The 144179-nt window shown below is 42.3% G+C and overlaps 3 protein-coding genes across 8 annotated transcripts; 1 reads left to right on the top strand and 2 right to left on the bottom strand.

Moving 5' to 3' along the window:
- Positions 1 to 24108: 24108 nt before the first annotated feature.
- On the top strand, positions 24109 to 44037 carry LUZP1 (leucine zipper protein 1). Of its 3 annotated transcripts, XM_013942980.2 has the most exons (3): positions 24109 to 27282; positions 37151 to 37315; positions 39233 to 44037. In XM_013942980.2, the coding sequence occupies exons 1-3, from the start codon at positions 24127 to 24129 to the stop codon at positions 39269 to 39271; spliced, it is 3360 nt and encodes a 1119-aa protein (XP_013798434.2). In that variant the 5' UTR covers positions 24109 to 24126; the 3' UTR covers positions 39272 to 44037. The 3 variants fall into 3 exon arrangements, with proteins under 3 accessions (XP_013798434.2, XP_013798435.2, XP_013798433.2); XM_013942981.2 differs by lacking the exon at positions 37151 to 37315; XM_013942979.2 differs by lacking the exon at positions 39233 to 44037 and having other exon boundaries at positions 37151 to 37630.
- A 12958-nt stretch (positions 44038 to 56995) lies between these two features.
- Positions 56996 to 111979, bottom strand: KDM1A (lysine demethylase 1A). Of its 4 annotated transcripts, none has more exons than XM_067311700.1 (20): positions 111651 to 111968; positions 106747 to 106912; positions 101369 to 101428; positions 97539 to 97672; positions 93291 to 93369; positions 92237 to 92329; positions 90297 to 90403; positions 87999 to 88080; positions 85590 to 85684; positions 83565 to 83707; positions 82925 to 83015; positions 81758 to 81892; positions 78927 to 79000; positions 77386 to 77497; positions 76893 to 77025; positions 72543 to 72730; positions 72026 to 72140; positions 66740 to 66867; positions 60439 to 60585; positions 56996 to 57397 (listed from the first exon to the last, which is right to left on the bottom strand). In XM_067311700.1, the coding sequence occupies exons 1-20, from the start codon at positions 111939 to 111941 to the stop codon at positions 57212 to 57214; spliced, it is 2559 nt and encodes an 852-aa protein (XP_067167801.1). In that variant the 5' UTR covers positions 111942 to 111968; the 3' UTR covers positions 56996 to 57211. The 4 variants fall into 4 exon arrangements, with proteins under 4 accessions (XP_067167801.1, XP_067167802.1, XP_067167803.1 ...); XM_067311702.1 differs by lacking the exon at positions 56996 to 57397 and adding an exon at positions 57406 to 58679 and having other exon boundaries at positions 111651 to 111974; XM_067311701.1 differs by lacking the exon at positions 101369 to 101428 and having other exon boundaries at positions 111651 to 111967.
- A 2405-nt stretch (positions 111980 to 114384) lies between these two features.
- Positions 114385 to 136842, bottom strand: ZMPSTE24 (zinc metallopeptidase STE24). The gene is made up of 10 exons (XM_067311501.1): positions 136677 to 136842; positions 134979 to 135125; positions 129314 to 129400; positions 126495 to 126611; positions 123639 to 123791; positions 123019 to 123160; positions 120472 to 120632; positions 119152 to 119256; positions 116716 to 116859; positions 114385 to 116382 (listed from the first exon to the last, which is right to left on the bottom strand). The coding sequence occupies exons 1-10, from the start codon at positions 136791 to 136793 to the stop codon at positions 116158 to 116160; spliced, it is 1398 nt and encodes a 465-aa protein (XP_067167602.1). The 5' UTR covers positions 136794 to 136842; the 3' UTR covers positions 114385 to 116157.
- Between the last annotated feature and the right edge of the window lie 7337 nt (positions 136843 to 144179).

The following is a 144179-nucleotide window of genomic DNA, read 5'->3' as shown; positions in this document are numbered from 1 at the left end:
TCCTTGTTCATCCATGCAGGTCTCCTGCCCCCTTTGCTTGACTTCTTTCTCATTGGATGGACAGTTCTTGAGCTTGGAGGAGGTAATCCTTGAATATCAATCAGCTTTCTTGGACCCCTCCTCCTTTTAGGACCCTGTTGCATGGGATTTTTCCAAGCAGGTTCGTGAAGAGGCCAAAGTGTGCTCTCCTGAAATCCAGGGTTGTGATCCTGCTTTTTGCCCTGCTCCCTCCTCTCATGATCCTGAACTCCACCATCTCATGGTCACTGCAACCAAAGTTACCCCAACCTTCTCATCCTCAACCAGCCCTTCCTTGTTTGTAAGTACAAGGTCCAGCAGAGCACCTCTCCTCGTTGGCTCTTCTATCACCTGTATAAGGAAGTTGTCATCAATTTGTTGTTGTCATCCAGGAACCTCCTGGATTGTTTGTGCCTTGCTATGTAGTCCCTCCAGCAGATATCAGGGTGGTTGAAGTCCCCCATGAGGACCAGGGCCTGGAAACATGAGGCTACTTCCAGCTGTCTGTAGAAGGCCTCATCTACTTCTTCCTTGTCAGGTGGCCTGTAGTAAACACCCACAACTGTGTCAGCCATGTTAGTCTGCCCCTTAATCCTTATCCATAAGCTCTCAATTTGCTCTTCATCCACCCCTAGGCAGAGCTCCATTCATTCCAGCTCTCTCACATGAAGGGTGACTCCCCCTTCTCATCTTCCTGGCCTATCCTTCCTAAAGACCCTGTATCCATTCACTGTAGCATTGCAGTCATGTAGGCTATCCCACCATATCTCCCTCATTGCAATGAGATCATAGCCCTGTGACTGCACACAAATTTCTAATTCCTCCTGTTTATTCCCCATGCTGCATGCATTTGTGTACAGGCACTTTAGAGAGGCATACGAGCATGCTGATTTCCAAGAGGGGGTACAAGACTGGATGCAGGCATCTTTTTTTGGAGGCTAAGAGAGTTTAATAATATGAAGGGAGCTCATTCCATTACTAGTTGGCCTTGGGGTCAGAAAACAGTCCTAAGCAAGTCTAATGTACTAATACAGATGTAGCCTTAAGCTCCCACTCTGGTCACTAGAGCAACATTAGCATCTTCAATGGGCCATTCATTCCAATGGCCTTAGGCACCAGCCAGGGATCAGATGAACAGTTATCTGGCAGTGCTGCCCACTCTTTGTTATCTGTAGAGGGTGTCTGGACTCTTATACTGGCTGCACAGGCTGAACAGAGCTCTGCAGCTGAACCTGGCACCCACTGCTATAGTTGCATCTTCAGTACAGCAAGGAGCTGGCCTCTAACTTCCTTCTCTAGCTGGCTCCTGAATATGGCACTGCATCTCTTAGTGTGGCAGTGGAGCTTACCCCAGAGGACAGCCCTGTAGCTAGGCTCTGAATACAGTACTGCGTCTCAGGCCCCGTAGTGCTGAGAAAAGCAGAAGAATTACCTTGCCTGCCTTGTATACAGTTCTAGTCTTAACGTATCCCCGAGAGTGACTTGCCTTGTTCACAAAAGGATGACATTGTAGGTAGGTCATAGTCTGCTCTTACCTCTGTATTTGTTCTCTATTTGGGTGCTTCGTTTTTCTGTGCTGCTGGACTTGGCCCGTGGTGAATTTCAGTTTGGATTTTTAACTCCTTCTCCTCTGTGTTAAGATTATTCTGTTCTGTGCTTGCCATCCATCTTGGCTTGGTGAAATCTATCTGTTGCCTCAGTCTCTGTTCTGCTCTGTCATTCATGTTGTTAATGAAACTGCTGAACAGACCTGATGGTGGGATTGTGCTAGGAAAACATTAGAGAGGAAAGATTACTCTATCCTTGTACTGTTTCCTGTATTCTTTCCCCATAACTTGTGCTGGCCATGTTCAGAGACAGGTTTTGGACTATATAGACCTTTGTTTGAACTCCCATAGCAGTTCCTGCAATCTCTGTCTGTCATTATTGAAGACTCCTTATTTTTACACTGAACTGGTGGAAAGTTTCAGGGAATTCTGGCCCTCCTTGCTGATGATGGTTTCATCTAGAAATGTGTTTTTCAACCTAGCTTATGAGAATCCACATGGGAGACAGTGTTAAAGTATTAAAGTCAAGATACCTTAAAAATCTACTGCTTCTTCAGGTAGCCAGTGTGACTCTTACCCAGTTCAACAAGGGTTAAAGTTGTTACCAGCACTGATACAAATTTGTAGGTCCCAGTTCTTTCTCCCTTTTCACAAACTTACATTCTTCATACTTCAGACTCAGCCAAATACAGCATGGTTTTAAGAGATGAAAACCTCCCTAGACTGGGAATAATCTCTTTTATGACAGTTTAGTCCAGTTAGAAGGATTATATGTTGCTTTTGTAGATAAGCAGAATCTTGTTCATCCAGACTGGCACAAAACTATCCTCTTAAAAAAAAACAAACCAAAGATGCCAATTAGCTTCTTAAATAATCTGCTAACAGCTCTGCCTTAGGTTGTGACATGAAACCAGAACATTCCCTCTGTGAAGGTATGTGCTCCTCCCTCCTTAGAGGGCCTCCACCTCTAGCCATGTTTGGAGTCAGAACCCTTCTGAAACAGATATTGAATAATAAGGAAGTTAGCATTAAGCTACCTGTGTCCAGCTTCAGACTGCATGTTCTAGTTGTTTGACCACGCACAGTCCTCTTGGGATTTTAAACACCAAGCCTTCTGTGAAGGACAGGAGCAGGTCACCTGTGTCACCTTGTGTGACAGCCTCAAGATTAGAGGATTTTTCTGCAAAGTAGCAGGACTGGATGCTGGGTTTGTTTGGCTTCATCTTACAGTTCTGCCTGCCTACAAAAATGCACTGAAAGCCAACCAGTGGATGGAGTTCTCAGAATCACAGAATGGTTGAGGTTGGAAGGGACCTCTGGAGATCATCTAGTCCAACTCCCCTGCTCAAGCAGGGTCACCTACAGCACGTTGCACAGGATCGCGTCCAGGCAGGTTTTGAATATCTCCAGAGAAGGAGACTCCACAAGCTCTCTGGGCAGCCTGTCCCTGTGCTCTGTCACACTCACAGTGAAAAAGTATTTCTTCATGTTCAGATGGAATTGTCTGTGTTTCAGTTTGTGCCCATTGCCTCTTGTGCTGTTGCTGGGCACCACTGAGAAGAGTCTGGCTCCATCCTCTTGACACCCTCCCTTAAGATATCTGTACACATTAATAAGATCCCCTCTCAGTCTTCTCTTCTCCAAGCTAAACAGGCCCAGCTCTCTCAGTCTTTCCTCATAAGACAGATGCTCCAATCCCCTAATCATCTTTGTAGCCCTTCGCTGGACTTGCTGCAGTAGTGCCACATCCCTCTTGTACTGGGGAGCCCAGAACTGGACGCAGTACTCCAGATGTGGCCTCACCAGGGCTGAGTAGAGGGGGAGAATCACCTCCCTCGACCTGCTGGCAACACTCTTCCTGATGCACCCCAGGGTACCATTGGCCTTCTTGGCCACAAGGGCACATTGCTGCCTCATGGTTAACTTGGTGTCCACCAGCACTCCCAGGTCCTTCTCGGCAGAGCTGCTTTCCAGCAGGTCAGCCCGCAACCTGTACTGGTGCCGGGGGTTATTCCTCCCTAGGTGCAGGACCCTGCACTTGCCTTTGTTGAACTTCATGAGGTTCCTCTCTGCCCAGCTCTCCAGCCTGTCCAGGTCTCTCTGAATGGCAGCACAGCCCTCTGGTGTATCGGCCACTCCTCCCAGTTTTGTATTGTCAGCAAACTTGCTGAGGGGGCACTCTGTCCCTTCATCCAGGTCATTGATGAAGAAGTTGAACAAGACTGGACCCAGTCCTGACCCCTGGGGGACACCGCTAGCTACAGGCCTCCAACTAGACTCTGCACCGCTGATCACAACCCTCTGAGTTCTGCCATTCAGCCACTTCTCAATCCACCTCACTGTCCACTCATCCAGCCCGCACTTCCTGAGCTTGTCTATGAGGATGTTATGGGAGACAGTGTGAAAAGGCTTGCTGAAGTCAAGGTAGACAACATCCACTGCTCTCCCCTCATCCACCCAGTCAGTCATTCCATCATAGAAGGCTCTCAGGTTGGTTAGGCATGACTTCCCCTTGGTGAAGCCATGCTGACTGCTCCCCATCACCTTCTTGTCCTCCACATGCTTGGAAATGGCCTCCAGGATGAGCTGCTCCATCACCTTTCCAGGGATGCAGGTGAGGCTGACTGGCCTGTAGTTTCCTGGGTCCTCCTTCTTGCCCCTTTTGAAGACTGGGGTGACGTTGGCTTTCTTCCAGTCCTCAGGCACCTCTCCTGTTCTCCATGACCTTTCAAAGATGATGGAGAGTGGCTTAGCAATGACATCCGCCAGCTCCCTCAGCACTCGTGGGTGCATCCCATCGGGGCCCATGGATTTGTGGGTGTCAGGTTTGCTTAAATGATCTCTAACCCGATCCTCCTCCACCAAGGGAAAGTCTTCTTTCTCCAGACTTTCTCTCTTGCCTCCAGGGTCTGGGGTTCCTGAGGGCTGGCCTGAGCAATAAAGACTGAAGCAAAGAAGGCATTCAGTAACTCTGCCTTCTCTGCATTCTTTGTCACCAGGGCACCCACCCCATTCAGCAAAGGCCCCACATTTTCCCTAGTCTTCCTCTTGCTACTGATATATTTGAAGAAGCCCTTCTTGCTGTCCTTGACATCTCTCGCCAGATTTAATTCCAAACGGGCCTTAGCCTTCCTCGTCACATCCCTGCATAATCTGACAATGTTTCTATAATCCTCCCAAGTGGCCTGTCCCCCTTTCCACTTTCTGTATACTTCCTTGTTCTGGTTGAGTTTTGCCAGGAGCTCCTTGCTCATCCATGCATGTCTCCTGCCTCCTTTGCTTGACTTCCTACTCATAGGGAAGCACTGCTCTTGAGCCTGGAGGAGGTGATGTTTGAATATTAACCAGCTCTCTTGAACGCCCCTTCCTTCTAGGGCCCTAACCCATGGGATTCCTCCAGGTAGGTCCCTGAAGAGGCCAAAGTTTGCTCTCCTGAAGTCCAGGGTTGTGATCCTACTTAGTGCCCTGCTGCCTCCTCACAGGATCCTAAACTCCACCATCTCATGGTCACTGCAGCCAAGGCTGCCCCCGACCTTCACATCTTCCACCAGTCCTTCTTTGTTTGTTAGTATGAGGTCCAGCAGCACACCTCTCCTTGTTGGCTCCTCCACCACCTGTGTCAAGAAGTTGTCACCAATGCTCTGCAGGAACCTCATGGACTCTTTGTGCCTAGCTGTGCTGTCTTTCCAGCAGATATCAGGGTGGTTGAAGTCCCCCATGAGAACCAGGGCCTGGGATCGTGAGGCTACTTCCAGTTGTCTGTAGAAGGCCTCATCGACTTCCTCTTCCTGATCAGGTGGCCTGTAGTAAACACCCACAACAGTGTCACCCATGCTAGCCTGCCCTTTAATCCTTACCCATAAGCTCTCGACTCGCTCTTCATCCACCCCTAGGCACAGCTCAGTACATTCCAGTTGCTCTCTCCCATAAAGAGCAACTCCACCACCTCGCTTTCCTGGCCTGTCTTTCCTGAAAAGCACGTAGCCATCCATGACAGCACTCCAGTCATGTGAGCTATCCCACCATGTCTCTGTAATTGCAATGAGATCGTGGCCCTACGACTGCACACAGATCTCTAGTTCTTCCTGTTTATTCCCCATGCTGCGTGCATTGGTGTACAGGCACTTCAGAGAGGTGATCGAGCATGCAGGTTTCCCAGGAGGGGTAAAAGAGGATCCTTCATAGCCACATCCCATGCGCACTTCCCTGGCTGCATGCGCCTGTTGGAGGCATCCCGACTTGAGCTGTGTTTTGCCAACTACCGTGTCACTATAATTCTCCCCTTCCCCCATCTTTCCTAGTTTAATGCCCTCCTTACCACGTTGGCCAACCTGTTGGCAAAGACACGCATGCCCCGCTTAGTGAGGTGGATCCCATCTCTCCCAAGCAGTTGTCGATCTTTAAACAGGGTCCCATGGTCATAGAAACCAAAACCCTGTTGCCAACACCAGCAGCGCAGCCACTTGTTAGCTTGGAAAATCCGTCTCCCCCTCCTCCCATCCTTCCCCCTCACTGGCAGGATTGAGGAGAAGATGACCTGAGCTCCCAGACCCTTGACCACCATCCCCAGAGCTCTGAAATCCTGTTTGATGGTCTCCAGTTTGCCCTTGGTGTCATTAGTGCTCACATGGAAGAGCAGCAGAGGGTAGTAGTCCGAAGCGTGGACAAGCCTTGGCAGTCTTTCTATGACATCTCGTATGCGAGCCCCTGGCAGGCAACAAACCTCTCTAGACAAGTCAGCAGATAGGTGCCTCTGTCCCCTGCAGCAGGGAGTCCCCCACAACAATCACCCGCCGCTTCTTCCGGGTGTTCCCACAAGGCACAGAGTCTGTTCTTTACTCTTACTGTTAAGCTGTGCTATTGTGCAATGTAGGGCACAAGGTTTTTCCATCTGGTAGAAGTCACAAAGCAAAGCATAACTGATGCTTTGTCTAGCCTGCCAGAGATAGCAGAGAACTGTCAATGAAGAGTTATTATCCTTGGTTTCCATGTCTGTCTTAAGTCTTTTTTCTCCACTACCTGATGCAAATCTAGCAGGGCAGTTTTTCCTTCTTTTTGTGATTATAAGCTGGGCTCAACTCCTTTACCTAAGGCCATTATGTTTGTCCTGGATCAGACCATAGGTGTATCTAGTCCAGTATTTTGACGGTGTCCAAGAACAGGGCCCCAGGGAAGAGCACAGAAACAGGGCAAATGTACAGTAGTTCATGAGTGCTCTTCCAGCCTCTTGTGGCACGGAGAATTACAGAGCTGGATGTGGTTTCTGTGGATCTACTAACCCTCATAAGAGGTCTCGTGGATTACTTTATTAGCATGCCCCAAACCCATGTAAACTTTTAGCATCCACAGTATCCTGTGGCAAAGTCCAACAGTTTAACTGCATGTCACAAGGAGCACCACCTCCCCTTGTTTGTTGTCACTTTGTAGAAACAGGGAACATTTGATCCTTATCCATTCTCTCCAGACTATTCATAATTTTATAGGTGTCTGTCATATTCTCCTTGAGTCTTCTCCTTTTCCAGGCTAAAAAACTCTAGTCTGTCAGTGGTTTCCTTTGCAGAAGCCATACATTTGATCATCCTTCTTGCATATCTTTTCTAGGTGGCCACACAGGCTGAGATAGGATCAGAACTGTAAACAACATTTGAGATGCTGGCACACCATGGATTTATATGGCGGCATATTTATGTTTTCTTTTTTGTGCTACACTTCTTTCCTAGTAACTTACAGTAATGGATTTGAATTTTGACCACTGTGGAGCAATGAGCTGGTATTTTCATGGCACTGCTTACAATAGACCCAAGACCTCCTTCCTGTGTGGTTGCACTAAGCTCAAAGCCCATTATTTTACTTGTAAAGTTAGGATTTTTTTCCCCCATGTTCATAATTTTATGCTAATCTGCACTGAATTTCACCCGTCATTTCTTTGCTCAGACTTGGAAGTTCCATCTGTAGTTCTTCACATTTAGCCCTTGTCTCTATGATCCTGAGTATCAGAGTATATTCAAGTGATTTTAGTAATGTGACAGTGGAAGATTTTGATGTAGAATGGCAGTGTGGGCAGCTGCTCCACTGCAGGTGTCAAACGGGGGCACCAGCTTCTCCAGGGTGGTGCAAGTTCAAAGTTGAAGTGCAGATCCAGGAAGCTTCTTGGAGGTAAATCCATTTCCACTGAAGTGTTTATGTAGGTGGGAGCTAATAAGAGCTCTGTTACCATTTTCTTTAAGAAGTCCGCCAGCAGTTGTGGGCAGTCAGAAATTTCACTGACAGAGAGATGGTGCCTTCTTCTGTCTCATCCTTCTTGCTCCTGTGTTGCTCATTTTCACCCTTGTTCCTACCTTGTACTTCCTCGTGTAGCAGCCTTGCCTGGCTGCTATTTTTTTTCTTTAGTGAGGATAGTTTTAGCCCAGATCAATCCAACATGAATGCATGGGAGTAGGACTACATGTGAGGGTGACATCAGATCTAACTCAGCCAGCACTGAGCAGCTGCAGTGTTAGGACAGTTTGGGACATTCCCCAGCAAGTGGCAACAGACCCACAGTACTTTCTTAAACAGGTGAAGCAGACCAAAGTATGGGGATCCAACTGCCACACACGCAAGGTCTCAGCACTTGTAGGAAACTGGTATTTTTATCAGAGCATGGACCACAAGCAAGTAGACCTTGTGATAAATGAGCAGCGGAAGAAAGGGAACACAAGGAAGTCTTTGAACAAATACTATCAAATGATACCTCCATGGGTAGACTTGCTCAAAAAACTGGAAAGTGCCAGTTTCCATCTGGAACATCATCATATGGTCTGAGAGCCAGGGAGCCATTGCGGTGGCAACAGATTTTTTTAAATGTTTCTTTATTTAAGTGGGGCATACCAAAAAAATGTTGAAAACAGACCATAGCGCTCACTTTGCAAAAAGCGTGTCACAAGGTAGCAAAGGGTAGTGGGGAAGCCTAATAACGGTGGGTTGGGGTTCAGTATGATGCCATGCGGCCTTTCCTGAATGAATCACTGCACGTCATTATGGCTTTCAGAGTTGCTCCCATGCATCTGGCAGCAGCAGGCAGCCCGGGACCCTGCACTTCAGGTTGATGAGCAGAGCTTCTGCTTTATTCTAAAATGCACTTTGAACTGTGAGGAAAGCAGCCATGCTAGTCCTAGAGAAAATTCCTAATAAGGGAATGCATTAGAAAGCTAGGAGTGCGTGCTATCACTCTGAACACTGGGGATAGCTGGGATTGTGTGGGTGAGAGAGGCATCCCCTTGTTCTGTAATTGTGCTGTACTGGGAGCCATTAGGTGGTTGTTTTTTGACTTAGTCTCCCTAGATGACTTTGCCCTGAAGCCACATCGCTGTTGGCCTCTAGATAATGGTGCAGGCAGGAAGTACAGCTTCTTTTGGGCCTATACATTTCCTTTTTCCAAAACTGCCTTTCCTACTTCTTGAGATCTGCTGGGAGTTTGCTGAGTTGCATTTCTGTGCCAAGGCTGGGCAGATATCCACACATATGCAGGTTGCTTGTCTGTCCTTTCATTTCTGTGCAAGGCAGAAAACAGATGGTTCAGTAGCCGTAGTAGTTCAGTGGAGTCAGTAGCTATGGCAACTCTTTGAGCAATTCTTGTGATGGGTGGAAAAGAGCTAAAATGCTTTCTTTTTACCACTTAAAAATTTCATAGATTGAGCTCTTCCAGAAAGAAAGCCATAAGAGTAACCAGTTTCCTGTGGTAGTGGATCCGTGGGCTCATTTTTTGGGATGGCCTTTGGAATGATCCACGTTTTTTGCGGAGTTCACAGGAATCTGTATGGAGGTTTCTGAATGGCAGTGCCAGCCTTTTGGCCAGGAAAGCTAATAACCTCCTGAAAAGGTGCTGACTTGAATGTCCTACCACCACTCCTTCAGGAGGACACCCTGTATCAGATGGAGTGCAGGGAAACATGCAACACCCTGTAACTTGTCTGCGAATGGGAATATTTTATGTCAATATGGCTCTCACGTATACTGCTAGGAAGAAAGCGAAGGTTGAAATTACCCATGTGTATCATGAGCAAAATGATTCAGAGGTAGTTGTGAGCACTTGTAGCTGACATTATTAGGTGTATGGTACCAGGGTTGCTTTTTCCAGCTCTGTAGATGCTGCTGGACAATAAATTGCTTGGGTTTATGCTTTTGGGTACTATAGCCCATTTTTATAGCATGGTGCTTCTCAGGTGTGCAGTATTATTTCCTGCCTGTGGGGTGGGACTGAGCCTGTCTGACCTGGACAGGGACAAGATGAGAATACAAGAAAATAGGAAGAGCTATACTAGATCAGACCAAAGGTTTACCTAGCCTGTATCCTATCTCCAGTAATGGCTAAAAATAGATTCCTAGGAAAGAGTGTAAGAACAGGGCAAGTATGCAATGATGCAGCCTAGAGTACTCTCCCAGTGTCTAGCAATTCTTGGTTCAGAGACTTGCTGAGCTAGGAGTGGGTCCTTGTATGTATGACGCTTGATGGATATTTCTTCCATGAATTTGTCTAGTTGCTTTTTGAACCTGTGTGAACTTTAGCTTCCACAATGCCCTGTGACAGGGAGTTCCCCTGCTTAACAAAACATATGAAGAGAAGTGGAGTACTGAATAAAATGAACTAGCTAGAGACAAATGCAAGGCAGCCAGAAGGAAAAAAGGATTGAAAGCACCAATAAGACCTGGAGCCAATATTATTGTCCCATCCTTCAGCACAAACATGACAGAAGAGGGTGAAGAAGATAGAGCTGTGCTTGAAGAATAAGATCTGTGGTGACCAGACAAGAGGTTAGAAGAGAAAGCGTAGGAGGCAAGTTTGATAGGGTGGTGATGTGGAAGATAGGTCTTAGAGCAGATTTTACCATAGGCTAAATGTCTGGGGAAAATGGAAGACTGAGAAATAGACAGAGGTAGACTTAAATGGTAGGAAGAGAAAAAAAAAAAAAGAAAAAGGAGCAGAGGAGAGGGAGCTGTAAATCAGAACAAAGAGCCATCTTACCCAGCATCCTAACTGCAGCAGTAGCCAAAAGCAGACCTCTGGGGAGGAGTATGAGAATAGGGCTGACATACAGTAACATTTTTGTGCTTCCAGGGACTTCCTGAGTCACAGGACTTTCTGGGTCTTTTGCATTTAATAGTCTTTAGTGAATTTTTCTTTCATGAATTCTTCTAATCATTTTCTGGATCTATAGAAATTTTTGGCATCCATAATATCCTGTGAGCAGTGGGTTCCCTGGTTTCACTGCTTGCTCTGAGCCTCCCCCAGTCATTCCAGCTGATGCCCATCAGTTCTCATTTTATGGAAGGCAAGCAAACATCACTTTCCTCTGCTCCTCCTCTGATTTTATAGCTTTTTATCATACCCCCTCCCCCTCAGCTGTCTCTATTTCAGGCTGGAGAGGCTGATCCTGGGCAGTCATTCCTCACACAGAGCCATGTTATACTTCAGCCTTTCTGAGATGGGAGAGCCAGAAGCCCACAGTACTCAAGACTGAACAGTGGTATTCCCTCCTTGTTTACATTCCTCCTCTAATATTTTGTTTGCTTTTTGTACTGCTGTTAACACTGAGTGGATGTCTTCATAAATACTGCAGTATCTCTTAGAAATCCAAGGGGATAATGCTGGAGAATTACAGCTAAAAACTGATGACAATCAGGTAGAAAGTAGAAAACAATTAAAAAAAAGTTGGCCTCATGGCAGGGACAGTCAGGAAAGTTTAGCCTTTCTTAAGGTTTTTGATCCTGTGGCTTTCCAGTAGTCTGTGAATGAGTTCAGTTCCAGGTAGCACCTTTGACACTAGCAGATGTTATGGGGATGAGAACAAGGTGATGGCTGTGGGCCCTAAAGTCCTGGAAATGCTGAGCCTGGTGGAAGTGGGATGGAAGGATGGAGGCATGAAGGAGGTGGATGACCTCAATGTTCAGTAAATATTTTGAAAGCAGTAAGAGCGGGGACCACTCTCCCCATGCTGTCCACAGGATGCTGCTGAGTTTGTGACTTGCTGGACCGATGCCCACAGAGTGTTTGTGAAATCAAATGTGACAGTAAAATCAGTTTCTTAGGACAGTGCAAGTAGCAGCATAGGACATTAACACAGAGAAGAAAAAGATCATCCTCAGCTTTGGCTCCAGTACAGTTTGGAACATTTTGCTTGAAACAGTGTGAAGAAAACAGAAGGTAATTCTTGACGCCTGTGATGTGGTAAGGTCCGCAGCTGTCCCACCAATGCTTCTGCTTGCTCACAATGCACAAAAAATTATAGTTAAATCCAAACATAAAGCAAATTTAGAGCTTCTCAAAAGAAATAACATGTTGTCTGCTGTGTGTGCAAGGCATTTTTTGATGCCCAGCAGATGGGACCAGCATGCTGAAAGTGTTTGAAAAGAATTGATCTGTTTTTGAACAAGAGCATTATGCTCTATCATACAGATGGTTTTCTCCCTGCTGCAGTGTTAATGATGCAGGGACCCTGCTAGCTGTAGAGCTCTGTTTGGTGCTTATGCATGGGTACAGTCATCAGCTACTGATGAAAAGCTAGCACCTAATGATTGAATACTCAGGTGTGGTATCACTATGCCTTTACTTATGAATCTTTTCAGTGTGTATAGTGTGAGGCAAGCATGGTTTCAAAAGGGAGATGGAAGAGAGCAGCAGCTCTGTAGTTAAAGGCAAATGCTCTGCTGTGCACAGCAAAACGACAGTCTTAGTGTCTGTGCAAACCTCAGCACAGCTCAAAGAAGCTGCTGAAGTTGGACAGTTGGGGGTGGCTTTATGGTCTGCTGCTTTCAAATTGGCCCTGCCATTTCCCCCTCTGCACCTTCAAAACTGTGTAGGGAAAGTCCTTTTATAATGCTGGAAGCAGAGCAGTACTTAGAGTTCAGTGGGTGACCTGAGTGTTTCTGCAGGGTTGGCGTGACTTAGTGACGTGCCAAAGCCTCTTTTACATCTGCAGAGCCTGCTGCAGTCTCCCACACTTGCTCTAGACTCTGTTTGGTGTCTTTGTTTTAGTCTCCTTGAATGCTGTGGTCACTGTGGTTATTTTTGGCTCCTGTCTCATTATTTCACATGTCTCTAGTCTAGTGTTGTATTAGTCAATATTCAAACCATTTCCAGATTGTTTAGCTTGTTCTGACTTTGAGAATTTCCTCTCCCACCAGATGCAGACATTTCTGAGACAGTTCATCCCTAAAAATACAGACATCCCTAAAAGTCATTTGGCATTTTTGCTCTCTGGTCAGTGGGGCCAGGGTGCCCCTTTCCCTACCCTGTGTAAGTAAATAAATCATCTGCCTCTCTCTTCAGATCTACTGGAAGGGTTGTTAGGTGCCTGCAGCTGGCATGCTGAATTAATGACACATTCCAGTCTTAGTGGACTCTGACAGACTCTTATTTAGTCTGAATATTTTTTATACTATTTTTATGGAGTATTTTTTCTCCTGTTTCCGCAACTATGTATCATTGTGTGGGGTCAAGAATAGGGTGCTGGCAGGAGTTCATAAAAGGCGATATCAAATTAAGAAAAACTTTCCTTCCTTCTCTCTATAAGTAGCTGAAGTCTCTGGCTGCAGTATCCTCCATGTACTGCAACTTGTGACACCCATGTCCTTTCCCTGTATAAAAGGCAGAGAAATTTTGCTTTGCAAATGAAAAATGACATGCTGGACTCCTCCCGTTCCATTCCACCCTGGGGCAGGGAAGAAAAAACTTACTGATGCTCTCATCACATTGAACTGTGATATAGGCACAAATCATCATCAGCGCTACTGCGTTTGAACATGACACGTTCATACTCCCTTTCATACGTATGCAACACCAGAAAAACTTTCCTTAAAACTACAGATGTTTGCACGCACAGGGCAGAGTAGAACACACCTGCCCTAGTACCTGACTGTAGTCTAAGCAATTTCCCCCCTAAATTGCTGAGCCACCTGAGATTGCTGACAGAAATCCCCATGCTACCCTAAATTTTGCTGCTGTACATCTCCAGGATTGTCCTCATGTCTGAACTGACTGTCAAGCTGCTAATGCAATTTGAATACATAGTCTAGAGTCCTATATTGCCTGAGGCTCCCGTTCCCCAGGTGTGCTCAAACACTCCCAGCATTGTACTCAGTGTAAGAATATGGTTCCCACGGGTATTCTGAGTAATAGTTTAGCAGAAAATAGAACAGGGAGGGTCTAAGTTCACCCCAGCATTTGGGGGAGGAGGAGGAAGGAGTTCCAGGTGTATGCCCTATCCACAAAGTATGGACATGCTCACAAAAAACCCTCTCTGATCTTCCCCTTGAGACCGGACCACCTGTCAGCTGAAGAATGCAAAACTCATAGCCAATTTGGATCTGACAGTGCAGAGGACCCCACAAACTACAAAAGGGCAAGTTGTGGTTCTTGTCTCTGGTTATGCATGTTTTGGAAACTATTGACTTTCTATAGCCTATAGTAAGTGCTGCTTTCCAGAGAGTACTGGAACCCCCTAGGTACATCTTCAAGAGCAAACAAAAAAAACAAAAAGTGCTGTAGTTCAAAGGTTTAATAATTCTCATTCATTCTGAGGTCTTGGTAAGCCTGAAACTTGACATGTAGATATGCCCTTACACTTTTTATGATGCATATCATAGAAGACAAGCAGTGCCATCACTGAGGGCTGGGGCTCCCACAACCACAGTGAGGGATGTTACATTATCAATTTAAAGACATAAGCAAAAAGATAAAAGATTAAGTGCAAAATGTGTTTGTGAGAGATAACAAAGTCTTGTAGCACTAGACGGAAATGCATGAGAGCCAGCAGCATTTTTATCTTGGCATAACAGAAAGAACTGTGGGGAGGCACCTACAGTTATTCCCACACGAGCATGCTGGAAAAGTCCTAAAGTCAAGAGTAGCGGATGCTCAAGGTACTCTGGTACCAACAACCAAATCAAAGCAAAGAACATGATACATAGGATAAAATGCTTTTATGCATCTGGAGAGGAAGTGTCATGCCTCAAAGGACTTCTGGCAGAGTTATCTGTACAGGCCTCAAGTAGTAGCAGTTTCATTTCACTTCCTGAAATGGAAGATGGTTATTTCCCAATTCATAGTGTTTCATCTAGCACAGGTATTTCTAGCTAAAAGTTTTTGCATCCATGCACACAGTTGTGAACTGATCGAATTTGTTTTGTGCAGACCATGCAATATAGTCCCAGTGGAAGCTTATATTCAATGCTGCTGCTAAAAAGGTGTTTTCATGAAACTGTAAATAATGTTAAGCAAAACTGAGTGTGTAGAAAATTTTAAATTTAAGAAAGTAAAGGGTAATTAGGACTTGTGAAAATACTGCAGTAAGTATCCCAAATACTAAATTCTCACAAATGTTTAAAAGAATTCCATTGCTAAAACCATGCAGGTGCACAAGAATCACAGAATGGTTGAGGTTAGAAGGGACCTTTAGAGCTCATCTAGACCAACTCCCCTGCTCAAGCAAGGTCACCTACAGCAGGATGCCCAGGACCATGTCTAGGTGGCTGTTGAGTATCTCCAAGGATGGAGGCTCCATAATCTCTCTGGACAACCTGTCCCAGTACTCAGTCACCCTCACAGTAAAAAAGTTTTTCCTTCTGTTCAGATGGAACTTCCTGTGTTTGTGCCCATTGCCTCTTGTCTTGTCACTGGGCACTACTGCAGAGACTATCATCAGTCTTCTTTACACCCTCCCTTCGGGTATTAATACACATTGATAAGATCCCTCCGAGCCATCTCTTCTCCAGGCTAAACAGGCCCAGCTCTCTCAGCCTTTCCTTGTATGAGAGGTGCTCCAGTCCCTTAATCATCTTAGTAGTCCTTCACTGGACTTGCTCCGGTAGCGCCATCTCTCTCTTGTACTGGGGAGCCCAGAACTGGGCACAGGACTGCAGGTGTGGCCTCACCAGGGCTGAGGAGAGGGCAGAGATCACCTCCCTCAGCCTGCTGACAACACTTCCCTGCTGGCCAGGATACCATTGGCCTTCTTTGCCACAAGGGCACATTGGTGGCTCATAGTCAACTTGTCCACCAGGACCCCCAGGTCCTTCTCTGCAGAGCTGCTACAGAGCTGTCACCCCCAGAAAAGAGGAGAATGATAATCTGTGCTAAATAGGGGGCAGGATGAAACTGATAATGGTAAATAGAAATGAAGTTAGGAAATGCAGGCACTTCCTAAAAACAGAAAACCCAATGAGAATCTATGGGAAAAGTAGAATCAAAATGAGTTATTTATATAGTAAATCCTGGTGAATTCACTACTGTGTTCACTTTTAAGTTATTTTTTTTAAGTAAGTAAAATTCTATGCCACCTTTATATAGTGAAGTTATGGTTTGGCTAAATGTGCTATAATAAAGACCATTTTAGATCAGCCAAAATCTTTCCTCCAGATAGGTGTTTACTCACCACAGTCCCATTTTCTCTTGATACTTGCTTTGAATAATTCAAAGAGTTTGAGATTCCCAAGACTTCCTACATGTCTCATCAGAAGGGCATGTTTTCAAGAATACAAATCTAAATGGATGTTGCTGTGGCTCTTAGGTTAATTCAGGATTGTCTTTCTTGTTCAGGTGAGATCACTGGACAGTTCAATGATTTCTTCTAGTTTTAAAGGGAAAAAAAATGTCATTCTTGTGATTGATTTCTCTGAACTTTCCCAAAACTTTCCCCAACTTTTCCCAAACTTTCAGCTTCTAATTCTTATGCATAAGGACATATCTACCCAAGGACAGATGATTACCATCCAGATACCTGTGTCTGAGCCAGTGTCTATATTCCCTTTATCATCAGTGGACAGAATAAGACACTTCAAAGGGTGATTCCTTTCCTCCTGAGGAAAGCAGTGTCACCTTAGAAAGGTCAGATGAATACCCTTTGAGGGACTTTTTCTCACATTATCAGTGTTTTGGACAGCTCCGTTTAGCTGAACCGTCTATATTATTTTTACCACTGCCTCTGTTTTTTGCTATTTGTGAAAATTATCATTCTTTTTTCTTCCTGGTTATTGCTGAAAATAAATAATAGAGCTAGGATGGGAACTGCTCACTTTCTAAAAGGAAAAATAAATAAAACTGAAGTCCAAGTGTCAAATTTTTCAGTAAATTTACCAGCTGAGCAAGAAATTGTCTTATCAAATTTATTTAACAAAACCTGTTTAACCATCCCCCAGAAATGCTGATTAGCATTAATACAGTTCCAGTGTTTGAATTCTGCACCAGCCCTGCTGAAATTTAGGTATAAGTGACAGGCTAAAAATAATGGTCATGGACAGTCATAGAGTGATTTAGGTTGGAAGGACCCCTGGAGGTCTGTGATCCAAGCCCTCACTAAAAGCAGGACCAACTTAAAACATCCACTACATCTAAAGATAACATTTTATATTGGCTAATTCCCCTCCATCTTAGAAATGTAAGCTTTATTTGTAATACTGATATGTTTAGATTCAGTTTCTAAGCACTGGAGTTCTTTCTGCCTATGTCAGGAGGTTAAAGGGCCTTCTGCTAGAAGACTTTTTGTAGAGTCTTTCTCTCTATTTATGTTTGTAAAGGATGTTCCTGTTAACGTCTCCCTCTTTTCCTTATTAAGATAAATATATTGTGCAATAAATGATCTTGCAATAAATCATCTCAGCTGAGGAGAAAGTGGGGAGTTTCAGGGCCTTTTCTGCTGGACCTCTGAATATCTCCAAGGATGTAGATCCCACAGCCTGTCTGGGACCCTGTGTCAGTGTTTGACCACTTTCATGGTGAAAAAAATTCTAACTGGAATTTTTCTTGTTGTAGCTTGTGTCTTGTCCTTTCACTATGCACCTCTGAGAAGAGCCTGGCTATCTTCTCTGCACCCTCCCATTAGGTAATTGCAGACAGCAATAAATTCTTCTCTTTACCCTCTCTTCTCCAGGCCAAATAAATCCAGTTCCCTCAGCTTCTCCTTGTATGTCCTGTGCTCCAGCCCATGACCATTTTGGTGGCCTCTGCTGGACTAGCCCCTATACATCCATGTCTTTGCTCGTCCTGGGGGGGCCCCACATTGGACAATGCACTCCAGATGTATTCTCACAAGTGCTGGACAGAGTGGGAGGATTACTTCCCTTGACCTGCTGGCTGCATTCTTGCTAATGCAGCCCTTCCTCACCACAAGGACACACTGCAGACCTGCATTCAACTTCTTCTCCTGCAGGACCCCTAGATCCTTTTCTGTGAAGCTGCTTTCTAGCCAGCCAGCCCCAGCCTGTCCTGGTGCCTGGGGCTATTCCATCCCTGGAACGAGACTTGGCACTGCTCTTTGTTAATGGTTCTGTCTGCCCCTTTCTTGGTCTGCCAAGGTTCCTCTGAAGAGCAGCCCTGCTTTCCAGCATATCAGCTGCACTCCCCTCTCCCTCCTGATTTCATATCATCCACAAACTTGCTGACAGTGCACTCTGTCCCATCATCTAAGTCATTAATAAAGACATTAAACAGTATCAGTCTCAGCATCAGCCCCTGAGGAGCACTACTAGTAATTCATTCATCATTGCATATTGAAATATTGCTCGTTCTTCCAGATTGCTCAAAGATGTCCATGGCTGTATCCTTAAAGACATTCAAACTAAGCAATTTAGACAGGAAAAAGTGAGGTTTTTAGGCTGTAAATGTGAAAATCCTCTCATTCAGTGAAGGAGCTGCTTACTCCAAAATAAGTGCTCATTCACAAACTTAAAATGGAACAAGGTGAATTACATCTGAGTTATTTTTAATTTGCAAGTATTCAGGTCCACGTCCTTTGGGTGTCTCCATGTCCTTTGCATACTGCCCATATTTGGGGTGTCATCACACCAAATCAGGTAGAGACCAGATTTATGAAAATATTTAAACAGTGAATGAGATTTCCATGTTGTGATTCTGACTGTTAACTTCATTTGCAGTTGATTTGAGTTGGGCAGTCTGATAAATCCCACTAGTTGCTTATTTGCACACATTAGTGCCCTACTTTCCCTCTGGCACCCAGATTTTGAACGCTATGATTCAATATATCTTTTTACATGTTACTCTTCAAATAGCTTTGGGAAAGCTGGTCTTGCTGTACTACCCACTGGACAATACTGCTTTACTGTTGGGTATTGCGTTTATGCAGGCAACGGTCTCTGGCCTGTATTTCTTAGGAGATTAGAATAGAAGTCCTTTGGTCTTTGAGACTCCCCAGCACTAAAATCTATTAAAAGAGGAATAGTGTAGGGTGGAAATTATTTAAAAAAAAATCTCTTACTGATATGGGACCTGTGAGGATGAGAGATGGCTCCAAAGCTGGCATGCAAGCTTCATTGCTGGAGACTGTTAAGGGTAGACTGGAGAAAGCACCAGACGATCTCTCATAAAGATATATGGGATGTGGGGGACTGAGACAGGTTTTCTTCATCTGAAGTTCTGCAAATTTATGACTTTAGAGGATGCTAATCTCACTCAAGAGATATATTCCAAGTTTGGCTACTTACAAATGTGCAACTCTGCACTGAGAGCCTTCATGAATCAAGAGTCTTCTTAAATGAATCTTTACTTGGGATTCCTTTCCCATCACTATAGCTATCTAAGCCTGAGCAACTGATTCGCTTTCCATGGAGACAGAGAGAGGAAGAGGGCACATTCTCTGAAATAATTTAGATCCTGCTCTGAGGATGAAATGAGTGCCGCTGGAATTTACCATTGTCTGCAGAATATGACCAAATCAGACTTCAATATATAAACCTCACAATGGTGCGAGTTAGAGCAAAGGAATTCCAACCTTTTCTCTTTGAAGGACAAAGTTGATTGATTGATTGTCTTAGGGTTTATCTGTCAGGAAGAATAGCAGTTCACTGCATTCCTACATTAAATGACTTGTGATGCATTAGCAAAAGATGACAAGGGGACTTTGGCTTTGAAGCAGTTCTCATACTGCTTTGTTTTTTGGAGGCATCGTCTGAAATTATTTGTTATGAGTCATTTCTACAGGAAAGGTTGGGCCAGATAGAAAAGGAGCAGTGACTCTAGGCTGGTAGAGTGCGCGTGCATGCGTGTGTGTGTGTGTGTGTGTGTGTGAGAGAGAGAGAGAGAGAGAGTGATTTGGCTGTACTGTTGGAATATGAAGGAAGTCCTGTTCTTGTGGAGCTTAACAGGGTTGGAGGAGGGGATTCCCATGCAACTTCTGCAAAGCTCAAGGTATTTGTGGTTTGTATAGAAGGGCTCTGCAGTTAAGCTGTGATCTGGTGAGCCACACAAAGCCCATCAGCAAACTAACTGAAGACTTCAAGGGTCCTGTTGATCCTGGAGAAGTTTGCCACAGGATACATATATTTCTGATACATCACAGGGCCTCTTTATCTTAGAAATGGTCCTGTACCACTTTCTTTGAGATCTTTCAACTATTCCCTATCTATCTGATGTCTCTCAGAGTAGTTATTTTATGCATAATTTACCCTAAAAAGTTTTGAGAAAAATGTTTTAGCTCCTAAGAAGCTGAAACTTCATGCCATCATGGGCTGAGATTGTATTTTGGGGTCTCAGAAGCCTTGAGAATCCCCGTTTGTTGGGTGTTAGCAGTTAGTGATTGGGGCTGCCTTCATAAGACTAGAATCAGTGCAGTCCAACATCAGAGCTTGCAGCTCTTGAGTAAACCAGTTAGAGCAAATTTCCATATGCTTCTGGTAAGTATGTATTGTGGGGAAACCAGAGTTGTATGGTAACATTAGGTGCACCTGGGGGGGGACAATATTTCTTGTTTGTTGTGCTTAGATGTTTGTTATGCAGTAGCCAGTTTATCAGAGACTACAGGAACCAGGTGTCACCAGTTCCAGTTGAAAAATTGGAACAAAGAAGTCCAAATACAAGGTGTGCTCCTAGCAGAGTGGTTTGTTCTCTCAGCCACTGAGTGCACTGGCAGTGAGGACAACTTCAGCTGTTGTCTCCTACAGGCTGCCAGGGAAGATCTGACTAATCAGGAGGCTTCAAAACCTGTGAATGCTAAGACTTCCAGTGACCCAAGACTGCTGCTAAGTGGAACAGAGAATTTGGCAGGAAAGACTGGCTGCAAAGACAAATGGTCTCTGTACCTGTGGTCTGCATAGGAAAAAACCTTGATTCTAGAGATCCAAAAGGGTTTACTGGGGAAAGCAATCTCCTTAGAAGGTCCCTTTGGCCTTGGAGGAGTGGCTTCTGCTATTCAAGCTGGCATTCTTCTGCCAAGGGATCTGTCATTCTCCCACTACTTACACAATTGCTGAGCTGAATTTTCAGCTTCACTTTCAAAGATATGAATGTTTCCTCCTAAATCAGCTTCTCTTCTGGGATTTTGAGCAACCTCTGGCATCCACACAGGAGGAGAATGACCCTTGGGATGATGCCCACATGTCCCTCTGCTTGTTCTTTATGGCACAGGAGCTGTGACAATGTAGCCTGAGGGGGCAGGTGTAGATCCTGACACCCCCCCCAACACACACACCAAGTTCTTCACCTGGAATTACCATGTACAGACATGAAGGGATGTCATAAGCTATGGTCCAGACTCTGCAGGAACCAGGTTGAAGAAGGTGATTTGGTGGAGCAAAAAGATGGGTGAATGATGGTTCACCAGCAATAATTGGTCCCTTCCCAGGAATCTGTTCCCATACCTCCTCTCTTTCCGGGTAGAGACTCCATCAAACCATACCAGGTCACCCCACCAGGGAAGTGTTTTCTTCTGACTGCAGAAGCCCTGTGTCTTCAGAGCACGGCCTCTATCTGCAGCCCCATTACTCACTGCTGAGTGTGAGCCCTTACTGCCCTCCACTGTGGGGCTTCTGCAAGGCTCCAGGTATGTGAGAGGAGGGATATTACTCCATTTAGGTGGCAGCTAATACTTCAGGGATATTTGAGGTGGTGAAGAAGAGGGAACAAAGGCAAGACCAGTTCCTTGACCCCTCTGTGCACCAGCCTTTGGAGGTAGCTTTCCATTTGCTAGTGCTTTCCAACAAAAGAGACCATGAGGCTGGTCTCACCGTGCAAAGCACGCTGAGCCACCATGGTCTTTCCATGATGAGGAGCCTGTCACTTGGAAACCAGAGCTGTTCCCCATGCTAACGCAGTGCTCACTGGCACCACACCCCTCTCCTGCTGAGCACAGGAGAAGTGGCCTGCATGAGCTACTGTCTGAAAATCAGCACTGCAAACAGGTGCTGCTGAGAGCCCCAAGCCTGTATCTGTGTCACACCACCTGCAAACTGGCATACTGAAAATGAGCCTGAAATGCAGCTGCTATTATTTGCTGGCTAGAAGGCCTGATTGGGGCCTTCCTGAACAGTGGCTGATACTGAGTTAACCATTAACTCCCTGCTCCAAGGCACACTGGGAATAGGATTTTGTTTTCAGGGCGCTGTGAGGTCACTCGTTTCGTCCTTTGCTGTGACATTCTGGTGACATTTCTCAAAGGGATCCTGCCTGGATCTGACAAGGCAGGCAAGCGGTCTTCCCTGCTTGCAGCCAAAGCAGGCAGTCACTAAGCAGGGTTGTAGCTCACATGGCCTTTACGATTTGTGAGCAGTACAAGGTAATGTGGCCCAGGAGCATGACTCTGGGGTGATGTGACCACAGTGACGAGGGAATGGACATGCATCTAGTGTCCACTGCTATGCCAGTGGACACAGCTGGCCTCAGGTTCCTGTCCATTTGCTCTTCTGTGCTGCTCCTTTCAGCTGCCTGCTGTGTGCAAGCCAGAACAAATATAGTGGTCAGCCCCGCAGTGGGAACGGTCCCTGCAGAGAGGGGCTGGAGGGTGCCTGGGAGTGCACTGCAGGTGGCTGTTTGCACCATTGGCCCCTCTGCCTGGCAGGAAATGAATCACCTTCAATCAAAGGCTTCGTGTCAGGGCACTGCAGTCTCTTTTAACAGCACCGTCTCCTCCCCACATCCTGCTCTTCCCTTCTTGGCACTGTGAAATAGGAAACTCGTGTTTCCTCTGCAGGGAGCTCCAGCAAAAATGCTGGAGGCCAAGTCCTTCTGCATCAACACAGGCAGGCTAAGCAAGGGTGCGGGTCAAAGAGCTGCAATTATCTCCCCCTCCTTGTGTTTGTGTTAGCCCCTCGCACACATGAGTGTGGGGCTGGAGGTGAACCTCAGGCCCAAGATATGGTCATTCTTAGTCAGGAAGCCAGAGGGGGATCTCAGATCCTCCCATCAACCTTTCTGGCCCGCTCAGGTTCCAGCAGTCCCCCCTGCCGCTACTCCCTGCCAGGCACAGAGTGGCTGTTTAAAAAAAGTCCTGCCATCTTGAAGCATTGCACAGACCGCCGAGCTGGGAGAGCTACATCTAGTGCATCAGCGCCTGCCGGTCTCGTAATCACTGATCATTGTTAGTGGCAACGAGGAGGAGATGTGTTAGTGTTTGCAACTGCTTGTCGCCTTGGTGGGCAAGTGGGTAGCAGCTGAGGGTGTTGACAGCTTTTGAAACAGGAAGGAGAAATTTGAAACTCCATTGATACAGTGTCCTAGGGATGTGACCGTGACCCAGTTAAAGATTTTTGCCAAGTAACCTGGGCTTCAGTAGAAATACGGGAAGAGATGGGCAGTGCCTGGCTGGCAGCAGCTATCACACGCTCCACCTGTGCAGTCCAAGGTCAGGGTGCTGGGGGGGTGCAGTGGGTGATCAGTCTCTACTTGGTGTTGCGACTGTGAACTCTGAGCTACTGCAAAAGTAGTGTGTCGAGAGCAAAGATGATGCGTTGCTGGGCACTGCCTTGGGCTGGGCTCTGACTGTTTAGGAGTCAGTTCTCTCAACATCATGTGGTGGGGACAGGCCCTTCCAGCAGTCCCTGCGTCAGAAACATAGTGAGTTCTGCACAGCAGCATTAGCTCCTGTTTCCTTAGAGTTTGTTCCTTCTTCAGTTTTCTTGATAGGTTATTTGGGGAGATCATTTTCCTGTGCTTTTGCCACATGTAGGAAGCATATGGCCATTTTATTCTTCCCTTTGTATTGTTTGTGCTGGTTTTCTCAGTCTACAACATTTGTATTTTCTAGATTCCAGATCTTGTTTACGGTCCCTGAATCTCCATCTGTGAAGAGTCTGCTAGAGGCTTGTACAGTGCTTCAAAGAAAAGTACCCACCACATGGATATTTCATGCAGGGACCTGAGTCGTGCACACACATGAACCTCACCCGTCCAAGAACCTGCACACAGGCAGGCTTATATTGAACACTGAATACTGAGTGTGAAGGGACACTGGAGATTGCACGCAGCCTCCCTGTAAATCAGCATAAGACGCTACTTCCTTCCCTCAACTATCAGTAATGGGCTATTTTTGGAACTAGTCTGCATCACCAAAGTAAATGGACTATGTCTCTTTTCCACAGATCCTAACTTAGCACTCAGAAACATGTTTAATTAAAAGACTTTATATGAATATTTATATTCTGATTTATCTTCTGCGAATATTTATATTCTGAGTTCTTATGTTCATTTTAAGTCTTTTTTTTCTTTCAGGGTGAGATTGCCTCTGTCCAAAGAAACTGTAAAATACCAGGAAAAAACAAGGTGTTTAAGATTTTCACCCACAAGGAATAAAAAATAAACATGGCAGAATTCACAGGTTACAAGGAAACCTCGAATCGCCACCTACGATTCAAATTACAGAGTCTCAGTCGCCGCCTTGATGAACTGGAGGAAGCAACCAAAAATCTCCAGAAAGCAGAGGATGAGCTGCTCGACCTCCAGGACAAAGTTATCCAGGCAGAAGGCAGCAATTCCAGCATGCTGGCTGATGTCGAAGCCCTGCGGAAAAGAGTGCTGAAGATTGAAGGCAAGGATGAAGAAATTAAGAAGGCAGAAGAGCTTTGCCGGTTAATGAAAGAAAAACTTGAAGATGAAGAAAGCCTCACCCGAGAGCTGAAGGCAGAAATTGAACGACTTCAGAAGAGAATGGCAGAACTGGAAAAGCTGGAGGAAGCCTTCAGCAGAAGCAAGAATGACTGTACCCAGCTGTGTCTTAGCCTTAATGAAGAAAAGAACTTGACCAAAAAGATATCTACAGAATTAGAAATACTTAGAGTGAAAGTGAAAGAACTTGAAGCATCTGAAGACAGGCTAGATAAAACTGAGCAGAGCTTAACGGGTGAATTAGAAAAACTGAAATCCTTAGCACTGAGCTTTATCAGTGAAAGAAAACATTTTAATGAAAGAGAAAAGCAGAACGAAAAGCTAATCCAGGAGCTAACCCAGAAACTAGAGCAAAACAATAAACTAAATAGGGCAGATCAAACTAGAAATGCATCCAACTTGCTAGAAAGATCATCAAATAATCTCTTGGACAGAAATGATTTGAGAATTGAAGATGACTTGTCACCAGCATTGCCCTCTAAAGAAACCAGGAGGAAGGGAAGTGTGGATTACCTAAAACATGTAGAAAATGAAACCAGGAATAAATCAGAAAACCAAAAGAATAAAAATCAGGAAGACAACAAAGTGAAAGATCTCACCCAAGAAATCGAGAAACTTAAAACTCAGATCAAGCATTTTGAATCTTTAGAAGAAGAACTTAAAAAAATGAGAGCCAAAAACAATGACCTGCAAGACAGTTATTTGAGTGAACAGAATAAAAACAAACTCTTGATTGGTCAATTAGAAGAAATAAAAATGCAAATAAAGAAACAGAAAGATCTGGAGAATGGAGAGGTAGAAAATGAAGATATGAGCTTTTCTAGCAGAGGGAAACACGACAGACCTAAATACAGAGGTATCACAGCTGATCTGACAGCTACCAAGCACAAGCCAAGAGAACTTTCACCCCAGCACCGACGGGAAAGAATGCGGAACAAAGATTTCTCCTTCAGTAATGACAACTACTGCCACAGTGGTAAGCAAGTACCCAGTCCAAGCTTAATGAACAGGAAAGCAGGAAAGGCATCCAGTGCATCTACCCTTCTAGATGCTACTGCGACAGATACAAAAAGACTAGAAGAGAAATCTTTAGTTTCCACTTTTTCATCTGGTCAGAAGGAAGGCTGTGTCACACAGAATGAGGGAAAGCGATCAAAAGAGCAGCCATCCGTCCTCAGTCGGTATCCTCCTGCTGCACATGAGCAGAAATCTTGGAAAGCTCCTTCCAAACATGTTAACGACACAAGCCTAAGATCCAAGGTTGAAAAGCCATATCAGATGGTCCGTGGCAACTGCCAAACCAACTCTGATGCACGGGATGAAAAATCAAGCAAAGGAGAATCAGTGTATTCTTTGCCTGAGAAGCTGAAAACAAGTCAGGCAGAAGTTGCTGACTCTGTGGACATGCTTCTCCCCAAGAGTAATCACACCTCTTCCAATGGAACTGCTTCAGCATATAGGTATCACCTCTCTTCCCAAACATCAGCATCAGACTCCATCAGCTCTAAAGCAGAAGGAACAAACACCTTTGCTGCATCTCACAGGCAAACCTCAGAGGGGAGGGCTAAAAAAGCAATAAGCTCCCAAGAGAAAGATTTCACAGACACTTTACTTGAAAATATGAAGCCTTCAACATTAATAAAGCGTTCACATTGCTCAAGGAGTCAAGAAGACATTCTGCAGATTCTTACAGGTCTTGATAAAGAAGACACAGAACAGTCTTCATCTTCAGCAACAGATCATATAAATACTGGCTTAAAAACAGAGTCCCAAACCATCCAAAGTAGTCATGAAAAAGTTAATTCAGAAGAAGAAACAGGAAGAAGCAAAAAAGCAACCACTCAGTTGGACTTTGAGACAAGAAAGAAAGCCAATTCCAAAGAGTTCTCCAATTCCAGGGGAGTTTTTAGAGCATCTGTTTTTGAAAATGACAAGAATACTGTAAATGATGAAGAATCCACCAAATCTATAAAAACATCAGATGCCAGCACTGGAGGATTTAAATCCAGAAGGTCATTCAGCCCAAGAGAAGCTCTGAGATCAAAAGCCATCATTAAACCTGCAATCATTGAAAAAGACATGAAAGCAGTAATGGGAGGGACTGTTTCTGAGGCAGAGTCAGAAAAACAGAAAGGTGTTTTCAAAACCATGACAAATAAAATGACAAGCAGTATCACAATCTTCCCTTCTGAGCCAACATCTTCAAGGACCAGTGCAGATGTAGCAACAAAGGAAAGGCATGTTACCACCAGCAACATCAGAGTTGCTCCAAACGAACCCTCACCAATAACTAACAGTCTCCCCACACCCTTTGAGATATCAATTAATAAAAGTGCTCTGAAATTATCTGAGACAGACAGAATTGGAGATGTAGCTCTGAGAAGTAGAGCAGAAACAGTGGTCTCAAGAAGCAGTATTATGATAAAGCCTTCTGAACTTCCAGAAAAGAACAGCGAGCCATCTTCGGAGACAATCAGCTGGAAGAACCATGGCTCTTTAGACACTGTTTCATCAGAAACAAAACATGTCACTGTGAGAAGTTCTTGGAGAACAAGACAAGGCTTACATTCCCTGGATGACTCTCAAACCAAAGTGGAGAAAAATGCAGCTTCAAATACTACAAACACGTGCAGATCCTCTGTAGATCTCTCTGAAACTGAAGGGAACCATGCAAGAACAAACTCACTTGAGCAGAACTCAGCATGGATGAGTGCCATAACCGATTCCTGGAATGACCCTGAACTGGGCTCCCGAAGGACCAAAAGTAACTTAAGTGCATCTGAACTGCTAACACGCAGGAGCTACATCAGTGATCCTACAGTGGCTTCTACTCGGCACCGAACTGCATTACCTGTAAGTGTCCTATTTTAAGCACTGTTGTCTTTCTCTCAATTGAGCAGATTTTCAAAGTTTTCTGTTTGTTTTAAGGTACCTGATTTGAAATTCTTATAGATTATTTCCCTAAGTGCTGCCCTCTCCCAGCTGCTGTTAACTTCAGTGGAGCATCTCGTATGTGAAACACCTAAATTAGACTTCTTGAAATTAAATCCATTGGTGATGTTTCTGTCCACCCTGATCGTGTAATACTGTATGAATAATTATATAGCAATATCCATTTGGTCTTACCAGAATCAGAGAAGACATAGTCATAGCTTATTTAGGGCATGGTATGCTTTTCAGAATGGTGTTGCCTGGCACTGTCAGCTTGGTGTAGCAGAGAAAAATGGGTGAAATGAGTAAACTTTAATAGGTTCTGCCTCGGTCTGAAGCTATAGCTCCTTTTAGTAAGGGCTGCATGGTCTCTCCACATGTGAAACCAGAGTCCACATCTGGACTCTGGTCTGGAAATGCCTCCTGTGTATCTCCTAAACAGACCACAGATGAATTGTGGCTGGTTATACAGGTCTATTCCCTCCTCCTTGGTCTATATCAATACACCACCTGAGAAAAAAAATAGAGCCACAAAGATGACTGTGCTCCTTTCCTCTTCTTTTGGGTGTTATTAATGAGAGGAGTCCCTCAAAGCGCAGCTGACAGAAGGAGACATTCTGTCTGATAAGATCTACTTTTCACTTGAAAAGAATTGCAGACTCCAACATATTTTAAAATAGCTCAGAGGCACTGAATGACCCTCCAGTCTGTTAAACCACATTCTGATTCCTGCTGCATCCACTGTCTTTGCTCTTTACTTGGAGCTGATCTCAGTGCTCACTTCCATTGTCAGTCTTGCAAAGGAGCCCAGGTGAAAGAGCTGATAGGGCTGGTGGGTAGAGGAGACAAATTCACACCCAGGTGACTCTGACATTGACAAACCTCAGGTGGTGAAGCTGTGAAAGGAGTTTTATATTTGCAAAACCATTCATTGTTCCTTTTGCTTCTCTGGGCGTGACTTGCACAAAAGAATATGTGCCATTGCTTTGCTTTGCAGAGAATCTATTGCCTGGTGTTGTGAAGTACAGGTACGCCTTCCAACTACATTTGGACACTAAGGATGCAGCAGGGAACTGTGCATGACAGTGTCTGGCTCTGGGAGTGGCTTTCATCAGCCTCAGTTAGCAACCTAAATCCCCTGTATTAAGGGGGCACATGGGAATGGGATAACCACAGACACAGTGCTTTAAGCAGCTGATGGAAATTGTGGGAAGAAGGGAGTATGCAACCCCACTTCTGTCCTAGACTTCATTACCTATGGGAAAGAGATTCCAAGCCAAGATCTTCCTCCTGGCCACAGTCACTCTTGGGCTACAGACAGTCTTTACTTCTCTTTCATGAATCCAGGGGGAACCGACATTTCTGCTTGTGAAGTTGGAAATCCAGCCATGGACCTCCTTTAACCCCAAAAATCTGAATTCTTGGCTTGGGGACCAGTTCCCAGGAAGGCAAAACTTCAGGCACTTACATTCTGTTTTTTCATCTATCCACTAGTAGCCCATCTAGATTTGAGTAAATGCACTAGTGTAGCTCTGCAGTACATTCTGTGGGTGGTCCCAAGGTTACTGTTCGATCAGATTTGCTCGTTATGCAGGCAGTGTGCCCACAACGACAGCTGAAGCATACCTTGCAGAGTATCCTGACCTCTGCGTGCCTGAGTATTCCTGATGAATTAGCTGGTTTCCAGCCTTGCCCATTATCTACAGTGACAAGCAGTCAGCAAAGCAGCTGTGTGGTTAGTTCACACAGGGCTTTTGAATATTGAGTTATGCGCCTGTCTGCATCTTACCTTTAAAAACAAATCTTATTCTGACACCATATAGTCAGAAATCTGAATTCTTGGTGGCAAATAAAGTATATTTAGTTTTACCTTGTAAATGAGGAGTGAGAAGTTACCCTGAAAGACTGGAGATACGTGGATACAAGAGCAGCCCAAATTCCAAGTATTTGGGCAGCTCAGAATATTGCATATCCCCTTGGAAAAATTCTTGTCTGGCAATTTGAAGGGCCTGAAACTCCTGAGCCCTCTCTAGGTTACATAGGCGCAGCCACTGCAAACCTGCAAGTTCATATTCTTATGCAGTAATAAAACTTTTTCAACTAGACCTTTAAGAAATACTGCAACTATTTTGAGACTAAATCAAATCACAAGGAACGAAATGTTTGAGGCATTTCAAAACTTACTCCAAATAGCTTGTTTGTGGTAAATCACTCATTTTTGAAGGCTATATCCAAAGCCTGGTAACACATGGGAAAACAAAGCCTCTCCTCTTGAAGAGTATCTTCAACCTTATAATATGCCTCATATCATAAGCAGTCTGTTTCCACTGGTATTTATGTTTCTGATAGAGAAATAGATATTTCTCTGGCAGAAGTTGGATCCTTTAGTCCACCACTGAGCCCTTGCTATAACAGTATTAGCAACTTCGCAAATTCAGATTTTCTGAGAAGGCATCACTGCCTCCTGTCCCCAGCTCCACTATCCAAAATCTGAAATTGCATTAAAAGTCCTATTTGGAAAACACAGGGCTTATGCTGTTTTTGGCAAAATACATCTCACTTTTTCTCTCTCTCCCATCCCTGAAATATTGAGCTCTGTCTGACCCCGTGCTACAGCGTGGCAGGAGGCTAAAGAAAGTTGGAGGGTAGAATCTTGTCTCTCAGGCTGTCCTTTGGGACAGACCCAAAGGGAGCACATAGAAATTCTTGCAAGGAAGCTGCAAGAGGCAACTTCCTTGCTTTGGCAGCAAGGGCTGCCCAAGCACAAGCTGTAATTTCAGCCTTAAATGTTTCACCACTGACGTAAGTAAATTTTCCCGATAAAGCTGCTGAGGTATCAGCAGCTCTGGGCACTATTGCACTACAGAAGCGGCAGCTCTTTGGTCTGCTTCTGTGTTGGAATGTCCAGAATCCGGGGAGACAAAGCTGTAGGTGCCGATGGATGGAGACTGCAGCTTGCTGATCAGCTCCCTCTAGTGACTGAAGCCAGATTTTTCTCAAGCCCCTCCAAAGATCTTCCATGCCATCATCTCGTACATGTAGCATGTTTCATACCACACACAGTCTGTTTCTGTTGGGCTTTGTGCTTCCAGTGAAGAAGTCAGTATTTCTCTGGCAGGATGTTTGACTGCTGAAAATCTGCAGTGCCTGAATTAGTCTAAAGGCACTGGCAGGAGCGCAGTCAACAGTGCAAGATGACTGCTCTCCCCATCCCCTGGGGCTGTGATATTAATATGACTGCTGTGGAGCTGGTCTCTGCACCACAGAAGTTAAGTTAAAACCTAAAGGCTTTTCTTCGCATTTACATGTACCTTCTGGGGCGGGAGGGATCTTATGGAAAATTCTCCCTTACAGTATCCAGGGATATGCTCGCTCATTCTCTCTTGTGCGCATGTGAGCACGCTCTCGTGCTGTCGCACTCTCATGCTTGCACTTGCTCGCTCGCTCTCTCTCTCTCTCTCTCCCCCCCCCCTCTTTCTCTTGCACACCCTCTCCTTCTCTTTTCTGATCAGGGTCTGAGTAAGTGCTCCCACCACCATTTCAATCTTGCTGAAGCTGCATGAGCTTCCACTGAAGCAGTCTGTCATGGCACTTTGCTGTGTTTTAATCCTTGGATGTCAGGAACTTTTCCCAAGGCCTCTATTCTGTTTTGTGCCAACTATTGTGGGGGGAAAGGGGGGGGGGGGGGCTTCCAGCTTCAGAGCAGCATCCTAGGCTTTTGTCAGGGACTAGATGACTCTCTTCCATGTCTTCATCACATCTCGTGGTACCAGGCCTATCTAGCCTAGCTTCCAGTCTCTCAGGGTGGCAAATGACATACTTTAAGGTACTGAAATCAGCAATGAGGGACTTCAGATAATCTGGCCTGTACTGTAGGTCTCATCCTGATGCACAAGATTTCAAGGAGTGCTGGGCTCAAAGTAAAGCTTGGTACCAGAAGATACTGTTTTGCCTCTCTCTCTCTGTGACTATGCTGAACACATGGCTGGGGGTGGTGGGGGGGGGGGTGTCCTGCCTACCCAGGCTTAGCTCCTCATCTGTGAAATCTTCTTGGGACCAGTGTACCTGGTTTGGCAGGCACAGATTTCATGCCACCTGACAGCAGAGAGATCGGACTGGCATTATCAGATGCTCAACTGGTGTTATCAGATGCTCAATGGGATGGAGCAACTATATGCTCACCCACTGTACTCATCTCTAAAGGCATCAGAAAGAGACCAAGGTACACATCCCTTGGTAAACTGTTCAGGCTCAGGAAGATGGTTGACTTCTTAGCTTAAAATTCCCACCCTCACCATATGGCCTGGCCCACCATCATTATCTCTGGTTCATAGTTGGTCAGGGGCATGGTCAATTCTAGGTCAGTGTGTGACAGATCCATGTGTCCTAAGTGGTTACTGAAGGATTACTGATGCTCGCATCTCCCTTTTATCACAGGGCTCTAATTGCAGTTCTTTATCACAGAATCACTGAGGTTGGAAGGGACCTCTGGAGATCATCTAGTCCAACTCCCCTGCTCAAGCAGGGTCACCTAGAGCATATTGCACAGGATTGCATCCAGGTGGGTTTTGAATATCTCCAGAGAAGGAGACTCCACAACCTCTCTGGGCAACCTGTTCCAGTGCTCTGTCACACTCACAGTGAAAAAGTATTTCTTCATGTTCAGATGGAATTGTCTGTGTTTCAGTTTGTGCCCGTTGCCTCGTATCCTGTCGCTGGGCACCACTGAGAAGTCTGGCTCCATCCTCTTGACACCCTCCCTTAAGATATCTGTACACATTAATAAGATCCCCTCTCAGTCTTCTCTTCTCCAAGCTAAACAGGCCCAGCTCTCTCAGTCTTTCCTCATAAGACAGATGCTCCAATCCCCTAATCATCTTTGTAGCCCTTCGCTGGACTTGCTGCAGTAGTGCCACATCCCTCTTGTACTGGGGAGCCCAGAACTGGACGCAGTACTCCAGATGTGGCCTCACCAGGGCTGAGTAGAGGGGGAGAATCACCTCCCTCGACCTGCTGGCAACACTCTTCCTGATGCACCCCAGGATACCATTGGCCTTCTTGGCCACAAGGGCACATTGCTGCCTCATGGTTAACTTGGTGTCCACCAGCACTCCCAGGTCCTTCTCGGCAGAGCTGCTTTCCAGCAGGTCAGCCCGCAACCTGTACTGGTGCCGGGGGTTATTCCTCCCTAGGTGCAGGACCCTGCACTTGCCTTTGTTGAACTTCATGAGGTTCCTCTCTGCCCAGCTCTCCAGCCTGTCCAGGTCTCTCTGAATGGCAGCACAGCCCTCTGGTGTATCGGCCACTCCTCCCAGTTTTGTATTGTCAGCAAACTTGCTGAGGGGGCACTCTGTCCCTTCATCCAGGTCATTGATGAAGAAGTTGAACAAGACTGGACCCAGTCCTGACCCCTGGGGGACACCGCTAGCTACAGGCCTCCAACTAGACTCTGCACCGCTGATCACAACCCTCTGAGTTCTGCCATTCAGCCACTTCTCAATCCACCTCACTGTCCACTCATCCAGCCCGCACTTCCTGAGCTTGTCTATGAGGATGTTATGGGAGACAGTGTGAAAAGGCTTGCTGAAGTCAAGGTAGACAACATCCACTGCTCTCCCCTCATCCACCCAGTCAGTCATTCCATCATAGAAGGCTCTCAGGTTGGTTAGGCATGATTTCCCCTTGGTGAAGCCATGCTGACTGCTCCCCATCACCTTCTTGTCCTCCACATGCTTGGAAATGGCCTCCAGGATGAGCTGCTCCATCACCTTTCCAGGGATGCAGGTGAGGCTGACTGGCCTGTAGTTTCCTGGGTCCTCCTTCTTGCCCCTTTTGAAGACTGGGGTGACGTTGGCTTTCTTCCAGTCCTCAGGCACCTCTCCTGTTCTCCATGACCTTTCAAAGATGATGGAGAGTGGCTTAGCAATGACATCCGCCAGCTCCCTCAGCACTCGTGGGTGCATCCCATCGGGGCCCATGGATTTGTGGGTGTCAGGTTTGCTTAAATGATCTCTAACCCGATCCTCCTCCACCAAGGGAAAGTCTTCTTTCTCCAGACTTTCTCTCTTGCCTCCAGGGTCTGGGGTTCCTGAGGGCTGGCCTGAGCAATAAAGACTGAAGCAAAGAAGGCATTCAGTAACTCTGCCTTCTCTGCATTCTTTGTCACCAGGGCACCCACCCCATTCAGCAAAGGCCCCACATTTTCCCTAGTCTTCCTCTTGCTACTGATATATTTGAAGAAGCCCTTCTTGCTGTCCTTGACATCTCTCGCCAGATTTAATTCCAAACGGGCCTTAGCCTTCCTCGTCACATCCCTGCATAATCTGACAATGTTTCTATAATCCTCCCAAGTGGCCTGTCCCCCTTTCCACTTTCTGTATACTTCCTTGTTCTGGTTGAGTTTTGCCAGGAGCTCCTTGCTCATCCATGCATGTCTCCTGCCTCCTTTGCTTGACTTCCTACTCATAGGGAAGCACTGCTCTTGAGCCTGGAGGAGGTGATGTTTGAATATTAACCAGCTCTCTTGAACGCCCCTTCCTTCTAGGGCCCTAACCCATGGGATTCCTCCAGGTAGGTCCCTGAAGAGGCCAAAGTTTGCTCTCCTGAAGTCCAGGGTTGTGATCCTACTTAGTGCCCTGCTGCCTCCTCACAGGATCCTAAACTCCACCATCTCATGGTCACTGCAGCCAAGGCTGCCCCCGACCTTCACATCTTCCACCAGTCCTTCTTTGTTTGTTAGTATGAGGTCCAGCAGCACACCTCTCCTTGTTGGCTCCTCCACCACCTGTGTCAAGAAGTTGTCACCAATGCTCTGCAGGAACCTCATGGACTCTTTGTGCCTAGCTGTGCTGTCTTTCCAGCAGATATCAGGGTGGTTGAAGTCCCCCATGAGAACCAGGGCCTGGGATCGTGAGGCTACTTCCAGTTGTCTGTAGAAGGCCTCATCGACTTCCTCTTCCTGATCAGGTGGCCTGTAGTAAACACCCACAACAGTGTCACCCATGCTAGCCTGCCCTTTAATCCTTACCCATAAGCTCTCGACTCGCTCTTCATCCACCCCTAGGCACAGCTCAGTACATTCCAGTTGCTCTCTCCCATAAAGAGCAACTCCACCACCTCGCTTTCCTGGCCTGTCTTTCCTGAAAAGCACGTAGCCATCCATGACAGCACTCCAGTCATGTGAGCTATCCCACCATGTCTCTGTAATTGCAATGAGATCGTGGCCCTACGACTGCACACAGATCTCTAGTTCTTCCTGTTTATTCCCCATGCTGCGTGCATTGGTGTACAGGCACTTCAGAGAGGTGATCGAGCATGCAGGTTTCCCAGGAGGGGTAAAAGAGGATCCTCCATAGCCACATCCCATGCGCATCCCATCCTGACTCTCCAACTGGTTGGCGAGAGAATCATTACAGAACTAAAAGTCCTTTGGTCTCTCCACATAACACAATTCCTGTTTGTCATCGCTCATCTTTTTTGTGAATCTCAAGAAATCACATCCAAGCTCTGCTAATTTACTAAAGCTTATGGGGTTGTCACAGATTCTTGCACTATAAAGGTGTATTTCCCCCGAGTGGGAATGTAATATGTAGTGTCACAACAGTTACTTTGTGGAATCATCTTTCCTTCTGAAGACATATATTGAAGTGCAAATCTGTGACACTTGAAGCCAAATTTCAGCTTCAGGACCTGCAGATTTGCTGTCACTATCACCAGCACAACAGTCAGTACACTGGTGATATGCTGTTCCACAACACTGAAATGTTCCAGGGGGGATCTAGATCATGCCCATGGATGCAGGAAAATAGGAAAACATGGGGGCATTTTACTACCTCAAGGACCTTCTCTGTTAATGAGGACTTTGCAAACCCTCTTCTCCCAGCCCTCCTGTCTCAGATCTCTGGTATCAAGTTTCATCCTGTTCACAGGAGCCTTTATCTCTATAGCAAGGATGGCAATGACTGTCCATGACAGATTGCTCCTGTTCTTCTCTAGTTCAGGCAAGCTTGAAAACTAGGCAGATATACTTGCTAAGTGAAACAGATTTCCTGGATTGTGTTTGCATTGTCCCTTTCTTCCTCCATAGTGTGATCTTGACATCACTCAGGTATCTCTTGGAGATAAGGACTCTGGTCTCTCTTGATTCAGCTGGCTTGTCTCCCTACTGTGTCCTCCATGGTCTGCCCTCTTGTTCTCATAGTCCATGTTTCCTGGGCTCCCTAAAGGGTTAATGTGGCCATATACACCTATTTCTGATTCATTTCATCAATGAGATTTCATTATTGTGTTCCCAGGGCTCAGGTGACCTTGGTCTCATAACCTCTTCTCTTTGTAAATGAGGGCAGCATTCCTGATGACTTAAGAGTAGGAAGAGCGTGGTTTCATAGCTGACCCTTGTACACTGTCTCCTAAATAAAGTGAGAGTTGAGGCTTGACCAGGACATTATCTCCCTAGGGTTCCTCTTGTAAATCACACTTCTAGGGCTGAGTTTGTGCTTCATACCCTGTATACCACCAGTGGTCTGTCACTGTGTTTCTGAAGGACTAAGTCTTCCAGGACTAGGTCTTCCAGGAAGCCATTTGTACTGTTCATTTCCACTGCAGGAAGGTCCAGAGGCTCTCTTGTATCCATGGACCAATTGTCCAAATGGATGACCACCTAAGTGCAGACCTGCTGCAAAAAATGCAAGAGTCAACCTCCCAGAAGTAATCAGCATTTATTCCATTACTGCCCAACAATTCCCTTCATGGGGCTATACAGTTTGTTTCAGCAAACATGATGCTATTCCCAAAGCAATCAGAGCTGATACAGCTTTCAGTAGTTCAGTGCAACCTTTGTTGTTTGTCTAATAACTGCTTACATTATTGCATGTGTATTTCCCTAAAAAAAAGGTAAGTTCGTTCAACATTGTAATAATTTGTTTTGTTTCTGAGGTTAATGTGACAATGCCTTATAAATTTGTTAGAAATTTGTGGTTAATGATGTTATCATACAAGATTTTCCAGCCAAATACTAGCAATAACAATAATAGCAATAGCAAAAGCACTTCTATGTTTAGCTTCCCAGGTGAAGTTGGTGGGTGATAGGTACTCCTCACCTTTGTAACTCACACAGCCGTGTACAGAATCAGCAAAAGACATAGATGCCAAAAACAGCCCTAAGGCAGACCTTAGGCACCTGAATCCCAGAGTGTGATCCCTTAGAGGTCTTAGATGTTCAAGAAAATATCAGTGAATTTAAGAGTACCATTTAGATGCCTATGATAGTAAAACAGCGTAGGACACTAACACATCACTTCCACATTGCCAAGAGTGTAGGAGATCCAAGTTGCTGGTCACCCCCAGCCCATGGTACTTAAAATTCACAGTTAATGTTTTTAAGAGACTGCTTCAGTCACTGAACTGGGGGATTTTCTGGTGCTAACAGTCCTTTCTTGTCAAAGCTGGGCTCCTGGATGGATACTAGCATTATGGGCCCAGAAAGCCAGCCAGGCCAAGGCAAGCTGAGCACAGACTTACACATGGGTCACTCAGCTGAACATGGGACAAAGCAAATCTGATCTCTGCACCCAGAACTTGTATGTCAGAAATTAATGGATGAATTAAAAAAAAAATTATTGAAATAGCACAGAAGCAAGGACATCGCAGAGCTGGCCTAGGTGCCCTCCTTTGCCAAAGGGAATCAAACCAGAACCTCACACTGCAGACATAAAAGTGCTGGGAAGCCAGTTCTACTGTAGACCCCATTCACAGCTCCTGAGTCCCAATCCTCTTATTTTTCTTCCCACAGGAGGAAAGCAAAGATTTTGTGCCTAGTTCCAGAAGAAAACAATATGGCTCTTCTGAGTATCTTTCACAGGTTGACACACCAGGGAAAAGGCCAGCCTCCAAGGTGGACCTGCAGGACACTGAATCCAATCCCCGTGCACAGCTGGGTGTCCAAGCAGAGGAGCAGGTATGTGAACTCAAGGACCATCCAGAAGAGAATTTGATTTGCAAGGCGAGAGGCCAATATCTGAACTGACCTCCCAGTAACATAACTCAGAGAACTTCTGTGCAAATGAGGGTAAATCTTTTAGGATAAATCCAGTCTTGAATTAGCACTTCTCAGAGGTGGAGTGTCTACTGTAACTCTTGGTAAATTATTCTACTAATTTCCCATACTGGTAAAAAAGTGGTACCTTATTTTTCTGTTCTTAATTTAACTTGTTTCAACTGGCTTTGTGGCTAGACACCTTCTCCAGGGAATAAAAGGCACTGTGTCTAGTCATCTCCAGCCACCCATTTTGTATTGGACAATCGGGGATGGAGGAAAAAAAAGCATTTGGGGAGAAGAGATCAAAGCATCTGACTCACCCCCTTCAGCTGGCTGCTGTACCACTATGGTGCTTGTCTACTGCTACACACCTGCTCCTCTGCTTCCTAAACCATGCATTTCTGGCTGCATAGAGAAGTGGAGAATGGCCCATGTTATGGTGATGGTGACTTACTTGCTGAGATATGAAAATATGTATATTCCAGCCCCCTTCATTTGTAAAGAAGCAACAGGTTTCCAGGCAGTGTTTCAGACTTTCAGTCCAAGATGCACAACTATGCTTATATGTATATATGAAAGACTGATTTTCTTTTTTTCCTGGCATTTCCTCTTTGCTTGTGTAGCTGCCCAGAGCTCAGCATGTTGCCAGTGTGAATCCTAATTTAGCTAACAAAATCTCTCTTGTTGATTTTGTAGGGATTTAGGCACCTAACCCAGCATTGTGGGGCACCTGGCTTCAGCAGTGGAATTCTGTCCATGGCATCACAACACAAAATGTTTGTTGGCTCTGGTTCAGAGCTTATCCAGTGTGCAAACCCCACAGGCTCTGACTTCCAGCACTAAAAATACACCACAGACTGCAAGAGTTAGACTGTGGTCTTCCCATTTTACACATCCCCTCCAGCAGGAAATATCTTAAGACCTCAAACCTGTCTTCAGCATAACTTAAACATTACTGGAAGTTCATAGGAGTTACCGAGCCCTGATTTGTCAGCATCAGGGCTGCAGAGAGGCAGCTGAGAGCCCTGCAAGGTCATTCCTCTTGGTGAAGATGCACAAAGTGAAGAACCAAGGGGAACACAGTTCTAGCTGAGCTTCTTAGATTGGTATCTAGAAATCAGTAGTGTTTGCAGTACAGAGAGGTGAATTAACACAGTCTCTGCTCGTAATTAAGAAAAGGGACTCAACAGAGATGTTCTGTGTGGTCACTGAGAGGGGTTAATCACAGTGAGATTCATCTGACTCAACACAGACATCTCTACCTGAATGGATGTGCTGTGCTGCTTTTTCCTCTGCAGATACAGTCAATACAGAACAGAAACTTGAGTGAGTTTAGGTTACCGTAACACAGACACCATCATTTGTCAGCTGGATCTGTCTTGCTCAGATGTCCAGTAGCTGCAATGGGAGCCTGAACACCTTGCACATGGAGACATGTGCTCTATAGACATCTGGTGTTAGGGCAGCTCAATCTTTGCTGTCAGGTGCTGGTTTTGCATTTGCAAAGTCCACCTTCCTGGCTTAGAGATGGGTGCTGGGTGTGCTCCAGCATAGTAAAAGATGATGGTAAAGCCTATGGGGACAGGGCTGAGTAATTCTGCTTTGGGTTTATTCCATTATAAACCCCGACAGAACCTCTGTTTTTAACCACATACATGTCTTCCAAGCTAATCCTGCTCCTTCCCTTCTACCTGCCTTGCCCTCAGGCCTGGATCTTAATGAGCTTTGGGCTAGCTGCCCAAGCAGAATGGTGATGCTTGTCCCAGGGCAAAAATGCTGCCAAAGGCAGCCACAGGTCCTGGTCAGTCTGTGATACTGTGGGGTTCTCTCTTATAGGGTGTTTCCCGTTCCTGCTGGACAACATCTAGGAGATGAATTGTATTCCCTTCCACCAAGTGAACACTCTGCATAGCGGAGCAAGAGACAGGATATTACCAAGCTCACAGGTGTCACACCTGCGTTGTAACCTCTCCAGAGGCTTCAGCTAGCCTGAAACCAGTTTTGCGAGGTACAGGAGCTTTACCAGTGAATTTTCCTTCATTGCTGAAGAGGCAGCTGCAGAGACTTTGCTCAGGGGACTTCCACTTCTCATCTCTGTACCTGCAATCTGAATTTTCTCCATGATGATAGGTCTATCTCCATATGGAAACCTTGAGTGCATGGTCACTCTTTCAAACTGAACTACGGTACTCCCCGGAAAGAGATAAATCCTCATTAATCACCTTTATTTAGACAAGATCCCAGAAGTATCCCTGTGACTACAGTCCACTTGCCCATGACAGCTGTCACACACCTCCACAACTGAAAGCATTCAGTTCCTAGTGAAAGTTTGCATTCTTCTAATACACTCTTATTAACTTGAGTTGTGATCACCCCTGGTACCTGTGTTTCCAGCACCCTCGATCTGTGGTCAGGAGGAAAACATTCCCTACTGATTGCTTTATGCACACTAACAGGAGAAGGTGAACAGGGAAGGAGAGCAGAAACTTGTTTAGAAGCAGTTTCTTTTGCATTGGTGTCAGCCTCTGCCACAAGCTTTGCATGAGGCAAGACCTACTCGTTACTGGCTGAGCTCTTACACTGAGCCAAACAGTTCACTCAGCAGTGATACTTCCTCCTGCCTTGGACTGGCATGCTTTTTTGCCCAAAGCTTTATGTTCATCAAACTCCGCAGGCACCAGCTCTGCTGCTCATTCTCAGCCATTGAACACTAAGGGACAAAGAAATGCTTTTCTTGTGGCTTGGGGCACAGAATGCCCTTCTTCCTTCCAAAAAACAGAGGGGAGACTGAACCCTAAGCTGAGCTGCTGGAGGGCTACCTAGGCCACCCCAGGCTATGTCCGTCTTCAGAGCCTTCCCATCTGCCTTGGCTGGGACCCAGGTACAGCCAGAGACCATTGCAAATACACAGGTATGTTCCCTTGTTAATGTCCACAGTACAGATGCAAGGTGGCATAACTGTCAGGGGGAGCCACCACCTCTCCACAGTAGCCCCAGGTGGTGCTCAAGTAGAAGCTATTAGCACAGCAACTGCCCTGAGGATGGTGATTGAGTGAGACTATCCAATCACACATATGTCTGTCATATTTCTTCCCTCTCCCTTGGTTATATATGCCTTAATTCTGAGAGGTAAATGAACCGAAAAAAGAACAGAGTTAAGTTGGAAAATATCTATCAAAACACTTATGTAAAGTGTTTCCTAAACGGAAAGTGTTCCAGTGATAGGATTTTTTTTTTTTTTTAAATAAAGTTTGAGTGGAGGAAGATTTTATCTTTGAAAAAAAATTGTTTTCCTATGCAGTTTTTAGATTTCCCCCCCCCAAAATTTATATTTTTAACATTTCATTTTATTGCTTTTAATTTCATGTTGAAGTGTCAGGTTGCATAAAAACACAAAAAGATAATGCTTTTAAATTAGTACTAAGTGCAGGTGCTCTAATAAATAAACTGTTATCAACTACTATTTCTTACCCCTTCATGAGATGGCAGTGCTAACAGAGAATGGGGTAAATATCAAGTATAACAGAAAAAGCTTTTTAACTGCAAAATTTCAATTTCTTTAGTTTGAATTTAGTTTGAATTGAGTTTAATTCAGATTTCTGAAATTCTCTGCCACACTCCTCTTCCCGTTTATGGGGAGATGTTGAAAAACTGGTGCTTATTTTGCAATGTGAAACTAAAATACATTTTTGAACTAGCCTATGAAAGTGCAACATCCACCCTGATCAGCTCACCTCGCTCAGGGTGTGACTGTATAGCAGGACCACCATAAAAAAAAGTTGCTGAGATTGATTGCTTTAATGATACAAGCTTCCCTTCCCCCTTTGCACAGTCTTCAAGGCTCTTCACAGCTCATATACAGCACCTCAGCCCGACCAGCACCGACATGTGCTGTAGCAGTGCTCTCATGGGTCATGCTTGCTTGCTAGCTAGTCTCTCTCTGCCAGCCCCAGGATGTTGGGTTCTGGCTCTTTTCCTCCTATTTTCATGTTAGAGGAAATATTGCCCTTCATCTTAAAAAAAAAAAAAAAAAAAAAAAAAAAAAAGCAGCTACCTCAGGCCGTTTTCCATCTGTTTCATGGCAGATGTTGCTGTGAAAAACCTTGCCATGCCAGTACCGCCATTCCATAGCCAGCAACTTGAATGCCTCGTGCAATAACTGCTTTTTGAACCTGGGAGTTGGCTTCTCAAAGGATCCTTGGCACATACATGCCTCTTCAGACATCCACAGTAACTATTTACCACCATTTACGTTCCCAGACCTGCTGCTCAGCTGCTGTACAGCCATATAAAATACATCCAGCTGTAGTAACTATGGAAGAACCGCTGTCAACCTACGTGACATTGCAGTTCAATCCTACAGAGAAGGAGAGTATGAAATTCCCCCTCTGTCCTGTGTCAGTGCTGTCCTGAACTGGCAGCATGGTTTTGAACAGTCAAATGCAACAGCTGGACAGGCAGCATAGCACATACACCACCACAGAGGATGAGGATTGCTCCAAGCATCTACTTCATGGCTTTCCTCACAGTGACAATCACTGTCCTACAGCAAGACACTGATTGTCCAAGTCCCACAGGAGATGCACACATTCACTAGCCCCCTTCTTTTCAAGTTTCTGGCATTGCTCCAGCTTAATGCAGTGCTTCCAAGGCTCCTTCCAAGGGAACTGGTTTGAATCCTGGCAATGAAAGCCCTGTATCTTTACAACAGTACGTGACAGGTTAACATAGGCTTCCCTGCAGCCAGTCACAAAGCTCTGGCTAACCCTACAAATTTCAGCCCCACAGCTCACCCCAATAATGCAGCCACATTCCTGAAACCAGGGGAAAAAAAACACACCAGTGGCAAAAGTTGCTGTTTTTCTCCTCCGTCAACCAGAGCCTCTCTCTTCCTTAGCTAGAACCAAGGGCAACTGAAGGGAATGTCATTGCTGCTCTAAATGTACTGTCTGATCACACCGCACAGTAAGAGCCTCTCAGATGGACACAGCAGACCCAGCAATGCAACTACTCTGGCACTATCTGCTCTCCTCAGGTGCTTCTCGCAGAGTAAGTTTGTCTCCTCTTCTCCAGCTGCTTTGTCCTCGGGGAGACAAAGCAAGGCTGAAGGCGGCCTTAGTCCTTCGTTCAGTATTTTACAGCACGTACCTTGAATTCAGGCTCAGTCTCACTGCTTGCAAGTAATGAATATAGATGTCATTCAGTAACTGTAAACTGGGTTATTTTACCACAACTGAGATTAAATCTGAGAAAAACCCTTTTTAAAATTGAAAGGGGCCATGCCCTCTAATCATGAGTGCAATAGGAGCTGATTGTATTGTTAAACTTATAGTGATGACTTCAGGAAACACGACGTGTTTTACTCAAATTGCACACTTTTTTGAACAGCTGTAAAATAGAGTATATGTGTAAATATTGCCATCACTGAAGAAATATTTGTAATTTTAGCATATAAATATATCAGGCTTTTCAGTGGACTTGATGATGCTGAGAAGCTGTGCATCAAGCTTTCGGATAATTCCAAAGTTGTAAATGTATTTGCTGTACAGAGGAAGCGTGTCAGTGCTCTGCCTCTTCTCCCAAGGAAACAAAGAGACTGGTTCCTTTTGGAGAGCCAGCAGCTTTCACCAGAAAAGGCTGAAGCCGGCTTGGGGGCCAGCAGCTTGCTACTTCATGGAGCTGCTTCCTTTTTATCTGGAAATGGCACTGCAGCTTCCCTTGGTAATGCCGTGAGCAGAACACAGCCTTTCCAGCAGCTCAGGTAGTATGGAGGGAGGACAGCTTCACATTCAGCCACCAGTGCCAAGTGTTGTCAAGCTGCAGCTCACTGGACATTGATGAGGGGAATCTCTTTCTGCAGACAGAGCCTCCAGAAAAGGGGAAATGGCAGAAAGTACAGGAAAGGGTGGCAACACCTTGGTGCTCCAAGAGACAACTGACACGAGCAATTTCTTAGCTGCAGATTGAAGCAATAGTCATATTGGTGTTACCTCTAAATAGTAGACCTCATCTCTGCCACCCCTGCACATCACTATGGAGTGGTTCAAACACTGCTACAAGGCCAGCCTCCAGTGGACTGCTCTACACATGATGAAACATGAAGCCATTTTTCGCAGAGGCCTCTGAGGGTCAGTAAACTAAACACCCAAAGGATTATCTTCCTAGGCTGTCCAGCATGCAGTGCAGGCTCCTGCCTTGAGGAAGCAGCACTCCAGACTGCGTGGAATGTATTTTTAAGAGAAGAAATCTATTTTTTTGTATTTGCAGACATATGTTTGGGCTGGGACAGCTTAGTTACAAGACAGCAATGCAAGAAATCTTTTCATATTCACAGGCTCGTCCAAGTCAAGCGACTTCTCCAGGGTTACAGTATTCCCTATTTTCCTAAAGCAAATTTTGTGTCCAATAGAGCTATTGGCACTGTTTCACCCTCTCAAAATCCTCTGTCTCAGCATGCTCAACAGAGGGAAGTCAGCTCTTTCCTCCCAAGGCTGCCCATATAGCAGATACAGATGGTGCTCACCTCTTACACAGTGCTCTTAGTCTGCATGCCAAACGTAATCACACTTTATCTGCATGTCTTTCCTGACTCGAACATTGTCAGCTCTACAGTATATAACCAATAAAACTCACTCTTTTTACATGTTTGTGGTGTGGTATTTAAGGCTGTGGCTGAACTACTCACAGTGTTCATTACTCAAAGGTATTGGCTTCCCCCACTGAAGTGCTGACACAGCCCAGCTCTAGCCTGCAGTATATGTGTTACTGCTGATTCTCACTATTCCATTCCTACTTTTTTGCCCTGAACACATCTCCAGGCAGATGTCATACCCATTCCTAGACCAGTCATTTAAGGTACAGGCAGTGCATATGCAAATTGCAAATGAGGTTGAACACAGCCACTCTCCACTTGCACTGGATGATCTGGACTTGGCATTTCTGAGAGCAGGTTGGAGGAGTGTTCTTGCAAAGGGAAACAAGCTACTTCCTTCTTTAGATTTCCTTCACTCAAATAGGATAGACTGGAGTGAAAACAAGATCCACTGGCCTTCTGGCTAGAGGATACAGAGGCCAGTAGAGGTGGCAAATTCTCCTCCGTGCTTCCTAACTTAGTGTAATATGCAGATACCATCTAGCAAAAAACATCCCCCCCAACACACACACCTTCCCCTGCTCAACTTTCAGGCATTTTTGATATTACACCATATTATGGACCCTAGCATATGCAGGGCCATCCTCCATGACTATCAACCCATTATTTGGAGAGAAGTACATTCATGCATTAAGAGCCTTTTATCAGAAAAATTCTCTCCTTAAAATCTGGTTTATTCTGACTGCAAAACTGGACATTGTTTCAGAAGTTCTAAACAACTGAATGCATTACTGATACTTCCTGACACTTTAGGAGCCATTCATAGCTGTCACTTCATCCATTACTCTCAGGCCAGAGCTCATTAACTAGAGGTGAAGTCCTGCAAACATCCCCTCTCTTATATTTATCTAAGAAAAGCGACTTCTGACTTGTCTGAGACCTCTCCTTCTGCCCCAGTTCACATAGGCAGCTGCTGAGCATCATGAACTTACAGAGGTTGCTCTTTATCTCTTAATCCTTACAGTAGCTACAACACAAGTGCTGCTTTGTCTGGCTTGCCAGGGACAGCAGAGATTTGCAAATGTGTAAAAGAAGAGTTAATATTCATAGCTTCCATGCCTGCCTTAAGTCTCCCCCAGGCCAACACCTCATGTAAGTACCACGTGATGGTTCTTCTCATTTTTATGATTTGAGGCTGAGCTTAACACTCCTGAGTAAGGATGCTGCAGTGTGCTGTTTAGCCATAAAAACTTTGTTTTTCTTTAGTCTTCTTTACTCTGTTCTTTTTGAGTAGTTGTTTCTACTTACTCTGGGGGCTTTAAGTAGTTTTCACATTGTCTACAAACAATTGTACTCTTTTACTAACCCAATTGTCAACCTTTCTGCTTTTGCTGTGCCTGTGAGAAGGTTGTTGCTGTGAAAAAACTCCTTAATGGTAACATTTTTAGGAAGATCCTGCATGCTGCCCAGGATCAAATCAAGTGTTGCTTCTCCTCTTATGGGTTCCTGATCAGCCGCTAATACAACTGTTAATAGTGTGTGAAGTTTTAAATCTGATATCACATCCAAAGCAGCATTTACCCAAGCTACAAGGGTAGCTGACAGGTCTCCTTAACTGTGTTTCCTGTCCTTGCAAACTGATCTGCTTACCATCACTATCACAACTCCAATTAGAAAAATAGTCCTAATACACCACTGCACTTATACAGGTCTAGATTGTTTACCTATAGAGCCTATTCCATTTAACTGTAAATTCCTTTAACTCAGAGCGCTGCTTCTTCCCTGACACAGGGACATGGCTTGCCTTTACCCAGCTATTCACATTCCCACTGAGTACCTTCCTTCCAGCACGTAATCAGTGTTTATCTTTGTTACTATCCTTATTGACATCCTTTTTAATCCAAGGCACCTGAAACCCAGTCTTATTTCCTTGTTTTCTGGCATTTACATAGATGCACATACTCAATTGTTTTGGCTTTTTAGTTCTCAGCATTCAGCTTAAACTGGAATCCGTTCCAGTCATTCTGCCTAGCTTTCATCAGCCTGTGGAGACAAAAGTTTAAGTATACCAAAACCATTCAGTCCCCCAAAAGATTTCTTCTGTTAGACACACTCCAAACATACGGATGGCACCAAGTCACGCACAGCAGCCACAGCTATAAAAACACCACCAGATTAAGTGTCATATTTTGTATCACTTAGTGACATCACTTAGTGACATTTTGTATCACTAGACATCACCAAGTCCAAGAGAGGGAAAAATTTAAGCTCATTCTCCTCAGCCTGCTGAGGATTCAAACAAACAGCTGTTGGTCCTAAGAACATGGTAAAGCAAGGAGGGAGCTCCTCCTGCTGAAGCAGTCATAGTATAACCCAAGAACACAGTTGGATCAGGAGGAGAATAAATGAGTACCTGGGTCCCTAAGGTTGTGGCTTTGTCATTGCAGAGCTTAGTTGGGAGGGGAATTACCTAACTCTGTCCAAAGCTTCCTTGGACTCCAAAGGTTACATCTGTACTAGAACAGTCCCAAGCCTGTTTTAGGGCTTTAAGGCCAAGCTGTGTCATGTAACTCATATCCACAGATTTTTATCCCACCCTTCTCCCCCATGCAGAAGTAGGCATTTCCCTCCAGCCTCCTCACAAGACAGCCACAGCCAGACTGCCTCCTCATAGCACAGTCCCCAGCCCATGCTACTCCCACACTGTGCCCAGGCATTAGGGAGAGAGTGAGTTGGCACAATCCCCATACCAGGGAGCTTGCTCACAGTTTGAGTATGGACAAGTGCATGCCAGCATCTAAGACATGTTTTATTTCCTAGCATAGGTTTTCACACAGAACAGCCTTACCTCTTAGAACTACCTCCCTCTATATTTACTGTCTACTAACAGACTAGCCAGCTACTACTTTTTAAAATCATCATGTTATCAGGAACACAAACCGTTTCCTTCTTTGCTGGAAACCCCAGTGTTTCTCAGTGAACATATCTGACATTACTTCTTATGGACCCAGACTGAGACCCAGCACTGCTCTCACTACCTTTGGCACATAGTATCTCTGTGTTACTTGGGGCTGATCATACCGGTTGTGGTGCCGAGGTAAGCTAACCATCATCCCTCTAACAATGAGGGAACGAGGCCTGGATTAGCCATAAAATTGTCATTAACTTCAAGCTCCCACGCAGGATACTGCTGTGGAACACCCAATAAAGCCGAGATTGTAATGAAATAAAAACAAGTAGACTGAACTGGACAACTGGATGGAGTAGAAGGTCAAGACAAGATCATTCCTGTTTACCCTTTCCATCATGAAACCACACCTTCCCTAGCTCAATTTCCCCAGCTGTAGTTCTTCCATGTGCCTTCAGGCCCACCAAAACCTCACCTGCTGCAGCCCCTCCTATCACAGACCAGCTTCCAGGACCTCCCTTTAGGAGCAGCTTTGCTACCTTGTCTCCTCAAATGGCTCGGCTACCGCTAAGACTGTAATGAGTTGCCAATAAAAGGGAATCTGTTTTCTCCAAAAGTTGCAGCATCTCTTCTGCTTCTGAAAACATGCACAGGGCCCAGCAAAGACTCTTCACACTTCAGCTGCAGAAGGATGCTGAATGTATCGTACCCTCATCTTGAGTCCATCCATCCAAATAACCTAAAATCTAAGTAAATAATGTCCTAGATTCTTATCCACTCAAAGAACATGCTCCCTCTTGTGCTGACCCAAACCAAAATGAACACCGGAACAAAACAAGAACATGCTGTATATAGTAGGAGATAGCAGGAAACCCGGCAGTTCTGGGCTAAGGCTCATACATGAAACATCAGGTAGGGCACAAGGCTTAATAAAGGCAAATGGAGTACATGGAGTACTCCAGTCATGTTGCCAATCTTAAATTAAGTCCTCTGTCATTTACACCTAAATAACTCTCGTTTTCTGTTGTTATAAACAGGAATTCAGTAGTCTGTTACATACATTGTTAATTACAGTAATATATTTCCACACTTACCTGAGACCACCAAGCAGCAGTGTCCTTAGTGAATCAGGAAAAAGTATCCAAATTCTGCAGTTTGACAAGCTTTGCACGTTATGCAGGAGCCAGCTTTGTATTCTGTGACTAAGGAAGAAACTTACTAAGAACAGGAGTACGTTATCCAAACATCTGTTCTAACTCTGCCAAGGACCTTGAGACTGGAGACATTTCTGTCCTATAACAGTATCAGTGGGTCATGGCTGAGACCTGAATCTCCCCAGGTATTAAGTCACGAGCACACAAGACATAGCAAAAAAAAATCTGAAAGAAAGGTATGCTGGACTACGAGAAAGACTGAGTCCCCGAGGACTACATCTCATATAGCACCAAGGTAAGTAATTTCTATTTTAAAGTGATGGTCCACATGTCTGTTTTAAGCTTGGCTAACCTGTGCTGTTCCACACAGAGTTACCCAGAGGTGGCTTGGAAGCAAAGCAAACATTAATTTCATCGCCATTTCCAAAATCTAGCATAATACCTGGGCACTCAAGCAGAGGAGCAGTATTTGGTGCAGATATGAACAGGGAACTCTTCAGAAGCTTTGGAGAAGCATGGACACACTGAACACCGCTATGAGTGTTAACACTGTGCTGCTATAAGGTGCTTACTACCAGGGAACTACACTCAGATTACTACAGTCTAAACCAAGTGGTTATCCAATGTCTCTGCAAAGAGACCTGTACCTAGGACCACTCCACAAAGATAAATGAACACAGGAGCTTCTGAAAGGCATGATCCCATAGATGGAAAAAAGGACTTACCATCTAAGGTGGGTTGGCAGGCAAAGATAGCTCTGTCCTGTCAAGGGTAAATTCTAGAAAACAGGTAATCTACCCTCATTCAAAAGAAATAACCTCAGAGATAAAGTTACTGTGGGAGTTGGGGAGGAATGGATGGGTCTGATGCACTGTGCTTCATTGTTCTCTTTTCTACAATTCATTGCAAGACCCCGTATTACCTATTTACTTAGAGGAAACAACAGCAACCAGAAAAAGTCCCTCCATGGAGAGATGCAATAACACTGATGAGGCCCAATAAACAATTTAATAAAACAGAGATCAAAACTTTTGGCCCCACAGGATAGCAGATCCCCAAGCATAAGATATATCCACAGCACTCTGTGAGAGTTGGAGAAAACAAAGGGGTCTGCAAGAGAGAAACAATAAATGGAAACTATCACCAGAAAGTCCTTGAGCTCAGGCAGGACATGGTACTAACACCATCCGAGGTGTGTGGATGTGGCTGATTTGGCCACATACCATTAAGGGAAAAAACAAAACACCCCACTTAGTTCATTTTGACAAGTAAGGTTGCTTGGTAAATCTCTTCCCACCACCACCAACTATTTTCCTTCCTGGAGAAGGAGAGGCTTTAACAAAGAGCAGTCATCCAACCCATGAGAGATCATATTGGGGGTGTATGGACGTAGGGTCCTGCACTACCAGAGCTCAAAGGAAAGACAGCCCTAATTAACAGACTCAAAAGCCTTGAAACTATTTGGACTTCAAACTAAGGACACAGTGAGTTTCCCTAGAAGGGTCTGAATACAAGGAGAGTCTACACAACTAGCACAGAGGAAATGTATATGATTAGGTGAGATAAACCCCACCCTAAGTAGGTATTTCAAATGTTATCATAATTCTTTCCCCCAAATCTTCCATGAAACATCTTTGCAGTCATCCTCTTCATCAGCCGTCTTTCATTTGGTACAAGTCTGAAGTTTGCCCTTCATTGTGCAGCTGAGTCCACCTCCAATACTTCGATATGGCATGAATGGTGACAATTGCATTTCTTAAGCTCCACAACTGGACACCTGTGAACAGTCACCTGATGAATCTTTTTGCTTGATATTTTATGAAGCATGTACTAAAATGGACAATATTTGCATGAGAAACTGCAAAAAGTTATTCTGAGTATATCAGTCCAAGAACAGGCCCATTATTAATGTAATTGAAGCATGGCCAGTCTGCATGTCAGCCTTCCTTACTCCTACATTGTGCAAGACACCAAATGGTTGAACAAACAGCTACAAGTGTGACTGTTCTGTATTTCTTTGAAGGATGGACTCTATAGCCATATCGCACTATCACGTGACTGGAAGTCTCCTGGTACCACATCACCGTGGCCTTTAGTTGGCCAGAAATGGGAAAGAACCACATGTGATAGAGAAATTGGTCTGGTATTCAGTTCCTTATCTCCATGTATGAATTTCCCGACCAAGAATTTTATGAACCTCTGCACACAAAGGCTTCCAGTGCTAGACTGTGCATTCTTGAGATGAATATTTGTGTTGGATTTTCTGTTGTGTTTCTCAGCACCTTTTACTGATGTTTTCCAGTGGGTTTTTAAACAACACATTGACTTTATGCCAATGGCACCTAGTGCTAATGAACAAAGGGATACCACAAGCTCTGCAAGAGCTTTGCCAATACAGGCCAAAAGACTTTGTAAACAGGCAACAGCTTTCAGCAGACGAATTGGCAAACCTGCAAAAAACTAATTTGAACTTCATCTTCTCCACTGATCTATCTAAAGTTGACTTGTTGGGGTTTTTTTAATGTATTTATCCAGCTGATGCTGCTAACACCTAGAGAATAAGATCTAGAAGCATGCCAGTAATTCTCTAATAGCCACCTATATGCAAGAATGGTAGTGTAAACATTTCAAAAAAACATTTCAATATTCCTTCCATATGAGTAAAAAACCCTGCACCTTCAGAATTTAGATACATTAAAAATAAAAATTAATTGGCAAGAGCAGCAAGTTTACAAACCACCACATAGCATCCAATTCTCTTTTGGTAACCATTTTTGGAAAAGTAATTCATGTGGAATTATCACCACTTTTAAAAAGAGTCTTGAGTTAGATTTGTTTGTATATTTCAGAAGTTTGGTCACCTCACTTTATGGATTAATTTAGTTTATGGCTTAAATCCAGAAAGATCAGCTCTAGGCATCCTATTGACTAAAACAGCCTCAGTTGAATTTTCTACCCATTATAGCAAGGGACTTAGTCAGCTGAAAACTTTCATAATAGAGAGAAAAAAAAACCAAAAAACCCAAACAAATGAAAACAACCCAGTGAACTTGCTCCTCTTGGTTTATCATCCAGTCAATCATTAAGATAACAAAACAGGGAGAACCCATGCTTTGTAATTAATTTCCATTACAGGCAAGACCATAGCAAATATTGTAAATTCCATATAAAGACTGAATATAAACACCTTGAGCTAACAGTAGTCCATTGCAAAATAGATGCTAGCACCAGATAAAAAGCCAAGCATCTGGAAAACTGAGAAATACAAAACTTTCTGCAGATTCATCCCACCCAAATTCACAATCCTGCCTGCTGAATGCATGCATTCACTCAACATCCAGAACTCTACTGTAGATTATTGTGGTCCTTCATGTTTAGTACAGAAATGGAGCTCCCACTAGGAAAGGGCATTGTTTTCTTCCAAAGCGGGTGCCAATCTGTTTTGTTCTCAGAAACAGAGTTCACCTATCCATGGAGTAGAGTGAGAAGGGGCAAGTCCCTGAGAACAAGTGGGAAAGTGATGCTACAGAGGGTGCAACCAAACATGATTGCAAGGTTTTGTGACAATGCCCAGCTACCTCAAGTCTGCAGTAGAGGTGGTTCATGATCTGCTGAAATAGATCAGGCGAGTCCTAAGGGAAGGTAGGGCAAAGAAACAGCAACAAGTGGGAGAATGACTGGACCGTAAGAAAGGATGCTGAGATGTCAAGGGCTTGGTAACCCATTTAGTTGCAATGCCATCTCCTCCTCAGTAGGTCACAGTGGTAGGAAAAAATGTGGAGGCAGCACTTGAAAAATAGGAACAGCTCTTCTGGGTCAGACCAAAGACCCATCTAACAGACCCTAGCAAAGGACAGGGAGCAGGTAGAGCAGCACAGTCCTAAACACAGACACTGATAGCCTGGACTGGGAGCCACCATCTGAGGCATAGCTGAAGGCAATCCAGGGATGATAGGAACAGCAGAGCAAGAGCTGCTAAATATTGGGTGAGTACCTGCTCAAGAGGTACTGCATGCTGGCAGTGCTGCAAGGAGTACAAGACCCTCCTGCTCCTGGACAAGCAATGGAAGCTACACCACATGGCCTGGCAGAGCTGACCCATCACTAAATACCCAGACCACCTTTTGCTAGATCTGCAGGCTCTAGCTGGCTTTGGGGTGACAGTGTATGCCATGTTCTCCCCCTCCATCCCAGCAATCCCACATGATGCAACCAGAACAAGAAGTACCAGAACAGTCTTTGACCTTCACCCAGCCATTGTTCCCCTCTGCTCTGGCTGCAGGCAATGCCACTGTTCACGGGCCAGGCAGGACTGGTGTTGTAGCACAGCAGCTCCAAGGAGTCCAGTACCCAGCCTTATCTGTACCTGGGCTGAGTCTGAAACACCTCTAGGAGCTGAAAGTACTCCGAGCTGCTCACTCACTTATACCTACTGAGCTTGTCAGTGGAGCCTGGCTGAGGAATAGGACCAGAGTCCCCCAAAACACTGGAGAAGGGCAGGGATCAGTAAGCCACTGATCACATTCTTCATCTGTACCTTCCAGTGAAAACTCTAAAAGCAACAAACAGGCTACACCAAATCACAGGGCCTCCTCCCAGCATCCCTTTCTTTTGCTCATCCATGTCACCACCACCACCTACCAACTCCTTGCATACCTTCAGAAAGGGTGGAAACTGTAAGGGATACCTTTTACTAGCTTTATCTCCACCTTCTTATTTCAGTAGTCACCATGCTTTTCAGGTGTCTTATAATATATGGAAGAGAGGAGACTTTGCTGATCACGGGTGAAAAATGAATCCCTCTCAATCAAACCAATGGCAACATGCAGAGGGAAAAGTCTGTTTCCATTTGAATGTCTCAGGCAAATTATTGTATGTTAGACAGACTTTAGCCTGCTGAATAATCTGCTAAAGTCTCAAAATGAACTTAAAGCAGGAGAACAAAGAAGCTGAAGATAACATGAGTAGACTGGTACAGAAGTGGCTTGATATTTGTCTAGCAAACATAGCTTGGCTATGTTAAGTTTAGGACTATTTTAGTTTCCAATGGGCCAAAAGTGCTTTTTTGAGTGGAGCTTGGCAAGATGCATGTGATCTCCCCCTCAAAACCACTTCTGCCTTTCTTACTACAGATCAGACCAGTGTACAAACTTTTCCTAATATCATCCTCTGAAGCTGCCAGAGAAAGTTGTAGTCCACTTGTCACAGGCTTGCATGCTGGAAACAAGCTCCAGTGACTTCCAGTAAGATTTTTAAGCATTCTTAAAAGACTGGTTTTGGAATTCATAGCCCCTTAGTCCTCCAGTTCTCCAATTTGTTTACCTTTTAAGCAAGTTAAAGAATAGTCATTCTTCCGTTCTTCTCTAAAGAATGTCAAGTAAAATGCTGATAACACATAAACAAGCCTGAGCACTGTCAAACTTCCTGCCCTGGTTAAGGACAGGAGAGCAAATCAGCATCAGATCATTCCTACACACAAGGTGGAAACTATTCCAAGCAGACACAATTGAATAGATGTGTTCCAGAGTAAGCAGGTTTAAGTCCAATATGGATACATCATATCCCCATCAAGAATCTAAACCGTGGTGAAATGGCCTTCATTACCACTGCTGATCAAACCAGAGAGGTCCTTCTTCTTAAGTACCATTATACAACCCATATTAATGAAAGTGAGAGCACCCCATTCTGAGGACTTAGCATAACAGTGATGTCAGAGCTGATGACAACTAAGTTACAGTCTAACCTCCCCCCTCCCCCAAACACAACAACAAAAAAACCCACAATCAACCTGTCAAATGCCGGCCAACTTTAGGAGAGCTTCTGATGAGGCCTTCAGTGAGTTGTATCATTCCAGGTAGTCTTAGCTGCTCAGGTTTAACCAGAAGAACACAGAGAATCTGGTTCTCTCATCTGCTCTGGTTTACATGTTTTTCAGTACACCCTTTCTCCCCTCTAGGACATGGAAGAAGTTATTAGCTATAATCCACCTCCTAAACAGAGAGCCTAACTTAACTTTGGGTCCTTTTTTCTTTCCTTCCTTGCACCCCACTTTTCCACTAAATTAACAAACGCTCCTCTCTAGCTTCCAGGCTGACCACAAGTCCCAAGGCGTAGCTATAAAGTCTAATCTTTCAACAAACAGCTAAAATGCTGGTAAGCCAGCTTTACTCTTCCTGTATTAAGGAGACAGTCCATAAACAGAGCTCAACAGATGAGGAAAAAAACCTGACCTTGCCAGATGCTGAAGTATGAAATATAGATGCACTCCAAGCAGAAATGACTTAAACAGCTCTCCTCCACCAGACACTCACATACAATTCATATCACCCAAAGAAAAACGGTCCTTTAAGATCACCTTAAAGGTATTCACAGTTGTTTGTCACTATCCATTCTTGCAGCAGGATGCCATTACACTCCAGTAGGTTGGCCCTGGATGGGAGAATCACACCAGTGAGCACAGCAAGCAACTCCTGATGTATCTAATATTGAGAAAAATGTTTGCCAGATCATAACAGGACACAGCTGGAGCAGGTACCCTTGCCAAAATCTAAGCAACTCCCAGAACTTTGATTCACCAACTCTGAGAGAAAAGATTCACCACTCTGTCCCTCTATTCTACCCATCAGCTGGACTTGCAACACTGAGTTATCGGTAAAAACAGGCAACAATCCTTTTATACAGGAGTGCATCCGGATCCCACAAAGTCCTGTTTTATAATTACTGATTTTCAGCCACCACAATTTAGACACTTTGCTAGAGCACATAAGATGAGAGTACTCTTGGCCAGGGACAGCAGTGTCACTAATCCTAACAACAAACCCCACAAATATGGAGACTTCCATAAGAGGCAGAAAGCCAGATGATAGAAGGTGGCACCCCAATTCCCAAATCCTTTTTCCCCATCTTCAGTCAAACTTTCCTAGCCAAGAGACTAGATCAGTTGTTGAGGGATTGTAAAGGTCTGTTACCCTTTTGTCCTGGAACAAATTTTCTCTGGCAAGCAGTGCAGATAGCCTTTAACCTCAACAGACACCAGAGAGCCTTGAATCTAAGTCTCTCAGTCATCCTTTGAACGACCTTCCTCTGTGCTCTGCTGGACTTCCAATTCCTGCCCCACTTCACTGGCAGTTTCCTGACCAAGCATCACAAGGTCAGTCTTGCCTCCTGAAGAGGAAGGGAAGATGAGTAGTGTTGCTGAGGAGTACCCCTTTCTTGAAAGGGTCCAAGTGGCAACAAATCCGCAAAGTTATTAGAAACACAGTGAGGGTAGCACTACTTTAGACAGAGGGTGGGGACAGAGGGTCCCCCTTGGCATCAAATCCAGGCACTTCAAATGGGCTTAGCACTTGACGCCTCATGGCTATGCTTAGGGACCCCTAGCTATTCTAGGAGAAAGCTCCTCAAAAAAATCCTTGTAACATATTTATCAGGTAACACATCAAGTTAGTAGGCTCAACAGCTTGTAGTTCTAGAGCCTTCTGAAGAGGTCTAAGATAATAATTGGGCATTTGAGGCCAGCTTAGCTTGAGATTTAAAAGAGGTGGAAAGGTCTTTTGGCAGAAGGTTATCTGTGTTCTGATGGATCAGAGGAAAGACCACTTTCAGCATCCTCTGCCACCACAACATTGCTTGTTGGAAGGATTTCTCTAGGGGAAGCCCCCTAAGTGATTTCAACATGTAATGAGAGAAACCAGGAGACAGACACCATCAGGAGGGAGAAGGATCTCCAACTACTACAAGGAAGCACATGAAAACAGTAGGAGAAATAACGCGAGAAGATGGAGGGTCTGCGGCCAAAGATGATACAGCTATAAACAACTGGGGCTGCAGTCAAGTGTGCGTACATTTTCATGAGGAAGAAATGCGGGCAGTGTAATTAGAGGGAGAAGCAGAGAACAAGAGAGGTACCAGTCCCGTAGCAGAACAGAAGGTACAAGGACATAAGGAAGCTGGGACAGATTGCACATGCACCAAAACCAGGCTCAGAGAGAGAGAAGAGTAAAACTAAAAAGGAAAAATTAAGTACAAAGAAATTGACTGTGAACAAAGGACACAGGAAATAAGCTGCAGAGGGAGGGAATGGGAAAATTTGGAAGAAATGAGAGAAGTCTAATGCTAACTGACAAAGGAAGGAGTGGGAAGAAGGACCTAAATGTTTAAATAGGATGGGATTGCCTTGTGTGCTAGAAGGAAGGCATGCCGAATCAATAAGAAGGAAAATACTTGGGAAAGCAGCCAAACCAAAGTGACTTTTGGAACCATAATGATGGGACTTGCAACATCTTCTCATCTACCCAGCAAAAATGAAACATGGTCCTCCAAGCTTTGGAAGGGGGGGTGGGGGGGAACACACACAGGCAGAACCCACAGTGTCCACGTGCAGCAGACAGGAGTCAAGAGATGAGGTCCCTTAGCTAGCTTACTTTCTAGGCAATACTGTTTCTATACAAAGAAACAGGAGTAACTTTTCTAGTTTATCTTGCAAATATCCAGTTGTGACAATTTCTTTTGTTGAGAGTATTTAATGAAACAGTATGCTTAGCATACTCTTTGGAATACCAACCCTCTTTCTAAAACAGAATGCACAGGATGCATATGGTGTAGCGATCAATGGGCCATTTTGAGAGGTTCTGATTTGCTGTTACTGGCAGGGAGACAGTTGCACTAAATTCTCAAATGACAGATAAGACTAACAGAACTTGGCCAAAAAATATTCTTCTTCAAACAAACAACAAAGTTTGCATATACTCTACAGTAAGCTACTATTAGTAGCCACCAGTTTCTAGAGGGCCTTTTGTGCAATTACCAAATCGTAAATACATGAATAGGTAGAAAACAAACTAAAAAATTCCAGCTATAAGCTTGACCCTCAAAAAGTATCTGCAGAGCCAGAAGAGTCTCAGACCAATTTGGTAATAAAGAATTCTGTGTACATTGACACTTCAAACAGTTGTAAGAGATTTAATAAAAAAGGATGCCAAGACAAAGGTCAGGTAAATTTTTGTAAGGCCATTCTAACGGAAGTGTAACACAGCAACTCAAGGCTGAGTCCTTTCAGCAGACACTGTTACAAGACCACAAAAATATCTTCATCTCAAGAACAAGTTCACAACAACAGCACTGTGGTTTTATCACTCCTCTTCTGGTACCTTCTACTGCTCTTACATGCTGGCAGCTTGCTGTGTGGGGACCCCAGGTGTAGGCTGGCGAGGCAAAGTATACATGGCCCCAAGAAACTGGTCTGCAATGCGACCTGCTTCTCTCAGTCCACTCAGTAAAGCACCATGAACAGTCGCAGGGTAGTTGCGAATTGTATGTTCTCCCGCGAAAAACAGGCGAGGAATAGGCTGAGAAAGGGAACAGAAAACACACTGTTAAGACCTGTGCACAGATTTAGTTTAGATTCTTTCAGATTCTGCAGCAAACATATTTTAAAAAGAATTTTAGAAGTCCTCTAATCATACAGCAGTCTCCATAGCATGAAGTTGCTGTGTATGAAGTACAGCCTTGCTATCAAAAATATTTTTGTCCTACAACTTATCAAGAAAATCTTTATATATCTTTCATTTCACAGGAGCATTTCATGTTTGTAATGACTAAATGTGAGGAAACACTTTCCAATATCATTGTTTTGATATAACGATAATAGAGCTCTACTTTACTTTAAGAACCAAATAGGCAGGAGAGGAGTCCACCAGCTGCATACTGAAAACGCATTTGAACGTTATATCTACAATGCTACAGAATCAAAAAAAAATAAATAAATAAAATCACAGAATGGTTGAGGTTGGAAGGGACCTCTGGAGATCATCTAGTGCAAGCCCTCCCCCCACCCTGCTCAAGCAGGGTCACCTAGAGCAGGCTGCCCAGGACCATGTCCAGGCAGCTTCTGAGTATCTCCAAGGATGGAGACTCCATAACCTCTCTGGGCAACTTATTCCAGTGCTCAGTCACTCTCACAGTAGAAAGGTGTTTTTTCGCCTAACATTCAAACCAAACTTACTGTGGTTCAGTTTGAACCCATTGCCTCTTGTCCTGTCAGCAGGCACCACTAAGAGGAGCATCGACTGTCTTCTTTACACACTCCATTCAGGTATTTACACACAATGATAAGAACCCACTTGAGCTTTCTCTTCTCCAGGCTGAACACTTCCAGCTCTCTCAGCCTTTCCTCATATGGGAGATGCTCCAGTCTCCTACTAGGAGACTCCTCCCTCATCTTAGTAGCCCTTCCCTGGACTCGCTCCAGTAGCTCCACGTCTCTCTTGTCCTGGGGAGCCCAGAACTAGACACAGTACTGCAGGTGTGGCCTCATCAGGGCTGAGGAGAGGGCAAGGGTCACCTCCCTTGACCTGCTGGCAACACTCTTCCTGATGCACCCCAGGATACCATTGGCCTTCTGGGCCACAAGGGCACATTGCTGGCTCATGGTCAGCTTGTCCACCAGGATCCCCAGATCCTTCTCTGCAAAGCTGAATTTCAGACGATCAGCCCCCAGCCTGTCCTGGTGCATGGGGTTATTCCTCCTTAGGTGCATGACTCTGCACTTCCTTTTATTGAACTTCATGAGGTTCCTCTCTGCCCATTTCTCCAGTCTGTTGAGGTCCCTCTGAAAGGCAGTGCAACCATCTGGTGTACAGCCAAACAGATTTACATGTGTAAGACAAATGATCCCTTCTGACCCTGGAACATGAACTCTAGCACAATACAAGTGAAAGAAAACTTATCCAGCAATTCAGACAAATTAGCAGTTTCTCTCTTTATACTGAGACCCAAGTTACCTATTGACAGTGTCATAAGAAGCAGGAGGAAAATGGAGCTGCATGTATTATAGTCTGCATGATGCAATTCTATGCCTAGCTATGTTTATTAATGACTTGTATCACTACAAAAAGAATCTAAATAAAGTCAGAGCTACAGCCTCCTGCTGGTGTTTTCAGAATGGCTTTTGCTTTCAAGGATTCCACCACTCAAAGGGAGCTGGAGATGTCTCAAGCCTATGCTGTGCTGGATCCCCATTTGGAAGAGAACTTTTGTTTCCCTCTCCTCTCCCTCTGGTTTTCACCCTCTCTCCTCCCTGTTTTATTCTCCCTGAAACTATTTACAGCTAGTTCTCCAGAGGCACGTGTGCTTAAAATCTGCCTCTGTTTTTTCAGCCTTTTTTTTTTTTAACTGAGTATTTGTAAATGCCTTGAATAACTTCAGGATTTAGTGGAACAGGCACTTTATTAATGTGAGACTTACTCCGCAAACACCATATGGTTTTAGAAACATGTAATACGAGAAATGGCAATGACTCTGGGAGCCTCCATCATTTGCTGCAAGGACATTTTAGGGGAGAAGTGGGAGGAAACAGGTGAAGTGAATTTCTACTTTTAACCTTTGGAAGACAGTATTAGTAGCCAAGCACAGAACAGAAAATACTAGGCAACAGTAACAGTGACAGTGTAAGGTGAAGCTCACTTTCAAGGATATGAAATAATCATTTCAAAATTAAACCTTCCTCTTCAGAATTTCAATGAAACATCTGTGCTTAAAGTCCTAAAACATTTACATTGTGCTTAATGTCCATTTTCCTGCTAGAAGCGAGATTACAGTTAGGTATGTGTCAAGGGAGAGGGGCAAGAGAGAGGGAGGGGAAAAATAAAGTTTGAGACTGAAAATCTACCCCACTTCACAGTGCAGAAATTTGTCTGCTTCTATGCCAATCCCAATGACAACTGCAATATATTAGCCTAAACCATCCCTCTTTCCTGTAACTCACTGAACTTCTAAGCTTGCCTCCTTTGCAAAAAGCAGAATACAGTAGTGTTAACCACCTCCAGGGGTCTCTGGTTAACATCACCATCTCATAACCAAACAGATGGTTGCCATTTTCCAGCTGACAGGCTACAAGCAAACTCACAGTGACTTGATTAATTCTGATTCATAACAAACTGCACTCAACTTCAGAAATCTTTAGAAGCAGAGTTTAAGAGAACCAGGTAACATTCACACAGGACAATTTTCATTTAAAAAATGTGAGTTTTATCTTAGAAAAAAACCATTCAGTTGTCATAGGTTAAGTTTTAAAAGAAGTCATTATGACTCATTTAAATGCAGCAATGACAAATAAATAAGCAGTGTGAAATACAATGCAAGTACAATATTTTAATACTGTGTTCAGACATTATCAAATTGATCTTCTGAATAAGAATGCTTGTTTTTTTGCTAAATGAGACAAAACCTGGGGAGGCAGAATTCCTGGATAGAAAACTGAGTTCTTTTACAGGTGCTAATCATTAGAGAGAAGATACGAGTTACCTAAATTGTTGCTGTATATAAATGACTTAGGAAAGCATCATATTTTTCTGAGGTATTTCTACAAAGAATTCAGAGATTCTCTCACCTGCGGAGCACCTGGAATGGCTGGTCCTGGAGTAATTGGTTGAGCCATCAAGTCATAGTCATTTCCAGAAGATCCAGCTGCTACATAGGAGTATGATCCCCGAGCCCAAGGGTCAGCACGCCAGCGGGATACCACAGTCTCTTTGGGCTGAGACAAGAGAGAAACATCAGTTGCTGACATAGTGCAAGTTCTACAGTTAGAGTAAAATAGCAAAGATGCAAACTGCAAGAATAGAAAACACAAAGTCCTTAAGCTAATGTTAATGGTGGAACTCCACATTTATATTCCATGATAACAAATATTATGGTAAATAAATTGTCTTCATTGGCAGGAGCTTTAATCCATTGAGATATATCGCCAGAAACTGTTCCACATAGCTTCTGCATTGAAACGTGGACTCTGTAGTCAGCAGTAGAGCTATACCGTGTACATTTCCTCTGTTTCTCCTCTTATTACCAAGATAAGGACAATACCCACTTCTCACTCCTTTTCTTTCAACCACAAAATATCTGAGTGTTTCTCTTGCTTTAACTATGGTATAGATCTCTGTAAGGTCTGTAACTCATCTGGGAAAATGACTGCACGATGGGCACCTACACAAACATCTTTATTTCTCCAATCCGTCTGGTCTGCCAAGGTACGGGTCACAGAATCGCACAGAATGGTTGAGGTTGGAAGAGACCTCAGGAGATCATCTAGTCCAACCCCCCCTGCTCAAGCAGGGTCACCTAGAGCACGTTGCACAGGATTGCATCTAGGCGGGTTTTGAGCATCTCCAGAGAAGGAGAATCCACAACCTCTCTGGGCAACCTGTTCCAGTGCTCTATCACCCTCACTGTGAAGAAGTTTTTCCTCATACTCAGATGGAACTTCCTGTGTTTCAGTTTGTGCCCATTGCCTCTTGTCCTATCACTGGGCACCACTGAAAGGAGTCTGGCCCCATCCACTTGACATCCTCCCTTTAGATATTTGTATACATTGATAAGATCCCCTCTCAGTCTTCTCTTCTCCAAGCTAAACAGGCCCAGTTCTTTCTTCCTAGAAGAGATGCTCCAGTCCCCTAATCATCTTTGTAGTCCTCCGCTGGACTTGCTGCAGTAGTGCCATGTCTCTCTTGCACTGGGGAGCCCAGAACTGGACGCAGTACTCCAGATGTGGCCTCACCAGGGCTGAGTAGAGGGGGAGAATCACCTCCCTCGACCTGCTGGCAACACTCTTCCTGATGCACCCCAGGATACCATTGGCCTTCTTGGCCACAAGGGCACATTGCTGCCTCATGCTTAACTTGGTGTCCACCAGCACTCCCAGGTCCTTCTCGGCAGAGCTGCTTTCCAGCAGGTCAGCCCGCAACCTGTACTGGTGCCGGGGGTTATTCCTCCCTAGGTGCAGGACCCTGCACTTGCCTTTGTTGAACTTCATGAGGTTCCTCTCTGCCCAGCTCTCCAGCCTGTCCAGGTCTCTCTGAATGGCAGCACAGCCCTCTGGTGTATCGGCCACTCCTCCCAGTTTTGTATCGTCAGCAAACTTGCTGAGGGGGCACTCTGTCCCTTCATCCAGGTCATTGATGAAGAAGTTGAACAAGACTGGACCCAGTCCTGACCCCTGGGGGACACCGCTAGCTACAGGCCTCCAACTAGACTCTGCACCGCTGATCACAACCCTCTGAGTTCTGCCATTCAGCCACTTCTCAATCCACCTCACTGTCCACTCATCCAGCCCGCACTTCCTGAGCTTGTCTATGAGGATGTTATGGGAGACAGTGTGAAAAGGCTTGCTGAAGTCAAGGTAGACAACATCCACTGCTCTCCCCTCATCCACCCAGTCAGTCATTCCATCATAGAAGGCTCTCAGGTTGGTTAGGCATGATTTCCCCTTGGTGAAGCCATGCTGACTGCTCCCCATCACCTTCTTGTCCTCCACATGCTTGGAAATGGCCTCCAGGATGAGCTGCTCCATCACCTTTCCAGGGATGCAGGTGAGGCTGACTGGCCTGTAGTTTCCTGGGTCCTCCTTCTTGCCCCTTTTGAAGACTGGGGTGACGTTGGCTTTCTTCCAGTCCTCAGGCACCTCTCCTGTTCTCCATGACCTTTCAAAGATGATGGAGAGTGGCTTAGCAATGACATCCGCCAGCTCCCTCAGCACTCGTGGGTGCATCCCATCGGGGCCCATGGATTTGTGGGTGTCAGGTTTGCTTAAATGATCTCTAACCCGATCCTCCTCCACCAAGGGAAAGTCTTCTTTCTCCAGACTTTCTCTCTTGCCTCCAGGGTCTGGGGTTCCTGAGGGCTGGCCTGAGCAATAAAGACTGAAGCAAAGAAGGCATTCAGTAACTCTGCCTTCTCTGCATTCTTTGTCACCAGGGCACCCACCCCATTCAGCAAAGGCCCCACATTTTCCCTAGTCTTCCTCTTGCTACTGATATATTTGAAGAAGCCCTTCTTGCTGTCCTTGACATCTCTCGCCAGATTTAATTCCAAACGGGCCTTAGCCTTCCTCGTCACATCCCTGCATAATCTGACAATGTTTCTATAATCCTCCCAAGTGGCCTGTCCCCCTTTCCACTTTCTGTATACTTCCTTGTTCTGGTTGAGTTTTGCCAGGAGCTCCTTGCTCATCCATGCATGTCTCCTGCCTCCTTTGCTTGACTTCCTACTCATAGGGAAGCACTGCTCTTGAGCCTGGAGGAGGTGATGATTGAATATTAACCAGCTCTCTTGAACGCCCCTTCCTTCTAGGGCCCTAACCCATGGGATTCCTCCAAGTAGGTCCCTGAAGAGGCCAAAGTTTGCTCTCCTGAAGTCCAGGGTTGCGATCCTACTTAGTGCCCTGCTGCCTCCTCACAGGATCCTAAACTCCACCATCTCATGGTCACTGCAGCCAAGGCTGCCCCCGACCTTCACATCTTCCACCAGTCCTTCTTTGTTTGTTAGTATGAGGTCCAGCAGCACACCTCTCCTTGTTGGCTCCTCCACCACCTGTGTCAAGAAGTTGTCACCAATGCTCTGCAGGAACCTCATGGACTCTTTGTGCCTAGCTGTGCTGTCTTTCCAGCAGATATCAGGGTGGTTGAAGTCCCCCATGAGAACCAGGGCCTGGGATCGTGAGGCTACTTCCAGTTGTCTGTAGAAGGCCTCATTGACTTCCTCTTCCTGATCAGGTGGCCTGTAGTAAACACCCACAACAGTGTCACCCATGCTAGCCTGCCCTTTAATCCTTACCCATAAGCTCTCGACTCGCTCTTCATCCACCCCTAGGCACAGCTCAGTACATTCCAGTTGCTCTCTCCCATAAAGAGCAACTCCACCACCTCGCTTTCCTGGCCTGTCTTTCCTGAAAAGCACGTAGCCATCCATGACAGCACTCCAGTCATGTGAGCTATCCCACCATGTCTCTGTAATTGCAATGAGATCGTGGCCCTACGACTGCACACAGATCTCTAGTTCTTCCTGTTTATTCCCCATGCTGCGTGCATTGGTGTACAGGCACTTCAGAGAGGTGATCGAGCATGCAGGTTTCCCAGGAGGGATACAAGAGGATCCTTCATAGCCACATCCCATGCGCACTTCCCTGGCTGCATGCGCCTGTTGGAGGCATCCCGACTTGAGCTGTGTTTTGCCAACTACCGTGTCATTATAATTCTCCCTTCCCCCATCTTTCCTAGTTTAATGCCCTCCTTACCACGTTGGCCAACCTGTTGGCAAAGACATGCATGCCCCGCTTAGTGAGGTGGATCCCATCTCTCCCAAGCAGTTGTCGATCTTTAAACAGGGTCCCATGGTCATAGAAACCAAAACCCTGTTGCCAACACCAGCAGCGCAGCCACTTGTTAGCTTGGATGGGAGGAGGGGGACACGGATTTTCCTTCCCCCTCACTGGCAGGATTGAGGAGAAGATGACCTGAGCTCCCAGACCCTTGACCACCATCCCCAGAGCTCTGAAATCCTGTTTGATGGTCTCCAGGTTGCTCTTGGCAACTTTCATGATGAAAAATATTCCACTGAAAGATGCAACAGTGGGAGGACCATCAGGACTCAAAGCAGTATCCCTCTAAGGCATGAGCACCAGAGTCAAGAGAAAAGGGGCATGTTCATAACCTTGTGAATATAATACTGAAGAGTGATGGGTCTGAACCTTAAAACAGTAGCCCAGACTCTGTCCAAATGGTAACTGAGTTTTAACAGATACCACATCCTGTAAAACTTCAAACATCAAGATAGGAACTTAATCTCCTTAGCCACAAAGGTATTTCATGGAATTGTCTCTACTTGAACAGACCTTCTCAGGACAGATTCTGTCCAGCAGGAGGACAGGCTCTGTCTAGCAAGGGAGCTTTCCAGAAACTAGGAACAGTCCAGCATGCACCATGCCATGTCCTGGCAGGGGAAGTCTCCTGGACCCCAGTACCAACAGATCTGAGAAAAATGTATCCGAGGCTGACCTAGCAGGATGAGATTTGATGCCCTCCACTGAATCTGTGGAAAAGACTCTAAGGACTAGGGCAATATCCCAAGGTTTAAGGGGCCACTGGGAATTTGAGACCACATTTCCCAATATGATCTGATGACTTAACTGAAGAAAATTCCCCACCACAACTTTCAGCACATTTTTAATCCAAAAGGTAAGATGTTCATTGATAAGCCAACCTCCCAGATCGACTGCTTCTTGACAAAAATGGAACCTCACATTTCCCTCCTGGTTAAATGGAGACCACTGTGATGGCACTGTATGTTATCACACGTATGTTTGACTAAAAGAAAAGATTTTTGAGGCATTATATATATTTCTTAGTTCTCTCTGCTAATCACTTAAGACTGCAACACTTCACAAGGAATAAAACCAGAATGAAATTTTGCTTCCTTGAGGTAGCCTTGAAGGTATGGCTAACCCAGACAATTGTGGAGCAAAATACAGAAGTAGGGCTTCCCTGGTACAGAGACAGACAGCAGTCAGTCCAAAAAGCAAGTGCAGTGTTCCTGTATCCATTCACCCATGTATGCCTTGGGTCAGATGCTGAGGCAGCCTTTTTTCCCTCACCCCATTCTGACAAGTAAGCACTGTAATCAGGACTCCCTATGAACACGGGGAAGAAAGGCGGTTAGAGGATAAAACATGTACTATGACATAGGTAATAAAAAACTGGAATCTTACTCTACAGAGGACATGAACTTTACAGAGGCTAGCACACGGCAAGGTTGAAAAAGTTCCCATGTGTGGATGAATAGCAGAGGGAAAATTGGTGCTGTCTCTCTTAGGGAAATGAAAATTGAAACCAAAAAGAGAAGATAAGATAATAACAAGAAAAAGCACAGGAAAGAGGAGGGTGGTTCACATTCCAATGAAATGTTGGTTTGGTTTAACTTTTCTGCTTCCCCATTTTGGACAGCTGTGAGGAACTGCATTTGCACAGCAAGCTCCTTTTTATATCCTTGTTCATCAAATACAACAGATGAGATGTTTAATCCAGATTGATGAATGGGATCCAGGAGACAGGTTCCAGCAAATCTCTCCACTGTCAAGTACTTGTAGCACATAAGCACCCAAAGTGGGAATATGCCTAAAATGATCACTCAGAGAATTCATTTATCACCAACAAGAACTGCTTTCTTCTTTAAATGACTGACCATATATGTAGTCATTCATGATAGGTGATTATCAATTAATACACTGAAATATTTTTAAGAGTCAAATAAGTTCTTTGTGATGTTTATCCACAGTGGAATTTATATTTCTCAAGATTCTGCCATTTGTTAGTGTGTGTTGTTTTCACTTGAAAATCCTAGTAGAGAGTAGCTGATTTCTACAGCACTTGTAGACAGAAGAGTCCCAAAGTTACTGTCAGAGAAAGATCTCATTAAGAAATGAAACTGTCTTCAGAAAGTTCAGAGAAGGAGCTGCTTTATTTATTAGGAAGGCAAGCCTGGAATTTCCTTCTCTTGTGTTCTCAAGTCTGGGAAGTAAAAATCAACGGAATCAAGCACTTCCAAAATATGAGATCTACTCATTAAGAAAGAATGCTTACTGTCAGCTGGGAAGATTTGCCCATCATATGAAAAGCTCTAACAGACTGAGGATTTTAAAAGTCTTGTTCAAAGAGATCTATAACTATTCTACAATAAAGAAAATGAAGGGAATCTATTCCTCACATAAAGTACCAAGCAAATAAACAGTCTAAGTTAGCAAATGATCAGAGAAAACTAGTATATTAAAGTTATCACATGCTTTTAATATTACTTTAGTATATAAAAATCCCAGTGGAGGAGAGCTTTGAGGAAAGTTACCCAAATGAGCTAGCTGTACTAACCTGTGGCACAGCACTGCTGCCAAAGATGCCTTTGAGAATGGCAAGACACCGTCCAACAATGACATCATCACTGATATTTTCCATGATCCCTGCTGCTTCTCCAGCTACTAAAGCCAACAAAATCGGTGCTAAGGAGGGGGGGAAAATGAATTATTGAAACCCAGTATTTTAATAAGATAAATATTTAAATCAAACTTTAATAAGCATGGAGCTGAAGCTAAGTCATCTAAAAAATAAACAAATAAATCCATCAAAAGTAGTCCTAAATCTTTCACCATCATTTGGAATTACCAAAATGAAGATAAATGACTACACATTATTGTACTATACAGGCATACCTCGGAAATACTGTGGGTTCAGTTCCAGACCACTGCAACAAAGCGAATATCGCAACAAAGCGAGTCACATGAATTTTCTGGTTTCCCAGTGCATATAAAAGTTATGTTTACACTGCACTGTAGTCTATTAAGTGTGCAATAGCATTATGTCTAAAAAAACAATGTACATACCTTAATTAAAAAATACTTTATTGCTAAAAAATGCTAACCATCATCTGAGCCTTCAGCAAGTTGTAATCTTTTTGTTCATCGAGGGTCTTGCCTCAATGTTCATGGCTGCTGACTGATCAGGGTGGTGGTTGCTCAAGGTTGCAGCGGCTGTGGCAATTTCTTAAAATAAGTCAGCAATGAAGTTTGCCGCACCGACTGACTCTTCCTTTCACAAAGGATTTCTCTGCACCATGTGATGCTGTTTGATAGCATTTTACCCACAAGAGAACTTCTTTCAAAACTGGAGTCAAGCCTCTCAAACCCTGCCACTGCTTTATCAACTAAGTTCATGTAACATTCTAAAACCTGTGTTGTCATTTCAGCAACGTTCACAGCAATCGTCACCAGGAGTAAATTCCATCTCAAGAAACCACTTTCTTTGCCCACCCATAAGAGGCAACTCCTCATCTGTTACAGTTTTGTCATGAGATTGCAGCAATTCAGTCACACCTTCAGGCTCCACTTTGAATTCTAGTTCTCTTGCTATTTCCATCACAGCTGCAGTTACTTCCTCCACTGAAGTCCTGAACCCCTCAGAGTCATCCATGAGGGCTGGAATCAACTTCTGCCAAACTCCTGTTAATGTTGATATTTTGACCTCCTCCCACAAATCACAAGTGTCCTTAATGGCATCTAGAATGCTGAACCCTTTCCAGAAGGTTTTCAATTTACTTTGCCCAGATCCATCAGAGGAATCACCATCTATGGCAGCTGTAGCCTTATTCTGTAAGAAAAACATTTCATAAGACTTGAAAGTCAAAATTACTCCCTGATCCATAGGCTGCAGAATGGATGTTGCGTTAGCAGGCATGAAAAACGCCATTAATCTCGTTGTACATCTCCATCAGAGCTCTTGGGTGACCAGGTGCACTGTCAATGAGCAGTAATATTTTGAAAGGAATCTTTTCTTCTGAGCAGTAGGCCTCAACAGTGGGCTTAAAATATTCAGTAAACCATGTCGTAAGCAGACGTGCTGTCATCCAAGCTTTGCTGTTCCATTTATAGAGCACAGGCAGAGTAGATTCAGCATAGTCCTTAAGGGCCCTAGGATTTTCAGAATGGTAAATGAGCATTGGCTTCAACTTAAAGTCACCGGCTGCATTAGCCCCTAACAAGAGAGTCAGCCTGTCCTTTGAAGCTTTGAAGCCAGGCATTGACTTCTCCTCTCTAGCTGTGAAAATCCTAGATGGCATCTTCTTCCAACAGAAGGCTGTGACGTGTACGTTAAAAATCTGTGTTTTAGGGTAGCCACCTTCATCAATTCTCTTAGCTAGATCTTCTGGATAACTTGCTGCAGCTTCTACATCAGCACTTGCTGCTTCACCTTGCACTTCTGGGTTATGGAGATGGCTTCTTTCCTTAAACCTCATGAACCAGCCTCTACTAGCTTCAAACTTTTCTTCTGCAGCTTCCTCACCCCTCTCAGCCTTCATAGAATTGAAGGGAGTTAGGGCCTTGCTCTGCATTAGGCTTTGGCTTAAGGGAATGTCGTGGCTGGTTTGGTCTTCTATCCAGACCACTAAAACTTTCTCCAAATCAGCAGCAATAAGGCTGTTTCACTTTCTTATCATTCGTGTGTTCACTAGAGTAGCACTCTGAATTTCCTTCAAGAACTCTTCCTTTGCATTCACAGCTTGGCTAACTGTTTGGCGCAAGAGGCCTAGCTTTCAGCCTATCTCAGCTGTCAACATGCCTTCCTCACTAAGCTTCATCATTTCTAGCTTTTGATTTAAAGTGATAGACGTGCGACTCTTCCTTTCGCTTGAACACTTAGAGGCCATTGTAGGATTATTAACTGGCCTAATTTCAATATCGCTGTGTCTCAGGGAATAGGGAGGCCTGAAGAGAGGGAGAGAGATGGGGGAACGGCCAGTCGAGGGAGCAGTCAGAACACACACGACATTTATCGATTAAGTTTGCCGCCTTCTATGGGTGCGGTTCATGGCGCCCCAAAACAATTACAAGAGTAACAAAGATCACTGATCACAGATCACCATAACAGATATTAATGAAAAAGTTTGAAATATTGTGAGAATTACCAAAATGTGACACAGAGACACGAAGTGAGCACATGCTGTGGGAAAAATGGCGCCAATAGACTTGCTCAACACAGAGTTGCCGCAAACCTTCAATTTGTAAAAAACACAATATCTGCAAAGTGCAATAAAGCAAAGAGCAATAAAGCGAGGTATGCCTATACAAATTATCAGGACAACTGACGCATTAAAAATTAATACACTCTCTCTCATTAGAAAGGACAGCAGGCAAAAGCGGTCTTCTTTAGTGAAGACATCACTTGTTTTAAGTAGACTATTACTTCCCAGTGGAAACTTCATCTGTGCTACCTTTAAGGTAATGTCAGTATCTTCCAAACAATCTGACAGAAAACAGAAAATCTCTGATAAAATTTAGGTAGGATTAACATCAGCACAGCAGTGAAGTTATCTGTATGAGTAAATCACTTGCACAAAACATTCACATTTCTTGCTTACCTGGGCACATTCAAATTAAATATATCTCGGAGCCAAAACTATCCAGAGAAGCAGAAATTCTAAGAATAATTTAGAAGTCCAAAGCACAGATATCAAATAATTCAGCTGCCCATGTGATGCTGGGGTAAAAAGAGTTAACGTGACTGTAGGATGTACAAACAAATAAATGAGGTCATTCTACCTTTGGCCAGAGATTAGTGTGTAACTGTAAAACTATGACAGAGAAAGCACCTCATTTTTTTCATCATGTATCTCTAGGGAAAAAGAAAGCAGGAGAGCTAGGCAAGAAAACAGTCAAAAACTGAAAAACCAAATGTCATCGGACATCCAGAAAACACTGTGCATTTTTGACAGGACTTCCTTTGCCATGTGCTGAATGGAAGCTTGTAAGCAGGCTCCTTCCATCTTAAAATGTGTCTACACTGCAACAGCAGGTCTGACAGCATGCCAAAATAAGACGCAACAGCAGCACAGGCCAACTGCTCCAAAAGATATATGGAGTTCCTGGATGCTACATATTTTCTCAGCAACCATTACCTGAACTAGACTTAAACTATTGAGGGAACTCCTGTGCAAGCCACCACAAGTCACTAACTGCACAAAAGATGCAACTAGAGTTGGTACTTTAAATGGTCACCTGCAAGAAAAATAACTTGTTTTGTAGTGCTCATTGTATATACACCTTTTCTTTAGCTTTTAGTAAGATAAATGAAAATAGACAGAAACAGTACACTTATTAAAAATATTTTCTAAGAACCTCTTATGACAGACACCAGCCACAGAAGCAGTTTCCCGTTTTGGAAACAGGCAGAGCAATAGCTTTTGCCTAGGTAGGCTGAAAAGTATCTTCTAAAGAGAAGTTCTAACATCATCTGCCAGTCTTAGAGAGCCACTCGCTACAGTCATAATCACTTGGCTTTGTTGCTCAAAACAGGAAATAAAGGTATCCATTCAGCAAACTCTGAGGAGAAGCAAGCTGTGGTGTCTCCAAATTTGAGGACCTACCTACACACCAAGGCAGGGGGACGACACAATGACACTGTATCTTATAAATGTGGAGGAGTAGTTGCTGCTGCTCATCAAGCTAGAGTAGGGATGTTCAGCAAGAAAAACAAAGCCTCTAGTCTGCTCCACTGAAAGCTCTGACTGTTCAATACTAAGCCTTGGAAAAATTATGGCAGGGTGAACTACAAGCATTGAGTTCTGCAACTCGGTCACATAACAGAATACAGAACAAGTCAATAGCTCCACCTGACCTCTGAAGTATGTAATCCATCACGGTGAGTCCCTAGACATGAAGCTTAACTAAATTCAAAATCCCCATCACAAGTGAAAGGGCTCATCTGCTGTTATCAGTTCATCCCAGATTACACAGGCAGCCCCAAAAAATAGACTTCACTGCCAGTTCAATTTGAAAAACATTCAGAAAGTTGAGGCTTTCAAAACTAAGCAGCTAAATTGGATGCCAAAGTCCTGTTCCATGAGAAGTTACATGAAAGAAGGGAAGAGCTCAAAGTTGTAAGCAGTCAAGGAGAAACTATATTTCAAAGAGACTGGCAAATGAACTATGAAAATGTTTTCAGTTCATAAATAATGCAAAAATATACCAACCTCTTCTAGGAGGACTCAATACACCCTCCTGACAAAGTGAAGATCTGACTAAAACAATGCTGCTCTCTGGCAAACAGAACATATGTTATTTGCTGCACTTCTCAAACACAGCACGTGAGAGCACAGAGCACGGATGTCCGATGACATTCAATTCCTCAGTTTTTGACTGTTTCCTTACCTAGCTCTCCTGGTCACACACACAGAACAGGAAAAAAAACAAAACAAAAAACCCACAAACACAGAATACTTGTGGCAACCAAATTGATGCTTAACAGAAGTAACCAAGACAACCAAGTAAGACACAGAACAGCTTTGCCAAGATGCAAGAATATAAAATATCCTACAATAATTAAAGCTGTCAACAGTAGAATTGAAAGCAATGTGATTCAACAGACATGGCCTGGAATTCAGCTTTAGCAAACCTGTACTCTTCCACATTCTATCCTAATTTACTACACAACCATTTCTAAAGTCATTGACGTTCTCTGCTTTCATTTGTCCTCCTATAAAATATCATCAACTTTTTACGACATCCAGATGTCAATAACACTATGAGCATCTTAAGAAGCTCTCTTTTCTAGTTCCAAAACTACACAAATAAGACACTGGCAAAACTATACATGCACCACATTTACCTTTGTACAGGTTCCAAAACAGGAAAAGCTCTCCTCTGCTCGCAGTAGTGCTACCAACATGACCAAACAAATTGACACTTGGATCCCAGAAGACACGATCAAAACACAACACAACCTAGAAATAAAAAGAATTAAGAGTTATGAAAAGCAAAAATCAAAGATAATTATACTCAAAAAATTTTCATCACTGAAAAGGTCAAAAGAGTAAAATTTGAAGAATACATACTGCTATACACCTATACTGCCTTTCATAGATAAACATCCTCTTGTAGTTTATAAATTTGCTAGTTAAGCTACAGCAGACATATCAAGTCAATCTACTTCTGAAATCTAACTATTTAAAAATTACATGGGACAGAGGAGAGTCCCTTACAGTTCTTCAAGTAATTTTCACCATCAAAATCTAGCAAAACAGGAGTGGAAGAAACATTCCTCTTCCCTTCATCCACCATATACAGTTCAGATTCTACTTATTGCAACCCTTGGTCTGCTGCAGTTCCCTCAATGACCAAGTCACCTTGTTAAGGTTGCCAAATCCCATCCGTTGCACCGCTGAAGTTTTCCACTCAGGAAGAGGTGGCACAAACTGTACAGCTGGTGGCTGCTGTTTCAGGACTCCCAAGGGAAGAGTACACAGCACAGCATCGCATTTATAAATGAAAGTTTGGCTAGTAGATCGGGTATTAACAGCTATCACTTCACAGCCTGGTAAAAAGAGAGGAAAAACAGTCATTTAATAAGCTAGGGAGATAAGAGGCCTTGTAAAAGGCCACGACCAAACAGCATTGGATTAAAAATTAAAGAAACTACCATTAATTATAATCACAAGAGAAAACTTTCAGGTTGTGGAGACAGCCTTACACAAGCAATTACTTAGATGCTATTCACTTGCCTAGAAGTTAAGAATTGCCTTACTGGAATAAGCCTAAAGGTTCATCTAGACCAGTAAATGATATTTAAATATATGCATAACTAAATAGCAAGTAGAGACTGAGCCTTTCATTGAGTTACCCTCCCAGTTCACAATTTCCTGAACCTAAACCCCCTGTTTTGACGAACAATGAAAAGACATACTCCTTCCATTTGTTTGATTCCATCTTGCATACATTAACACTTTCAACACAAAATCCTGTGGCACCATGTTCCTTGACTTATATTGTGTGAGGAGAGAAAAAAAAAAACCTCAGCTTAATCTGTCTGAAACCTGCTATCTATACATTTCTCTACAGAGACTGGCAGATTACATATCTGACAGAGCAGTGTTACTAGGAGACCACATTACTGCCAGGCAAACTGCGACTGTTCATTGCAAGGGGACTGTTACACAAAGAAGTTTGCCCCTATATGGAACTTGAGCTGCAAGAGCCCCACACACTTCCCACACCAATTCCTCTCATCTTCATAATCCCCCAGAACTTCTAGGTTTTACAGCTGAGGCATTAAGAGCTCTATAGGACACAATGTCCTGCACATACACTGTGCATTAACTATGGGGAAGGGACATGCATTACACCCTCTTGTCTTCTCTTCTACAGGTCAGCAGGCTGTTTGGTGGCTGACTTAATGAAACTGCTCTCAAAGTTATTAATGCATTTTCTCAACAGCAGTCTGAGTTTACTTATATTTTCCTCAACTAACCTGTGCAAGTCAGATATCTCCACGCCTCAATCAAGGGTCAGGACTCCTTTGAACTAGACACACACAAAACCATCTTTGTATTCCTTCTCCCATTCACATTCCGACTTTCCTAACACTATAAAACAGCACATTACAAAAAGTAGCCGTAATCTGAAGTAAAATAAGCTAGTGCATGCATACATGTGTGCATAAATAATTAAGGTAAAGAGAGTGAAGATACCCAAACAACTCTGCTCTATAGCAACATAATCCCCATAGTGTTTTCATTGTAATTCATGAAAATACATGACTTCTCAAAAGAACTGCATTACACTTCTTTGACCTGTCCTCTGAAGTAAAAACAGATAATCAGCAGCAGAGTCTGTTTGCAGAGAAGATGGTAGAAAGTAACAGTAAAAGGGGATTTCTAGCAGAAGCCGATGTGCACGATTACATTAAGCAATTGTCTACTGATTACTGAGTTTCACAGAAAACATATACTAGTAGGAAAAAAAAATGATCAAGGAACGAGTCAGTCCTCAAGAAGAATATCTAGAGGATGCTCAGTGATAGTGCTTAGGATACTAATCCATGCAAAGAAGAAACTCTGTGGACCCTCTTGAATGAGGTATTTATCATACTAGACCTTGTGATTTCACATCACTGGTCCTGATGTTTCAAGTGGTCCCCTCTACTCCTATGTTCCAATACTAATAATTCCTTAAAAAATCTCCCATAACCACATCGATCAGTTTTAGCTAGCAAGCTTATCCCCACACAAGCCATATGAGATGAATCCGGTCCAAAAATCAACAGCACACAAGATTTTTGCAGATCACTCTAACCAACATCCTTGGAGTGCTTAAAAGCAAGACGTATTTCTACAGTAACACAAAGGATACATGATGTGCTTGGAAAGAAAACCCTGACTATACGTGTAAGGGCTTGAACATTTTGACTCCCTTGCAGGCAGCATCTCCATACCTTCCTCAAGCTATAGGATAGAACAGAAAATTTGCAATAGCTTACTTCAGGCACTCAGGTTATAATGCTTTTGCTTAAGAAGCACCCTAATCCTGTAAACTACCAGATTAAAGAAACATTTGTGTTAACATAGCTCTCCTTGTGTGGTGCATCTCACTGTAGAGAGATTGGTCGCTTATTTTTAACAGTTCACTCACATGGTTTTATAAGTACATTCTCAGTGAGGGTACTACATGCCAAGCACTGTTAGTAAGTGTTTTTACTTTAGCAGCATCTACAGAGGCACATTCTGAGTCCTTTACTCCCTTTGTAAGGTATTAGGAGAAAGGCACACCCCTCTCAGAGCTGAGCCCATGAAAGATGACTTGGCTCTAATGGAGGGGGCAGGAGGATGGATTGTGAAGGCACATAAAGAACAGCCACAGATAAATGACACAACTGTCCAATTTGACTGTCTGCCTGGATGCCCATTCACACTGTGGGCAAATATAAAAGTATAACCATCACACTGAAGTGAGGATCATCAGAGTCAATGCACAGGTAAGGATCACAGGATGGCTCTTCCAGAGGCAGGATTGCTTCTGGATATTTTCATAAGCATGCAATGCTTCACAGAAGTGTGAAAAGTTACTCTAAGATACAATTTACTGATATATTTCTGCACTGTTATATGCTTACACTCCCATCAAGCCCCGAGAGAAGACAGAGGCTTCCTTTTAGCATTTCAGTACACAGCTAGACATCCAACACTAGGTTCCCTGTAAGGAGACCAGAAGTCCCTTGATCTTCCATCTGTAGATATGAAGAGACAAAGATTCTTTTGAAGGGTTTAAGACAGAGCATGTTTACATGTCTACAGTACAGACAGTCACTTCAGCAAAAGACAACGGACTGGATTAACTCCTTGTGACATTTAAAAAACAGAAGCAACCATGGATAAGACTTCAGATTGATTCTAAGAGTTACATTACCTTTATGGATATCCACACAAAGAAAATTAGTCACAAATTCTGATCACCTCATCCCTTTTGCAAAGGTATTTCAAACCAGAAAGGCTGTTTTAAGAGAAAAATACAGCAGTAAGCAAGTGGCCATAGGCTCCTTACAAAGAAAGGGATCAGACTGAAGGCTTCTTGAGAAAAAGAAGCTCTAACCAGTGGGATGAGGTCCACTTGGTCCTTCAGAAACCTGTTAATGTTAGAGAAAGCAACTAACTGACAAGGAAATCACAGAAGTGAAAGGCTATTTTAAAGTGCAAGAATCCTCAGTGATGGGTAAACATACAAAAAGTTCTGTCACAGTCTGGAAACTGTCCTTAGTGAGAAAATCTCTGAGCAATGTAGAATTCAAAAGCTGCAGAATTGTACCTGTTAAACAGGCATGAATGGTGAACATAAATTATCAACCTTGAAAAAAAATATGTATATATACAACAGAGAGTCAACTATTATATTCTATATTAGAACTTAGTATACTCTATAATAGAAGTGAACTGACTTCTGAAAAAAGGAGAAAGGAGCTTTAAGATTACTTGTTCAATCCATGCTCTTTTCCTCAGGAAGAAAAACAAAAGACACTTCTAAGGAATCTGAGATAACTAGGTCAAAAAGAACTATAACCACTGACATTCTCTGTGTTCCAAAAAACCTCAAGAACTTCTTAACTTTGAACCTACCAGTTCATGTAACTGAATGTAACTCCACAGAATCGAGCATAATTCTGTGTGCTCAAAGAAATCTTAATTATGAAGATTCCCTGCAAAGTCTGGATACAAGCTTTAAATGCTGTTTGTCTTTGCGCTGAAGAGCAAATCTCACACCAAAAAAAGACAACTGCTTTGGGAATATTTGTGAAAAAGCATAAGAGTTCCTCACTTATTTCCTACTCTAAGGATTGGCTGCAGTCTTAAGCAATCCAAGACCTCTTACTCCAAACACTTCAATCACAATAAAATAAAGAAACGGGAGAATGAAAGCAAACTCAGAAATCTGTGAACTCAGCTGAAAAGCATGGAGTTCAACCAGCCACAGAAACAAGCAAGAAACAAACATGAAAGATTAATAATCTCTAAACAGCCTCCTACACAGGTAATCTCAATGAAGAAGATAACTGGGTTGTTTTTTTCCCCCCTTCATTTTTCTGACCCAGAATGTATGATGGGAGAGTTTTACTGGATGAAACTTCACATCTGGTTCCAGAAGCACTGAAATCTGCTTTCTGTGATCATGCTCCTTCAGAGCCATTTTCAACTGGAGGTTTCATTTACCTGAAGCTGTATAGCGAACCTGTCGAACTGCTGTGTTTAATTTAATGTCCAACCCTTCTGCCAAGGCTACAGGTACACATGAATATCCATTCCTCACAGTCAAGTGACTGCCTGTGAATTCAAAGTCATCATCCTAAAAGGAAGATGCATAAAAATGAATCACATCATTCAATAGCAAATTATCAGCAACTTTGCACAGTTACAAATTTTCTTCAAAAAAATATTTCAAGGGGTGAGCCTAAAATATTTGAAGCCCTTTCTGTTATCAGCCAAGAAATGATACAGAAACTTGCAGGATAAGGTATTATTAGAGATTGTTTCAACACCAAAAGCTCCCTGGAATTCCACCTCCAAATAAAAATCATGTAAGAGATACGTATCTCCGCAGAAGTAGACAGCATTTAGAACTTAGAAATTGGTAACATACAGAAACTTCCATGAGAATGAAATAAATATAGCATAAATTTTTAATATATTGCTGAAAATTAGCTACCTGGTCCCAGTGCTTCAGCGAAAGTGTAGATAGAGGTGTAGCATTAGCAAATTCTAGGTTGGCAAAATGCCAGTCAAGTATTTGCCTGTCTCTTGATGACAGATAAACATCACTAGAAAACAAATGTAATAGAAAAAAAAATTTAGTTTGCAAATGCACTGCTTTTGAAAAATTTATTCACAATCTCTTATTTCAGTTCCCCCATAGTGAAAAGGCAAAGAACATGAACGCAAGCAGATTCTGCTTTAAACATTCGTACCTCCCTCATGAAAGCTGTAATTCTGGAGAGAAGCAGAGCAAAGGAAAAATACCATGAGTCCATAAAAGCCATACACAAGAATACAACCCCCCCCCCCAAAAAAAACAAAAAAAAACCCAACACACACGGGCAAAATCTCTCTTACACTGCTTCTCCTCTCTACTCAGTGGATATTCTTTTTGTAGAAACTAATTAACATGGATATTTCAACTTTGGGTTAATAGCTGAGACCAACAATAAATATGGCAACCTTTACTTACTCAACTCACATGGAGCATTTTCAAAGAAGTGTTCATATGTAACATTCCAAGTGAAATTAGAAACTTAGCTTTAGAAATAAAAGTAACAAACAATGTCTTATGTAGCATATATCAAGGAACAGACTAAAAATAAAGCATAGTCACACCAGCACTGTGCATCCCTATAAACAGGCATGATGTGCCAAAATATGCAGGGTATCCACACTGTTTCTACAAGCAGCCAGCGCTCAAAAGACCTATAGAGCCTGTATGCCAGGACAATTCTCATGGAGAGCTCTGCAGCTGGCTTGCTTGCAGCACAGTAACACCACAAAGACACACAGAAGTTGGCGGCAGACCAGGCTGAGCATCCTGCAGATGAGGACCCACTGGGCCTGCACAAGGACGTAACAGCTTATGTTAGTGTAAACTACAGAATGGGCCAGTACAAGTCAGGAAAGCACAGGACAGGGACACAGTATTTGAAATAATAATACTAGCAAATATTTACAATGGAAAAAAAATGTGCATTTTTAGTCTTAGCTATGGAATCCTAAATAAAACAATCATTGAAATCTAAAATGGTGTATAAAGGAACAGTGTATTCTCAAACTGAGGCACTAAAAGGAAAAGAAAACAAGAGCTGCTCAGAGGAAAAGTGCAGAAGTATTCACAGCACATAAACCTGACTTCTTTCTATCTTTCAACATGACATCTTTTATTGGCAGGCTTTTCAAATCTCAAAGGCATCCTGAGATCAGATATTAGTTACAGTAAGGGTTACTGCTGTAAGGCATCCTAACAAAGAATCACCCTTTTGTGTTTGAGTCACCTCTAAAACCAAGGAACAAGAGTTCTAAAACTGAGGAAGCGCAAACTTTGTGTGTGAACCTTCCTATGAGTTACCATGATAAGAAGAAAGCATACCATAGCATTTTTGAAACCCAACAAAATAGTTTTCAAAAAAAAGTAAGAAAAAAAAAGAAAAAAAAAAGAAAAAATCTGTTTTACAGAGGATTCATTTTTATAGTTTGTATTTTTACCTTGGTGGATTGGCTTCAAGTTCTTGAAGCTTCTCTTCCAGCTTTCCTTGTGTTTCTGCCAATTCATCATACTCCTGATAAGATTAAAAGCTAATATCAGAATCAGTTTACACTGAAAAGGATTTAGTGGCATCATGTAGACTCAGACTGGATCCAATCCTCAGTGAAATCAGTGGAAGATGCATGGGTTTCAGTGAGACCTAAGTCATGCTCTTTAGTTTCAACATCTAACCCAGCATATTTTGCACTTCTGCGGTTTATTTATGCAGAAGCCTATGCCATACTGCAAAAAGATTAGTATGCTAATATTTCAGGAACCTAAACAATCAAAGCTGAAGAACATGAAGATCCATTACAATTCTGGTATTTAAAGGGCCCCCATAACACACAGAGATCTTCTACACTGCACAAAACATATTTCTATTTTCTCTATCAAAGGGTTCTTATAATACTTTAATACTGAACATGTAAAATTTTACAAAGGAGAAGCAGGCATGCAGAAGGTAACAAAAGCACGATCTAATTCATCTGTCCTTCAGAGATTTTTTTTAAACATTGGTAGAACAATGTATATACACAACAAACATTTTCTTTGAAGGCAGAATAATTTGATAAATGTCCACAATAGAGACAAAAGTATAAAGCTGTTTTTTGGTAACAAAATAGAAAAGCTGCTACTTTGAAGCATGTCATGTATGGAGATTTCACAAGATCAGATTATTAATACAGTTATTTAAATGCTGTTATAATTAGCCGATTATCATCTCTGAACATCTATATGGAATACCCAAGACCCAAACACACAAGAAATTTCAGCTACTACATGGAGCAGGGGGAGGAAGGCAGGGGAAGAGGAGATATTTTTACCAGTTTTAAAACACTTCTTGGTACTATATGCAACAATAAAAATTATTGCTAAAGGCTACAGACACAAACACTGTTTGCACTAAAATTCCATGAGTTGGTTTTGGCTTCACTTTTTTGATAGCGAAAAGGGAAGAAAAAAACACTCTATTTTACTGTAACAATATTTTTGCCATTAAGGTTAATGCTTCCTACTTTGAAGACATACATCAATTCTTTTAAAAGCCCTTTGCTAGGACCGTTTTGTGCATCCCAGAACTAAAGAAATGTTTTCTTGAACGAAGGGCAACAGAAGAAGCTTAAGAACTTGCCTCTAGTTTCTTGAACAGGGTTTTTATCTACCTATTGATAAGCCATATGATCTCAACATCTGACTATAAAAATGAGATTTCTCAGCTAAATCTTGTCATCTCCCTTGTTATCAAGGGAGACGAAGAAGAGAGAGGACAAACCTCACCCAGTCTAAAATAAGTACCTAAGCAGCAGGGCGAATGCCTTTAATTCAGGAGCCTGTAATTTATCATTTGTAAAAGTAGATGAGATGAATCCTGTTTAAATGTCTGTTGTATAATCCATTTAGCCAAGTGACAGAAAAGATCAAGAAACAACATCCTTAGCTTTATGCAATCTTGTGCCTTACTGTTCATATATTATACTGTCACACGGTAGAAACAGACTACTCGATCCAGATTTCTGGATGTAGAGTCCAGAACTAAGTTTCTCTGGTGACAAAGGATTGAAAGATGATCCAGTGATCAAAGGATAGTTAATTGGTATTAATACTAATTAATATTTTTAATTGGTACTATTAATAATTCTTATTTTAACGGCCAAGTCTATTTAAGGAGATTGACTAAATAGAGTATACTTTCTCAGAATAGGATAATGTGCCATTTACTTTCTCTTTGCCTTCTCACATAGCTAACACTGCTAAACACTAAGAAAGCAGGAAGATTTGCAAGAGGGTAAAATATTGTACTAAAAGGTAATTGGAATTACCTGTTTTGTGAATACACCCAATATATATCTATCAGCTACACACAGATCAGGGGTTACAGATGAAGTCAGACGAGCGCCAGGCTCATTGCCGCTTTTAAAAACTGAGCCACTTTTTCAGATTTATAAAACAAAATGCTTCTTTCCTCACTAAGTCTATCTTCTTCTCTTTGGAAACACAGCAAAGGAAGACAAAAGTCTTCTTTCAGTTTATTTCACTATAAGAAGCTGGATCCCAACTAGGACCCAGCCAAGAGGGAAAACAAAATAAACACACATATTCCAGTTCAGTAAGATGCCAGACCTGGCAGTACATATCATTAATGGTGAGTGATCAGGGTTGGGGAGGAAGGAAGAGAAGAACGGGAAGCTTTTCCAAAAGCTCAGTAAATATCCACGGAGCAGTCAAAAGATGTTGGGCTATTTTCTGACATACCAGTAGCTGCAAAATGATCCTTGGTTCCATCTGATCAGGATGTCTCTCACGATTGTAGAAAAAACAGTTTGAGGTTTTTTTAAGGCATCAATGTATACGCAATCAGAGGGGCACTAATTCTGCTTATCAAAATTGATCTTTGTCAACGATAATTTTTGGAGAGACAGAAGTCTCTACTCTGGAAATCACCATTTCCACCTTAGAGGAGCAATATCCTCTTTAAATACAGATTCTGCTTCCAGACTATTGTGAGACTCAGCCGTTAATGAAGTAAAAAAAAATTATCCTTCATCATGTGAACATAGCCTTCATCATGTGAACGCTCTCTGACATGAGCTGGTAAGGACAGGAACCTGAGGTACTTAATGCTGTCCTATTATCAATATTACAACCCAGAGTTATCACCTATCGCATTCTCCGAGAATGTTAGTTCAGAGTGAAAGTTCCTGGAAACATTTATATCAGCAATTTCTATTTGGCTGCTCAAGGCTTCAGAGACCATTGATTTAAGTGTTGCATATATGTCACCATTTACCTTGCAGAGTGCAGTCAGATCTCTATGTTTGCTTTTCACAAGGAACTCTGCTGTAATATCCCGGGGTGGTTTCACTTCTGATGCTTCCTTGTACTGTTGATGGAGTTCTTTAATCTTCTCTTTTAAACTCACCATCTTTTTCAGGTGGAATAGGGGAAGGGAGAAAGAAAGGAAGGCAGGGGGAGACAGATTTCATGTAAGTTACTATGTAAAATGGATATTCATCTCAAATCATGCCACTAATACCAAAGAGACTTCCTCTGTTCGTCAGACGTTACTTATACGCAGATCTACCTCCAAGAAATTCCAACAAACACCACCAACCCCCTAATAATATGGCTTATCTCCAACACATTGATTTCTTACAAAATTCCTTGCAAATAGTTTAGGATGTGAGTGCTGTCCTCACACATTTTTCATCTGAGAAACCTCTGTGAAGAAGTAAAGATGGCTATCTAGCACAGCCAAATCATTCTACAGTAGGACTCCAGAGATGGCCTGTAACACTTCCTACACCACAAATGATAGATTTTAGTTATCCTTTCCTCCAAATACCTGGCTTTCAAAGGATTTTTACAGTTATTTCCACTAACACTGGTAAGGAAAGTAAAACATTTTAAATAAACTGACCAAAAGCTTCACTTGTAATCAGGATCTCTAAAGGAAGCTACTACATAACACGTTGACCATATCTGCCCTCTCCCTTTCTTTTCCCAGATCTCTGTTTTACAGCCTTTTGCCTAATCCCATCTGTGCTTCTCTTCACATACAGGGACAAAGTCCTCTTACACGTAAGGAGGAAACTCCTACGACGATAGGTAAAATCTTCACTTAAATAAATTTCTTTAAAAGAACATTTTTGCAATACTACTTATCGCCTGTTTTACAAAAGGTTAGATACTTTCTCTAATCAGTTTTCTTGTTTATTTCAGTGAAGAGAAAAAGGCTCGAAGGTTAGAAAAGTAGCATCAATGAAAATAGTTCTTTGGGACTCTTTTCTCACAACAGTGCCTCTAGGCAGGCCTCAAATGAACAGAGATATTTAAGAACAACATTAATGACAACCTTCTTGTATTTTTCTGTGAAAGCGTTTGCACATTTTGCCACTATTGGAGGAGCACAATGCTAACCTCTTGTTCTGAATGTCATCACTAGATAAGACCTGACCTTGTTAAGAAGATCTTTCAACTCCTCCTGTGTTTTCACAATCTTTTTCCAGTGTTCAATCTGCTCATCCTTCACATGCTTCTCCTGCAATCTGGAAGAGCCAAGAAGTTAACAGCCAGTTTCACCGTTAAATCCTACCAGTATTAAGAGAATTCATTATTGTAATCTAATGATCATAACGCAATAAAGCACACCTCAAGTGACATTTTAGTAAGTAGTAGTATAGCAACTACAAAAATTAATACAAGTTTCTGTAAATAAGGGATATTTGATCAGCTAAAGCAAAAACCTGGGGCTACCTAGTATTATTAAAAGGTGTATTACAAATGCCATTAGCTTTCAAGTAGGGTAAGTGGGCTTTATGTACATGAATGCATGTTAAGTCAATTATCTACCATCATTTAGTGTATTATTCATTTTCAGGGAACTTTAATGTTTGCTACTTTAACCAGTATCTATCTTTGACATACTTTGCTAAAATAGATAGAAAATGCATATACAAATGAGAATCTAGCAAAGGTCAAACAGCTGTATTAAGTGGGCAGTGCTTACCCTAGAGGCATCACAATTGTTTCAGATTTCTTTTTGAAGTTCTCCCACAAAAACAGGAAAGTCTACCATGAAGAGTGAAATCACTTACTGTATGACAACCTCCAGAGCCTGACCTAGGGAGACAGGCTTATTATTGAGAACATTAAAATCCAGCTGATGACTGAGGTAGGAGGTAGCTTCCAAAAGACGATTGAATTCTTGCTCCACCATTTCGTCCTTCTCTTTTGGAACCTAGGAGTCAAAAGAACAAACTTTCTTCTTAAAAACCTATTCATAAATAAAAAAGAAAATATTGTCACCAAAGCTCAGAACCTCAGAGACAGGACATTGGAGTAGTGGAGAAGAAATTTTAAAGAAAATCAGAGCAATGACACAGATCACCTTCTCTAGCGAAGTCTTAATGCAAAGCAACGCCTGGTAACTAAAACTCAAAATGCTTCCAATCCTCAAATCAGAGCAAAGAGCAAGGCACAGTGCAGATACATTCTTACAGTAGTAAGTACAGTATCACTTGTCCTGAACTAGGGTGACACTTCAAAAGCACTTCAGTGAACAAAAGCAGCTGAGAACTAGCACTTGCAAAAAGAAATTTAACACCCTTGGCTCTCTCAAACAGCCAGACACCAAGGCCTGCATAACACAAAGGCACTTTGCCAGGATGTCTGACCAAAGAAATGGAAGAAAGAAGAGTTGGCAAACCACAACCACAGCTAGACAACTCCACTTCCATGAGGAAAGCAAATCAATTTATGGCTCCGCAAAGATTTCCTTACTGGAAGATGACTTCAGCAAAGCTTCCAGAAGGTTGTCTGGAGCCAAAAGAGCACTCCAATGTTAGGATGGCCCCAGGCAACCACAAGGTCTTAGAAGGCTTGACATAGCTCAATGAAGCAGACAGGCAGTAACTTATCTTTCAGAGCGGTCAGCATGACTAAGAACTTCCCCATCCCCTCAGCTTTTCCAGTATGAGGGAGGAAGTACTACAGGATACTTCCAGAATGGTTGTAATTGACTGTCCTGAAGACATTTGTTTAAATACTCTGTGCCACTGCCCACGTGAGAACATCTGTTATGTGACAAAATGTGCAAATGTTGAAATGGTCAACCATAATACAGTACTAACAAGAGTTAAATCCAGTCTTGGTTAAACTAAGGATAAAGAGAATACTGACTACTGTGAGAAAGATTAGAACAAGGAAAATAAAAAAAGCAAATACTTCAGAAAGACTGGGAAAGCTCTTTGATGATTACTAACAAGCAAAAGGAGTTTGAAATGTGCTGTTCACAGAGATAACACTATTGCTATGTCCATATCAGACAGCTCTCTACCAATTATTATTCATCTCAAATTCAAAGCATACACTGTGTGATTTGGAAGGCTGTATCCATATCTTACTACGCCAATAATTAGGACTCTTCTTCCACTTTATAGCTGGCCACTCCGTAAGCATTTGTTCTTGTGTCAACTGTTGTCTTCTAGCTCACTAGATCTTTCTTCTTCGGTACTTTTCCAGACTAAAACACTGAGGTTCAAAACTGATAGTCATATCTCCTCTCAGGCTACATACTTATATGCAAAACAAGCTAACTTTTCAAGCTGCCTATGCTAAGATACACTCTCAATTCTTCCATTATTCTTAGAGACACTCCCTTTCGAAATGCCTTCTTAGAATCGCACTGTGCTCTGCAGGCAACGTCCTACTGGACATTTACTGCATAATGAAATGAATTTCCCTATTTCTGATGGATCTGCCTTTGTTGGAGCATCTTAAGACTGAAGGGCTTCCCCCATCTCCTCTCCAGGTGCAAAACATACTAAAGGCTCAGCTACTAATAAGCTAGCTTATTCCAGGGGAGGAAAAAAAAACCCACAACAAAAAGCAACAACAAAAGCTAGAGGTTAAACAGAGCAGACAGTTGTTTTAAAGAGCAGCAAGTGAGACAACTGCCTAATGAAAAAAAGTAATGTATTTGAAAGCCAGGATCCTGTCTGCTCTTCCCAAAAAAACCTCTCAAATCCAAAGTTAAGATTGAAGTTAAGAATTGGTTGATACAAATATACTACTTCTTTTTAACAGGTTTATGAAAAAGGTATCTGAAGTATCAGACTTACAGCTTGTCCATTCGCTTCATAAAGTGGGCATTTTTGTTTGATCTTAGCCAATTCCATGTTTACTTGTTTGCTGACCACAGCCATGGGGTTCCCTCCTGGAAAACATTTTGTATAATTGAATATTTTTGTAAAGTTTGTCTGCAATTAAAATCAAAATTCCACAGCAAAAACTATTCAAAGACTGTAAACATACTAACTTCAGCACAAAATGCATTCAAGTGAAGCGGTATAAGACTGCCAAAGGTCTACTTTCATAGCAATTCTTGCAACAACGTCATGATAAAAAAACCCTGCCCATGAACACTTGAAGAGCACTATGTAAAAAGGGGTGATTATAAAAGCAGAGTCCTAGTGTGGCAGCAACCTTAGCAGGATTGAGAGTTAATTAATAGTTATAAACATATCTTCAAAAGGCTTAAGAGCAGAGTGGCTGAAGAGCCAAGGAAAGTTTCCATAGCTGCAGAGTAACTTTGAGAGTTCTTGAAAGTGTGGTGACATGGAGATGGAACCTAAGAAATTAAGCCCCTAAAAATTCAGGGAAACACCAGCAAGTGACACTAATGAATATGATATATGAAGATGAACATGTAGGCCAACTATACATGGAAAATATATCACCAAACAGATTAGAACTGTAGAAATCATTCCATGTAGAAACATGAGAAAGGCAGAAAGCAAATCAACTTTATTCATCCAGAAATAAGAAAAATTCACTAAAAATAAAAGCTTTTCTGCAAATATGGCAGAGGAAAGGAAAAGAGAGGACACAAATGGAAAAGTGCTTCCTGAGCTACAAAAATGTTTGAAGGAAAATGCAAAGGAGAGGTAGCATAGATTTCCTTTATAAGAACAACTTTGGGAAAAGTTTTTAGGATCTAGCTTAGCAACTCTGATTCTGAAATCCAGTCAAATTGGACCTTTAGTTCAAAATACAGGGGAGGGTTCAGCCTACTGGACAAGTAGCATAGCGTTTGAAGGAGGTCCAAATGAGTTCAAGTGTTTCAGGTTCAACCACCTGGAAGGTACTGGCCAACTAAATTTGTTTTTTTCCACAATTTACTTGCAAAAGAAAACTGACAAAAACAGAAAAGACTCCATATCTTCAGTCTTTCATCTTTCAGAACCACAACTTCCGCTTCAATAGTCCTCATTCCTTACATTCCTTCCAGGTTCAGAAATACGAAAGATGTCCTTCAAACAGTCTCCTTCAATACAGGAATCCTTGATTCCTTCTCCATAGCATATGCTACCTTATTCAATGCAAAGGGTAGATTCTTTTGGGAAGGAAAGACCCATGATGAATTAAATATAAAAATAATAGTCTTTGGCTAGGCAATCATAAAGCCGGGATTGTACAGTTTCAATACTCTTTGGCTGGAAAGAGTTTTTGTTAAGTAATTTAGTTAAGAATAAAAAAATCAGGTAGATGCCACAGGGGATGTCAAGCCTTGGTAGTCAGCAGAACTTTGCTGGGTTTTAAAGTTTTTGTAAAAATTTTATCATTTCACCGCACTACTGAATAGTATTCCATATTAAATATCTGCACCTTCTTAATAGGGTAGAAGTATCAATAACTGACGTCATCCAATAAAACGGCATCAAGCAGGGAAGAAATATGGCTTGCTTAGCATTAATTTTACAGCTATTTTTGAAATCATTTAGAGAAAGGACTTTCGGGTTCAAATCTTGACTTTAACAGGGCTTTCCCTTTAGAACGGCTCTTCATTCCCCTCTTTTTTCTGTAAATGTAAAAAAGATATCCTATCTCCTTGGCATTTCTCCCATCTTTTAACTTTGCTATTTCCTTATTAGCCTCTTTGCTACTTAACTAGTCTCCTCATTACATCTTACCTCTCCATATTCAATCGCAGCTCAAAGATACTTTGGAAAATTCAAGAGAACAATTAAGACAGGGTTACCTACCAACTCAGTCCTCAGACTTGATCAGAGGCTACTGGCATCTGGGTAAAGCAGCTTTAGAAAGCTTGCTCAGCTAGTGCAGTGAATCCAGTTCAGATACCATATTACAAGAATTAGGCAAAGAAACAAAAACACATGCAAAAAGATAACATAACAAGGAAACAGCAAGAAATTCCACTAAGCATGAGTGAATGATATAAAATGCATCACAACATTTGATGACATGACAAGCACTTACATGATTTCAGTGACGAGTGAGAACTAGGGCAACAACAAAAATCCCACCTTCTCTTGTGGGCTGATATCTATTATGAAGATTCAATGATGAAAAAATGCTTACTACTAAAGAGGCCAAACTAGAATGTCAATTTTGGATAGTTAAACACTTCAGTTACTTTGACTGTGAAAGGAAATGGCATAAGATTTCAGACTTGTAATAACTTGACACACAATTTTCCTCCCCCTTCCTTTTTATTTTGAACAACTCACCAAGTCCTGTTACCACCATTGCTCCTAGATCAGCAACGTAGTTCCCTTTCCGAAACGTAGCAACTCTTCCTCCTACCCGGTCCTTTTGAAAGCACAGTATGTTAGAATTCGGGTAACATTCAGCAATATAGCTCACTTAAGTCACCACTGAAAAGCTTCTACAGAAGATGGATAAGAATTCTCATAGTCAGAGGTCCAATAAACAGAATATACACTTTTCTAACTACCTCTGCAAATGAACACCTGGCTCAATTATTTGCATAAGAAAGACTAAAATGTTTAAGTTGCATTAAAAAAAAAAGCCACCTAAACTGATGTGGAAGAGATTTAAATATACCTACAGCAGGATCTACTGTGATTCAAAGAACCACCCTTTACTGACCATAGACAGATTAAATTATATTTTAGATTTACTCCTTCCACTTTCTACCACAATTCTAATAGCTATATTGGAAATGATTCAAGTGGAAAAGTTCAAGTGTTGCAAAAACTAAATTTTAGCATTAGAAAGATCATCAGCCAACTTTTCCTACTCATTCTCCACAGAAGACTCAGCTATCAATCAATAAGATAACCATAAAGAAATGGCCCATTTTAGAAGCAGGAAAAAATGTTTGATTCCTGACACATACTACTGACAATAATAGATGCCCCCCTCTTTTCCTACCACTTTAACCTTCAAAAGAAAAAAATAAGTCCTTCCTTCCCTATTCTCAATCCAGCTAGCAGGATGGTATCTGAGCGAAATACCAATTAAAATACAAGACAAATTTCCCAGACAGCTACCAATTCATATAAACTGTGAATTCAGATTCCTAGTAATTAAATCAGCAATTCAGAAGCATGTAAGCATTACAAATAGTCAAAAAATTACAAAGACGAGTGGATGCAAAAGAAAGATCAACTACCATCTGAATCACTGAAATCATAAAAAAGATAGTTTTTAAAAAAATATTATCAAAAATAAGCAGCAGTCCAGAGAAAAATGACTCTGAAAAAAGATTTGCAAGTTATTCTAAAACAGACTACCAGATTTATACATAGGTTTTAAGAATTGCTATCTTCAGATGCATAAAACAAAACTCAGATTACAGCATGAATTTTTTTCTTCCAGTTAAACACAACATATTCAGGTGAGCAAAAGTCTTTAACCATTCTAATGCAAGTAATGTACGTAACCCAAGAAACAGAGCCAGCAGCTGTCACTACCTATTGACAACAGCAGTAGCCAGCAAAAAGGAAATGTCTGAAACATTAATCTGTACAAGTTTTTATTAGAGTAATCTGTGAGAGAAGTGTCAGAAGCTAACACATACACAAAATGAAGTCAAGAAGTAAAACAGAAGATAAATCCCAACTTAAATACTCTGTGGATTTATTTATTTAAAATGAGTACCATGAAGTCTTCAATCAATTAGATTATATGAAAAAAAAAAAAAAACTTAAAAAGAAAGTTTGCTTATTGGGACAGTAGTAGTAGTAGTATCTTAACACTGGAAAAAGAATCGCCTGTTTCATGAACAACTGGCTATATCTCTACATAACTTAAACAACTATGTTAAGCACACAGTAATAAACATGGGGAAAAATGCAGACTGTTAAAAGGGGCAAAAAAAAACAAACAAAAAAACCCTGCTTGACAATATATGGAAGGAGAAGATGGTTGAGGTTGGAAGGGACCTCGGGAGATCATCTAGTCCAACTCCCCTGCTCAAGCAGAGTCACCTACAGCACGTTGCACAAGATTGCGTCCAGGCGGGTTTTGAATATCTCCAGAGAAGGAGACTCCACAACCTCTCTGGGCAACCTGTTCCAGTGCTCTGTCACACTCACAGTGAGGACGTTTTTTCTCATGTTCAGATGGAAGCGTCTGTGTTTCAGTTTGTGCCCATTGCCTCACATCCTATCACTGGGCACCACTGAAAAGACTCTCGCTCCATCCTCTTGACACCCTCCCTTAAGATATCTGTACACATTAATAAGATCCCCTCTCGGTCTTCTCTTCTCCAAGCTAAACAGGCCCAGCTCTCTCAGTCTTTCCTCATAAGAGAGAGGCTCCAGTTCCCTAATCATCTTTGTAGCCCTTCGCTGGACTTGCTCCAGTAGTGCCACATCCCTCTTGTACTGGGGAGCCCAGAACTGGACACAGTACTCCAGATGTGGCCTCACCAGGGCTGAGCAGAGGGGGAAGATCAATCATCTTTGGGCATGCTGTTGGGATACTTCGCCTTATCCTAGCACTGAATACAGTTACCGGTTAAGTTTCCAGAAAGAAGTAAAATATCTCAGGTTTCATACCCTGGCTTCCAGAACTGTGACATCCATCCCAAAACTCTGCAGCTGGCGAGCTGCTGCCAACCCAGAGACTCCAGAACCTATAATGATCACCTTTCCGGTCTTCTTGGCTAAAGAAAGGAAAAAAATATGTTATAGGCTATATATGTGCATTGCTACAATTTAAGAAGTCAAGTTAAAACTGAATCTAAGAGATAAAGAATGAAAAGCAGCTTCCTTCTCATCAGGAAGCTGACAAAACAAACTTAAGAAATAGCCACAAAAAGACTATTTAAAATAAATATGCACATAATATGGTAACAGTAAATCACTTCAACAATATTTCTTAGTGAACACAGGTATAAGAAAAATGGGCCAGTAGCACATCTGTGACAAGGAAGAAAAGAGGAGAAAAATACTTCTGAGAAACAATTTTTTTGAAGAAATTGATTCTCATCAATTACTGTGGAACATATTATAGTTTTATTTCCTCCCACCTCAGAAGAATAAAACCTTGAAAGCTTGGAGCTGGATCAAGGTATTCATCAGTATTATTCATTCATTAGCATCTCTAAATGCTGCAGGGACACTGAAATAGGGTAAGTTTAACAGTCTTACGAAATTTCTGTGCCTTTAAAGTTAGGAATCACAGGATGTGTTAACAATAGTTATATAAAAGTTTATGTTATCCAAATCCCTTTTAGCAGGGGAAAACTAACTTCGTGACCATCCATTCATTTGGCACCTGTCAACGACCACTCAGCTTTATGGAATTTTACACGCACTCTCTGCATTATAAAGTAGTAGAAATTGAAAACAAAAAGCCCACTTAAATTGTTCAATACCAAATTAGGGAGAAAGACAGACTCACAGAAGAATCTCCAAAAGGAGGAGCAATGACCAATACCTTGAAAGCTGGTCCTCTAAGCCTCTATCTACAAAAAAATCTAATTGTACTCTATTTATATTCATGTTTTCTGTAGCAGATAAAACAGGCAACACACCAGGACTGCGGTATAGATAGCTGAAAGGCCCTACTGCAGTTGGCAAAGGTCACACTGATCCAAGCTAACAGTTCTGAAGGACCCGTACTGACTACACAGTTGGGAGTTACTGCACTTTGTTCCAGAAGACACCACTGGCCTTTTATCCAAAGCATCTCAGTCCCCATTACGCAAGTAACAGTGAGCAGACAAAGTTACCCTATTACAACAGGTTTAGTCCCTAAGCTTCTGGCAAGGGAACAAACTTCCCCCTTTCCTCAAAAAGGGGTCACCTTAAATAGCCCCAATTTTCCAAAGAAAATAATTTGCCTATGAGACTATATGTTTTGATTTCCAAGGAAACTGCCATCATGAACTAATAGCAGGAAAAAAACACCATCCATGCAGAAAATGCAGAATGTAAAGAACAAATTGTTCTTTATATCCCACATGCAGAGAATGTGGAAAAGCAGGTCTAATGCTTACCGCAGGGACAAACAGGCCCAGTTCAGAATTCATGCACTGAATGAATGCAAAATGTTGAGTTTTGTAAATATAGTTAACGGAAGGAGTTCCTACAGTTTGTCCCACTATATCACAGCAATTGTTTATGCACAGTCAGCATTTTATTTTGTTTTTTTATTTTTTTTACTCAGCCACTTCTTCACTGGGCCTAAAGACAGACAAGTTCAGCAGCTGTAAAATTCAAGTATCATATAAGCACATAACAGAATTAAGTGCGGTATGGTGAGTTTTCTTTCTTCTGTTATTCAAATGAGGAACAAGGATAATCCATTAGACAATGACAGCTACTGAACTACCTACAGAAGATCTCCAAATGTTTTAAGTAATTTACCTTGGGACTGAAATACATGGCTCCCCATCTCAAAATAGAAAATGAACACCTAGCCAGATGGCATTCTAGCCTTTACTGTTGCCCCAGTACCATAATGCAAGATTAGAAACAATTAACACTCTTACTTGGAAGGGGCTTCACTCTTTTGTAGATGCCGAAGTTGATTAGACCATGCCGCTCTAGATAGCTGTGTACTCTGTGGACTAGCACCGTATCACCTAAAAAAATTGTAAAGTTTTTTAATTATTCTATACAGTAGGCAGCACATGACTACTGAAAACATTCACAAGCAAATGTGACACAGCAGTAACACAACAAAGTCACATGGAACACGTCCCTTTTTCCACCCCCAGGTCCCTTACTGAACAATCCACCTTCCTGAAGAAGGCTGAGGTTAAAATTTTCTGAAAACCACCAGCTGTTTCTTTGCTATACTAGAGTTTTGAAAGTTTCCTGGAAAGCAATATAAGACATTAAACACTTCTATTCATCTACTGTAGAAGAACATATTGTCTGAATTTTGACTATAGAAATCTGTAAATCTAACCCCAGAGCTGTAATGCCTATTTGCTAGTGCCACACTGACCCATAGTGGGGTATTGAATTCTCACTTTAAAAAAAAAAACAAATAAATAAATACCAACTTCACTATTTCGCACTATTTGACTGCTTTCATTTCAGTGCTAGTTTTCTTTTCTGATTACTCTTTCCTTATAGGTCTTCTCCATCTTTTTCCAATTAGGGTCTTTTTTCAGAAGGTTGAAAAATTCTATGTTTGCAAGCAGTAAAACCTCACTCTTGCATTGCCTTTAGTCACGGCCACTTTCTCTTCAAGCCTTGTGTAACTTTTCAACGTAGCCCAGAAATCTTATGAAACTCACAAATGCAAATCGCCATAAAGTTGGATCAAACCTTAAAAAGATGTATATGGCAATATTACCAACTGCAAATTGATTTATCACAAGTAGCCTAAAGAAAATTCTCCTGCTGCATATTCCATGCTGGTGTGAGCATATCTCCACATATTAATTTTATACCAAACAAGAAGTTCCACTAACAAAAGGACCTACTGAAGTCTTCTCTTGACTTCAAGCAGCTTTTGTCCCAACCAAAACTGAAAAAGAACAGTAATGAGAAGTATAGTATAGTATAACTTTAGCAGTAAAATAGTTAACTTACTATTATAAGGTGCTTCTAACTGTTGGATAGTTGCCTCAAATGTCAACTGAATCTTTGGGTTATCCAACCAAAGCTGCAGCTGTATTTAAACAAACAATAGGACACATCAAGCAATACAGAAAGGAGTTTTCCATGTGCTTGTTTGTTATCAAATACTGCTAGGAGATGAAACTCTGCAACAAGTTAAACTTCCTGCAGTGCTATCCAACCTGCATTAATTATGCTCGATTTTACTACAAGGAACAAAAGATACAAAATGGAAGTGCCAGAATGCTTACATGTACAGCTTTCCTTCCATTTGCATGGTGCACCTGATGTTTTAATTGGGCATTTCCCAACATCTGACTTTGCAGCATCAAATTTTAAGTTATTTTTGTAAAAGCTATGGCAGTACTCACCATCTGATGAAGTGTATTTATCTTAGACCTTTAGTCGATTATTTCAGTGAAGATGAGTTAGATGATTAACACTGAATACATTGGCCACATACACACAAAAAAGAGCATTCAGAGGACAGTTACACTCCCCCCAAAAATGAAGCAGTCAGAGGCTGGAACTAAGAACTATCTGCAATTTTAATTATGTCATTTCATGCTAGAAAGAAATCACAGAATGACAGAATCAGAACAGTTTTCCCCAGGAGAACTCCTACTTCATAGCATGGAAGGTGATAGTTAATGAACAACATTTTACTGTTCAATGCCTAGATCTAGACCATACATAGTATATCCTCACTGTGTTACACTCCAGAATTAATTTCTTTGGGTACTTCTCTACAATTGCACTACTGAACTTCATAGTTTCTCAGATATAATAAAGAAACGGAGACAATACAGTTATAGCATAGAAGAAAGATTAAGAAAGAATTTCCATAATATTTGGAGCCCATCTGAGGCAAATCTTTTATTTTTAATTATTTTTGAGTGTGGAACAAGCCATTTCATAGTAGTACTTACAATAATGCTATGACTTCATTCCAGCTGGAAGAATGCAAAGGCCATAATCTGTACTTTTATATATAGATCTCTCTCTCTATTTATACACAATTACTTTTCCTCATTTGCCTCAGTTTCAAATGAATTTCATCTGCTATGTTATCATCCAGTTACGCAGAAGATTCCTCAGCATCTTTTTGCAGTTGCTCATTTTTACTACTTAGATGACTTGCTGCAGATACTAAGTTACTCTCATTACATGTTCTGATTTCTAGATTATTTATGAACACCCTGAACAGTGCAGGCTTTTAATCACGTCCACCCTGCAGTGCAACAACAGACCATTTATCCAAATTCTGCTTTGTAACTTTGAAGAATCATCTATTTTAACCACCAATAATTTAGATTTTGAAACTCTGTCAAGAGAATTTGCCATTTTTTTGTTTGCCTTTCCTCCCCCTTTTTTGGATTTTTTTTTTTTTTTTTTAAATTCAAGACGACCACATGAACTGGATCTCCTTCATCCTTCCACATTCTTACTGACTCCTTCAAAGGACTCGAACAGACTGTAAGCATGACTTCCCTTTTTACAAGTTACAGTGAGCCTTTCAAAATATGTTTTCCTTTTGCAGTCATTCATTCAAATCTTGATTACATTTGCTACCAGGCAAATTGGTGGAAATATCAGACTTACTAGTCTGATACTAGTCAGATATAACTCCTCTAACCTCTTGCAACTCTTTAAAAGTTCCTGCCTTGTTCAGTATTTTCAAATTCTTTGGTACTGTGCCAGCTATAAGCAAGATTACACAGGCAGTTCACAGCTCTTTCAGAGCCCTGCTTAGCACTAGGTATGTATTATTCATTCACTTTGTCTGTTGTTCTACAACCTCTTCTATCCTGACCGGAAGGAATTACCTCACAAGTCTTCTTTGGAAAACGATTCCTTTTTAGAAATGTCTCTAAGCTTCTCCATAGCAAATAAGGCCAGAAGACCAACAATACAGCTTTTCTAGTAGAGCCTTGCAAGTATTGCTTCGAAGCATTCCTTTAAAACCCCAGTCATTAGCCCTATAGACTTAGTGGAAGGGTTTTCTACTTCCGATGTGTTTGTATTTTTATTTTTATTTATTTTATTTTATTTTTTTAACTTTTGACTTGCCTTGGTCTGTTCTCTGCTACCGGAAATGAGATTATTCTGCTCAAGTTCTTTTCCAAGAAAATGCATGTCTCACGACATCTCAAAAGTTACAGCTTAGGTCAATTGAAGGGAACTTTCACAGGAACAGCAAAAGTCACACTTCTAGCATAAAGATCTCCACCATGATAAATTCTGAATTAGTCCTGTAAAGCACTGGAGCACTACCACATTGTAATGCCCCTTGACCATCTTAATTCTGTGAAAAAGGGGTGGAGAGGGGAAAAAACACAAAACAAAACCCACACTCTAACATCTGGAACGGCTGGTTTTCCAAAGAGTTTCAGCCTAATGCTAGTTCCTGTCATCAGATACAAGTCCAGTTGTTAAAGCATTTTCAGTTCCAAAACACTGAAAATGTTACTTGATCATCTGAGTTGTGGCTGACTGAACACTGCTGATGCTACTATTTTTACCCAAAATTCATCTACCAAACAAGTCAATCAGCAGCCCATGAGTGTTTTTCTCTCCCACATATTATTTTTTTCAGGAATTTTCAGTAAACACACATTGGAAAATTTTGCTTTCTAGAACGTCAAGGTATTCTTGAAATTTACTTGTTTTGGGAAGCTTTTGCAAAACAGATCTCATCCTCTGTTGCCCTTCCCTTTTACATCAAGAAATTGCAGATGGAAGAAAAACAGAAAAAACAAATATTCCCCAGAAGTGATACCTTTAAAATCTACAACCTACTCCACACACTCATAAGTAACTACATGAAGAGCAAAGTTATCCCTGGTATTCTTAATTTCTGCTTGCCTTAATAACAGCAAGCAGAAAATTTGCTAGTCCAAGCACAAGTTTGTGAGGCATCTGAGAGGAAAATCAGCTATTTGTAAGGGTAAAGCACTACTGTGTGTGTGTGTGGGGGGGGGGGGGGGGTAGGAAGACTTTTGCACTAGAAATACGAGAATCATAGTACTCTTCTTGTCTGGATCTATCCTTTAAGCTTTCACAGTTTATACAACTACAATAGATTGAAGTATTAAATCTAGTCTGAAAACGGAGAATATTGATTATGTTCTTGCTTTTTTTCTCCAGCAGATTTGTGTTCTAAATTAAACTGTTGGATAGATTTTTGTCCATCTGATCTAGGGGAGAGTAGAATTTGTTTGGAGAAACAAAGCTGTCTCCCTAAAATTATTACTGTTTTATTGAACACTGCATAAATTGTTTCATATCTGAAGTATGGTAGTAATACAGATTTTCAGGTTAATTTTTGCTTTCCTATTATTAATTCTTATAACATGGCTTATGTTTTCTAAAAAATTCTTTTCTAAGCACAGGGGAAAGTGCTGAGTCCCATCTGTGTGCTAAGGCACTTAAAAACAGTGTCCCAATTTAAAAACATCATTCACAAAAACACAATATAACTAAAGTTTTAAGGTTTAAAGTTCAGGGATTCTTACAAAATTTTTCCAAATTAAACCCCTTTCTTCTGTGTTTTAAATTGCATGACAGTTTTGGATTGAGCAGAAATGTTACAAACTTGCAGGAGCAGAGGTTTCATTTTCATCAGCTTTCCCATTTCTTTTTTGAAATCAAATTTGGCATAGTTCCTTTGAAAATCTGGAAAATTCCTTTCTGAGAATAAGCCATATGACTGATTAGAGGTTTCTATATTATGGCAGGTGAATTCCAAACTTCAAACAAACAAACAAAAAAAAAAAAACAGGAGAAGCTGAGTGCTTTTACCTTATTCTAAGCAACAGTCTGTTTGATTGAATATTATTCCTTAAGTATTCTACAGGGACTTTAATCTGAGACCAAACAATAAGAATTTTTGTACCACAGTTGTGGTGCGTGTTTTTGTTTAAGAGTCACATTAACTGAATCATGTAGTTTTAATGGCTGTTATGACTGCGTTTTGGATATTTTGAATACACTACAGTTTCTTTGTGCTGCCTCACAGTGTTGCCTCAATCAAGAACTGAGTAACACCTCTTTTTGCACCTTAAAGCATGACAGGATGCAGGAAATTAAACAACACTATCACAAAAGCAAAAAGCTACCAACTATTAGATGCGGCAACTGCCAGAAACTCTTCGCAAAGTATTATGGTACAGAAATGCCCTTTTGAACACCTTTTCTTCAATACTTTTTCAATAAACTTACTGTGCGGTTCCTGATGTACAGAAACACCTTCTGAGTCTGCTGTGGCCCACTGATTATATCTGGGAAACAGGCAGCTTCTTGAGATGTCATACGGTCATGTGGAAGTCTACTCTGGAAAGCTGCGCCCTCCACACCTACAATAAAAAGACAGGTTGTCTACAAATACTGCAAAAGAAACTGCTAGTAAGTATTGTTACACTACCCTTCCTAGCCAACGCATATAGAATAGCCATGAGGTGACATGCTGGCTTTTCATGCTACGCTTTCATTTTCTCCTTTTATTTATTTCTGCAAGACATGCAGCTTCTCAATTAGACCGTTCTTTGAATTACAGATATTATCTAGTTTCAATGAAAGAGTTACACTGGCAAAAAACAAAACAAAAAACAAAAACAAAAACAAAAACAAAACAACCCTGAAAAATAAGGGGGGGGGGGTAGCAGAATATCAATAAAACTGAACAGCTTTGTGTGGTTTCCAGTTTCTACCAGAGTATTAAAAACATTTTGGAGCCCATTCAAAGCTAAAAGATCTATAAGCCATAAGCACAATGCCAATAGTCCCCTCTCATCTGCTTCCCAGGGTTTCACTTGCACTGAGCTTCTCTTCCTAGATCAGGAGGAATCCATCTTAGCCTATCCTTTTGCCTATTTTATATATCCACAACATGCACTGCAAAGTAGTACAAACCTACTTATGCTATTTCTGTATCCCCTCCCTAAGTGTTACCTATTATCAAAACCACCAGATTTCTGCCCCTTCCTTGTAAACTATCCACACGTTGACTAATGTTGAACACATACAGGAGATATTTTCTCTGTGGAAAGACTTCATTCATAAAGGCACCTTTCCAGCTAACATAGTTTGAACAAACTTTAAAACACTGGCAGTGGACTAATACTAAAGCTATCTACCTTACATTCCTCAATCTTATTTGAATACAAATTATACTATACAAAAAGTAACAAACCAAGACACAGCTGCATGAAGTGCTGCAGCACAAATGGACTGCAGAAGGTGCATCTTGCAGGCACAAGGAGCAAAACAGAGATGCAAAATACAGCGAGGACAATACAAAACTCATATCCTAGGAAGTGACTTAAGAAGATCAGGAAAGACAGAAGAGAGGACATTCAATCTGGAAAGATATAAGCCAATACAGCCCAAGGGAAAAAAGCACAAATAATAATATAAGATTGAGATCATTTACTGAACTTGGAGTTGTTCAAAAAAATTATAATAAATATCAAAGGATATATAAGCTTGCAGTGCATGTTACACTAACCAAGACACCTGTTTGAAAGTTTGCAGTTCATGTGCAGAGGTACACGTTACTGTATTGGGGAAATGCAGGAAATCTTCTTCTTTCAGTTCTGATGCAACCACACGCCATTAATTTCCAAGCATTTTTACATCCCCAAGATGAAGAAAAAAAAATTTAAGCAAGAAAACAGTTGTGAAGCTAACAAAATTCATCCATAAGCAGTGATTAAAAGATCTATGTGATGACTCAAGGTAGAGAAAACTGTCTATAATCATTTGCAGGAATTTGACACCAAGAGGAAATTAGTAACAGAGGATATAGAGCACTACTTTGAAGTAAAGCTGAAATTAACAATAAGAAAAATTGACACACAAGTAATACTTTGATAGTAATATCCAGCTATGAAATAGAAACCCATAGCAAGGATAGAACTTCAATTTCTTGTGTAACAAGCATTCCCCTAGCCCTTTTGTTTTCCTTCTGTTTGACATCGTGACTGACCGTGCAAGCATCTGCATATGAATACATAAGCTGAACTATAAACTCTGTCACACTGTCATGCAAATCAAAGTTACCAATTCTCTGACACTTTATTAATATAACAAAACATTAAGGTTCTAGTTCCTCAAGCGCCAGCAAAATGCTCAGCAGCACAATTTTCAGACTGGCCAAACAAAGCTTTAAAATGTCTAGTTACCTGACTTCCTTTACAAACTTGTGCTGAAATGCACAAGCCCTGTCAAGATATTTTCTAACAAGTGTCAACTGATATGCACGACTGACCAACTAACACAGAACTAGCAGATGTGGATTTATATGTCAACTCCCCAGTTTCTAGATAAGCTTTGCTGTTCATCTCTTCAAACTGACGAGGCCAGAGAACCTGGTGCTCCAAATAGCCTTGAAAAGAATTCCAGGCTGTTTAAAAAAACAAAAAACAAAAAACAAAAAACAAAACAAAACAAAAAAAAAACACCTTGTGCAATCCTCAAGTGTTGGTGGGGTTGTTTTATTTATTATTTTTTAAGGGTTATATCTCTCTTTTGACAGTACTTAATTTTAAAATAAAATCTCAGGAACGGTCTTCAATGAGAATTGGTATTTAGAAGGCAGATCAAAAAACAAGATTCGACATTCGACAATTTAGAAAAAGCCTAAATATAATTAGCAAAGAGATTATTTTATTGGCTTCAACTACCAGAAGATCGTATTAGAACCTGAATTTACTTTTGCAACTACACAGATCAAAGTTAAATCACTTTCAGGTAGATTAAATTGTTCCCCCCTTATTCTTTTGTGTTTCATGAAAGCAACATGACAAAGGGAGTCTCAATCCAGAATTACATATGCTTTTTTCAACATAGTAGATAGGCAACTTTTTAATTAATGTAGCAATCGTCCTGCCTAGACTCATCTCCTCTTCTCGCACACACACATACACACATGCCAGTACCAACAAGTACCAGCAACCATTAAGTGCCAGCAACTGTGTGAGGTTTTGATTATCTTCTCCCCCACAGAAGAAATCCTGAGGGATGCTGCTCATTTAAAGACTTACTGAAACATCTGCAGATGAAAAATCCATCAAGCACTCTGAAAGAAAGTTATTTGGCTACTCAGTCCTTCAATTGCTAATGCATACCCTTGGCATACATGCAGTGTAACATATGCAGAATTTGAAAACAGAATCAATGTCTGCCTAAAAACGAAATAGACAATGCATTCTTAAATCTGCTATCCATAGCATTCAGAAATTCTGTACAAGCGATAAGATTCATAATATAACTAGGCTCCTTTACTTAAGACAGCAAGGATGCACTTTCAGATGAGTATCTTGAATTTGTATTTGCTTCAAAAAGATTAACTTCGAAGTACAGAATGGGTTCTGGAGCCTCCGACTCCTTTGCTTAAAACCCTAATCCTCACTCCTCAAGTGAGAGCGAAAGCAACAGGGTTGGAGGAAGATTTTCAGTAGCAGTCCAAAAGTACCAAATAATAAAGATACCAATTTTGTGAATTACAGTTTATACCACTGGCATCGGTGCTTAGATCAAATGTCAAATGCAAGTCACAATCCAGTCCACTGAAAAGCAGACTAATCTCCCCTACAAAGAAGTCTTCTAGGCTAACTACTGGGACACAGCTCAAACTCAATCCCATAGGGGAAAAAAACAAAACAAAAAAAAAACCACACCGACACACAGAGTTTCTTCAGCAAATTAGAAAAAGGGCCTAGTGTTCTGAAGCCCAGGGCTCTCAGCATCATTCTAACTGGTAGAAACTGGCTAGGTAAGAAGTACCTTTTTGTATTTTTGGACTCCTCTGAACATGGAGAGGAGTGGAGGGATGAGAGATCGGCCTGAGGCATTTGAATGTAAGTTAGTTTCCTTTTCCATAGTTGGTACAGACCTCAACTGATTGGAAATACCCCTCACTTTTTTTTTTAACAGGTGAGCAAACAACCTTGCTAAGTTCTGGACACCCACACCCATGCGCACTTGCAAGCATCAATCCCTAACTTGGCGGCTCTTGCTACTAAGTGGCAAGCATCAAACGCCACCCTCACCTGATGCTTGGCCGTCTCCATACCCTCCAGAATTGTCGTCTTGAAGTCCTCCTGCTTGCCCTGTGGAAGGAAAGAGGAGAACTCAGGGACCTTACTCCATAGGTTAAATCATACTGGACATAAAGGCCCGGCAGTTGGCGTTTTTAGGTATTAAATTTCACCAACTAACTAAACCCATTTTCTGAGAATCCCATCTTCTGGAATCTAAGTCCAGGGCACCGAACTCTGGTCTTCTGAAGTGTTATCCATGTTACTGGAACCCTTTAAATCAGACTTTTATGGGAAATCTAGAAGTACACAGTATGTAGCACTACTGGTGGCTAAATAATTATGCTCAACTTGATTAATGGTTAGATTTTAAATAATAAGATCACATTTCCTACTACCAGGTTAAAGATTGGGTGGATGGGTACTGTCAGATCGTATGGGTCTCAAACTATAAGAATTTGATAATCTTGCCCTTGATATTCCAGAGTCTCCCAATAGGCAACGGGATGGTTTGAACCATTCTGAAAAGCCTCTTACTTTCAAGAGAGCCTCTTCCTTTTTTGCCATAAACCCTTTCTTGAAGCTTGATGAAGGAACAACAAAGCCTATAAAAGGCACAGGCCAATTACCTTGACATTAGCGCCCTTGGCGCACCAACAATCCTTTACACACTAAGACAATCTTTGAAGCCAAGTATGTGTCAATACTGCTGATCCACAGATCACTAATGTGATCAACACCCAGCACTGAAAGACACTGGACTTTCAGTGTATCCAGAGCTGGAAAAATAAGGAAAGGTAAACACCCAGCTGAAAGATTTGAAGAGGTCTCAAATTTACCTTAGTCTAAGTCTTTAAGTCCTAAATAGCAGCCTTGATAGGACTGAAACACAACTGGGAACAGAGTATTTACAGGAAAAGATGAGCACAGCTGTGATGTCTGTCAGAACAAGCTAATACAGGTCATCTTCTTACACTCTGCTAATCTTTACAAGAGAAACCACCTCCAAGTTTAGCTCTTAAGTGATATTCTTCTACAATCAGATGTTAGTCTAAAAAAAAAAAAAAAAAAAAAAAAAAAAAAAAAAAAAACTTTTCGGCTCTGAAGAGCAGGAAGCAATGGAACACTGCAGAGACAACTGAGCCCCATTTGGCTATCCAGACATATATCAAGGCACCTTCAGAGCAGAGTTCTTCACAGAAATGTCCCAACAGTCAGCACACTGGGTGTTTTCTGAAGTCCAAACAAAACCCCACCGGAATAAACCCCTGAGCTCAAGGTAGCTAATGAAACAGTCACTTCCTAGACCATGACTGTTCAAGGTGCAACTGCTCAAGGAGCCATCTTCAAACAGGTAAGAGAAAGGTTCAAAACACAGTGGTTAAGATTACTCTGTAGATTTTAGGAAGGGGTAGACAATTTTGCCAGAATGTAGTCTGAAGCTTTCAGGAGATACCTGATTTAGTATAAAAAAAACATTTAAGAATTTGATCTGAACTATAAATTTAACTCCTAAAGCAATATACAAAAATGAATCAAGTGTTTCCATATTTTGATAAGCTATGTGCACATTTGGAACACCATAACATTTCATGTCTACAGATAAAATTAGAATAGTAAATAAACAAATTTTAAACAGTTTCAGCACAACTCTCTGAAAATCCCCACAAAATTATTGACACACTGAGTGCTTCAGAGCACTATAGTTTTACTGTGACCTAAGACATCAGCTCCTAAGAAAAGGTCAGGTAGCTATAAAAGGACTAGCCTATCACACGCTTGAATATGGCTCTGAAACAAGAAACACATTTTCACTTAGTTACAATAGAGGAGTATGTCTGTATTTTTATATAACCAGTCAGCTAGCAGGAAAGTTCAGAGACTCACAAGAGAAACTGAGACAAGAAATATTTTTATTTCAGTAGGCTTCAAAAAGTCTCAAAGCCAGGATCCTATCAGCCCAATGCATCTGCAATAGCAAGAGAAAATGCCTAACTTTACTTACATCATAAGCACTGGATTTTATTTGCTGAGAACATATTCCAACATTACAGTACCTGCTTCCACTCAGGGATGGAATAACGCAACCCAACACGAATATTTACCCTCCAGCATAGGCCATTATTTGCATGAAAAATTATACTTGTCCCTACCATAAGTTAAGAAACCGAAAAGATGCTGACATCAGCCTGTGGCAGTCATTATTCCTGCATTAGCATTGACACTGAGCAGAGGGGACAAAGCTGCTCTCAGTTTAATTGTAAAAAATATTCAATACTTCCCCTTATGTTAATAGCGGCTAAACTGTTTTCAATGTTAGGTCCAAAAAAAAAAAAAAAAAAGGCTCATTACTCATGCTGTAAGTCAATTCGAAACAATACCCAGTCTGAGTACAGAACTCTGGAAACAAGACATTCATTATACATCCTCATGCTCAGATTGCCTCTCCATCCCCACAAGAAAGTAAAAAGGAAGCTTTTCCCAAAGCAGCAAACAAACTGCTGATCCTTGCCAATGTCAATCTATTCCAGCCGAATATGTGCAGGAACAAGATCTGCTGAAAGGGTCGAGGCAACAGAATAACGGTTTGCAATCTGAACAGCAATCAGAAAGAAGGTCAGTGGAAGAGTCCATTTCATTTTGGTCCAGTTCATACAATCATCCACTGCCTTAAAATAAAGAATAGCAGCATAGGATGATCAAAACAGTGCTGAATTTAATTAAGAGAACAGACAAATCAGATGAGAAAAGACAGAGGCAGAGCACCACTAAATCTGACTAGTCATATGATATTAATCTGAATCATATTCAGTTGAACACTTCCTTGGAAAATAGCAGCTAAAAACATTGATTACCACAAACTAAGAACACTGACAAAACTAGAAAAACAGGAGCTAGGAAAGGAAATCTTCAGGAAAGCTTCAATGAAAAGGAAAATCCAATTTAGCCAATGCAAAGAGGAGGAAAAACAAAAGGAGCAAGCTCTTTAATTCCAAAGGGGACACTGGTGAACAGGAACTCAGATTAACTCAACACTGAAAATGAATTTGGAAGCTTTTTACTATCAAACAATACTTCTCAAACCAAAAAGAGAAGCAGATATAATTATGGAAATTTAAACTATCATGAAATACTCTTACCCCTTTTAAAACTGCTCTGCAACAATTTACAGTAAATCTTGCAAATCCAGACTTTAACAGTCTGCATAACCAGAACAGCTGAAATCCCCCCAGCTGAACACATTAATGGAGCCCACCCCAAGCAAGCCCAACATTTTGCTATTTCCTAAAGTGTAACAATTAATACTCTCCTCCTAATGTTAATTGACTCTGAGTACAGGGTAATGAAATACCAGCTACTGTTACTATTACATTTTTTTAAAAGTTTGCACAATTAGACTTTTCAGCACAAAAGGTAGTAAAATGAACAAGAGAGTTTTACACCTCTACTGCATTACCTAGGTTTTTGCAGGCTTTAAACACACAATGAAAATTAAAATATTTCCAGGTCTGATAAAATAAAGCCCAGTAATGAGAATAAATTAACAGTAATATACACTAACTTTTGTACCTTGTTAAATGTCATCCTGCTCTAATATTACAGTCCAATTTAGTATTTCTTATAAAACATTTATGTTCTTGCTTCAAAGAAGTGACCAAGACAACAGCTCAATTATAAATATTGCATCCATATTAAAATACAGAGCAGACCACATGCCTTATCCTGCTAACCTTGTTGGAATTAGTTGTTTCAATACACCTTAACAGCCAGCAGAAGATGAGCTAATGCTCTGGTGCCTGCATCTTAGAAAATAAAGACAGAGAGATTCAATAACGTGCATAGTTTGGGAAGCCTTTAGAAAAGACTAGCTACAGAAAGACAATGGAAAATTTCTGTCTTCTTTCACATGCCCATGTTTCATACATATTACAGGATATCTGTCCCTGGAGAAAAGACATAATGACCTGAAATCTAGTTTTAAAAACAGGTTATATCTAGCTGACTAAACATAACACCTGCAGAATAACTGCTAAACAGACTTAGATGTATACAAAATAACATAAGCCTATCACTGACTCTCTTCCACCTTTTCTTCCTTCAGAGGGTAAAAAGCTGGGAGTCCTTCACTGATTATGCCTCCAACTGAACTCCAGGATCATTCTTAGATGCACAAAATGGCATCTGAGAAATACATCGGAAGTGTATTAGTGTATTTCACAGATTAAACCCCCAAAGTGCAAGCTAAATTAAACAGCGAACTCAAGATACTTGCTTAATTATGCCTACTAAAACTCTACTTTTAATAGCTCAGCCACAACTATGAAGAAGGGGAAAGAAAAGGGGGATTTTCATCATTTTAAATGTTTCTGTCAAACATACATGAGCTATAGAATTCCTGTATCGAGGCAGGAACCCACAACTGCAACTGAAGAGAGACTGCAGGGGCAAGCCCTAACAGATAACACACACTTGTGGCTTTCAGTATTTCCGGAAAATGAAGGCGAGTATCCTCAAGCTAATATCAGATTCAAATGGTCTGTCTACACGCTCAAACTTGCTTGACAATAAGAAACAAATTAAGTGCAGAACTGAAGACAACATCTGTGACAAAACAGCAAGAGTTCAGCTATTAGATTTCAGCTATTGTCCAAAACCAACTAGCACACAATCTCTCTGGTGGCTGAACTTTGCAAAAGCATGGTTTGTGGACACTTGCTTGATACACCAACATGAGACCAAATGCTGGTAGCTGTAAACACAACAGAGGTAAAGAATGGATAGCATACTGCTAATATCATGAATTTCAGTAAATGACATTGTTGCTTCCTGAACAAGGCTGAACAACAAACTTTCCAATGTAAAGTGAAGCTTTATAACTCTGTCAAAGGTAATGAGAAAAGCACTGAAGTTTAAGCAAAGAGTATCCAATGAGAACTTAAGATTAGAATCATAGTTTAAAGTCACAGGAATCACCATCAACTAAATCTGTTCTGCACAGCAACTCCCCCAACAAATCTAACCTCATTTCTCTCAGAAGAGTAAGTGAATGTTCATATATGAGCAGGCGTGACAGCTAAGTGCCAAAGAGGCTATTCTGGTCAACAGGAAGTTTCTAAAGACATGCTAATAAGGATAAAAAAGGAAATCTTAGTATGAGAGGTTTGGCTTTGTTTGCAATTACATCATGCATATTTCTATCTTCATCAGGCTACTCTTCTGCATTTTTACCCTCCTTCCACACATGGGGCCAGCAAAAAACCACCACCAGAACAATCATTCATAACCAGATCAAAACTAGACACAGGACTCATGATGCTGCACCTGACCCCCTTAATTTCTGCCAATAGAACAGGTAAATACTGCCACAGGGAAGGTCTCTCTTTACTTACCAGATGGTTCCTCTGGCTCACTTTCATTTTCTTCTTCTGCAGGAGCTGGTGGAGGTGGTGGTGGCAGCTTTTTCTCTTTCTCAGCTTTGGCATTTCTCTCTTCTTCAGAGTAATACTCATCTTCTGACAGGTTTGCAAGACTCTCATCCATCTCTCTATACTCCACCTGTAAAGAGCACAATCACAGGATAAACACACTGAAGTAATCCCAGTCTAACTACTAAAGTGAACACCACCAGCAACATAATTGCTTACAGGCTCAAAGAAAAGGCCTGGGTTACCTTGTCCAAAATCCTATTACAGGCACCGTGTTATACAAGTCTTCAGCAGCTTAACAAGTTTCATGCATTTTCACCTCCACTACTGGCTTCAGCACTTAATTGTCCCATAGTAGGAACTTTCTCCTAATAACTAGTCCATTTAATATGTATTTGTTGTTGAGTCAGTATTGTCTTTTAACCTCCGTAGTTTTCTTCCGTACCTTTACCTCCCCGACATATTTATGGATGACAAATCCCCTTCCAGTCCAATCCATTACAGTGCAACTAAACTTTCAGTCTCCTACCGTATAATAGGCTCCTTATTCTCATTATCTACCAGCCTTTATCTTATATGCTCCAACTTGAACTTATCTGTTAAACATGGCTGACCAGAACTGTTAACAAGACTTCCTAAGAAAATCTCACCAGTATCCTGTACAGAGAGGTATCTTGCATCAATATCCTCTTCTTTAATGAAAAATTTCCCCTAGTACAGAGGATCACATTTGCCTCTTCTTCAGGATGCTCACACTGGTGGCTCAATAAAAGATCTCTCTCCTGTTTTCAGTTGAGGAGTTTTATTTGTTAGCAGAAGTTGTGATTAGTTCCCAACACAAACTGCTTTGTGCTTTTTTATAATTGAATTTCACCCCACATATCTATTATTCTAGCCCTCTAATTCTTTTCTTATGATAATTTAATCCTCTACTCCTGGCCTTCTAACCTCATCTCATTAGCCCACACAAAATAAAACCCACTTCTGAAAAATGCCGTTAGTAATCTCCAAGTCTCTCTCCAGAACTCTAGTGCTGCAGTGTCTCTCTTCAGCACTCTAGCTTGGATTCAGCTGTCTCGCAGCTCAGACTTAGCAACACAAGAATCATACTTCAGAAGGATTATCAGAGACAACCACAGTACCATGCATACCTGCAAATTTGGTATACATGATTTTGATCACTAGAAGTAGCTTACAGAGCTAAAATTAGTAACAACAAGGATAAGATCTAACACAGAATAAGATCACAGATAATGATTTAGAAGGAATTTAGAGCTAATTAAGCACCTAACCACAGAGGAGCTGTTTAACGCTCAAAGTTCAAACTAAATACAAATCAAAAAGCACTACCAAAAGAAGGCATCTACCAAAATCAGTCAGGGAAGACTCAAGAGTTACACAAATACAATGTTTAGTAGCCATCTATACCATACAGCAAGACTCTTCTATTGACAGATTAAAGTATCTATGACTGAAGGTACACGGGATGGACTGGGCTCATCTCACAGCCCACTGAGGCCTGCCACATGCCTTCCAATCCTCTCTTCCCTCTCTGCTCCTGGCCATTTAGCTGGCACAAGGTGTGTGGCACATAAAACTATCGCATCCCTTTACCAGGCAATTCCAATCACTAAGCCAGTGGAACACTAAATCTCTTCCCACTCACTCCTTGAGAAGCAGACAGGCTTCTCCTGGGTGGAGAAATGAATCAGCTTACTCTGTGATCACAAAAAAGCCAGAGTAGGTTCAATCAAAGGAGCTGGAACCATGTAGGTGTTAACAGGAGTGGAAAGAGACTTCCCCCCTGTGCCTTCTAAAGCGGACAGAAGCTCAGAGACACCTGATCTCTGTTGGTCTAGCATTTCTTGTAAAACTGGAAGTTTAAAACTGGAAAAGAACAAAATACATTTCTGCCAAATGTTCATCTGTTGTCTAACACAAACTGATGAGAGTATACTGCACCTGTGGCACATTTCAGCACTGATAACGAAACAGGAATGTCTGTTTAACAGAAAAGATAGATATTTTCAAGTTACACAGCACTCGGAATCTATGCAGGTCTGAAAGGGGTATACATTTTCTGGAGATCTTCAGTTTAAACATTCAAATTGTCCACTCTTAATTCCTGTAAATCCTCTCAGGCGAGTTAATACACTAGATTCAGAATGGGAAGGTTGAACTGAACCATTCTTGTTAAGATTTCCATTTACCTCAACTGACTCCAAACCATACATTATATTTCTTGCATCATGACTACTTCCATGTTATTGACTCATATTCAAGAACTACATTAAACAACATACCAATGTGTGTCATGTGTCTTAAGTATTTCAGAAGAAAGATTTGCAAGCTGGAATTTTGATTTGCAGTGCCTCAGATCTTGAACTGAACTTTGAAATTCTTCTTCAGTATTTCCTTATCAGAGTAGACACAATGAATTACAATCACAGCATGTTTGCTATAATTTCTTCTTGTTTAAACCTAAAGGCCAAAATAAGTAAGCGATAATCCTTTAAGGATACGAAGGAACAAGCAGTAAAGGGGAATCCTATAACAGTAAAAATTCCAGTGACCGTAAGATAATGAGAGGTCACTCTTTCTTTCCTCAACTGATTTTTTGTATCAGTTAAGCAAAATAATGAATTATCTTTATTGTCATATATATTTTGTTTTGTTCTCCAGTTAAAAAAAAAAAAAATTAACTTACTGTAACTTAAAGGAACATGGAAAACCCAGGAGATACCCTAAAAGGGTACTGTTTAAACAGTTTTAAACATACTGTTTAAAACACATAGCTGTTTTTCCAAATTAAGAAAGATTTGTCTATTGCTACTGAATTTCCCTACCTATTGGAAAGGAAAAAAAGCATGTCTCCCATACAGAGCCACTGAGAAAATAAAAAGAAAAAAGCTAGTGTCCCTACAGGTCACCTTCTATCTTGAGATGACGAAAGCATTTCTCATCAAAAAATGAATAAAGAAACTTTCACTTTTTTACAATGAAAGCTCAAACATTAAGAAGGGCATCAGTGGGCCTTATTCAAAGCCACATTGGGAAAAGCATGTATAGGAAAGCCTAAGTTCACTAAAACACTGACACACTCAGTGATCTGCTTTAACTTCAGTAAAACCAAACCCAAAATGGAGGGTCCCCCCCCCACACACGTTCTCCCTCAACCACCTCTCACACATACACAGAATGCTTTGATACATTAAAAATTCACACAGTGTGGAAGATCTGGAGATTTCGATATGAACAATGACATCCCTATCACTAACTAGCAAACCTAAGTGACAAAGATCAAGCAATTTCAAATATTTACATTCCATTCTCTTCAGCATGTTCAGTTGCTCACTGTTGAGCAAGTGTGTTAGACATTACGCCGCTACCAGGATCTTCTGTGAATTCCCACTCTGAAGCAAATTATAGTGGTCTCAGAGTATCAATTATTTGAAACCAACACAAACTAGTTCTACCCTCAAAAGAAGCTTTCTTACCCCCTCTGAAGTTTCCCTTCTCCCTTGAGCTTGCACAACTTTCAAAGAACAATCAAGTCCGAAAAAATTAATCTTTTCCCAAGGTTTATTTTTAACCTTGGTAAGATCCCCAGTTGAGTTCACAGCACAAATATTTGCACTAATTCACGGCAGTGCCACCTTGGGCTAGCTTAAAGTGATCATGGGAATGCTGTGTTACAGGAGCTTAATGTCCTCAGCAAATGATGCTGTCAATGCAGAGAAACATCACTAAAGTATAACCTGCAAATAGTACACCAATTCTTACCTGCTAACAGGTAAGACTGACCTTATCTGACAGCTCCCAAGTGCAAAGGAAGAGTCAGGCTATCATGTAGCATAACTACACTCAAGAGTAAGATATTCAAAGACACAACTACAGTACATCAGTCACAGTTCCTAAGAGTAATTTCAGCTTCTATATCAAACATACCCAGGTCTGGGCACACCCAAGGTCTTCAAAGTATTTTGCAACAAGGTTTCTGAGCAAAAGATGTTTCATACAAGTAAAGTATTCTCATATGTTCATAATAACTTAAGGATGAATGACACTGCAGGCCCAAACTGCTGGAAGCTGTTCAAGGGCCTTTAGCTTTCATCACTAAATTTCACCTCGAGCTCCCTTAGCACAGTACTGGTTCAGCTCTCCAATGACAAATGAAGGAAGCTGAAGAACAGTGCAGAGTATGACAACTACCTTTACAACCTTGCAAGACCAGCTCTGTTTCAGGCACATTATAATCCTTAAGAGAGACTCCCCCCCTATACTCCTAATAACACTATGAATGTGCTCCTAATGAAAACACAAGATGGTAGAAATTTAGATTTAGCAACGCTTTTTAAAAAAAAAAAATTAGTATTTGACCAAGAAGCCCTACACACCTCGGAGGTCTGCTGCAGACTCTGCAACAGTGCACCTAGTTCTTGTGAAGATCAGCACTGACGATGCCCGACCACGTTAGCTTCCTGCAAGCCTGCGTGTTTATCCGTGAGGAGCACTCGGCTCCCCGGGCAGCCCGTGAATCAGGGCCACTCGTTAACGCCCGACCAGACCGGCGGCGGCTCTATGCAGCCGCTCACGCCGGAGAGCTCGGCCCAACTCTCCCCCCGGGCAGGGAACGGTCCCAGGGGCACCCGCCCCGCAGCCGCCCCCCGGCTCGGGGAGCCCCCGCGGGGCGGCACCGGCTCCCCGGAGGAGGCGGCGGCGGGGCACGGCGGCCCAAGGGCCGGAGCACGCCCCGCCCGCCCGGGGGCCGCGGCGGCTCCCGCCCAAGGCCCTGGCACCCGCCAGTGCCCCGCTCCGGCCGCCGCGGAGGCCGGCTCCAGCCCCGCTGAGCCAGGCCCGACACCTACTTTGGCCCGCTTACGGCGGCTGGTCCTGCGGCCCTCGGGGGTCTCGGCGATGCCCGTGGTCTCGGCGCCCGGCGCGGGGGCGGCGCCGGAGGCCGGCGGCTCGGACAAACCGCCCGGCGGCGAAGCCCGCGGCGGCTCCTTCTTGCGGGGCGTTCGTTCCGAAGCCCCGCCGCCCTCGGCGGAGGAGCCCAAGGCCCCCGGCACGGCGGGCGGAGGCACCGGCGCCTCAGGCCCGCCCTCGCCGCCGCCGCTGGCCGCCGCCTCCGCGGCCTTCTTGCCGCCCGACAGCATCGCCTCGGCCCGCGCCGCCGCCCCGGACAAAGGAGGCCGCAAGCGAAGTGCAGGCACCGCCTCGCGACGTCAGCTCCGGCCACCGGCGCGCGCGCGTGCGCAGACGGGCGCCTTCCCGCCCCCCGGCAGCGGCGGGCTGACACCCCCCCGCCCCCATGGCGGCCCCTCGAGGGGCCGGCGGTGGTAACTGCGCTCTGCAGCCGCCGGGGGCGCCCTGACGCTGTGGGCGGGAGAGCGCGGAGCCCAGCGCCTGCGCGTGAGGGCCTGACGCGGCCCTGGGCCCGGGGGGACGCTGCCTCGGCGTCCGGCCGCGGAGCGCTCTGCGCCGGGGCGGCAAGGCCTGGGCGCCCGCCCTCGCTGCGTGGCGAGATGGCGCCCGGTCACGGCCCTGGGGGAGGACGGGCTCGCTTGCATTGGTTTGGGGCTGTGGCAGGGGACACGACCGACCCAGACTGGAGCTACGGAGCCCTATGCCAGACCGTGTCTGACAGGTTGTATCTGGTCTGGAACCTTCAGCTGATGTGTGGGGATGGCCTGGCTGTCTCATGGACACTCTGCTGACATTGCTTTTGACCCACAGCACGTGGGATTCCATCTGTTCCTGCGTGCTACTCCAGAGTGAGCCTCTCACACAGTCATGAAAGGAAACTGGTCCAGAAAGCTGGATATGCAGGTGGTCCTGTTGGCATAGGCTCTGACAGAGGTCTACTAAGACATATCTCAGCAGCCTTTTCTGCAGTCAGTGGGGTCAAAAGGTCTAGTCTCAAGTTTGGAGACAGTTGGCAGGTAGGCTCCTTTCTGCAGATGCTCTCAGATACAAAGTGGCAGTACCTGCTGGCAGCCAAGAAGGTGAGAAGCCCTGTGGAGACACCTATAGCAGTGAGCGTAAGCATGGCTACAGCGTGGTTCATGGAATCCCCTTAAATGTGTCAAGACTGTGGTGAAAGGAAGACATTTGTGCATGTTTCCATGAAGCATGCCAAGTTTAGTCCCTCTTCTGTCTCTCTCCAAGATTTGGACTGGACTTTTCCTCTCCCCTTTTTACATCTTTTCTCTCAAGCTTCCACCTCTAACACGAGCAAAAGTTTGTGAGACAGGGAAAGGGTAACTGGAGCTATCAGCCTTTGGGCAGGACACTGCTGATCAGTGCCCACCAGCTCTGTGGGTGCCTGCATGGATATGCTGGCAGAGATGTTCTGCTTGGGGTTCATCTTGAATTTTTGAACATTCATCTTTTATTACCACTCCTCTTTTTTTTTCATGTGTTCTTCTCTGCCACCTCACCCCTCTTCACCATTCACATATGTAATTCCTTCCTCCCTTTTGGAGGGGCTTCCAACAATATATCTGTGATTCTAGTATAGGGCTACCACATGCATGGAGTAGCTTATTTGTCATCTAGCATATTTATAAGCTTTTAAACCTCCATTATTGAGGACTATGGAGGCCAGGTACTAGCTAATCCCACTCAACAGTCCAGATATATATAGCCAAGAATCTATAGTCAGGATGCCTTTGGCAGTCCAGATGACGGGAAGAAACAATGCCTGCAGCATAGTTGGAGGAGCTTGTCCTGAACAGTAGGGGTTCTGGCAAGTATCAGTGTTTAGTTTGAAGCCTCAGCAGCTGAAAGACAAGGTAGAGCATGTGGATGGCTGAACTAACAATTGTTCTTTTCTCTAAACTCCCTCAACCCTGTCTCTTTCTCACAAATTGAAGCACAAGGGCACCAGTCCCTTGGCTTTGTCTCCATCCTAACAGAAGTTGCTCTAAACCCTACTGTGACTGTGATCTAGCTTAAAGATCACACTAAACAAAACACCACTCTTTCTCATTTTCCTGTCTCAGAACTAGTCATTAATCCAAAGGCACATGGTTGTGTAGCTGATGTTTTATTCTGGTAGTCAGACCTCATCATCAGGCTGTTTGGACTGGCTGGTCATGTCGCTGTGCAGACATGGTGGGAGGATTTAGATACCTGGGAAGGCAGCAGCTGCATGGAAACAGGCTTAGCTGTGATTTACTGTTGTAAGGAATGTGTGAAGCAAGCACCTAGAAGCTGTAGGAGGTCTGCAACATGTAGCTGACGCATTCCAGACATCCACACACTAGTAAGTGGAAAAGGGAAGGCAAAAAGTCAGAGGATGAACTGACAAACAAGATGCCAGTGCTGAGTAGTGACTGGAGCAGACTGGAACCAACTCCAAGCCCATGGTCACTTCAGAGGAGTCAAATGACCAATTCAACTGGAAGAACTGAGGAGAGAAACTCCTCAAACTACGGAGAGAAGGGAGCAACAGCCAGTTACCATAACATTATCTTCACCTGGTAGCCCAAATATTTCAAGTCTGAAGTGCTTCCCTGCAAAGTAGCATTTCCTCCATTATCCTATTTTTCTCTCCTTTTGTTTCTGTTTTGCCGAATTTCAGAAGTAACCACAAAATTCAGTTTTAAATTAAGTTTTAATTAACGGTTGAGACAAATGCTTTTCTCAGAGCGCTTTCAACATGCTTTCCATAGGCTCAGACCATCCAACATCTCTGCAACTCAAGACTCAACACATTTATTTAGTCCTCTGAATTGACAGGTCCAAGTTAATCCTTTTATTTTTGAGGGCCATTTATTAAATGCAATTAAGATAACAAATATAGGCTTCCCATATCTGTAAACTTGTACCCTAAATCCATGGCTGTAGTTTAGTTTCACATTTGTTAGCATATAAACACAGTCAGAATAAGGCATACAAAGGGTTTCCAGCAACATCTTACATCTTGTTGCACCTGAGACATCGCCATGCCCATCACCTGGTAAGGTGTTTTTCCCTATTTCAGGTGGTCAGAAAAGCAAATTTTAGCTAACAAAGTCTCTGAGAATATTTGACACATGAAAGGATCAGAATTTGCTTTGATTCTGTTATCTCTGCATAGAGCTGAGAACTTTTTAAATTTACCACAGATACCAAATCTAAATTTTATATGAAGTGTTTGCATTCAGTCTGGTCCAACACATATATGTATGGCACATATGAGCCTACATTTAACTTCTATCTTTATGTCAAGAAAAGTAAATTTAATCTCACCTTTTATTAGAAAGGTCTGAGAAAAGAGACACAGAAGCTGCTCCCCAATTACCCACTTTGTCCTTCCCTAACCTATATCAGATAGGAACAAACTATCTCAGGTTGCTTAAATCAGAATGATGATGAGGAATACCTTCTAAGTATTCCAACAATACTATTTCATGTGGCTCCACATTAACTAAAGAGCCCACTGCAGAGTGCTTCCACACCTCCCTCTGCTCTCAGAATGGTTTGCTCTGATACAATCTGAGACACTGCTTACTTCCATATATACAAAGAATTTGTACAAAAGAAGAAAGAAATAGAGAAACCGAGGTGTGGAAAAGCCGTTAACCATTCTGCTCATAGGCAAAAGGGAGAAAAACAGAGAATTAGCAACTTTCTCTAATATGTGGGCCCTGTCTTGGTTCTCCATAACCTCCTTTCACTCTTCCAGAAGCACAGTGGAGAAGAGGAGGAGCCCAATCCCACTGTAATGCTGCTGAATACAGACTAATGCTCATTTTCAAGGAAATCATGGTACATTTCCTCAACTGAAATTCAACTTTATTCCCACATTTCAGAGAAAGTGGTTTTATTAAGCAGCATTTTCAATTATGACAGACATGAATCTGAATCCAGGAGAAAGGCCAGTACCTGCATACATTTTTTTTTAAACACAAACAGTGATTGGCTAGTACAAGTATTATCACATGAGAAGCCAGGTCACTCAAACCCTCTTCACTATGAATGAGGTTTGAGACTGGGAAAGGAAGGTTCAGCTCACTTGCAGAATGTTGAGAATGGGAAGAGAATCAAAAGCAATGTTCAAGGCATATGCAAACTGAAGAAATGTGTGCTTTGGAGTCCATATTTTTTTCTTCCCTCAAAGTCTATACTACAATATGAAGATAAAAGCCAAATGAAAAAAAAGTCTTTATACAGTACTTTCTCTAAATTAAGTCCCACAGTTTTGTTTTTGTTAAAAGAAAATAATGTGATTTAATTTAATACCTATTTCAGGATTCTCAGACTGGGGTGTGGTACTGTTAACACTGCACTTAATTGGAATTATCCTTTTAAAAAGCAATCTTAAAAGCAGCTCTGAACTTTGCTTCTGAGATGGAAGCACTGTCTCCGAACCAACAATGATTCCTGTCACTCTTGCTTTGCATCTTTCAAGGCCTGAAGTCTTTCTAAAAGGGGTGGATGTGAGTAATGCCACATTGAAAAGATCCAGTCAGAAACAGGGAATCCTAAATTATCTTTGTTTAGTTTGATCAAAGCAGAATACAGGTCCTTAGCCTTCCCAAGTTCCTTGGCAAATGCATCTGCTTGAAACTCAAATCGTCGGCTTAATACAGTCAAGCAAAATGAGAGAACCTGTGGAGAGAAATATATTAAAAATTATTTAAAAATTCAGCCATCTGTAAGTTCCTTATTGCATCAGTAACTAATGTTTTCCTCCCCCCATCCCACAAATCGCTGTGGCTTTAGAATGATCTCAGTAAGATTTATCCAGGTCAAACCTGAAACTGGGAGTCTTACCTGGGAAACACTGACCCTACTTATTACATTGAGATATACCACATACAGCCCCTAGAAACTTCAAAGTCTTCTCCAGAGTAATAATATAGCCAAATAAAATCATTATTTAAATAGGATGATACTTCAACACCTAAAGCTGAAAGACTAATTCCACAAGTTACAGTTTACCTCATTGTAAGGTGAAAAAATGAACTGGAAAATAATCATCAAGCCTATCAGCGTAGGCTGAGTCTCATAGAAACCAAATGCAGCAAAGAGTTCTTTCCGACCAATTAACACAGCAAACAAGAAGAAGCAGAGGAAGGAATTCATCTAGAGAAAGGAAACAACATTCTTGGTTAAGATGGGCTTTTCATACAAATCTAAATTATGGCCTAAGTGTTCACATTACAGATTGGCACAGAAACTCCACTGAAAAAAGAGGGATTACTTTAGAATTAATATACAAAGAGGAACAAACAGCCACCTTTAACCTCCTTTCTGTGTACGCATGCAGTAAAGTAACTATTTTCATTTGCTATCAGTGAGCTAAAAAAAAAAAAGTTTAAGTACTGAAGGGAGATGAAAAGACAGGAAGACAAGATAAGTGAGGAGGGAATAGAGGGGAGAATCCATCTCCCTGGAAGTAAACATGTTCTAAAAAGTTTAAAAGCAAACCAAACATGTCAGAAGTCTTTCTTTGAAGCATTATGTACTTTTTGCTGTGCCGTACTTCTATTTCTGGAAACAATCTACTCTTCCATCTAAGCCATGCATCATTGTGTACAAGTGCTTCATTTGGCTGGCTTTTCAGAGGCAAGAGGCAGGATCACATCAAGTTTTCTGGAGAAGATGAAAGTACCTTCTCAATCTATTCAGGTGGCTGTTTGGTCTTTTCAGCGTAACATGGAAGGTAAAATGTATGGTTGAAAGATACAGACAGAAAAAGGGAGAGAGGGAGAGCTGTGACAGAAAAGAGCCAACAAAAAAATTGGAAACAGATTTGTGGATATTTTTGGAAGTGAGGATAAAAATCTACCTATTACAGTGAGATATCAGTAACTAGAAGATGGATCCAAAGACAAAGGTTACATGAGTTAGCAGCATGGAAAATATCAAAGTAGTTGTTTTTTTTAACTAGTAGGGATCAACACAGATGTCAGAAGTTGGAATATAATTGCATTAATCAAGGCAGGAGGTAAGAAGGACCTCACTGAAGTGTTTAACTGTGTGGAGAAGAGAAAGCTAGTGTGGAAAGAGAAGGATACAAAGGAGCTTAAGCTGGAGCTTGACAGTGATGTTACAGCCTGAAAAACTTGTGAATAGCTTTGGGGGAGGGGAAAAAAAAAAACAAAAAACAGAACAGCATTCTGTCACCTGGAACAAGATAAATCTACACCAAAGCATATGGCAGACTGATGATAGTAAATTAACAGAAAATAGCAATAGCAACACATTGCTGAGCCTTGCAAACCAAAGCATTTTAAGTCAGGATGTAGAAGAGGTTTGAGGAGAAATTCCTTTGTATTGTGCTATGCCCAGAGGCATATGCATGTGTAAACAGACCATTAGGTTTTTTACTTCAAATGCAAGGTTAGCAGATCTCTAGTGACTGCTTCAATATTCATCTCCATTTTGGGCATGCACCAAGAAGGATGCAATAATGTTATTTACCAGTAAAGGGTGCACAAGGTATGAAAATGCAATGGGGGGGGGAAGCAAGGACCCTCCCGAGTCAATCATATTCCCTCATAATCTTCTGCTCTCCAAACTGGAGTGCCAGGTTTTTTTTTTGGTCTCTCTTTGTAAAATAGTTGCTCCATCCCCTTGATAATTTTAGCTGCCCTTCTGCCAACTAATTTCTAACCTTCTCTGACTCCATCATATCTATCTTGAGATGTGGAGACCAGAACTGTACACAGTATTTGCTGCACATATGGAGTACACATGTGAGTGTACACATGCTCTGCTGCAGCACATTGGAGTGTTCTTCCTTTGTAGTACTTGCACAGCAGATAAATGGCAGCATATTTGCTCCCCTTGCTGTATCCCGATATACAACTGCACAAGAAATACTCCAGGAAAGGTGGATACAAGCATACATGTCAAATACACTTCTTGTGTACAAAAGATGTAGCAGAAGAGCTACTAGGAAAACGTGAAGTCAGTGTATGATTAATAATCCCAAAATATATGCAAAAAAGGAGAAAATGCTTTGTAGTAAGAGTGAAGCAAGCTTTGGATTGTTATTCTTACTGAGAAGTATGAGCACTCTTAATGGTAAGAGCTGGAAACAGTGGGATGAGCTGTAGCATACAAAGGTGCAAGACAAAAGAATCATAAATACTAGTTGTGTGCAAACATTAGTCCCACTTCAGATTCAGAGAGCAGAGAGAAAAACTTGGTGTGGAACACCAATGGAGTTCCTGGCAAAGGAATTACAGCTCTGCTGCTGGAAACCGGTAACAGAGGAGGAGAGTGAACTAAGGGGTACTCACAGAAGGGGCATTTGCTGTGTACAGCACAATCAACATGAGATACACTTGCAAATCTGGAAGCAGGCATTTTGGAAAGGACAGTAATTACAGAATGCTCTAGGAAAACCACTAGTTTATCATAACTTACCTGGCTGATGATAATATTTTTGATAGTGTGACCTAGTTTCCAATGACCCAATTCATGGCCAAGTACAGCCAGAACTTCTTCATTTTTACATCCTTGTTTCTTATTCTGAGGGAATAACAAAATCGAACTAATATCAGATATGACTGAACACAACTGATCCAATTTCTTACTTGTTAATTTGTTTTCCTTATGTCACTTAAGTCATTAAATGCCCCAAGATCAGGAAGTGGCTCTTCCCTTGTACCAGCAGCATAAAGATAAACATATAATTTCATATTGAGCCTTTTGGATGGGCTTGTCCATTAGGAATTGAGACAGACTCAAGAAGTCACTTACAAAAAATAAACTTTTAAGTTCAATAATTTTCTGCCATGAGGTGGTGATCCTTTATTTCTATCTATGCAGACAAGTCTGTGCAGACCTGGAACAATGCTGGAAGATTTGCCTTCCAAACTCTCTCCTACCATCCGTTAATCTCATCTTTTTTTTCCTTTACCCAAGAAAAGGCCTTACAATGCAAGCTGACATTCAGAGCCAAAGACTTTTAATGAATAATTGAGCAGAGTCCTCTCCCTCCTTCCTTCAACATTCAATACAGAGCCTTGTCTTCCAAAGTACTACAGTTGCATTCACTAAAAAAGGAATGACAATAACAATACCCCCATCCCTGCAACAAAGGGATGATGAACTTGTATCTTCAAAGGTACAAAAGCCCTTAGCAAGTCAGAAGCAAGTATGCGGGCCTGTGTATTGAGAAGGTAGCTGAAGAATCCACTGGAATGGAGGAAATGCTTCTCATTGTTACTACAGAGAATACTTTCTGGATTTTTCAGTGTGGTTGAGCTCAAAATCCCCTCCTCCCATCACTCACTTCTGCAGTATGCCATACCACAAAGCATGGATGAAGAGAATTCTACCACTGACACGCTCACAAGAAACAAGCCAGAGCGAACAACAATCTAAACACTGGCCTAACCGTGGGCTGCACGAGGCAATTTATTCTTCTCATAATTACTCCTTCAGGCTCTTCAGAAAGTATTCTAATTTTATCCATCCTTATTTGATACATGGAAGAAATCAATGTTTTACTAAAGCCCCTGTGGATTTCTAAAGTCTCCTTAGTACTATTTGCTCCAATTCACTCACAGCCCCAGAAATTCCATCTATCGCCAACTCAGAGATTCTTTGGTGATGAAATCATTAGGTTTTCGGTTCTAGCATTTCATTCAGGACCTTTACAATACACACAGAAAACACAAGAAAAAAATCTCACTAAGAAGTTAATGTAAATAACACAATGAAGAACAAATATGAACTCACCTTGGTTTTAGACTTTGTCTCTTCATTCTCACCGTCGGCTCCTTCTGCTGGCTCTTTGTTCAAAGCAGAATAATCTTCTAAGAGGGTATCAAACAGTACTATCCGCTTATTCTTGAAGAATCCATAGAAATAAGCATTGCTATGAGAAGAACGCTTAGAACCTAATTGGGGAAGATTTACATCAGAGACCACAGTTAGAATAATCCTGTGCACTGAAGCCTATCTATGCAGTCTTACTTGGAACAGATTCTTCCAAAGGAATTCTCAAAGACCCCATATGAGTGGTAGATCAGCTCCCTGCAAATAAGCTTGCAGTCTGAAGCATGTTTTAAAATGACTTAAGATCATCTCATTTACTACCTCCAATAGTGATTTTTCATTTGCAACATACAATCCCAGGTGTTCAATCCAACTCACTAAAAGCACAAGAACAGTCAAGGAAAGATGTAGTATCCAAAAGAAAAGCACTACTGCAATTTTAGGTTCAGAGAGAAAAGAGCACTCTGCAAAGAAATTTGCTGCCCTCCTTGCAAAGCAACTGATGGGTGCATTTTAGAATTCTGGGTGCATTTTAGAATTCTTTGAATGTGCCAACAAAGATGATTTGAATTTCTGAAGGTGTTATAATCAGACGCAGATGAGGAGAGAGAAGAGGATGAGATGAAGTACAGATCTCAGGCAGACTCTTAAAAATGTTGTATTACAGTTCCTAACAGATAAAAAGAGCTAGGGCAAATAGGCAAATTTTAACAGCTACTTTTATCTAGACAGTTTATTTGACCAGCTGAAACTGTTCAAGTTTCAGTGGATCAAAAAAGCTGTCTAGATGGCAGGAACTGTTGCAACACCAGGACTGAGAGACTACGAGAGAAGAGATGGAAGCTAGCTCTGTTTTTGGCAGCAGAAAATAAGATACTCCAAGTTGAAGGTAAACCTTCACTCTAAATTTATGAGCTGCACCAACTTCTTAGGGCAGCATTCAATGGGTATTTTCTGCCCTATGGTATGGTCATGGTAACTTCGGCACCAAACCAAGATAGATTGATGGAGGAAGAGACTGGTCAGAGCAGGAAGTCTCAGCTTCCAGTCACTTCTCAGTGAGGAAAACTGATCATCAGCCACAGCATAGTGAAGTCCCCATTCACCTACCTATCATAAAAAGCTTCATCCTCCAATAAAGTGTTGCTTGCAGAGAAGGAACCTTCGTAACCTACCTTTTCATGGAATGAACCCTGAGATTAAAGGACTTTTTTGCGCATGTTGCTAAGAAGTCAGTTCTGGAGTGGGAAGAGCCAAGAAAGGGTGCAGAAAAACACTGGCAAAGAGATGCTCCCACATCAAACCCCCATGCCAGCAGGGAATGGTGCTAGCTCAACACTCTTAAAGACACCAGGACACAAAATGGGGGTTTGGAAGCCTCTCTTCACTGCAAATCATTGACACTTAATACAGCGATGCTGAAGAAGCCAGTGCAATGGTATGCTACAGAGGTGCCAGAGCACAAGCAATTGGCTTACAATACTTCCTTTTAACCTTCATGACAGAAGTCCACGCTAGCAGACAGTCAGCAATGCTTACATAAAAACCTCAATTTTTTGACAAGCCTCTATAATGACTCTCAGGCTTTGAAAAGTTTCAACTTTGCTAGGAAAGAGGAGTTTGTTGGGCCCCAAGTATATCAATACTAGAAATTTTTGGCTGCGCTGAGGCAGAGCACTGGCTAGATTTTGCTAGCCCAGAGTAGTGAAAGCCACAGGTTCCACAACAAAGTCTTCATTAGCTTCTCTTAAGGGAAAATTCTACCATTTCAGCTCTTTTTTTCCATCTCATGCTGCTTTCACCAAGGCAATAAAAACACCACCTCTGCCTCCCAAGTGGCACAAACCAAAAAAAAAAAAGGGGGGGGGGGAGGTCCCTGAAATCAAGTACGGAAGGGAACAAAATGAGTAGCAGTGGAAATGTCAAAAAGTAGAGCGCTCCAAGAACACAGCGGTGGAGAGAAAGTGAAATGGCAACTTTCATATTCCACATTAGGTACCATGAGCTAAGCATGAGTAAAAGAGGACCAAAACCACACTACTACGTAGTGAAAAAACTTATGATCCCAAGTAGAGGGGCTGAGTCCATTGAGCCACACCATGAGAAACAGTCCACATGAACACTAAGAAGGATAACGTTCTAACAGCTTCATTAAAGAGTTTGAGGCAATTAATGCTGAACAAAGACTAGAAAAGGTAAAATTACTTTTTGGTTTAAAGCTCTAAAATTGGAATCTAGGACAGCTGCTTCCATTTCTGACTGTGCTGTGTATTTCTGCTCAACAGAGCCAAAACAATGCTTCCAATAAAATGCTGAGTTTAGGCTCTATGTTCAACTTCACCATTCTGACCCCAAGGCAAAAAAAAAAAAAAAAGGAAAGTGGCATGTACCTTGACAAACATTACAATAACTGGAGAATGTAAGCAATTCCTGTTCTGCAGCATCCATAATTAAAGCTAAAAATCCAAGAACTCAAAATTAAAAAGTCTTTTTATTCAAAAATCTCACCTTCAACCACATACACCTTAGTCAATGGGAAGTCAATGCTCTTTGCCATTGTTTCAATTTCTTGCTTGAGCTCTCCCTCAGGAAGCGGAATGAATTTATCAAACAAAGGGGCAATGTAGTCTGCATAGATTGTAACAAGCACCTGCAAACACATACAGATATTGAAAACAAGGCATAAAAATGTGTGTTTAGTACTAGAAGTGGAACATGAGCAAGTACAAAAAGAGGGCAGGAATCCTTTCTATATTTACGAAAAGGAAAACCTATCACCATATACCATTGTATTTCCAGTGTCTATTATAATGCTTTTTTAATGCTTACCTTTTAATTGATAAAGACAGTTCAGTATTAAATAGATAAAATATAAGATATCACATTGATGTGGACAATTAATATGAGTTGTTATTCCTGAACAAGTACATTGAAAACAAAACACACTGTTAAAGACCAAAATTGCTTGTTAAAGACTAAAATTCCAAGGAGATTTAGATTTTTCACTGATTTTATTTATTTATTATTTATTTATTTATTTATTTATTTATTTTTTTAAAAGCTCAGCACATATCGCCCTGCAAGTAAGCTACCATTTGGAAGCAACACAGCTGTATTCTCTTACTCACCAAGGAAACAACTAATGTGAAGAGCCAGGCATAGATGAAGAAGTAGTCTCCCCCTATTTTAATAATGTAAAGCAGGAGGGATGTCACCGGCAACAGAATACACTGAGTCACAATAAACTTCTTGATGGCATCCTTAAAAAAAAATCCCAGTGTCTGTAAGGAAAGGATAGTAGTGATATTTACACTGTAAATATTAATGCATCACAGTGGTTAATGAACTGATCCCTTCACCAGATGTACAGAAACAAAATAAGACAAATCAAAAAACACAAAGTGGCAATGCTGATGTGCGCTACAGAAAAGCAGAGCTGGTTACAAAAAAAGGTGGAAGAACCTTTTCACTTCCTGATAGCTGTTATTCTTTACATCCCCTGGGATTCCAAGCCCATGTAAATGCATGCTTTTCATTACTAAGATCTGACCAAAACCCTTATATTGTGTTTGACATATATCCTTCGCTCCAGAAAGAATGAACAGATAGCTCAGTCAAGCCCTTAATATCATACATGGGCTTCAGTGCCAAGTCTTCCTTTTCTCTTTTGATAAGGCACAGTGCTTGCATTGACAACAGTCAAGCACCCAGATTCTGAGAGAACAGCTCCATGGAGAAAATATTCAGAGTATATCTGCAGAATCTTCCTTACCCTCAGCAGAACATGGCCTCTGCAGGCTCTCAATACAGTTTTAAAGAAGCCTGAGCTGCTAGTTCAGTATCTGACTCTCTGGTTCTTCTGCATAGAGGTAGGGCCTGATCAGAGCTCTGAGCTCACTCTGTACCTTAAAGAGTTCATAGATATTCAAGTCAAGTTCTCTCCAGGCATAAAGCAAACGTTAAATGACAACATAAGTTGTCTGAGTCTTACTAGAGTCTAAATAGGGCTGGGGAGACTATGCAATGGACATACTAAAAGATAAAGTAAAAACACAGTATGCTTCTGCTAGTGCAGTGCTAGGAAAATCACTGATGGAGTGCAAAACAGGAAACACTGAGATTCATTCTAGCATTGAGGCAGAGAGTGGTACCAGCTGGTCTGCCAATCTGGTCTATCTCTAATGCTTTAAGAGTCCTAACAGCATTCTTTGGACTTTTGTGTCCTTGACATGAAGAACTTGTTGATCTGGCATGAAGATGTAATTAAGTCCTCACTGAGGTAGGAGAGACAATCAAGGTGCAGGTCTGAGGCTAGTATACAGAATTGACACACAGGGAAATAATCAAAAGATAGCTTTTGACACGTGTTTAAGGTTTCTGAATGTCCAAAGGATGGCCAGGCTAGGCCAGGCCATAAACATATTACACAAATTAGGACTTTGCCAGCCCTTACAATGAGAATTACTGAAGATAGTGATAGACAAAGAACAAACAAAATACCTGAAGCAGATATTCTAGTTAGATATTGACCACTGCCAGAAGAAAAGAATGCTTGACTCATGCTCTGGAAACATTCCTTCCTCCCTTGACAGGAGCAGGTTAGTCTGCCATTATGTGCACTGCTAAGACTGCAGAAGGGAAGGGAATCAAAGCACTGTGACTCAGAATCACCTAGTACACAAATGACCATGTGCATCATCACTTAAAGTAAGAAGAGTATTTGCTAGCTACTGTGAGAAAGAGAGAAGGAAATGACTGTTAGAAGTTAGACAAATGAATGTTTTTAGAAACACAAGGGGTTTTTTTAAGACCAGACAGCTAAATGGAATGTAAACAAAATTCTGAGTTGGTCACTTATTTTCTTACTTGTTTTATAACAGGAGTAAGAAACATCAAATTATCAGTTTGCCAGGAATATAATTAGTTTAGAGACAAACTAATTTACCTTGTTCAGAGCTAGTTCAGTTCTCTTGCCTCTCTGGAAACTGGAAAATGAAATTGGCAAATGCCAGAGCACCTCTACTCTTAGTAACAAGTCAGCCAACTTGATCTGCTGCATTCCCATCCAAATTTCATTTCACTAAAACCAAAACTTTCCAACAGACTTGCAACAAAAAGTACTGTAGACAACACTAGCTGGGTCCAAAAGAGGAAAACAAGCCTAATGCTGATATGAAATGGTATAATGATGTGCTCTATACTGAGGTTCCTCTCCCAAGAAGAAAATCTTCTCCCAAGGAAAACTGATACTGATAATAAAACAAATTAAACTAAACAGGTGAGAGAAATTAAGAAAGCCAGCCCAGATAATACAAAATAAAGTATCTGAAGGAAGTGCAAATGAAGAGATGAATATTCTAATTTAGCGAAGGCTGATTCCAGAATGCAGATCAATGAGTGAAAATGAGGAGGAAAATAATTTCTCAGCTTTGTTTCATCTATTCAGTGTCCAGAAGTCAGAAGTGCCCCTACCAAGCAGTAATTTAGCTGTCATTGTATGAACATTTATCCAGGCTTCTCCAAAGGGATATATAAAAGGCAAAGAATAGCCCACCCAACAGTGAACAACTGAGGTACGAAATGTCCTCAGTTCCACCACTAGAATACACATCTTTTTTGCTAAAGAAGCTGCTTAGAGGCACGACTTCCGTCAGAGACATTCTGATGTGCTACAGGACTTCTGTAACAATCACAGAAGAGCTGCTGAAGGAAATTAGACACCACAAGTTTGTCAAATAGAACAGAAAGCTTTCAGATGAAGCAAGAAGCAGCGGCAGCCCAATCTATTGGTCCTTATGTGTGACAGAGGAAAAAAATGCATCAAAATCCAAGGTTTAGAATATCATTGCTCTTTTTTTTAAATGTAGGCTGAGTTAAAATATTCCTAAAAATAATGACCTCTGGCACAGCTATAGATGTACTAGGCCATCTAACCAACCAAATTACTGAAGATGTTAGGTCAGTACGTGTGTTATCAACAATACCTGTTGATTGAAGCCATGTTTCTCTTCTATGACAAATGTGTTATATAAACTCCATGGGAGACCGGTCACTGCGCTGAAGAGCGTTGCAAGAAGCAGGAATACCAATGACTGAACAATCTAAACACAAGAAAGAGATTTACTACTTACTGATCTGTTCTGATGTTAATATTTCTGTTGTCAAAATGCATTTTACATCAGTGGTTTAACTGAAACTAGTTAGGAGCTAAAGCTAGATAAATTCACCAAAATAACAATACATTTGTAATGATTAGATTATTGTTCACTGGAATAACCTACCTACGTTCATAAAAGCTCCATCATTTGGAGACTTTCTTAAATATATTAAGTTCAGTCACAGCATAGCATCTTCATAAAGGAGTTATTGCATGATGCTCAAAAACTTTGAAATTATACTAAACAGTAGATCAAACCAAACTGTAAAAATAGTCCTTTCTGTCCTTAGCATACATTAAACATATAGAGTACATGTTCACCTGTATTCATATGTTATCTCTACAGGTTATTAAGTCTTGTTCAATATTTCTTGTCTTACATACAAAATAAATATCATCTAGTTTTATGTTTCTTATGGTGCAACTAGAGGTCAAAGAGGTCACAACTACTTAAATAAGTCTTTAATTAAAAAGACAACTCATTAAGGTACCCATGACTTTCATATAAAATAGATGTTTAACTGTCCAAAAAGCAATAGCTTTAAATCTGACAAGGCATGTATCCACACTTTTTGCAGAATTTTTGGAGTGGAGAAAAATGAACTTATGATAACAAAACAATGAGGTCTTTTTTGCTTGGGAAGCCTTCATTAGGTCAGTTATAAACAATAGCTCAGACAAAATTGGCATCACCCCAGTAAACACTCTCCCTACTAATTATACTGTTGCCAGGTAGATTTTATGCTTGTATAGGGAAATTTTCAAGACAAGAACTGATCTGTACCTCCTTTTTATTCACTTAGGCCACAGACAGGTATGACATCTGTCAGGACTTGTGCAAACTAACAATGAAGTAAGGGAACACTTCATACATTTCTAAGCCTTCCTTAACCTCAACTGAAGACATCTGATAATATTCCAGCTATGAGAACAGGGTAGGTTGACAGGCATCTCCTTTGAGCAGATGATTTTTTTGTTTCCCCATTATAGAAGCTGGACAAGAAAGGCAGATTTTCTGTGTACGCCACCTAATTTGGGTCATAGCATTAAAATTCCCAGGGCTTCAGTGATTCAAGCAGGAATAAGTAGCAACACACCAAAAATGCCACAAGAGGCATGAGTCTTAGGAAAAAGTATACAGTGTATATGTTCTTATTAATAAATTCTCCTCCAGGAAGAACACATTCACTTCAATTAAATTCTATGCCACCCCAAAAATCAGACTCTTCTTGAAAAGAAGCTTGTTGAATAGGTTGCAACTTATAAGTGTAGCTTCTGCCTGATGCTGCTGTACTCAGTCTTTATTAATCAGCAACTGTCTAGAAATTCATATATCTTCTGGAACCAGAAGCGGGCAGCAGTATATTTTATGAAGACCTTGCAACATCCACAGGCTAAAGGGGTATTGTCTGCACATGAATTGCCAATAGTCAAATAAGAACTTCAACTATTTGAAGAACTTTGTCCCGCTAGCCATACATCTACCAATATAGAGCCACTCAGATGAAGACATGCTCATTTTCTTGGGAGAAGACAAATACCTGCAGGAGAGATATAAACTCTTAATGTAAATTTTTAATTTATTAAGGTTCAGATTTTCTTGAGCCATTAAATCTTCACAGAAATAAGAATGCTTCTGGAACAGAATTCACCGTTTCCTCAATTTTCCTTCTTTCTCATCTGGAATAGAGATTTCATTTCCTCATGAAAATGAGTGGGAAAGGAAGATTAGTATAAAACTGGATGGAAAAAATCATCACACATGGTCTTTAATACCCAGCCACTGAAAATAACTACATAGACTCCAAGATAAGTCTCGGTGTCTGACCTAGTTTGGCTACTGTTATGTTCCAACTTAACATTTTGTTAAAAGCAGCAGAATTCATCTGTAATTAGCACTAAGAGGGGGAAAAAATCTAAACCTATACTTCACTAGTCTCTCAAGTTCTTAATAAAAATCCCTGATACTACAGAACAGAACTACTAGCCTTGTCCAAAGTCAGCAGAAGCCTTTGTTGGATAGCTTTAAGGCTGGAGCAAAACCCTGATCAAAATCTGAATTTTGGCAGGAAGAGCTAACTAATACTGAAAGAATTTACAAACCTGTATTATGACAGTTGAAGTAACAACCCAACACACTACCCCTCCAGGGTAGTATTATCTAGAGCGACATGGTTTCCTTACAAATTTAAAATACATAGTTAAAGTATTTTTTCTTGTTTGTGAAGATTTGCACCACTGAAAAAGCAGCTGAATTCATCCACAGCACAAAGACAATATAGCAATAGCCCAACTTCCTTACAATTTTACTATCTAGAAAGATCACATCTAGGATTTAAAAACTTTAAGAACAAACAAACAAAAAAACCCCCCAAAACCCATCTCCTCATTTGACTTTAGCCAAATGGCTTTGAGACAAACATACAAGGCCATATTTAACGAGTAAACCAATAAAAAAAGTTGTCTGCCCTGTTATCTCTCCTCAGACTCACCCAATCATTGTGCGCACTAGAAAATATCTGTTATTTTTACTATATTGTACCTGTAGATAAAACCTACTTTAAGTAAATAGAAGCTTAAAAATAAAAGTTATAACAGTATAGTTCAGGAAGCAAACAGTTCCACTAATACTAAAAGGCTACGTACCTCATATTCCGGTCCAAACCCAGCATGACCAGAGATTTGACCCGACAGATTCCAGAGAAAAGGAATTCCTCCACAGAGAAGAATCATCTTAAAAACAAAACACACACCACAGACACAACATGAAACAGATCTGGCATCTCATCCAATGAAAATGTCAGCACGGTAAGTACATTTTAAGGGTGAATTAGAAGAGTTCTATAATCAGGATTTTTGTCCCCACCCCCTTCACCGTTCCCCCAACCTTTAGCAGTGCATAAATAAAACCAGGAATATTTTACAATGGTTCATTTTTCCTTTACAGAAATAGAGATCAGGTCGGGGGGGGGGGGGAGGAGGTGTTGGTTTGGTTTTTTTGTTTGTTTGTTTTTTGCCTGGGAAACATCAGCAGATCTCCAAACTTATTTACTGTAGACTCGGCTGCTATATTGGTTCAGACAAAGGGCATATTTTTCAGAAGATCTCAAAACTTATTTGCCCTACATTTGTAGCATCCCATCTTTACTGGGGTTATTCAAGATTCAGCAACTTGACTGCATTGGAACAGTCTCCCATGCATTGCCTAGTGAGACACAGACATTCAGAATAAGGCCATAATTTCATATTCAGTATCAGTGCTGCTTTAATCATTTTAAGAGAGTTTCATGCTCTGCCATGTGTGTCTGCTCCACATTGCCTCCTGCTCAGTACTCACCTGCCATACAGGTTGACATGAGACAGGGAGTGGACTACTTAAGATATACTGCCATCAAAGAAATGCGTGTGAAACCTTCAAGAGAGCTACTGAAGTGTTAGCTATAGGTTACAGCAGGGGGAAGTAGTGTTACGCAATTAAAGGCTGAAGCAAAGCATACTAGTAATTTTGTCTGACGCAGCCTCCTCTTCAGCTAACCTACTAGGTTAATGAATCATACTTCTACCTATAAAAAGCAAGAAGTTCTGAAACCGTCATCTTGACCTTTGGCCAAGACAGCCTCTTTCAAGTTCAAGGGATTTCCAAAGCCAAGGACGGATGCAGGCTATACACGAAGGAAGGAGCAAACCCAGACAGTAGAGGCCATCTTACTTTAGCTCTGACAGAATCTAGTAACACAAGGATATGTCCTGAGAAACAGAAAGGCATGCCTCAAAACAACACAGAAAAGAGCGATAAGTCACCATCGCACATATGTAGAGAAGAAGCTGCATGGACCCTACACATCAGGGCTACCAGCCTGACTGTGTGAGAAAGCTGTCTAAAATCCAACAGCATCAATGGCCTTAGTTACAACCATGCCATTGCTGCAGCCTTCAAACCAGAGGCATTTTTCCTATTAGCAATCATGCTGCAGCCATCGCATTGCAGGAATATGCAGGACCAAGTTTGCAGGTTGAGGTTAAGTCTTATTTATTGGACCAGTTATACTAAGTGGAACAATCAGATAGTTTTTTAGAAATACAAGCTCTTCCTTAAGTCTGAAGTGAAACAAGCAGGCTTCAAAGCTCAGTACAGTCCGAGAACAAGTGATCAAAATCTATCAGGATATGTATCAAGTCTAGAACTGTTAGCAGCAGAAGACAGAAAAAAAGGAGATTACACTGAGCTGGATACTCAGGGTCTCTGCTAAGAGAGATTGTGTACACAGCAGGAACTTCTCAATGTTCTACAAGCTATAAGTTAGCCATTAGCTCTTAAAAAATAACCACCCTAGTTCTCTATCCCCAACATCTGGTCTACTCCAAAGGTAGCGACTACCTTATCTGTCAAAGTGGTCCAGCTGAAAACTAATTAAAATGTAAACTTCACTCCAAACTGGTATTTAGTTTTTCAGTATATAGTTGACATTACAGACCAGAGGAAACCTTGTATGCCTCCAAGACTATCTATTTTTTAGACCAACTAGTATATTTGGGAAAGTGATACTATCTAGATTTTTTTTTCTGACTTTTAAAACATAAGAAAGTGGGTAAGATAAACAGGTTTCCAATTCTACTAATCTTCCAAGAAAGCCTCTTGTCCTGGGATGATAGTGGATTTGGGGTGGGGAAAAAAAAAGTGTCATCCAGGTGGAGTTTTCCATTTGCAGGAACAAAATAGCAGAGAAGTCTGAAGGTGTACTTTACTAAGGAGAAGAAGGGATAAAAACTGAGAGTTTTAAAAAGGAACTCAGTTTTAAAAGACAGGAATTCTAAACACAAAGAAGGACAGCAGAAAGGACAAACCATGCAGATCATCTAAAACTCACAGTTAGCTATAATATAATTCCCTCCCATCATTCCAAATAGGCCCAAGTGTTCAACAACAAACACAAATTTTGGGACTTTAATATAAAATTAGTTGGGGAAGCACTACAAACAGCAGCTTTTCACAAATCTGTGTTGATGCAGCAAAGGAATCCAGGCAACATCTTACCAAAATTAGCAACAGAAAAGAATTAGTGTAAAACAAACCACAGCTTTGGATGAAAGAACCCAGCTGCAGAGAGACTGACTATCAGGGACATTATATGGTGGTAGATCTTTTAGCCCTAGCTAAGGAAAACTTTCACAACTGAATCCACACTCAAGAATTTGCGAGTGTTTCTTTGCTTCTACAAAGCTGTGTAGCCTCTAGAGCACATGTGCAAACTGAAGCAAAACTCTGACAGCAGATAGCTTGCAGGCCCATTAGTAACTCTCCTAGGACAGCTCACTGCAAATTCCAAACTGAGGAAGTTCAGGGACACAGAATCCTAAGACACAACCACCAACTGACTGAGAACACTAACTTCTTGTTCAGAAGATCAGAAAGAAGGCACTAGCACCATCTGGGCATATGGTATCTCAGCTGAATGCTCTGAAACAATCTTACTCAGGACACTGCTTAATTAAATAGCTGGAGGCTTTCCCCCGCATAGTCCATGTTTTTTTCTTGGCTTTTGTTCATCAGTGTCATTGCAACACAAAAAGCAAAGCACCACAATCAATATGAGAACAGCAGCAGTGTTTCAGATGGAACTTCTTGCTAGCTGTTTATCACCATCACAGCTGAAATACTGGAAAAGGTAAGCTGAGATGCTTGACTCAAAACCTGGTTTTGACAGCTGATTAGGAAGCACTAGCACAGTCTGGGTTTGGTGGCTGAGCTTTAGGGGACAGCTAGATGCAGTCATTTCTTTAACTGCTCCATCAGCTTCCAAAATCATCGTGTATCTATTCTAGAGTAACATGGACAGAAAAGAAAAGGTCATGAGACAAAACAAAGGCTGTGCTTTTCCTACACAGGCACAATAGTAAACATGGATGAAGATGAGCACAGGCTACAGATACAGTTGCCATTGAATTTAGTGCCTGCTAAACAAACAGAAGAGGCTTATTCCAGTCGTAGTATTTTCCTTCAAACTAAGGAGGCAGGCTGTTCTGGCTAAAGCTTCAGAACTTTTTGACTTCTTGCACCTCCTAGGCGGTATCATTGCACCCTGTCCACTAACCCACTGCTGTAGGACAGTTTCATTTCTCTAATGAAATACTGACTCCAAAGTCAGTCAAAAACATGTAGGCCTTCCAAATTCACACAAAAATTGTCTAGAGTTCTACTCAGCATACCAAAAATCCCAACAATGATAATATAAAAGCTATACTGACACGTGTAATTACATTTTGTAAGTACACACTAAATGAAATGCAACTTACAGGTTAGGTTGCACAAAACCCATAGATCAGAAAATGCACGAATTAAGATAGGTCATAGTTCCTAAGTACTGCTTTTCTGTCATATAGTTATATGACTTACACTATTATACAATAGAATTTTCACTATCTTTTTAATTAACTTTTTTGCTGTCTTAAGTACATCACTGTAATAACATGCTATACTCAGTAATTATATTTTTGCAATGTCAGACAGTTCAGGATTTCTTTTTCACCCAGTTGTGCTACTGATGAACAATGTATTTCAGGAGTAAGTCAGAAAATGTTTCTCTTAAAACTATTTGTATATGGCACATATAAACACTTTGTTCTAAGTTAAGGCTCTATTTTTTTCATATATAGAAACCTTACTGCCAAGTGTAACTGTTCTTACACTCCAGAAATATCTGTTGGTACTTTTCCTGTTCTCACAGGTTTTCCTTTCTACCTTCTAGTTAAATATCACCTAAAAATGAAAGAAGTTGCATCCCTTCAAACACAGAAAAGGTCTGTATTTGTAAGCACTTAAAATAATTCTAATGCTGCTTAATTATTTGGCAGAGGAGACCATAAAAGGTCAGCTGTGCCACTAATTTATAAAAATACAATATACATTATAGTTGCACAATGCAACTCGACACTGCATTCAGAAATTATGCTTTATTTACTTTCAGTACACACCTTCTGACTATTCCATTTTATTGTGCATTTTTGGAGTATTTGACATGGTCCCACATTAGTACGTAGTATAACAAAATGCTTATAAAGAAGAATTTGCAGAATATACTAAACTACTTAAGAAACAACTTATAGCTGTTTGCTTACATATCACAGAATCACAGAATGGTTGAGGTTGGAAGGGACCTCTGGAGATCATCTAGTCCAACTCCCCTGCTCAAGCAGGGTCACCTACAGCAGGTTGCCCAGGAACCTGTCCAGACAGCTTTTGAGTATCTCCAAGGATGGAGGCTCCATAACCTCTCTGGGAAACTTATTCCCGTGCTCAGTCACCCTCACAGTAAACAAGTTTTTCCATCATGTTCAGAGGGAACTTCCTGTCTTTCACTTTGTGCTCATTGCCTCTCATCCTGTCACTGGGCACCACTGAAAAGACTCTCGCTCCATCCTCTTCACGCCCTCCCTTCAGATACTTAAACACACTGATAAGATCCTCCCTCAGCCTTCTCTTCTCCAGGCAAAACAGGCCCAGCTCTCTCAGCCTTTCCTCACATGAGAGATGCTCCAGTCCCTTAAACATCTTAGTTGTCCTTTGCTGGACTCGCTCCAGTAGTGCCATGTCTCTCTTGTACTGGGGAGCCCAGAATTGGACACAGGACTCCAGATGTGGCCTCACAGGGACTGAGTAGAGGGGAAGGATCACTTCCCTCAACCTGCTGGCAATGCTCTTCCTAATGCAACCCAGGATACCACTGTCCTTCTTGCCCACAAGGGCACACTGGTGGCTCATGGTCAACTTGGCGTCCACCAGGATCCCCAGGTCCTTCTCTGAAAAGCTGCTTTCCAGCAGGTCAACCCCCCGCCTGTACTGGTGCAGGGGGTTATTCCTCCCTGGGTGTAGGACTCTGCACTTTCCTTTATTGAACTTCATGAGGTTACATATGGTTATTACACACATCAATTTTAACTTTGGCCGGCTGTAGGAGTCATATTTTCGTATACCTTGTTTTCATGCCATTCTAAAATAAGACTGGCAATTATGAATGTATTCATGCAGTCCAGGAACAGAGCAGAAAAGCAAAAAATCCAGAAAGTAAGGGTTCCAAATCTTCCATTTGGACACAAGCATGCTGTCTGAATAAACCCTTCTTTTTATATGGCAAATACAGGCACAGACAAGAAATACAGAATCCTAAGCTTACTAAATTACAATGTTTGATGTGATATGCCACAGTGCTGGCAGTGCAGCTGTACAGGATCATTAAAAATCAAAAACCGAGTATTTCACAGCTGAACTGTATGAAAAACATAATATGAACACTGGGGCAGCTCAGGTACTTACAGTGCCCTCAACCTCTGAATACAGTCCTGACCAAAAGCTGAAAGTACTCTTGTCCAGCTGATACAGACGAGATTTTTCAAATGTTTCTGAATCCATGATCTGTCCTAATTCCCATGGTACATGTGTTGTTGTTCTATATACTCGTCTCTGAAAAATAGGAAAAGAAACTTAAAGTCTACATCCAATATTTTTAAGGAGAGAAATAAGATTAACAAGTAACACATAACATGGATGCATGGGCCACCACAGAATGTTACAAGGTAATATACTACAAGCAAACAAGTGTTCCTAAATTCTTGGCTTCTTCTATGAAATTGCAAATATAAAACTGAAACAAGATTATTATGTTACAACCAGAAACTGAGTTGCTTACTTATTAATTTCTTTCTAATATAAGAAGTTATTAATTTCTTTCTAATATAAGAAGTTATTATATAAAGATCACACAATTTTTCCCCCCCACAAGATATAGCATACTGTGCCATGATTATGACTAAGCCGAGTTCCAGACTAGACACTAGATCCTCCCTTGTGAACCATGAAGCTTCACAGGAAAAATATATCTATAATTTAGTTGCATAAATGAGGAGTTATTTCATTTTCAGTTGGAGAACTTCTCATCACTTTCTAATTTTAAAAGTCTAAAAGTCATTATTCCATTCACTGCCTTATCTTGTTTCAGTATTTTTATCTCTTCTTATTGTTATCCTTTCTTCTTTTCCTAAAGCTTCTGCCCTCTGTCATCTCAAAATACATTCATCCTTTTACTGGAATGGAGCATCCTTCTCTGTTCAGTGTTACTAATTCATCTTTACCAATCAACAAGGCAAAAAAGCAGACTTCTTTACAAGGAGCCTTCTCAAGAAGTCTGTTAAAAGCCTTCCTTGCATTCCCAGGTGCTCATCTAGCCTCATTATCTGATGCTGCCCACAGTAATATGGGGTTGCAGCCTCACATGGAGCTTAGCCGACCTAAAGGCTCACTGCTGACAAGAAGAGGCAACACTGCTTCTTCCTCTCCCAGCAGTGCGACCTCCCGGCACTTGTCAGATCCTTCTGAGAACTCACTTAACTCGCTGACATGACAGCGAGCGTCCCTGTCATCCTGCAAAAACAAGAAGAGTATAATGTCTTCTTTCACAGGAGCGAGTCGAGTCAGTTCATGAAGGGCTCTGACACAGTCCAGAGCCGTGGCAGGTGCGACCGAGGGACCTGGCCGTGAGCAGGACAGGACTGTGCCTCCCCATCTGCTACTGCAGATTTTATCAGCTCGCTGCCCCTGGATCCCCCCAGCCAGGAGCTGCGGGATGCTCAGCCCAACGAGCACACTCAATGAGCTTTACCCCGCACCGTGCCTGCACGGTTCTTATGATTTATATGTGAGAACCAAGCTTCACCTAACAGAGAGAAACCAAGAAGGGGCTGACACAACGCCCCAGTCCCACCCTCGGCTTAGTCCGAGCCAGCGCTGCCTGCGCCAACTGTCCCGGCTGGGGCAGAGCCGGGCGCTGCCCGGGGAGGCGCCAGCCCGGAGCCGGCTCCAGCACATGCCCCGGCCCCGGCCCCCGCGGCGCGGCTCCTCTCGCGGCCTCCGCCCCGCCGTCCCTCACCGCCGGCCACGTGAGGGCGAGCCGCGGGCCCGCCCCGGCGCGGCGGCGCCTCTGCCCCGCCGGGAGCCCCCTTCCCCGCCGCCGCCGACCTGCCGGTGCGCCAGGAAGGCCTCCCAGAGGTAGACGGCCCAGGAGAAAAGCAGCACGGAGCAAAAGATGCGCTTCTCGGCCGGCAGCTCGGCCCACAGCTCGCCGGGCAGCGCCATGACCGGCCCGGCACGGCCGCCTCTCCCGCGCTTCCTCCTTCCGCTGCGCGCGCTGCGGCGCCGCCTCGCGCCCGGAGGAGCTGGCGGCCGGGTGGGGGCCGCAGCCGGGCGGAGACCGCCCCCGCCCTGCGCTCGGCGGCAGCGAGCCCCTCGGACCGGGCCGGCGGCTGCGGGGCCCGGCAGGGGCGAGGGCCCGCGGGGGCCCGGGCGGCGGCGTGGCCGAGGGGAGGCCGGGCCCACAGCAGCGGCGGCGGCCTCCTCGCAGCGGCGCCGGGAAGGCGGGCGGGGCCGCGGGCGGGGAGGGAGGGCGAGGGCTGAGGAGAGGAGCGGGTCGGAGAAGGCACAGAGCTGGGGGGATTCACGTTCCCCGCATGAGGACAGCGCTGGGGCACCCTGTCCACCTGGCCCCCCCGGGCGTGGCTGTCCAGCTGCTCTGCCACAGGCCGGCCCGGCGGGTACCGCGCTCTGCCACCCCTTTTCCTCTGCCCTGGTTGTTTCTGAGAGGGTGACTGGATGGTTTCCTTCAGAGAACAGGCGGGTGGCAGGTCATGGAGCAGGGGTGCGAGGAGGCAGCCAGCCATAAGGGGTGGCTGGAGCTGCTTTCCCAGGGGACTATGTGGGGTACGAGGTGGGCTCATCTTCCCAGGGAGGCAGCAGAGATATAAGGTGGCCACCCCAGGTACCAAGAGAGCAGAATGAGACTGACACAAGTCCACCACAGCAGGTGCCTTGTCCTGGACAGAACCCATCAGGAACGTGCCAATGGCTGTATCTGCTATCTGCACTTGGAAACGGGAACAGTGTAAGAAGAGGCGTGGCAAGGAGGTTCTTCTTGATAGGCCTGGGAGAACCTCATTGTTCCAAAGAGATTTCAAGTCCTGGTAGCATTTTGACAAAGACTAGCAGTGGAGAGCTCTTAAGGGTTGATAGCAGTATTGGGAGGCATCAGCAGCAGACAAGGAGGTGACATACCAGCATGGTTCATTCTGCTGATACTCAGATGCAAATATGCAGGGACTGAGCTGTGGATGCAGAGCAAGCCATGGTTTCTGTGCTCTCCAAAACGGGACTCAAGCCCCATACAGAAACCCAACTGCAGCCCTGATCAAAAGAAATTCTGGAGGCTGGATGAAGGGGGTGGGGCAAAGAACATTCAGGTGGTACCAGAGCATGGACAAGACCAGCCAGCTGATAGTCAGTGATCCCTCCCAAAGGGAAAGGCTCTTCAGCAGTCCTGCCCAGCTTTGCAACCATTCTGGCACCCCAGTTTAATTCAGCAAAAAGGGACCTGTGGCAGAGAGGTAGATACCCAGAGAGAGCAGCATGCCTAGGCCTGACTCCAACTGTAAAGACACAGCTCTTGATCCAGGTGGAGGTAGCCACTGACAAGGTTTCTTGGTGGGCCTCCATGTGCATCAGGTCTTGTGGGTCCTGAATCACAGAGAAAACATCACTGGTGTACACCAACAGGACGCCTCTTGGTCCAGCGCTTGAAGGATCAACCTTGTCATCTCCCTCTGGTAGCAGTAGAGGAGTGGCTTGATAGTGATACAGTAGAGTTGGCTGGGCAAGGGCAAACTTAACACACTCCCCAAGTGAAGCTTAGCAGCTAGGTCAGTACCCAGCTGAGCTTGCCCAAGCACTCTGCAATAGTATACAGTGTCCAGAGGAACCCCAAAGAGTGGAGGTCAAAGCTGAACACCCAGTTTCCCCATGGAATAGCTGTGATACCTCCCAATCAAACACCTTTGAAACAAGGCAAAGAACAGACTGACCCTACGTGCTAGGTGAAGCAAGTCTTGGACAAGATACAAGCTGTCCAAGATGCTCCAACCTGGGACCTTCTAGGTCTCGTCAGGAAGGATTGTGTTGCCTAGCAGGGGCACTAGTCACTGTGAGATAGCCTTCACAGTGATCTTATCTGTGCGGAGGAGCAATATTGGGTACCAGTCCTGTAGGGTGCAGAAATCTCCCTTCTTAGGTATGATGGCTGTGACAGGCCCTGCACAAGAGGAACAGCATGCTATTTGCCCAGATGGTGTTGAGGTTTGGACTGAGGATGCTCTAGAAAGTGCAGTAAAATTCCATGTTAACTCACTGATGTCTGGAGTGTTGTTAGTAGGCATACAAGGGAGGGCTTCTGAGCTCTGCCATAGTGAGAGGGAGTTATACCTGTGGTAATCACTGGGAGCCTATTCCCACAGGCCTGGCAAGTGCTGGAATTGGTGGACTGAAGACAGAAGAGATGTGCACAAAAAGCCCTTACTTTTCTTTCTTTTTTTTGCAATCTCCTCCAAAACCCTCAACATAGGTTAACCAGACCACCAAGAAAAGCAAACACCAGCTGGTGGAACCGCACTTCTGGGCCTGGTATCAGGGCACAGACATTAATCAAGTTAACAAGCAAGTCCTTCACACAGTCCTAAAGATGCAGCAGGTGATCTGGCACAACCTTGGCCACCCAAAAGACCATGGATCATGGTGACCATCCTGCAGGAACATGACAGAATACCCCCCCTTCTGAAGGAAGGCGTGCACAAGGCTCCAGAGAAAACTCACCCTACAGTTTAGCAATGCTTATTTTGAGGTGTTTCTGAGGACTTCAGGAGTAGTGCTGCTGCTTGTACCAGCAGTGTCATGCAGTGACTTGTACTCATTGCGGATGAGGAGAGGTGTATAGTAGCTGTACGTTTTCTTCTTTGCCTAGTTTTGCTCCTCCTGTAACTGTACAAATCTGGAAACACCACTCAGTTGTTTCTGGGTATTATTATGACATATGCATATCTCTCCCAGTGAAATTGATATTACACCCTATCCATTGCATTGCTCTCTTCAATTTCAGATCTGATGGAATCGCAACATCTTTTTCATGCTGCTCTGTTTACCCAGCATGAATCTGAAATCCTATCCTATCTCCCAAATGCTTTTCAGCTGGGTCCATCTGATAACACAAAAAAACGTTCTGCCATTCTTTCCTGTTTGATAGTTCCTGCTGCTGCTACTCAGAAATCCTTACCTGTACCTGTTATATCTGCCATTCTTCCCAGTATCACATAACATGGACTTACATGCTAGAGCTGAATCACCTTTCCCAAACAGGATGAGCCTCTTTTTTATTCATTCTCCCTCTTGCCTCCCTGTTCAGCAGGAAAAGCAAGAATTTCAGCAGAAGACCTTATCTAAGCAAGGAGTTTCTCAGTGACCTAACATGCAAAAGGAAGCATACAGGCAGTCAAATCAAGGACAGGCAATAAAGGAGGCATTTAAAAACATTGCTCAGGCACATAGGGACAAAATCAGGAAGGCTGAAGACCAGCTAGAGCTAAAACCAATTAGGGACATTAGATGTAACAATAAAGGATTCTACTAGTATGCTAACTGCAAAAGGAAGTTTGGGGAAGATGTCGGTTTGTCGATCCATAAGGGATTATGATATGAAAAAGGCTGAAGTGCTCAATATCTTGTTTTCTATCAGTTTTCACAAAACCTGCTCCCTGATTTCTGCATCTACAGGCAGTTTGGGAAGGAGAAGGGCACCTGACAGTGGGGGAATAACAGATTAGGGACTATGCAGAGAAGCTGAATGTGTTCAGCTCCATGGGGCCAGATGGGAGTAAGCTGAGGGTGCTGAAAAGCCCAGCCCCTATCATTGTGAGGCCACTGTCTAACATCCATAAAAATGGTGGAGAGCTGGGGTGCCAGCTGGGTATAGAGTTGTTGCTCACTACTCTTTGAGCACATGATCTACAAGGAGAGGATGAGGGAGCTGAGCTTGTTTTGTCTGGTAAAGAAAAGGCTAAGGGACAAGCTCATAGTTACCTGCAACTATTTGAAGGGTAGCTACAAGATGGTTGGAGCCAAGCTTCTTGGTAGCACCCAATGATGTAAGAAGGGGCCAATGGCATGGGAGGTTCAGCTTGGGACAGGCCACTGGGGTGTGTGTGTGGAATCTCCATCCTTTAAAGTTTTCAAGACGTGCCTAGACAAAGCCATAGGTACTCTAGTGTTGACAGTAGTCCTGCTCTGAGTGGGAGGTTGGACTAGATGCTACCAAAGTTTCTTCCCAGCAACACTTCTGTAACTCCTTGATTTTCTGCTGTCCCTATCTACACACTTCTGCCTCTTCCTTATGCAACTTATGTCACTCCTCTGACTCAACTCAGTAACCCAGCAGAAAGCTACTGACCATTTCGTCAGGGAGCAGGGAGAGAAAACTTCCTTTTCAAGGGCCTTCAGTGGCTAGACTGACTCCAGCCACATCACAGGACTTCTGCTGGAAAGCCCTTATCAATACCAAATCTCCTATCACATGACCATCACCTCTTTACCCCCTTGCTCTGTACCAGAGCTGTTCTCTGTGAAGTGTTTCTCCTTGCCTCAGAGTGAACTCCTGAATTTCACACAGCTCCTTCACTGTGATTTTAATGTAGAGCCTGAAGAAAGTTCCTATACTACAGGATGCAATTCTTGCTACTGAAGTCAGCCACCTCCATTCAGTCCTTTCAGAAGCTCATAGAGATCTATTCCTTCACTGCTCCTACAGAAAAACTGTCCCAGAACCACTCTGTTCTAATAATTTGCAGTTTGTTTCTGATTTCCAGTAAAGAGCTCCTGTTAATTTTCTCTGTGCCAATGTTCTTTGTAAGGTCACATAGCTTTTTTGTAATATGCAAGGGGAAGACAGGAGAGGCACTCCTCACAGCATGCATTTGCTAACCAACCCAAGGGCCATTAGTTTCTCTTCATACACTAGATTTTCATCCCCTAGATACTGCAATTTGCACACAACCCATGTTATCTTTCTTCCATACAAATGACCCGGACTGCACACAATAACAAAGATAAAGCCTCCCTATTATTTGTCAGTGCCCTTTCACAGCCACACTAAGAAAAGTGAATTGTAAAAATTAATACTGACTAAACTAGTATTTGACTGTCTTTCTCCTCTGGTATATATTGCAGGCTGCCCCTTGACTATCTCCTAACAGCTGCTTTTTTTTTCTTGCAATGCAGTATTGTTGCTTCAAATTCTGCTAGAGAAGCTCTGTTAAGTCCTCCACGAAATAAAGCAGGTCTGCACAACACATGCTACGTGATGTCATTTGCTTGGCTGCTTGTTCTGTGACTTTTCATTGCAGATGGACAGATGTTGTTGCAGGGGGGTTCCCTGCATATAGATTCCTTCTCTTGAAAACACAAAGAATTTAAGGTAATTGTCCCCTTGCTGGTCAAGCTACTGAACACCTGCCATGGCAACAAGCAACTGCTATCGGACTACCACTGCAGACCAGCTGAGATACCAATGACTTGGTACTCCACAGTAATTTACTCATGTGAAGTACCAGAAAGCTAATAGTGCAAGGAACTGGGGGGAGAAGAAGGGCGGAAGGGGCTCTTACAGTGCACAGCCAGTCATGTTCACATTAGTAAGGCTGTGATTCCAGAGAAAATTCCCTTTCCATTGGGTTGTCATAGGGCAGGACCTCCATTTCTGGGTAAGAATACAAGGAACACAAACCTGAGCTTCTCTTGTAAAGAAACAGAAGATGAATGACAGTAAGGGAAAAAATAGGAGTACAAAAACCATAGTATAGAAGAGGTAAGTCTGCTTAGAGGAGTTGAAATGGGAGTGATGGAGCTGACACAATACTTCAAGTAAACACCAGCCCTGAGGCAAGGATGCAAATGCAGGAAAGTAGGGTGCCAGAGCAGGCAATACTGCATCATATAGCAATAGTTAAGTAGCCATGGTGAAAGAGCCCTGTACTAAGAAAGCTGTTCTTGTCATGGAATAAGAAATGATGCAAATCTGTCCCATTAACTGCAGTCCCAATAGCTTTAATAACCTGAGTTGCAACCCTATTTCCTTGCACTGTAATGGCAGAAAGCTATTTAGTTGTGTGTTACTGTTGTTGGATTTTTTCACTGTTTCAAGGAGTTAATTCATAGAGGGGTCTGACAAGTACCAGAGCTGTCACACAGGAAATGGCAGGAGCTCATAGCTGGGAATGGAGGAGGAGAAGCCAAGGCTCCTTTTGGAAGCTCTGAGACATTTACTGGCTCACTAATATCTCTGTGAGCATTTTAGGCTGACAACATGTATCAGCAGTCCCAGCAAAAGCAGAGAGCCAACCCACTTCTCTCCCTCTCTTCACTTCCTGCACTCACAAATGTACATGGTTGTGTAGTAGGGACCAAAGAACTCATCCAGGTTAAAATATTTTAAACCTTTCCTTATTGTTGTTGTTGCTTCAGTTTGTTCTGAAGGCAAGCAGATCCCTTCCCTTCTGCTGCAGGATAAACAGAAAATGTTTGGGGAAACATAATGAAAGGAGTAAAATTATGGAGTCCTACCAGAAATCAAATATTTATTCAGAGTCCAGACAGAAATTCTCTTCATATTTGGTATCTGTAAGGTTAAGTGAAGATAGTATTGGTCCTGCTGAAATCAATAGAACTTTCCAATGTAGTGCTGGGGACATAGACTGTAGACTGCTGGGGACTTATAGCACATCAATGAATATGTAACTTGAAAATGAAAAACAGGGGGTGTTAATGAATGCTCCTTTTCAGCCATTTCTTGAGAAAGCCTTTTAGTATCCGCCATTGATTTTATTTCTACTAGTCAAAAGTATGACAGAACTTGTCTGCATTTTTTTTTAACATTGACTTTGATTTCTAAGAAATATAACCATTTTGCTCATTTTTCACTACACTCATCACCTGTAGCTATTCAGCAGAATGATCTGACAAATATATTAAGAATCTGCCTTATCTCTTTTCTAAGCTGGTATGTCCTGTCCTGCCCCCGAAAGAACTATTACTTCTAACTGCCATAAAAGACAAGGCAGTGCTCCTTTTAGTGAACTCTTTTACTGGCTGTCACATTTCTGCTTTCCTAGAAGGTCTATCAATGCGTAGAAACTAGTTGATTTCTGAAATACAGTTTCATGAGGTTGCATCACTATAGTAAAATTCAAAGATCTTGCATGGACAAAAAATAGCCACAAAGTAACAGGTAAGCGAAAACACTGAACCAACATCTGCTGGCTGTGTTGAGAGACCTACCAAAAGCACAGAAGTCAGCTTAGAAGTTCTCTGTTTATAATGCTATTCACATTTTTTTTTTTTTACTACTCATGGAAGAAGGCAGGGAAGTCCATAGCCTTGTGGAATTTACATGCAAGATAGGCATGCTCAGCCAAATAAATGTGTAATTTTCCTGTAAAAAGTACTCACCTGAAGACAGTAAAAATAATTTGAAGAATGGAAGCAACATACACAAGACTGAAATTGTACATACATTTTCTCAGATATTTGCTGGTGATGATAAGAATCTTTTTTAATAGATGATCACGATGGTGTTCTTTTACTGGGGAACAAAAT

This window comes from Apteryx mantelli, chromosome 27 (assembly GCF_036417845.1).
Source record: "Apteryx mantelli isolate bAptMan1 chromosome 27, bAptMan1.hap1, whole genome shotgun sequence".
Taxonomy (NCBI): Eukaryota; Metazoa; Chordata; class Aves; order Apterygiformes; family Apterygidae; genus Apteryx; species Apteryx mantelli.
Note: the sequence above shows the minus strand (reverse complement) of the source record. Positions and strands in the feature narration are given on the sequence as shown.

Coding starts and splice junctions, on each gene's coding strand:
- LUZP1 (XM_013942979.2), top strand. CDS start 24,127: ATGGCAGAATTCACAGGTTACAAGGAAACCTCGAATCGCCACCTACGA. Junction 27,283..37,150: donor GGCACCGAACTGCATTACCT/GTAAGTGTCCTA, acceptor TTCTTCCCACAG/GAGGAAAGCAAAGATTTTGT.
- KDM1A (XM_067311700.1), bottom strand. CDS start 111,941: ATGCTGTCGGGCGGCAAGAAGGCCGCGGAGGCGGCGGCCAGCGGCGGC. Junction 88,081..90,296: donor TCACAGTTCTGGAAGCCAGG/GTATGAAACCTG, acceptor TGCTTTCAAAAG/GACCGGGTAGGAGGAAGAGT. Junction 57,398..60,438: donor CCATTCCAGGTGCTCCGCAG/GTGAGAGAATCT, acceptor TCCCTTTCTCAG/CCTATTCCTCGCCTGTTTTT.
- ZMPSTE24 (XM_067311501.1), bottom strand. CDS start 136,793: ATGGCGCTGCCCGGCGAGCTGTGGGCCGAGCTGCCGGCCGAGAAGCGC. Junction 123,161..123,638: donor TCACATTAGTTGTTTCCTTG/GTGAGTAAGAGA, acceptor ATGTGTTTGCAG/GTGCTTGTTACAATCTATGC. Junction 120,633..123,018: donor TAAGGTGTATGTGGTTGAAG/GTGAGATTTTTG, acceptor TTCCCCAATTAG/GTTCTAAGCGTTCTTCTCAT.